Source organism: Haemaphysalis longicornis, unplaced genomic scaffold, assembly GCF_048455015.1.
Source record: "Haemaphysalis longicornis isolate Haplotype H1 unplaced genomic scaffold, Haemaphysalis longicornis Haplotype H1 scaffold_3, whole genome shotgun sequence".
NCBI classification, from domain to species: domain Eukaryota; kingdom Metazoa; phylum Arthropoda; class Arachnida; order Ixodida; family Ixodidae; genus Haemaphysalis; species Haemaphysalis longicornis.
The window spans coordinates 71,336,099-71,480,277 of record NW_027526335.1 but is presented as its reverse complement, the minus strand read 5'-3'; the positions used below and the strand labels follow the sequence as shown (position 1 = coordinate 71,480,277).

At 47.3% G+C, this 144,179-nt stretch overlaps 1 protein-coding gene and 1 pseudogene across 1 annotated transcript; one reads left to right on the top strand and one right to left on the bottom strand.

The window, feature by feature from the left end:
- Nucleotides 1-27,707: 27,707 nt before the first annotated feature.
- On the bottom strand, nucleotides 27,708-50,318 carry LOC144175262 (uncharacterized; annotated as a pseudogene).
- Nucleotides 50,319-65,507: 15,189 nt separating this feature from the next.
- Nucleotides 65,508-90,131, top strand: LOC144175261 (uncharacterized). The gene is made up of 2 exons (XM_077704357.1): nucleotides 65,508-66,365; nucleotides 90,105-90,131. Exons 1-2 carry the CDS (start codon nucleotides 65,595-65,597, stop codon nucleotides 90,129-90,131), a joined length of 798 nt encoding a protein of 265 aa, XP_077560483.1. The 5' UTR covers nucleotides 65,508-65,594.
- Nucleotides 90,132-144,179: the final 54,048 nt, after the last annotated feature.

The window sequence follows — 144,179 nt, the reverse complement described above, 5'->3', positions numbered from 1 at the left end:
AATCAAGCAACGTGATGACGGATGGCAGTGCGTCTATGGTGACGGTGGTGATAGGTAGTCATAGAAGGTATTGCTTGTTATAACGGGACAGCGTGGCGGCTTGCTCCGGCTTATTACGGCACCAAACCACTTCGCCAGCCGAAACGCATCGCGCACTTTGTAACCGCTCCACGACGGCTGACTGAGCGAGCGCTCAAGGGCGCGTTACGTAACGCCTCCCTCCGCGCCTGTTCTGATTCGCTGCCCAGCCAAGTCGGCGGGTAACGCGAATTACGGGTACAGCTAACATTTTTAGGTTTCCGCGGACTTTGCGCCAGGGCTGTTTATTACAGGCCGAACATATTAGCCACTCCCAACCTTATAATATGGCAGGTGCTGCTGCAAAACAGGGTAAATGAGCAAGACGGAAACGGCGAAAATGATCCAGTGCGACAAAACAACAACAACGACGACGACAACAACAATAACAACAACATCAACAACATCAACAACAAGAGCAACGACGGCTACAACAACAAAAATAATAACGATGACGACGAAGATAACACCGATGGCGCAACAACAGCAGCAGCAGCCCCAACAACAAAAGCAGCAGCAGTAGCAGCATCAACGACATCATCATCATAATCATCAACCACAACAACAACAACAATACAAATAAAACAACTGTGCTGAAAGGTTCCACAGGCGTTTTACTTTGTAGGTAAATAATCCGAATATGCATGATTTCACCACTGGTTTTAATCCGCCTGGCGGAAACAGGCTGGCATTTTACTGTTTTGAGGATGTACACCTATTTCGTTTTTTCATCCTTAATGGCTTTTGTTCCGTCAACGAGGCTTCGATTCTGCCGTCAGGTATGGGGCCCCTAAAAGTTACAAAAAAACAAAGAAGCTGTTCAGTAGTAATCAAGTAATGTCTACTACGTGCAAGCGAGAAAAAAGGCTCCGGGGTAAATTTGAATGGCAAGAGGAACAAGGTACCCGACATGAAAACCCTTGTTCAGAGCCCAAGCTATTCTTCTTTGAACTGATTATTATTGACCTTTCACAAAAAGCAAAATATAAGGAGACAAAGTGGGAAATAGAAAAGAAGGAGAAAGAGGGAGAAGGGGAAGAAATAAATCATGTTTAACGTTAAACAGATCAAGCGGAAGGACACGGAAGCCTACGTTTGCTCAAGGAGAACAGGTCGCTATTTTCCGGCTTGATCGTACTATCACAAAACGCGGGAGGCCAAAAGACAAAGATAAAAACTTCTACATGCTAATCGCTGAGCCAGGTGCGGCGAAGGGACGTAAGAGAAAGGTATCGATTTAGCGAAACTCCTCCGCTGCTGCCCTGCCCTCTTACATTTTCCAACGAAATGAACTTCTGCAGTCGAACTTTTATGCTAATAAGCGACCCAGCAAATACTGTTCTCGGGATATAAAGGCTGTGATTTTGCATAGTTATTTCCCAATTTGTCTTCATCCAAACTGTTTATGAAAGCACATTATCTTTATTCTACGTAAGACATATCTTTACATGTGCGCACGTACGTGCGAGAGAGAAATGTTGTGGGCGACATTTCAAGTGCTGGATTCTCAAAACCAGCTTCGATGCACATGAGGACAGGGGTACTGGTTGTACGATAGCATTACCACAGGCGCAAACCCTTAGTTAGTGCAGCTATACTTTTTTGTCGCCTTAATGGCGGCAGTAGATGCACCAGGTTGGAAGCGTACTCCTTGTTATTCTATCCCGTGTATGAGAGAGAGGTCTCCATACCGTCCCTTCGAATCGTGGACTGAGGACGCACAGCACTCCTCTGCGAGGTAGAGTTCTGTTGTTCACCTAGTGGTCTGATGGCTACCTGGTTTCAGCCTGTCGAACCTAAAGAAACCGGCCGAGACAATATTTTTTCTGCCTCAAAATATTTGTTTCGAATGCTAAAAGAGTGGTCACTGTTGTTAAGTTATTTTACAGCGACACGTTTTTGTGGTCGCGATTTCGAAATGGACTTTTTCAGCCCCACAATCGGAGCAAGAGTTGTTTTGTAGCCGAAAAAAGTTATGTACCTTCATGAACAAATGAAATGCTCGCGCGAAAGTATAAACCAGGACACGTAAAATTGAAGATTACTGCTCGTGGAAGTAAAATGACGGCGCGCTATTGGTGTGTATGGAAAGCCACTTTTCCAAACTTTGGTGCTGCAATTATGCCACTCGTTGATTTGACCTGCACGGAAAGAGATCGCGCCATTTGTGTGTTCTGCTCCATATTTCGGCTGATCACGTTTTATTTGTACACATAGGTAATCTCTGATCATACTGCGAAGCTGGTGTCACGTGCCCCGGAGAGCGGCGCACGAACCACTGTGCCGTCCTTTACCGCTTCTACGCCTGTTGATAGTGTTGATCTCGCTGCACAGGGCATGCTCGGGCAGCGCAGGAGCAGCAGCATCGCGCACGCCGGCTTGCCTCGCCTGCGGAAGGGACACTGGATACAGTTATAAGTGCGCATGCGCCCAGACTCGCGGAATTATAGGCCTCTGTGGGGAGTGAGTATTGCCTGAAGAGCATGTGAAAAACTGTGCTGTACGACAGAAAGGCACAACTGTCTTGTCGCACTTTGGTGACGGCATGCCACCATACTCCTGTTTTATATATGTACCGATCATTGATTGATTGATTGTAGGGTTTAACGCGCCGACGCAACGCAGGCGATGAGGCGCGCCGTAGTGGGGGGCTCCGGATTAATTTTGACCACCTGGGGATCTTTATCGTGCGCCGAAATATCGTACACACGGGCGTTTTTGCTTTTCGCCTCCATCAGAAAAGCGGCCGCCGCGGCCGGGAATCGAACCCGCGACCTCGTGCTCAGCAGCGCAACGCCTTAGCCACTGAGCCACCGCGGCGGGTTATATGTACCGATCAAACTATTTATTTATTTATTCATTTATTTATTTATTTATTTATTTTCTTACTCTGAACTCAGCAGGCTTTCGGCCTCAGTAGCGGAATTTCCGGCTTTCGGAACTTCACTGGCTTTCGGTGATTCGCATTATTGAACGCACTTATATGTGTATGTATACACTGTCGGTAAACGAGGTAGATATTTGCAGCACCCAGGAATATAGTGTTGGTTGATTGAGCCATCGGTCGAATGTTCAGTTATGTCATGCCGGGCGGCTGGATATATACTTCGCGGCTGGTGAACATTGCGCAAAAACGACACAAGCCCTCTAAGATGTGAGCGCTGCACGGAATAATTTTAAAGCGAACGCATTTATAGAGCCGAATAATGAAAAAAAATATTTGCCAACTCGGTATTGCCGCGAAACGGCTGCTGAACCACCCGCCGGCTGCTTTGCGTTCGCCCTTAGCACTGATGTGTATTGGCGAAGGATTGAAAGCCCCAATTAAGCAATTGCCTGAAAAAAGCGGTGTCCGACGGTTGTACCAACGCATTCGCTCCTTACCCACCCGTAGGCTGCGACGCCTCTGATAGCTGCCTTGTTCCATAACGCCTTAGCACGAAAATTAGGAGCTTAGTCAGCTATTGTGTATGCATTCCTACGCCGCTTCTCGGTATTTCGAGACTTTTGCCTCGACCAGTAATGTACAGCCTCCCCCATTTTTAATATTATAGTGGGAGCGACGTCCCATCGGCATGTCAGGGCCTTATCACGGTGTTCACTGGCAAAATAGGCGAGAGTAAGCGCACGCACATAGAACTATGTGCTTTGCATAGGTCGGCATACTCACTCGTGAGTACACTCATTTGCTTTTATTTGTACTCAAACTCAGGAGTGAGTACGATTATAAGTGAGTACAGGCCCAGACAAAAATGTTAGTAGGATGACGAGTGAGTACAGACGTGAGAATATGTACTCGTGAGCAGTACTGATGAATACTGTACTCGGTACTCGAGAGTAAAAACTTTCGAGTTTGATCTTGCAGTCCAATCGCGACATGCGCGCACGAGTCAGGCATTTCGCGGTGCCGCAGCGACCCTCTAAACAAGGGTAAAAGAAGGTGATGAGGGAGAAAACTGCCGTTATTGCTATTCCCTCTTCCGCGGCTGTTGGCACTCGCTCGCCACGGGGTTGCCATAGTTAAAGCAAAGGCAGGCATGCAGGCATGCTGACTGCACTGGACTTGCTCCGTTCAAATTATTCGGTCAACAGACCTCGTCCAGCGCGTGATTGCAAGTGGTTGATTGCGAGAAAAAATTAGCTGAAACAATTTTAAATACTAGTAAATATCGGTGAATACTGAGTGAAAACAAGTGCACATTAAGTACGAGTCAGTATAGATTGAGTACGAGTTCGAGGGAGTACAGATTGAGCATGCGTACAAGGGAGTACAGATGGGTTGAGTACCGAGTGAGTACAAATTGAGTGCGAGTAATTGTGAGGACTAATGAGTTTGAGTACAGTTGAGTACGACTGTAAATAAGTGTCTCCTAAGTGTTTACGAGTGATTTTGAGTGCAGACGAGCTTCTTGAGTCTGAGTTTGAGTGAGTACAGCATGATGGAAAAAAGAGTGATTGAATATGATTGAGTTCTTTCTGTTTTGCCGACCCATGCTGCTCAGTGGAGCGTCGTCTGCTCCGCTGTTCTCCTCAGAGAAACTATCCCCCTGTGGTTCTTATCTTGCAAGGCCGTTTCGCTGCTGCCAAAGACAGCTAGGCAGCGCGGGGCACAAGTTTTTATTTTTATCAGATTTGTAATTTATCGCATTATATCGCGCAGTAGCGTGAGGCGATTTCGGTCAAAGAAACCCATCCTGTTCTCCTTTTACTTATCCTTCCAGTGGTATTCCTCACGCTGCGCGGCGCAAGTTATCCGAAAGAAAATTGAAACGCGCATTTGATATGCGCATGCGCTTCAAATAACCACGGTTTCTCGTTAGAAAAGTCATTCAGAAGCAGTGGCACGGGGTGTACCACTCTCAAGGAAACAGCATAGCAGACACATTCATACATCAGATAGCCCTACGCGCGTGCGCGTACTCTCACCTTTTTCGCTGCTGAACACTGTGGGAAGGCGCTAAATTCCGACTGGTCATCGCTCCCGCTATATTATTAAAAATTTGGGAGGCTGTACATTAACACTATTAAAACGACCAAACGTGTGATCTTCGCCAGTTATGCATTTTTGTGCAAGTGCAAGGCGTTATACTGTTGGGGCTTCTTGCGGTTTTCCTTCTTCTTAACTGGTTTTTTTACGAAGTTCTGTCTTTTCTGTCCCAACCAAGCGAGGATGGCGTAAAGATAAACTTTGTTCATTTCATCAGTTCGTTTTCGCATTTTTAGAGTTTTTTGGTTTGTTTAAATTTTCTAAAACCACGTTTCCTTCGTCTACATTATTTTCAAGAATAAATAGACTAACTCAATAATTCCGCATTCTTATGCAGATACTGGACGCTTCCCGGTTTGTGCTTTTGTGTACTCATAAAAAAATGCTTACGCATTAAAAGGGACCTCGAAAGGGAGACACAGCTACGCTTTTTGTTGTCGCGGGGGTCTCTGGGAAGGCTGGGACGCGTGTTTGGGTATGTCGGGAGGCTGACCACAGAATCCGCATCACGTACACGCAAGGGGCAAGATAGGAACGTCGATTCCGTATCGAAGAAGCGACGTCTGGAAGAATCGACCACGGAAACAAGAAACGCGAGTTCCGGTGACAAATGGACAAACTACGGAGCCAATTTTCCCCCGGGTCGAATAGACTGAATAGGGGGGAAGCCCAGCAGGAGCCGGTTTTCTTGACATGCAGAAGATCTCGAAAGTGACAGCAGCGACCTCCATCTGTTTAGAAAATAAAAGAAAGGTAGCAAAAATATCCCAGAAAAAAACACAAACACCGACACAAGGGGCTTCACCGGATCCCCTTCGTCGCGCTAAGGTTACTATTTTTTCGCGCGTTTCCTTGCGCATCGAGGTCGGCAGTCACAGAGATGAAGGAAAACCTGTCGACAAGCGCTAGTTCCCTTCAAGAGTGGGGACACTCCAGTCCATTTGGTAATCATGGGCGGTCGCTATGATTTCCTGCTCCTGCCTTTAAAAAATTTGGTTCGTATTAGTTTTCAGCCAGAATGGCATTATCCACGCTGGATGAATCTGTCAAGCGGGAGGGACAGTAAGGAACTTAAACGCCATAAACAAATGCACAGTTGTTAAGGACGAAGTAGGGGTGCTGGAACGAAACAATGTGTCCGGGAGCATCGCTGGATTACTGATCCGATGTTGCGACTTGCCTGTATGGAGTAATGATTTGTCGGCTGTGCCGCCTTGGATGTCGCGCTGGCCCCACCCAGCTTTCTCCGCTCGGTGATGCCATGCACTCTAGCTAATGCCAGTTCACGGGGTGGGCTGCAATGCCCGCTGTTGAAAGGGAATGGACCTCCAGTCTTTTGCAGGAAGGCGGGAGTAAGTTAAACTTCTTTGCGTGGCTTTGTTTTGGCGAAAGAAAAAAGTATAGCTGTAGACGTTGTAGAAGTAAATGAAGTAGTATGTAAGAAAGACAGATATGCGTTGTTTTCCCAGAAGAAGTAACGGAATGGATTCAGATGCGCGTCCTTGTCCTAGGGAAGGCTGCAGATACCGTAAGCGGTATAAGACGATGGTTGTTTTTAGAACAGTTTTGTTGTCGCCCTCCGGCAAGGCCGGCTTTATCGGTAACTTCTTCTGTGGATACACATTCCTTCGTTTGTAACGATCTTTTTTCTTCTTTTAACGATTGTTCCAACAACTCCTAACGGCATGCCTAACTACTACACTAGCGTGCGCCGCTCAGACTATCTTCTTAGTGTACTACGGCAGCAAAAGCACTCGGTGCATCGGCTGAAGTTTTGTAAACCACTCCCGAGAGAGAGGGAAAGAGAGAAAGATACAGCCAGACAGACAGCCAGACAGACAGACAGACAGACAGACAGGCACAGACCGACAGAGAGGGATAAAGCTTCTTTGAAGCGGTCCATGTCCCGGCTACCAAAAAACTTTCACCATCTTCCCGTAGGGGGAACCCTGAGGAGGATGCGAAGCAGCAGTGGGGGTTGGTTGGTGTGTAAGTAGAGTTGAAGTAAGTAGTGTGAGTAGAGTTGGTGTGTGGTGTTAGAGTAAGGAGACGCGTGGGTAGGGTGAGGAGGAGAATGGAGGAGAGACGCGCATGCTCAGTGGAATAGCGCGCAGCGCGTGTGCACACCTGGTTTATACGGCTTTGAGGAGGAGAATGGAGGAGAGACGCCCATGTATAGTGGAGGTGTGGACGGCGCAACAACAAGGGAGGGAACAGGCTCGACCATAAGCATCCCACTGGAAGATGGTGTAATTTTATTGGAGGGGGCGGGGGGTTAGTGTGGAGAGGCATTGAGAAAGAGAGAGAGAGACGTTGTACGTGGTATGAGTTTGTCTTTATTTAGGCATTATCATGATCATGTTCAACGTAGGTGACGTCGAGCTGTGGTTGTCGTTCCGCTTTGATGATGACCGCCTTATGGTTTGTGAAAAGTAAAGTCAAGGGCTGTTGTAGTGAATGAACCCTAAAGTTAATGAAGATGAGGTCGATGCACGTTCCCGGATGGTTGTGGGCTGATTGTAATCACGGCCCGCCGAGACTCGCTGACGCAAGCCGCCGCCGACGACGATGAAACGTCGAAGGCGCTTGAAGCGTTGTCGTCTCGTGCCGGCCCAGGAAGACACCGGCAACACTGTCACTGCAGGAGCCATTAAAGGGTAAGACACCATAGGGCATTCAGCAAGCCGAGCATGCGCAGTGGGGGTGTGGACGGCGCTACAACAACAAGGGAGGGACATAGCCCCGACCATGACATGCTTCGCATCTAAAACGGGGTTCTGATGGGCCGTGAATGCGCTTAGAGAGAGCTGGAGTGACTCTTCTGTGCCCTGCGAACGAACTTTCCCAAATCCCGGCAAAAGTCACATTTTGGCTCCTACATGTTACCCGTCGCAGTGCCGCCTCTGCAAGGCCCCCGGGGCACTACACCGCATCGTAGGAGGCTGCGACCAAGCCCCACTCCCCCGTCCCAATCCATACCCAACCAACGAGCTTCGGATGAGAGCCTAGGCTGCAGCTGCACCTTCGAGGATGTGCGTCGGATGATCGAAAGGGCTGTTGACGCGACTAGTGCTCAAGGTATCCGATACTGAGGAAGCCACCCCGAAGACTCCGAATCGCTCTTTCCTCGCATCCAGCAAACCTTCGCATAAATTCAGCAATTCTTGTCCCCGAAACAAGTTTTTCACTATATACAGTTTGCATTTAGCCATTAATTTAGACTCGGCCGCACTCTTATAATATTAGGAGCCAGGTCATATCCCGTTAATTCACCTTGGGTCGTTGATTCACCTTGACACCAGCCATGTTTTCGACGGTGCCCAACGCAGGACAACGAACACTCGCTCGCTTGTAATGTGGCGCACGTTTGCAGAATAAGTGCGACGTTTGTCATAATAAGTTGTAGAATCTATTATGCCCTCGAGCTCCTATGTGACGTGGAGCATACATGTTTCACGTCAATGAACTTGTGTTCGACACACGCCCACACGCACGCCCACATGCAAGCACCTCAAAAACTAATTGGCGTCATGTCGAAATGCCTAGCCTCCATTATTCGTCATCATATCAACGCAAGTTTGGGATGGCGGTGCGTGTATAAAGTAGTACTTCACACAGAGCGTTCTACAATAAATATTCAGGTGAAGTTGAAACTGTGGTTCACAACGTCAGCCCGGTGCTTCATAGTGACTAGAAGCTTATGTACGAGCACTTAAAGCATTATAGTCAGTACCACTACGCCGTCCTTTCGGTGCTTTCTTTCACCGATTGTACATCGAACGGTCGAAGTCGACGTCTTTCGCATTGTGGGGCGCATGAAAGAGTCAAGTTGGCAATCATTCCTTAATATGGGAGCCGGCCGTGTTTTCCGGAACCGAATGAACGCCTGTGATCGCGCCCGGTGGGCAGGAGCCTCCGCCATACAGACTTCATCGGTGGCTTTCATGCCGTAATCCTCTTAGCTTGCGTTTGCGCGTCGTCGTGGTTACTGGGGAGACGCGTGGGAATTTAGCCGGACTCCGCGAGCCCGAGGTTCGATCAGGATCTGACCAAGCAAACGATCAGGATAGAGTTAACGGGGGCAAATGACGACAGCATGTGTCACTGCTGTGTGGAAAAGTTGGCAAAAACAGAGAGAGAGAAAGAGAGAGAGAAGAAAAGAGAGAGAAAATCTATGCTGAAAACCGCCAAGAGAGCAGTTTTGTTTGAAATGTTGCAATAATGTTAAAACTGAAAATAAAGTTGCAAATAAAGACCTCGGCTTTATTGTGAGCAGTTGCAAATAGATGCGCATCTGAGGGAGTCACTTTTGTCCCCCTAGTCGTTTATGATGGTTTTATGCATACGGGGCTAATAAACCATACATAAAAAGCACACGCACACACAATGCTGGTTTTGAAAACAAGAAGGCAACACAGCTGCATTTTGCCAGAATGTGAGAGTTTGCAACATAAATAGGTGGTTAGTAACACTTAGAACAGTTAGTACTGCTAGTAGTTCAGTTGTACAGGTAGTTGAAATTTCAGTGAACATCGTCCATCCCCAGACCACCGATCATAAACGTTGTTGCGGCTAGTATGGCACTTTGAAGTTTGTTGTTCAGGTTTAGAGAAATAATTCTTTGTTATTCGCACAGTCTGGCGCTACTGCAGCTAGTCGTTAAAAATGAGCCAGTATATTTTAAGGCGTAACATTTCAACGCGATAGCATTATTAGGCTCATCTTTTGGTTTTGCCGTGGACGCTAGGCCTCCGCTACCAGCCGTCCTTATCGAGCGTCCGCGGGAATACGTCATCGCTGCCTACCCGGAGCTGCGACTGCGGCAGCCACATAAGGTGGCTCGACTAAATATAAAATACAACTCCTCGGCAAATCAACTGTGGAAAGGAGACAAGGATAATACGGGGAAGACGAAATAAAGGATAGATGATGGCAACAGGTGTCACGCCTGCGCAGTGAAGCTGGTTCTGCACCCTGTCGCTGGTAGCATGATGGGCAGATGCGGCCGCAAGCTGCGCCCGTATCTGCCGCCATCATATCAAAGCGTCTCGCCCACCGGGACTGATGCGGGGACCAACATACTCTCTTCTCAAGAACGAGGCAAACGATTACAGCTAGTTGCTCAAAAAATAGGCCTACATTGCGAACAGAAATGAACAAAAATCTGCCCTAATAACAAATCAAACCCCGTATATTGCGTCTAACTATACGAATCATAAAATTACTTGTCTAATTTTTCGCAACTATCACCACCGGAAGCTCGATTTTGCAAACGATGGATGGCGTGCACGAAGTGTAAAATCCACGCTAAAATATCTAAGGATATCATTTCAGAGAATAGTCATTTAAGAATCCTCCGCATAATCATACTCAGAAGCGGCCTTGCCATTCCACAATCACTTAAATACAGAAAATCTTCAACCAGTTCGCCAATATTGGATAGGATAGGAGTAACTCTATTAAATGCCAGCAACCGATGGTTTAAACCGTCGTGACGTTGGCCAAGCGTCGACCCGGGGCTATGCCCTACTCTTCAATGCCCCAGTTCGGCCCGTTTCTGGTGGGTGGTGAAGCTTGTGCTTTTAGACCGCACCCCGGGCTTGCTGGACGGCCCATAGTTGAGTGTCCTTGTCTGTACACTGTACTGCACTTTGAAGTTCAGACGGTTTTGTCTTGGAGGTAGCTTTGTTCGGGAACCTGGCACAGTCCCACATGATGCGCCCTTTGTGCGCCGGACCCATTGCACAAACAATGCACCCACCACTCGGAAACGATTCTGGGTGAAGAATGTGTAGAAGTGGCGGGGAGCGACCCGGTCTTTAGCAGCGTCCTTAGGATGACGGCCTCCTCCTGACTTAGTGCCGTGTGGGGAGGCGGAATTGTCCGTCGAGCTTGGCGATAACACTTAGTCCCTTCGCCATAACTGGTCATTCGGTCCTTGGTTTCGAACCTCCCCCCCCCTCCACCCGGTAAGCGCTGGGTAAGCGCTGGCGCCGCCGAAAGGGCCGTCTCGTTGTGATTCAGGGAGGATGCACACTCGCCCGCGTGAGCCGGAGCCCACTTGATACGGATGGTGCTGCCGTGGTCTTGGAGCTTGAGCTTGCCGGTGATAGCGGCCGCCGGCACGCCCACTCGCCCCTTTGCAAAGTTGCGCACGGCGTTCCTCGAGTCGCTGAGCGTGGTGCGACCCTCGATCGTGGAGATCGCTAGAGCGATGGCAACCTCCTCAGCGTCTGTGGCGTCTGTTCACCGCAGGCTGGCTGCCGTTGTCCTGGTGCCGGCAGCCGCCGTAACGACCACTGCCGCAAAGCCTTCTCGTCGGTATTCCGATGCGTCTACGTACCGGGCGTGCAGGTCTTGGGCGCGTTGCTAGGTGAGGGCCTTGGCCCCCGCCTGCCGCCGCTCTTGGTTGTACTCAGGGTGCACGTTCTTCGGGATGGGGTCTACGTGGATGTGGGTCCGTGCCTCCTCGCTGATCTCGCACGGTAGCCGGCTAGGAGGTTGGGGTTGTAACCTAGGGACGCCAGGATACTGCGGCCCGTCTTGGTGGTAGAGAGGCGCTCCATTTGCGCGGTGAGCTCCGTTTCGGTTATTTCCTCTAGGGTGTTATGGACACCGAGCTGCAGGAGCCGAGCCGTACTCGTGGTCTCCGTAAAGCGCAGCGCCGTCTTGTAAGCCCGTCTGATCAGAGTGTTGATCCTAATCTTGTCGGTGACGTGCCAGTTGAGGTAGGCCGCAACGTATGCGACGTGACTGATCACGAACGACTGGACGAGGAGCGCCAGACTGCCTTCACGCATGTCCGCCCGTCGCGTTGAGACTCGGTGTATGAGCCGGATAGCGTCCATTGCCTTGGCGGTAAGCTTGGATGGTGTGGCAGTTGCGGGCGCTTTGGTTTAGCAGGAAGCCCAAGACCCTGATTTGGAAACTTCCAGAATGCGTTGCCCTGATGCAGTCACGATGTTGATGTGATCGCACTCGCGAGGGGGAGTTATTTTCCGTCCCGGTCCTAGCGTTATAAAGACGAACAGCTCGTATTTGGCGGGTGAGCACACTAGGCCGGTGCCTTCAAGGTGCTGCTCGATGGCGGTAATTACCGCTTGCAGCTGTTGCTCGATGCTGGCGTCGGTGCCGCCAGCCGCCCACAGGGTAATGTCGTCGGCGTAGATCGTGTGCCGGACACCGGTCCCCGCCCATGCACTCGCTACCCCGATCATGACGAGGTTGAACAGCAACGGCGAGATGACCGAACCCTGATGTTTTCCGATGCTGCCGAGCTTGCGTTCGGAGAGCTTGAGGTCTCCGGCGTGCAGTTCCACCATTCGGTTTGTCAAGAAGTCTTGGATGTAATTGTAGCTCGTTACCCCCATGTTGAGTCTTGATACTTGTGCTAATATGGCTAAGTGTGTGATTTTGTCGAATGATGTTTGTAAATCAAGCGTCAAAATTGGTTGGCTGTCTCGTGTCTTGTTGTCGCTGATTTTTTGTTTGAGTTGTAACATGGCGTCTTGTGTGTTGAGTCTGTGCCTAATGCTGATCATCGTGTCTGGATAGAAGCCTTCCTTCTCCAAGTATTCCAGCCATCTGCTGGCTACGACATGCTCAAGCACCTTGCCCACGCAGGACATGAGGGAGATGGGACGCAGGTTGCCAATATCCGGTGGTCTGCCCGGTTTCAGGATTAGGATCGTTTTTGCCGTTTTCCACGGTCTTGGGAGCTTGCCCGAATGCCAACATTCGTTAAAGTAACGGGTTAGGGCCTCGATCGACGCATCATCGAGGTTGCGTAGCATCTTGTTGGTAACGAGATCAGGGCCGGCCGCATAGCTGGTATTGAGATCGTGCAGCGCTACTCGCACCTCTTACATGTTATTGTCTCGGTCGAGCCACGCATTGGGCCACCCCCCGTACGGAGGGTGGGTTTCCGTTGGCGTGTCCGGCAGATACTTGGCTTCCAGGCTCTTGATAACGGCGTCTTTTCCTTGACGTTGTGTGGTGGTGTGCATGACGTGGGACAGGCGGTCGCGCTTCTGCGACATGGTCTTGGTTTCGCCTAGGAGGTAGCTCATTAGATTCCAGATGCGACCGCGGTGCATTTGCCCGTCAGCTCGTCTGCAGATTTCGTTCCCCTGCTGACGGCAGAGGCCCTTGCAGTGGGGTTCAATTGCCCTGCTTAAGTCAGCCACCTTCTTTCTAAATTTGCGGTTCAGCCGCTGTCGCTTCCAACGCGCCTGTATCCAACGTTTGGCCCCGATCAGATGGGCCAAGCGGCTGTCCATGGCAACGACGTCGTCGTCTGTTTCGATGGTCTTGGTAACCGACTGCACTGCATACGGAGCTCTGCCATTAAGGCTTCGATTACTGTGATGTCTGGGGCAGTGGTAGGACGTCCCTTACGGAAACCATCCCAGTCCGTCCACTTGGGTGCAATGGTGTGGCCCCTGAATAAGTTGGGTACGGCAATTTAGAGGATGGAGGGATCGCTGCCTAGGTCGACGCCGGTGTTGTGCCATGTTACTTTGCCCATGTTGTTGTTCTTGACAAATGTAAGGTCTGGTGTGGTGTCTCGTGCTACGGAGTTGCCGATGCGGGTGGGATGATCGGGCTCCGTTATCAGGGCATAGTTGTTGTCCAGAGCATCGTGTAGCAGGTTCTGTCCCTTGGAAGTGTCGTTTACGTAACCCCACGCTCGATGGGCGGCGTTGAATTCCCCTCCGATCAGCAACGTGTTGTTTTTGGCTTGGGTGCTGGCTGTGTGTAGTAGAGACTTGAATGGTGCTTGAGATTACTGCAGATGTTGGCGATGAAGAGGCTGCGTTTCCGTTGTTTGCTTGGAAGTATTTCCGTGAAGGTGTATTCCACCCTGCTACTGCCGTGTTTGAGTTTGTGCTCGATGAACGTGAGCCCTTTCCGGACGAACGTGCACACGCGTCGTCCCTCCGCCGGACTAACGTGACCGCGGTACCCAGGGAGGGTGGCGGTCGCCATCGCAGTTTCTTGCAGCAGGATGATGTCGGGTTTCTTGGGTACTGAAGTGATGCGTTGTTGCAGCACTGCTCTCTTGTTAATGTAACTAGGGCAATTCCACTTCCAGACCGTAAGACCCGGCAGCGATCCTATTGTGTCACTGCTCCTCGCGCAAGCACAGCACGGCTCTCCAGGAGCCATGCGAAACTGCTCAACCTCAGCCAGGGTAGCTCACGCTACATAACGTGATAAGAAACGGTGATTCAAAGGCCCCCTCATCTGGGAGGTTAGGTTCGGCATCAGCCATTGCAATGCGTCTTGTAAGGGGGGAATGCGGATTGGGGGAAGCGGGTGGCCAACAAGTGGCATACTACCGTATTTTTTTCTGCTACGGGCACGACATTTGCGGGGATTTGATAGGATTATACTTTTCCCGTCCGCTACCTTACTCAAGTTATTCACGCCGGTAGGACCTATGCCTGAATTGTTGCAAGAGCACTTAATACTTTCTTTCACGGGACGCTAACCCCTTCACTAGTACATTTCTTCGAAATGTGGAAAGATGCACAAAGAAAATTTCAAGAACAAATATTATGGACGATATTTTACGTGCCCAGTAGTGTGCTTGAGAGGTTCAAAGAGAGAAAATCTAATTGTTCTATCGAATATGACTAGTTAGATACCTACTGCTGCAGCTTATTAGATGCTGCTCACTCTCGAGTCCGGTCATTACAGGAGCGAACTCAAGGGCGTGATTTTAGTTTAGTGGCCTTAACTGCCAGTTCTTCCCAGCCCCTTCAAAAGTAGCACTGCAAAAACATACCGTATCATCCCCTTAATAACCTCAGAGGTTTGTGAATACCACCCTCTTATTGACCGTATAGAAACAGCTTCAGTATTCCAAAGGGTAACGCATTTCTGGGTTGCTTTTATGGAATGTGCTGTAATGTAACGGCCTATGCAGGTTACAGACTGGAGATAGTGGCATAAACAGCCGTAACCGGGGTATTTTCGTCAATAGTTGTTTTTAATGCTTTACGTGGGCACTTTGTTGGTTATACACACCAATAAATAGTAGCTTTTTATGATGAGTGCTTAAGGTATTCGCCGAACTTGCGACCGTGAAGCTATTTCAATTTTACAAATTTTTAAAGCATTACAGAGCTTCAAGAGACTGTTTTGATTCCTGCTTCCGCATGGATAGGGTTACTGTGATGGACGCTGAAACCACAAAGGAAGAACAAGAATGGCGCAAAAGAGCGGAAACGACACTTCCTAGCGCCGAAACATCACGTCACAAGTGCTTTGTCTGGGTTACCCCAGCGACATCTCTCGCGGGAACTGCAAGGCCACCGCAATCGACATTTCATAGCGAAGCCACCGAAAGAATTGTGGCCGCTATCGTTTCGTCCATCAGGTGCCGTCCCCCTCTTCTTCGCCGTCGCAGCTACGAACCTTTGTAGTCCACGTTGGTTTCCATTGTGACATTGTCTGGTCGCAAGTACTTGCTTGGCGCAATTGGCCGTTTCCCCTCCTATATATGTTCTTGCTCCGTAGCCGAAACTGAGTAGTGGATGATAGCGGCGATAAAGAGCAATGGCCGCGTGTCGCCGACACTCCAATGTCCTTCATGCGTAACAGTATGGCTATTCCTATACCCGCTCGTTCATGAAAAACAGCGTTAATGATTTCGCACCTTACGACAATTGCGGAGTAACACTGGTAGTAAAAGTCTGAACGTACTACGAGGTGCTGCTAACTCGCGAGGACCAAAATACTTCTTAGATCGCATTTCATACCTTCTCTGTTACAGTTACAACCCTCTTAGTAATGCGAGGTGGAATAAAGCTTCTTTAACTAAAGTTGCGTCCGGGTAACATCCTCGACTGCAGCGCAAGTTATTGCACAATTCAGCGATAGCACCGCTTCTCTTTCTCTTGTCATGCGTCCGAAAGGCCTAGGTAAATGTAAGAAAGTTGGATCACTTTATGGCTGTTGTTCGGTGACCGGATAAACACTATTTCCAGATCAGTATGGCTCGGGTCACGTCTTAAAAAAATGAATTTACGAAGATTGCATTGTAACGGGTTAAGTGTGTCAAAGCGCGTGTACGTACTTAATGCTCTTCACCACATCTTCTCTGTTTTGCTACACCTGGCAACGAAAACGAAGTTGAAGCAAGAAACTTTTCTCTTCCGTTTTCCTTTTTTAATTGGTAACTACACCCAAGAAGGGTCAATGATAACCTTACTTTTTTTCTGTCCAAGGCTAGTTCTGGGTTCATCGTAACTGTAGGTCAGCTGTGCCGGCCAGGGTGGCACGGCCGTAAAATGGCTGCAAAAGCTGACAGTGAAGAACTACCAAGGTGACAGATGTAACGCGAAATCCGTAACGCGAACATCGGGAAAAATGAAGATTTGATCCTGAAGAGCGGGATGGTAAAAGTTTATACTCACATGCCTGCCCGTTGCACTACGCCGCGGCTCCTGCTTGGTGAACACCCAGCATCCGGAGGGTCACGCGCAAGAGTCGCGGAAGTCTCGTAAAATGATGGGCGGGCAGAAAAAGGAGTTATGGATTTATTGCTTAAAGAGAAAAAAAAAACGGAGCTGGACCTGTGTGTCTGCTATGACGTCTAAATTTTAAAGCGAAGCTTTCTATGCCCCCCTGAGGGTGTCCGGCGCGCGGCAAAACACACTAAAGAAAAGCCAACTCGACGCAAGCATTTAAAATTTAAAAAAAGAAGCTTCCCGTGGTCGGAATCGAACCTGGGTCCCTCGTGTTACGGTGCCGACGACTGTTTAATTGCACCATTTCGTCACGGTCGACACCAATGGCTAAGAACCGTTCCTGCATAGATCTCACGTTTACAAGCAAGCTGTGTCGCGTCGCGATGGAAGAACTTCTAATGGTTTGCCACACCAATCCCAAGGCCATACCTTGCAAGTGTAATCTCGTCGATGCAAGTGAGAACGTTTAAACGATGAGAACTTCTAAATTCCATAAAGGCAACCTTTTCAATACCCATGTTCAATCAACTTAACATATAAGTACTACTCTCAGCCATCACTTCACTGCATTCGTTCTTGCTTTGTCTTTGGCACTTCGTCACGTGCATCGGACGTAAGAAAACTTCGCATTTCAACTATCGTCGTCGTGCTACGGAGGGGTGTTTCTTTCTTTCTTTTTCTCTTTCGTTCTGTCTTTTTTTCTTCCTTTCTTTCTTTTTTCTTGCTTATTTTTCCAGCTCTCAGAAATATCGTACGAGTTTACTGCTAAAAAATGTTCAGAATGAATCCCTCGAAGATTAAGACAAAAAAGCTTTCTTTGAATGATACTGCTACATGTATTAAAAAGAATATAAAGAGAAACCCTAACCTAATCTTATAAACTTCTGACGTACTGCGCTCCATGCAGGTTTTAGATTTACAAAAAGGCTGGGCCATATATTGCGTTGGTTAGCATAGTAACCTGTTTTATAAGTGGAGATGAAGTGCTTAAATTGGAAATCCTTGAAGTTTCTTTTGTCTTCTCCGCGTATACAAATTAGCGTAGCCTTGGACAACGAGGAGCTCTTTGAAATGTATGTATGTATGTATGTATGTATGTATGTATGTATGTATGTATGTATGTATGTATGTATGTATGTATGTATGTATGTATGTATGTATGTATGTATGTATGTATGTATGTATGTATGTATGTATGTATGTATGTATGTATGTATGTATGTATTGTACAATAGAAAGAAAGGAAGGTCCCCCAACAAGCGTAAATTGTCTCGCCTAGGGGCGGGCACCGGAACGCTCTTTGAAAATCTTGCATGCACATTGAGGCGATTACGGACTCATAAATACAATACCAACACCCTAAAACATGGTGTTTTTCGGCTGGGTTGGCTATCTTCCACGCAATAACGAAAAAAAACCGAGTGCCTCGGAGATAAAATATGGGGCGAAAAAAGCGCTGCCTCGGAGTCACAAGGAATGCGGGATAGCGCACGCCTTGTCGTGGTATCGATTTTTGTATCGTTATCGGCCACCAGCTATCGAGATTTCTGGTTCTGATATGACGCAAAATATGGTTTCTGCAAAATATGGTTTTTCGAGAAGTTGCGGGAAGGGGATATCAAATGGAGCGGCACAATACAGATTGCTTCATTCAAGTGTTGTTCCGCTGCGGGCCAGGTTCAGACTACATATAGTGGGGTCATCAATGAAATGGTTTCTACAATGCGCGGACATGCGTTAATGATTTGGCTCGCGGGTTAGTTTTACGATGAAGTAACTCCGATGTTATTGCTAGGAGTGAGTACAATAATCCTGAAGGCAAACGTCGGGGCAACAAAAACCGCAAGCCCTACTCCCTCCTAACGATAATCTTCACCTAAGCACATATTTCTTATCGCAACATCTTCTCCCCTTAATCCTTATTTATGTTCCACCTGGGTCGCTATGCTGATACTCTATGGGCTATCCGGTGGCTTCTGTTGGCAGTCCACATGGACACACTCAGTGGACCCCACTAGCCCGCCACCTTCGATACGTCATGAAATGCACTCCACTTCTGAATACGCGTCGTAAGATTGCGGTTGGCACAATAGTTCTCAGATCAGATCAGATAAGAAAAAAAATTATTTTTGCCATGGGTGGGACCTTTTTCAGGTCGATTAGACCTTTTTCAGGGCGATTTCATTCTTCCGGCAACGGCTGGATTCATATATATATATCTCCTCGCCGTCTTCGTTTTGGGCACGAGTCCTCAGATATCAAACTTTATCGTTCTGATGTGTCCATCCAGGAAAGTTAGATATCTTTTGCGACCGAGGACGGATCTCGGGCTCACCCCAATCAGGAAATCGAAATAAAATGTAACTTATCTAACATGAAGCTCGCCCACAGATAAAAAAGAACAACCATGGGCTTGCTCTTTATGTAGAGGTTGTTGCCATAACTTGAGTTAATGCCGCGCGCGTCCGGCCGTTCCTCGACTTGAGTAACTCAGCTGATCAATTTATTGATTTTCTATTTTGATGAAGCCGATTCAATATTCTTGGTGGTCTTATTCGCAATTTTTGTTTGTGGCTCTGTTATTGTCAACTAGGTTGCAACCCAGGGCAGCAACCCCCCAAAGTGATATTGCGTTTTAGTCTTGCCTCCAGGGCATGCGTCAACGATCCCTCTTCTGTACTATAACCACTGATGCAATACCTTACCGCTGATGATCCCGACACTTGATACTTTTTTGCTTGCGTTTTACTGTATGTATATGCGTATGAAGTGAACAAACTTACCAACAGGCGCATCTTCCGGCAAATCGCCGAACTATTTCTTTCTGGGCATCGCACCCGGTGAAATTTCTAGCATTTTATTCTGCTGCTGCTCAGTTTGCACACAATTTTAAGCCGTTTACACAAAACATTGAACCCCCCCCCCCCCGCCCCCCCCTTCGTTTTTTTTTATGAAGAAACATTTTGCTTCGTTGGTTTTGAACCAGGGACTTACAAACTGTTCACTAATCCCGCTATCCATTATACCGCGGGGGTATTTTTTTATTTAATGAATGCGAAACGTCTAATTATTATACAACACAAATTTACCATTCATTCAAGAAGACACACATCATTGACGCTCAGCATGGCAAGTATATCACACTGTTTCATATACAGGCTTTGTATTTCTTTACTAAGACTGAGAATGACATGTCCGAATTCTTTTTTTTTTTTTGCATTTTCTTGGTGCATAGAGGCGGAGATTATGGCTGTGTGTCGAGCGTTGCCGCTGACTTGTATTAATAAACTGCCGAGGGTCTCCAAGGCCACAATGCACAAATGTATATGTGGAAAGACGATCCCCTAGAAACAATGCTTGTGTACTGTCTAATAATTTCCTCTCAGACATTTCTACAATAGTTTTTCTTAAAAATGTGACTGAGAATTAATTATACTTGACTCCAGCAGAGACCGAACCCCCGCGGTTGGGTTGTGGACAAGTTAATGATGCATAATTTGTTTAAGAAATGTTTCCGTAAAATACGCCCACAGCCGTACTCGGTGACCATACCCCTCGTAGAAAACCATGTATTGACAACCCATGGTATTTGCGAAACATGGCTGTAAAGTAATTATGAAAAATAAATGCATCAAAGCGAAATAATACGGTCATTTCAGTACTAAAACGCACCCTTATTTTTTCCAAGATTGAGAACTACAAGGTGTGGCAAGGAATTCATTTTTGCTGCAAAGCATATTCACACTGACGACCCTAAAAACCCCGACCGTCTTACCATTTAGCTTTAGTGTAAAAAGTTATATTTAAAAAAAATTGTTCTCATGTTCATTGGCAAACTTGTTGCATTCCGTGAGCTAACTTTCCATACGTAGTATGTTTTGCGTCTTCGCCGGCCCTGCAGTGTGGCGTCAATATTTCACATAGTATGAAGACTCCAATCTCCCTTTGAAATTGCCCTCTCGTGAACCTTCGGGATTCCCCCTAAGAGTGATTCCCTCCAAAAAGTCAGCGTCACCAACATTCTGACGTTTTTTTTTATTTTTCTTTATCCCCTTGCAGTTTTCTTGGGGTCGGTGCACAACAAGAGAAATTTGTGGACCGTTTAGGCGAATGGTGCTAAAAAATCGAAGATTCATACCAAAACACATTTTGTCTTTCTGTGCAGCAATAGACACATTTTAGGCTGAAAAGTGCCAGAAAAAAGCTAGAAAATTTCTCATCGGTAGAAGAAGGAGCGGAGAATTGGTAAAGCCCAATATTTGTGAAATGTAAGACGAGTAACGAAGCGCACTCAACGTATGTGTATTGTCGTACGCGCGTGTGAGTAGCCTGCGACTGTTAAGAAAAAAGAGAATACGAACAAAAAAAATTGGTTCGCTCGCGTGGTTTTGAAATGCACAAGACGCTGAAGGTGTTGCACAAATCGATGGTGTTCTATAGATTGAGAAAGGAAGGAACGAATGGTAAGTTGCGAGAAATTTCTGCCGTCAGCGTCGAATATTGATTTTCGATGCGGCAAACGCGGTTTATGACCCCCAGTGCAGATGCAAGAAAAAAAAAGCGAAGCGCCGACGGTGACACGTTGGTCCTGTCGGAAGACACTTTCATGACGTAACAAATTTTGGTTGTTCACTTAAGCTACTTTATTTCAGCCATCAACTGCTGGTTGTACAAGGACCATATTTGCGTGTGGAAAATATGTTATTGGCAACGAAGCACAATTCTGATCGGCCGCTCAGTCAGTAAGAAAAGACACATTTGCCAGTACTTTGGATGGGAGGGTCGGTTCATTGCTCCCACAGCGGCTGCCACAAACCCTTGGTGTCGGTTGCTTAATTTTCATGGCATTTATTGCAAGGTTATATAGTTATTTTCGGGCACTGTTCTCGAATAGCGGCGTGTTGCGTAAGAGCTGAAAGTCGATCATTAATTATGCTTGCAACGCAAGTACGATGTCCATCTTTGTACGCAAGCTTTCTGGCCCATGTGTCAAGGGCACCTGAAGGAATAATTATTCATCCGGGATTGTGTGCTTTTCTTCAACCGGAAACAGCAACGGGCAGAAAAAGAGGGCTGTCTTGTAGCGAGTACGTGCGTGGGCACGCGTGTGTGCGTGTTCGAACGTGCATGTGTGTGCATGCGAGTGCGTCTGTAATGCAATATACACTTGCGTGATGCAAGAACGCTGTGCCGGTAGAGTGCATCCTTTAACTCAGAGCAACACTTCCCCGCACCCCACACAACATTAAAACTTCCCAAGGCGAAGGATAGGCTAAAGCGGTTGAGCAATCACTCGGTCGCAGTGCGCTCCGAGCGAACATCGCAGCGTGTGAGAGAAATCAACGTGGCGCCGATAGCCCCAGTGGAAATCAGCGCCTTCATTATGCGTGTGCCGACGGCTAACTCGATAATGTTGCGGAAGGCCGAGCTGTGGCGGACGTGTTGGAACCCTGGGCGAAACAGGAATCATACGCGCTCCGATCTGGCAGCTGCCGAAGAAAAGCTCGCCGTTAATGATATGTGTGCCCGAGCTCCATCTGCGGACGCTAATCGTTCGGCCGAGCTATGATTTCCGCTTTATCTCCCGGCGACTCCTTTAAGGGCTCCTCGCAAGAAAATTGACCCCTCCCGCTTTCATCTTTCCGAGGTTCCTAATTCTTCGGAACGTGAACGGCACGCCGAAAAGTATCGCGGTATATTTGGCCTACCGCCAGTGAAGTGCCTGCTAAACAACCAATTTCCTATTCCCACCGTTTTATGGCCGCCGACCCGTCTCAGAATTTACAGCGCAGTTAAAATGTTTAGTGAGTCCGTGGGTAGTCGTACTGTGCTGCAGTTCTTTCGACATAATTTTTTTTCGCAGCTTACTCAACCATTAAAAATCAAAATATCTGCGTCGATAACTGAACAGCCTTAAGTTTTTTCGCTAATTGAACTGCGAAGAGGAAGATAGGTTAGCGAGTTCAAACGTCTTGAAAGCAAAAAAACCTAAAGAAGACACTGGCACAAATCGGACGAAAAAAAAAATAACGAACGAGAAAAAGAGCAAACGAAAGTAACCCAATTGGCCTTGTGCCGGGCTCTAATTCTGTTCCTTCGCCTTTTTCTCTGAACGTTATTTTTAATGGGATAGTAAATGTTTCGTTAAACATGCAGCTCTTCCTATCATCGCTTCTGAGTCCTAGAAGCAGAAGGTAGACGCCTAATGCGAGACCCCGCGTATATCGTTTCCGGCTGTTGTTCTTAGGACATAATGTGGTTAAGATTGTTCACCACTTGGATCACAAAACCGTATGTGGCCGGGAAGGGATACAGCTCTTACGTTCTGAAAAATTGCCCGGAGAAGGCATAGATGTTTAAACAAATGGACAGACAGTATGGTGCTCCGACAACTGGAAGTGTTGCTTTTATGCTAACTTATGGGAGAAGCTGCTGACGTTAGGACAACGTCTCCAATTGAGCGCAATAAAAGAACTGAGGCAGCTACATAACACACTCCTTTAAAGCAGTAAGTGGAATTTTCGGTGGTGCGTTATACTATTTTTATCTAGGTTGTCAATTAATGTGCAAATGTAATATTTATTCTAATAATGTAGACAACCTTTAAGTTACCTTTGCACAGTGCCCCATAAGTATACAGTCTGATCAAACTTAAGTCGACAGGTTTCGTTAAAATTTGGAACTTATATTTACGTGAACACCAACTATACAGTATGGTAATGTGTCCAGTGGGATGCAGAATGGTGTTGTAATTATTGGTCCCAGGGCCCTAAATAACCAAAATTGAATAGTTAACTTTTTAGTGTCTGCAATCAAACATACCCACTTAGAGATATCAGCCAACATTAGCCACAAAAACTACCGTTAGCTGAATCGCGGCAACACTTGCTCCGAACGAGAAAAATACGTCATAGCGTAAGCACCCCATTCGTTCGTCCTCGTGTCGCCATGCGCATGCGCTCTGTACCGTAGAAGAGTTGAATATCGAAGCTCCTGTAAAAGATCATTGCCTCCACATGACTTCGCCGTGGATAGTTCGCACGGCTGAGGAAGAGGTTTGGTATTCTCGTGAGGGTCGGCATGCAAAGCATCCACTAGAGACGATAAGCCGCGGTTGCAGAGTGGCGTACGAAAACTTCGACCAAAACGACTGGCTCACTGGGGTCTGCTCAACACAAATTCATTGAAATGTCATGCCGCCGAGGTCAACGACCACACCACGAAGGTGGGTCCATCAATGGTTACCTACAACAGCGCAACTCGCCATTGCGCGTGAGTTGCACTGAGTGCAAGATTCGCCGAATTTTAAGCATTTGTTTTTTAACCTGAAAGGTTTTTATGTCGAGGTGCACGAAGACCTGACTGGTGTCATATCCGTCGCGGAAAGGACATCGCCAGAAAAAGTTTGTTCGGCGCGGCTGCGCCGGGATTTGAACCACGAGCTCTTTCGCTGCAACGGGTGGTACGAAACGCGCTCCTGACTGCACTATGAACGCACACGTAAGCAGGACGATGAACGCGCCTGATATCCTTCTCTTCAGATGGTGCTGCCGTCTAGAAGGGGCGAAGCGAAGTAGCGCATCAGGACGCTAATGAGCGCCGACAGTTGGCGCCTCGATGCCAGCGCCTACTTGTACGGGGGACGCGCAACGTGACCCGTGGAGAAGCCTGTAAGACAACGACAACGGATTACGATCGACGACGACTTGGGATTGTCACGCTCGTGGCACGGTCCGCTGCTCCTTTCACTGCAGCGGTCCGTGTGTTCACCAAACGATTCGCTGGCTACCCGTTTGATTTCGTTCGCAAGGACGGTTTGCGAGGGCCTATGGTTTCAGTCAGATTTACGCAATGCTCCGGCGCGTGCAATCCAGTGTCTGACATTGATGCGCGTAACGGTGCCATGCCAACGAAAAATAAATAGGGATGTGCAAGTTCATATCGATACACAATAAGCATTCAACTGCACCTGTGAAGGCACATTTCACTTACGTGTTTTACAGGTTAATATGGAAGAGGGATCAACCACATTTTTATGTTTTTATCCCAGCTTTCGGTGGGGCAGCCGAGGTGCCCCTTCGTGTTTTTTAACCGCCATCACCTTTTGCTGATTCATTTTCTTAGTTCACATATCACGATGAAGCAAGCAAATATGTGTATGTGCTACTGACCTAATGTTGCGCGCTTGACTAAGGAAACAGACACCAGGGTAAATTATAACTGTGTTTTAATTTTAGTGGTCTGAAGCAGCCGTCCTGGCTAACCATTCATCAATTTCCCACAAGACTTGTCACAAAACGTACCGCAAGGCATTGACTCAAGCAGAGAAAACATGCGCTCGTTGATATGTACTTGTTGCCCGAAGCAAACATTCTTCGGCCAGAACAACAAAACCAAAAAAGGCCCCTCTGGGGCTCGTTTTCACTACATTTGCATAACAGTATGCACGCGTTTTGACACTGACTGCTAATTTGGTGTTTAAACGCATTCCGGAAACAGTGGAAGGTTTTGATACTGTATATTTACAAGTAAAGTGTTTCGAAATTTTGTTAGTTCTGGCCATTTTACTCAGCAGCATTAGTAATGAGCTGACATCACACGTTCATCCTTCTGCGAAACTCACTGTAGCTATTGTGTTTGCCCGAGAATGCAAACAAAGTGAGTCCGAGTCCGGTTTGAGGTACAGTTTCCAAGGAAATGCCCTAAAGTCAGCTCAAAATGCCCTTCTGTTTCTGTAGTTTTGTTCATAGTGCAGTCAACTAAATGTGAAGAACGAGAACCGCGACAAAGATGAGCTTTAGTCCCCCTTTACCGTTAGCAAGTGGGCTCGGACTCGTGAACATTTTCACAGCACCAACTGCGGTCTCTAGCAAATACACAAACGGGAAACATCAATGTGCACTGGATTCGCAAAGAAAAAGAAGTTCATTTTAACACTTTAGGCACGATTATTTTGCCTAAACTCGGGCACATGCTGCAGCCACTATCATCACCACAGTCATCACCACGACCACCATGATCATCATAATCACCAAACCGCAACACCCTCACGGTACTTGAAGTCCGCTGCAGGACGAAGACCGCTATCATAGACTTCCAAACACGCCTCATTCGAATTCATTCGTTGCTCCAAAATTTTTGTTATTCCTTCGCGGAGTTTTCTGTATCTCTTTTACCCGGCTCTCGGTAACCATCTTGTTTTTGGGTTAGTCCACCTGTTCTCTGTCTTCTACATCCCATGGCCGGCCCAACTTCACCCGCTCTACTTAATTCTTCTTAATTAGAGACACGGCGTCTCCTGCAAAAGATTGTTCCCTCATCCGTGGTGGCCATATGTATTAGGAAAAGATGCAGTGCAGCTGTTTCTAAGTTCAAGAAACCGAGCACGTGCAACTCGTCACGTGTAATCAGGCGGTTCATGCGAGGGGACGCTTGACGCTGCCTGAAGCCCGATTTTCTCTGCCACGTGACTTTGCTTGGGGTATAGAATGACTCGATCTAACGCCGTGTCTTCAATGCACTCCGTTTTTATAAACACGACTATCTAACGTTAGTGCTTCTTTGGTTTCTATACCAGGCCACAGAGAGTAAGCATCTCATCGGGTTGATTAGACATATATTTAAAAATATATATTAGGTCGTAGTTATTCCTCATGCGCACGTAAGTTCAACGTGCTGGTGTGCAGTTTATGTACAACACGGAATCGTTGCTTTTTTTAAAGCCAGTATGAAAAGCAGCCACAATGTGGCAATCGCATCGCGGTACTGAAAGGTCATAACCGAATCGTATTAAACAAAGCTTTGAGATTTCTTGATAAGTACTGCTCGTTTGGTAGCTGAGCGGAGAGGTAAAGGTGACACCAAAAACACCCAACCTCTCTAGCATCGACTCTCCACTTACATTCATCTCATGCGTCTCATATAAATCTCTCAGGAAGTTAGTCAACTAAGGTTGAAGTAAAGAGAGAAAAGGCGTCCCAGAATTAAGGAGACACTGCGAAACAAAGGTAGAAGTTTTCACAGGTTGGAATCTAGCGCGACAAAATTCGATATGTTAAAAGTGAGCAATAACCAAAAACGGAAATCATAATTCAAGAAAAGCGCCGGTGAAGGAGCCCCGAACTCGTTGTCTACCGCGCGATACCGCGTCTATGACTGACGACAATCGGGATTCAACCTTTCCACCAGCATAGACGTAGCACAATCGTAGATAACTATTAGTCCTTTAGCACACATCGCGGCGAAAGAAGTGTGTCTGAAAGCACGCATACAAATTTACACACTCGCGAGGTTCATCCGCGCATGCGTACAACGGACGTCCGCTGTGGCATCCAACCTCCGCCCAGACACACTGTCCCCCCAAGACGAACATACAAAAAATTGGCCGCGTATCTGCTCCTTTCGTTGCAAATGCCGTCAAAAGACGATAGTCTTTATCGGCTTTTGCGAAGTAAATGCCTCCCTTCGCTTTCCCGCTCACGTCTCATGTTGTTCCTCTTGCGTCGCGCTCCTACCAAGGTAAAGACGCCAAAGGTTTGCTTAAATCATTTTAAATTTCCCGCGTTCCACTGCTCCAAACCGGGTGTCTCGATGCGAACGCTGCCGTACGGCGAAGACGCGCGTTAATCGAGGTGCCCTACTTCAACGTTTATAGAACCGCGTTTCCCTACTCCACGTGCGTTGCAAGCAGAACGTGGAACCTATCTAGTGGAACCTTGCGTAACTGTTGCTGGTTGATTTCTTAAAATGGCGCCAGAAGCTATAGTTGCGCGGGCGACAGCAGGTGACGGCGGAGTGAATTCTTTATCTGCAGTTGATGAAGTATTTAATTTCGCAAAAGTCAAGCATGTTTCATGTTTTTATAAAGGAACACTGCAAATATCACTTCTGTATTGATTTGTTGTCTCATATTTGCGTAATGTCTTGCTCTTCTTCCACAATGTTGACAAGTTGAACATTACAGCGGACATAGACGGGTAGATTTAGCTGTGACTATATAAGACTATTGCGCAGGCATTGTTTTGCTTTGGCCGGGTGGCTGAATCGAGTCACAGACAGACAGACGGACAGACAGACAGACATACAGACAGACCAAAATTTCTGGGTTTATGTAGCCCAAGAAAGACTATCGTCTTTAAAACCATAAAATAAGCTTGCAGCCGGTACTATGTCGATGAAGGAAAAATAGCACCACTGAAGAGGCCTCCTTTAGTAATTCGTTGCTTCAGCTTTGGAAAGTGCCAATTTAGCTGCGGGAGGATGAACCGACTTGCGGCGGTGGTCTGCTCCTTCTTCTCTTTCTCTGCTGCACTGATCTCGGCGTCCTCGAGGTTGCGGAACGAGTAGCAGCTCTGCGTCCTCTTTCCCGGAGCCTGCTGGGCATCCGTCTTGTCGGTCTCCCCGAAGTTCACCGTCAGCACTTGAGAGGACATGCGCCTCATCGGGCAGCCCACCTTGGAGGTGATGTCTCCACCGTCTGCCACCGCTAAACTCTGCCCTCCCGCCACACCGTTATTTGCGGAGTCCAGCGCAAGGGAGTCCGTGGTAGCATTCCCACGGATAGCACTCGCCGACCGAGATGCCTTCTTGTCTCCCCTACGTAACATATTGCGAAGGCCTGGAAACAAACCATGGGCTTCTTTGGCGGCCTGTACCATGACGGTAGGGACACCACAAGGGGACGTGGGGTTCCGGACGTCGCTGAAGGAGAAGCGAGCAAGTGCTGATAAGCCACCTGTTGGACCACCTTTGAGGAACGGACTGCGCAATCTCTCGCCGTCTTTGTCGTCGCCTCCCAGGCGGAACGGGCACTTGGGCTTGAATTTCGCCGAAGCTCCGGGTTCCTCGTCCGCCAGGTTCTCGTTGTGATCTTGTGTCTTCGATCCGAACGGACAGCCCTTGAGGTTAGGCCGCTTTGACCCGGTTTTGCCAAGCTTGGAGAACGGCAACGTGTTGTTGGCTACAGATTTTTCGGCAGTGGGTGAAGCGTCGTTGTGGACACGGTCGGACTGTTCCGACCAGAAGGCCACTCGTGAACGATGGAGGCTCCCAATCTGTCTCTGCCGGCGGAGATTCTGCCTTGACGGCTAAAAACTTGACAAACACGCCCTTCTGTGCTGTCCGGTGCTCTAAGCACGGGGACGTGCCGCGAGAAGAGAGGGTGTCACTGCTCACAGATGGTTCCTGGATGCTTGCCGATTCCACGTTGATTACGCATATCGTCTCTTCGTACAAGTCTTCCGCGCTGAGCCCGCTGCTTCTCTACTCACGGAGCTGCTCGGCATCGTCGAAGCTCTAAAGAAACTTGCAGTCTGTAATGCTGTCGGGCGTGGAGTCCTGGCGTGACGACGCCGTCGACGACCATTGGGAATTCGTAGACGCGGCCTCGGCTGTTCCGCTTGATCGGTGGTATGAACTGGCCCGGATACTCCTGGAAACGTCAGAAGATAAGCGTTAAACATAGTAGCCGCAGAACAAGCTAGGGGCGCGTTAAAAAAACTCGTCCGCTTCGCGCAGTTCAAGTTTTAAATATAATGCAAAACAAATTCGCAAGCGTATATACAATATTTTAGTTTCCCTCGAGCTCGTACTTTGACCATTTCGTTCCTTTAAAACCGTATTACGCTGGTTGTTTGAACCGCTCTGTGATTCTGTCTAGTCACTGTGTTACTTTCCAAGGCTAAAGCTAGACGGTTATTGTTCAGCACATGCACGTCTTCTGGAACCACGTGGGCACATACCGCAGCCACATTGGTGTCTCCTGCTATGAGAGGCGAAAATCCGGGAGAAGGCGTTGACGAGCTCTAGGAGCCTCCCGTGTTCTTGTCCGAGTGCACGGGTAAGCCTGTGGGGGAGCGAAAATGGCCCCGGCCGCGATACAGTGTAGGCCCCAGTGAGGCGAGGTTTGGGGCCACGACGTCGTTAGTGCGCGACAACAGCGCACCAATAGCTCGGCGCAGGGCTTCGAAGGCACGAACATGCAGCCGTCCTTCACGAAGTGCATGTGATGGGAAAGATTGGACATGCATGTTTCCAATCATAGTTTCACTCCGACATAGGCTTTAGTTTCATGTATGCAGAAACACGGCACAGTGGTTTGAAAAACGAAACAACACTACACATAACTAACCAACCAATTAACAAACGAACTCAATTTGCTTGCTCACTAGCTTGGCTCGCTCCACTCACTGACTCACTTACTCACTCAATTACTAGAATGACATGCCTACTTACCTGGGCATTTTGAGTGTATCTAACTGACGCAGAACTGACTGTTGGATCTCCTCCGATACGTTTGAAAACTATCATAAAACACCAGTTTCGCGCTTTTCCCGAGCAAAAAGTATGATCTACGCACACATTCTCCGATAGGACTGCACCTTCCGCATATGCTGGCCCTCTTACGCACTGAAAATAATGTCGCTAGCCATTCCTGCGATAATATCCTTTACATGGCTTTCTTCAGCTGTGTGCGTACTCAGCGTTGCAAGAACACGCAAATTTAGAGCCCCTCTCGTGCTAGTTGCGCTTGTAAACTTTTCTAGGTTCTTGCTCTTTTGTCGAAGCGTGCAACAACTCACCCTACTACAAGCTATGTTACATTTATCTCTCCTTTATCGTGTATTTGTGCACAATTATTATACTTGGATATTTCTTTAGATATTCTTTTTCTGACCATTCTCGTACATTATTTTTCGCACGTACATCGTACGCTGCTTGTATATTGTACGCTGAGATACAGCGCAAATGTATCTCCGAGTAGGCCTTTACAAAGGCAGATACACCCAGAGAGACAGGCACCGCTTGGTCTCTTCGCTTATGGTGACGCGTTTGGGCAAGCCGTGACTCTCCACCTTGTTTGCCACGGTGACCGTGTGGCCGAAGGCATCTCGGTGCCCACCACACCGACCATGGCGGGGCACGAGTGGATGCCGATTCGGATCTGCCGATGGAAGAAAGGCACACGCGTTCGGAGAGGGTGCGTCGATTTAGTGCCCCGCCACCACCCCCAAAATTATCAATAACAACAACGAAAATGACCGCGACAACGACAATGACAACAACGACGACGACGACGACCGCAACAACAGCAACAAAACAAAAGCAGTCGTACAAACGGAACCGGAAGAAGCATAAATTTAGTATTACACCCATGAACACCCTCCTCATGCAAAGAAATATTAACGAGACACGAGGCCTCGCGGTGTCGTTACCTATTCTCTGGGGCCGCCCAAACTGACCAGTCATTAGGGAGGCCTCGTATGGCATAAGACCATGACCTAGACAAGCCCCGGCTCCTAATTAGCAACAAGAATTGATCCTCCAGCAGCGCGTTTGGGTTGGATATTATAACAATAAAGTGTGAAACCATTATTTACTATCTGAGTAGACTAAACAGGAAGCAAAGGTGTGGACTTCGCTTCAGCAACTAAACTGAAATCTTAGAAACGTCAGTGCAACCAACCCACTTACCAAACAAGAGGTTCAGCAACACTGATCACTGGAAGCGTTGTGAGACTTGGTTTATGGCAGCCTCTCCAAAGACCTTAAAAATTCTTCGAACACTTCAGTCTGCGTACATGCTGTAAAGACGAATACCTGGTGACACGTATTAACGACTTGTTCCCTGCTACATCATGTTTGCATTTCTTTGTTCGCTTTAGTTCTTTGTCTTTTGGCGCAAAATACTTCGAACGAGTTAGAGAAGAATAGGCTGGAAAGTAGGTTTGCGCGTGGTCTTCGTGTCCAGTCACGGCATCCGTTCTCACCGGATGCCGGTACCTCTAAAGACAACAGGCAGGGCGGGAGAGGAGGAGGTGCTCTGCAGTGCGGATTACCCCGTACAGAGCATATCGTCTGCTCGGAGAAGCCCCATTCGCGTTGCAGCAAAGCCATGCCACGTGGTCATGTAGGCATGCCGATGGTTGATGTGAATAGCACCGGCAGTTTGGAATGTCGAAACACCCGGTCTACGCGTCGCTCGCACGAAAGGTGTTCGCGCAGCGAAACTTACACGTTTGGATAACAGTATAAAAGAAGAACGTGACGCCGTCAGTACGGCTATTTCTGAGTCAAGGAGAAAGCCTCACATTGATAACACGAAACAACTCATGGTGTGTTTACTGAAAGTTTGAGGTTGGCGCATGATAGCGATAGTTAGCAATATTACACGACATGGGGCCCCATCAGCTTTTGCCATTGCATCTCTTTCAGGTGGCAAGGTAAGCAGCTGCGAGATTTATTTTAAAGCAAATGTTTTAAAAGCACGATAAAAAAGTTGCGTGATAAATTTCTGGTCGGTATACACACATCTATATTTTAAATTGAGTTTTTCAACCAATGCTCGAAACGGTGAGATGAGCAGCTTCGGTACTACTTTACAAATTTATACAGACTCCACGGCGGCCATACGTGATTTACGTCGAGTGAATAACAACTCGGCTATCTCGAGGGACATTCATGACATACTGGATACGTACCCCTGCCCGTGCGGTCCGGCGAATTACGCTTCCCGCTCACATTGCGGCAGATGGTGCCTGCCACACTGCATTTGTTCCACGACCATTGCCTTTACTGACATTAGATACCCCAGGACAGTTTTTACAAAGGAAAGAAGATCTTCGTCGCGCCACACGAGCTCTAATTCCACCGTGTGGAACGGACCTCCCTAGCCGACTCGCTCGCTGCGAGGAGGTCTTGCTGCGAAGACTTCGTGTTGGTGTAGCCCTCTCTCCCGCTGTTACCCGGGAGTGGCCACCACGCTACCATGCCCCGTTCGACCAGAACTGCCTCTTTTGCACGGCTCCTTCCGAAGATGCCGACACAGAATATTTGCTGTGGACGTGCTCTTCATTGCAAGCGGCCAGAACACGACACCTTCGAGGCACAGGCCTCCACCCTGGCAGACCACCTGACCTCCATCGGTGGATATGGGGTCCCCACCACCGCTCCCTCCTTGCGTTTGTTCGCGAAACGGGAGTTAACCTATACTTGTAGCATAGTATCTATTCCAACGGGCATACTATCGCAATTAAAAAAAAAAACTAGCCACACAGCCTATTGTATGGCCAAAATTTAAAAAGAAGTGCCTAATTTATGAGATAGATAAAAAATCTTCATAAGTACGAAGAGAACGTATGTTAAACATAGCTTGTTGGCTAAGTATATTAAAGATATCTGTGGCCATCCAGGTTACGCGCGCACACGCGCGCACACGCCCAAGAAAAATAATAACGTGCGCTTTAATGTACTCCATAAACGAAGAGAGCAACCGCCTTCCCAAAGTCATAAATTTTTATGTCAGGGCCTTGGACAAGGCCCCCACCCTTTTGCATGGCCAGCTTCGTCGCTGTCAGTACATCACACCACCCAGACCATTGCGGGAAGGGAATAATAATACCCGAATAAAGCAGCTGCTCTAAAGAGGCAGTAAAACGTCATGGCGTTTATTGTGTTCTCCCTTTCCATCGTTTTTCATCGCGGCGAATTTCGATTCAACTCCAAAGCCTCCATTAATTTGAGCCGGGCTCCACACCTACCGTGGCCCCAGCCCTCTTGGAGGTCTACGGGCGGCACTTGGCTTGACAAGATTTGGCCCCGCACGTCGGGGATCCATGTAGAGCAACCTTTCAGGGAAGGCCTTCACTCCAAAGCTAGACTTTTTTTCTGTTTTTTATACCGCTGACGCCCCTACGTACTCCACCTGTTTTACACAATGTCCAATCAATGGCTCAAGTGGGAGAACGACTCTTGACGATCAGACCTTGACTTTGACCGCTTTTTGGCTTTGTTTAGCACGTTTTTTTGGGTGGGTCTTTTTTTTGTCGCTTGAAGGCGTGACAGCCCTCATGGCGTATGCGATAACATGGTAAGCGATGATTCTGGAATTGAAGTTTTGTTTTTATATTCATCCACAAACTTTAGCGACCTTGCCAGCAGCACTGTATATCAATTTTAGCTTTTTCTTTGCTAGAGATAGCCCTTGCAACCTCTAACAAAGAAGGAATAATGCTGTTTACCACACCATACATTTCAGCGCACTCGCCATATCCTTTATCTGCATTAAAAGTATTTGTGAGAGCGGGAAACTATCGTGGTGAACAGTTTTCACCCTCCCCATATTTCCCATTGGATAAAAATAATAATTATTCCCAAACACCATAAGCGGTTAACTGTTAGCTAAAAATGACAAATTGAAGGGTAGCGTTCTTTTAATTCTTTATTATTGAAGTTTTTGTACTAGCGTAATGAGAACTGCGACCTCCTAAAATTTTTGGGTTTTATCAACACCTTTCATTCACCACTGTATTTCGGCGCCGTGTAAATTTTGGGTCAGCTGCCATGGTATTTACGGTGTGAATAGGTGACGAGCACCCCTTGTAACTACACATCACAGCGCCCCTTGCTACGTTTAAAAGTTCGTTAAACTTGTGAATAAGTTTTGTACGTGGGAAGGAATAATCCGGTGAGGTGCGATGATTCAGTGGAACACAGCGTAACGAAATCAACGACAGTGGAATAGAGAATGTCGAAGACGCTGGCTCAGAACACGCGCATGAGCCTTTCGTGTCGACAACATAATAACCTTCCAGACGAAGCAAAGGTAAACACGACAAACTTCCTAAACCGCCGCGGTCCCACCTAGTCCCAACTAGGAACCCTACCTCATTACCATAAAAGATACACGAAACCCTGTAGCTCATTCCGACATTGCCTCACCAATACGAAGAAGCTTCGGTTATCATCCTTGCAAGCTGCTCCGCGTGTCGAAATTCGTTCCCTTAAGCGTACACGAGAATGGCGGCACGTGGGACATCGCATGGCGAGATGGGAACTGCGTCGCACTCTTACACTCTCCCGACTACCCTTGCATAGGGCTTTGACGAGAAATTGCGACTTCTGAAATGCAATCACGCGTCCCTACAGTGAACGGGGCAGCAATAAGCCGGATAATCTCGTTGTAGCGAAATGCGCTCGGCATTTTACTTTCGATCGCAGAAACACATTTCTGGAGTAGAGCTCTTTATATCCCAACATCATTCCTCCTCTTTTGCAACTAAAAAAAGACCACTGTCATCTGGAATTTGAGAATAAACTCCTGCAGTAATATTGTATCTGCCTATCGGTTGGAGTTACACCCCGACCCCCAAAAATTTAGTCTGAAAATTGCATCCTTTATTCATCTTAGCGTAGACTCATCTATACGCGGACGACTATATACGCGGACCACTATCTATAGGCGGAGAAAACTGACTTGACAACACCAGCGAAGGCGCCCTTCAGAATGCGTCTTCTCTTGGGGGGCGATAAATTTCCGCCTCTTCGGCTGGCCCTCGAGTGATCGAACCGGTAAGTGGTTTTTCGATAGGGAAGAAACTTTGAGCGTACTTCATCCCACGCGCTATTCCCCTCACCTTCTGCGGAAAAGTTTGATCTATTTCGTCCACGCAACGGGCACTCTCAGGCTGCGGAGAGTTCCAGGAAGTGGGCCTGTTAGCATACCCCGACGTTCGGTGGGTTGCCGGCCATATTGGGAAGTTTGACGTGGGCCGGCGCACACGTTCCAAATATATTCATGCGCTTGTGGTACACTGTTTGGTTTTTCCTTTTGTGTTCGCAGGTGGCACTTGTGGGTGCCGGCGGCTTTTAAAATGATGAGAAAGAAAAGCGAACGTTGACCTCGGTAAGCACATCGTAGGGTGTTTCCTCGCTTAGAGAAGCTCGGAAGGGGTTTGAACGTGACTGTTTGTGGGTGTAATCATTGCCTAATAAAAGGTGTTCGTCTATTGCATCTGCCTGCCGTACATAACGGTTCCGTTCATTGGATGTCCTTTCGGACGCGCACTTGGTTTTCACACCATTTATGCTTTAGCCACAACGCCGACAATGCTTCAGGTCCTTGTATAAAATCACAAACAGTATTTGAAATGAAGAGGGAAACTCAACCAACAAACGAAACTTCATTTCTCTCGATTTCCAGATCTCAAAATAGATTAAAGTTCAAGGTCTTAAAGGCCTGCGGCAGTACTAAATTAATCTTCAAATTTCCTTAGGGGATCAAACTCAGGCCCATCTGCTTCCGAAATAGGAATAATCATCCACTATGCCTATAGTGCCTCATTGAAAAAAAAAAAGCGCAAACAACATGACGGAGACAGAGACAGAATAACACAGAGCTATCCTTGTTATTTTTATACGTCGTTCCTGTATTTTGCGCTGTTTTATTTTCTTTCACGCCTAACCAGTTCGCCCAAAGTTAGTCTAGAGTGCCATCCACTGAACTTCCTTGATTTGCTGTCTGACTGTTGATTTGTGCAGAACGCGGCATCTACTTCGCTATCCTTTTCGAACCTAGCCTACCAACAAAATCTATTTTTTTAGATTTTCTGTAAAAAAAAAAAAACGAACAGTCACCCATATAACCGAAAAATTATAGGGCATGCTCCCAACTCTCTAGGAATATGACGGCGAAAGGCTAGTTGGACCTTCTACTGAACTGCTGTTAGATGTTTTGCTGAACACTTCGGACGCGCCCGTCACCGCTTGACTAGCGCTCTGCAGCTGGCTTCACTCGCACGCCACTGCCGATACCCTCCTGTTCGCCCCGCCGGTTCCTTTACCTTCACAAGGCAGCTCGTTCTGAACGTACGTCGGTGGCCTTGCCTCCTCTGACCAGGCCGGTTCCCTTTTTCGGCGCGCACTGCACCGTACTTTCTTAGAGGCCTCCTCCGAAACTCTTCCCACACCTCTGTTTCTGTTTTAGGTTGTTTTAGATGCGAAGCAGCTTATGGTCGAGCCTGTTCCCTCCGCCGTTGTGTGGGGCGCCGTTGTGCGGCGTCCACACCCCCACTGCGCATGCCTGGCCAGGCACCACTGATGATGAGTGTGGCAGGATGCCCCTAGGGATTGGCCAACCAAAAAATCCATCACGAGATAGCTTCGCGTTCAACCACCGTCGTCATCTTCCCGTAGGGGAACACTGAGTAGTATGCGAGGCATTCCTCCTTTTCTCTCCGACGCTCCTCTCCTCTCCGGCATTCTTCCTCTCTTCTCCGAAGCTCCTCTCCTCTCCGGGATTGCACAACGAATGACAACACCTGCGGCTCCGCGCGCGATAATGCGAAGCAGCTTAGGGTTAGAGACGCGACGGTAGCCGCGGCATACTCCGCTGGGGGCGCCACTGTAGCTCCGCGGTATAAATGATGCGCGCGCGCGCTCCGCTCCCCTCATTCTCCTCCCGCTACGCCGCGATTTAACTGAAAACTAATGGGAACTTGAGTCGACCCCATGGCTGCTTCGCATACTGCTCAGGGTTCCCCGAGGGGAAGATGGTGAAATTTTTTCGCTTTGCCAACCCCAGTTCGCGCCTCGCGCTCCGGTTTCCTGTGTGAGTCTGTGTATGTTACAATGATGTTTCATACCTGTCTCGTTCCATAAAGCAAATATCTAGGGATTCCGCATTAAGAATGCGCAGGACCCTAGCTGAAAACAGCCTCGCAGTACAATATCGAACCATACGCAAACCACAGAGGCCCCTGAATCCCTGCGCTTGTTTAGCACAATACTGAAATGTGCGGCTTCGGGATGCACCTAACTGAAGACATCCTGTGGGTATAAACATCATTGACACACCCGGCCCTGCAATGTTCTAGTATCAAACACAATTTAAAGGTAAAATTCACGATAAGGGTGTTTAGGATCCGTATTCACGCGTTCAGAACTTGAGGCCTAGCAAGCGCTCTTGCAACGAAATCGGCTATGGCGAACGTTTACAACATTTATATAGCCTTCTCCCCACAAATCAATCAGCCTTAGCGCACCTGAGTGGTGGTTGGAGTTTAGAAAATGAAAGACCAGGAGATAAGTTGCATCAATGCAGGGTTTTTGCGCGCAAGTTTTTACGATGACCGTAGGTTGATTAACTACGCTGGACGGCAGCTGGGATAAAGGCCTCATTGATGCTGCTCCTTCCAACAATCCATAAGACTTGGAAGCAAGGCGTGGAGCATTATAGAGCCTGTTTACCTCAATGGCATGTCCCCCGACAGGCGAGTGGATAGTCCGCGTGACCGCCTGCATTGCCAGCCTCTTCGCCTCCAGACGGTGAGCATGGTCCTTCGTGAACTCGGGCACATCGGAAATGACCAGGTAGGTGTCGCCGATGGTTTACACCTGGAAACGAAAGGCTCAGTGCTTCTGCTTTGCTATGGAGGAAATGATATAAAAAAACAGAGCGAGTCTCCACAACTGGGTGTCAACCCAGAAACCGCAGACCTCACTTGCCCACGCATTAGTAGGCCACAAGCGAAACCTTTTGGTACACCTAGGCGGTCTAATGTCTAGAACTTGAGTGATCTTTCACATTCTACGCATGCCCCATTGTCATATTCAACTTCTTATTATTGAATGGCAGTCGCAGTTATTTCTTATGAACAGTGCAGTACGCCTCCATCTGAAAAGGAAATTTTCTTCGCATATGTATGTATTGACTACCCAGGATCCCCATTTTTCATCATCATACCCGTCGCTACTTACCCTCATGAAAAGCACGGGAGAGCTCGCGACTTCAATCATAGATATTTGGTGATCACTTCCCCGTGCTCTCAAAATTAAGCTTTGTTTTTCTTCGAGGAAACTGGGAGCTGTGGTAAAGCCCAAGAAGCAGGCTTGTGACTTGGGGTTCTATAAAAGGCGTGAATTTCTCCGAGATAAGAATTATTCTACAGTTTTACTCCCCTTTGTTTTTCTGGTACATAAAGGAGGGCACTACCATCAACTGGTTTGTCAAGATGACTAAAGTTTGCGTTTTTCTGCAACTTCCTGTCATCGGCCTTTCCTCTTGATCAGTTATCATGAGACGTCGCCGGGCTCATCTCGTAGCCAATCCTGGTACTGCCATTTGGGACGATATCATACTCTTTCTATGTTGGCTAGCTTTCACAATAAATAAAAACAAATGGTGTGCGGGCAGCTAATGAAAAGGAAGAAGAAAGTGCGAGGGAACTACGGAGCTATTTCCTTGTTCTGTTTTCCTGCATACCCCTCCACTGAATCTTCTTTGCAAGATCGGGAACATTATCTATGAAAGGGTGTCATGTGTCAGGGCACCCTCGGAGAGGGGATGCATCAAAACATCCGAAAGGGGAAAAAAAGAAGACAGATACGGCAATTTGAACGGCGCGCCATGAACGCACCAATGAGGGAACACCAGCGCCTAAACCCCGAGGCATTATGCTCAAATATGGCAGCGCGCAGGTCAGCCAATTAGAGAGCGCCGCGCAGGAGACCAGTAGTTTGATGACCATATATGGACATGAAAAGGCAAGGAGCCAATGAGAGTGCTCCAAGAGAGAGCCAAGAGGGTTTAAAAGCGGGGCGAACAAATACAAGGGGGAGGCAAAAAACCAGGAGGCAAGAAACCAGGAGGCGGCAGGAGCACGTGAGCTTCAAGAAACGAGCAAGGGGGACGTGGCCAGGCCAACGACTATGCCTACCAAGCCTGGGCGGGAGCGGGCTGACTTCGCATCGGCTGCGGCATCCTAGGCGCACCACGAACCTGTGTCGTCGTGGCCCCAGGTGCGGCGCTCGGGCACTTGCGGCCAACGTCTACGTTCCGTCGATTTTCGCTTCGACGACCACGAAAAGCTACGTTCGTGCCGAGACTACCTGGGACCTCCAGTGGCAGCGGCTACCAGGGGGTGGCCACAGAGGAAACTTCAGAACGGGCGGAGCCCACGCCTTCCAAGGAACGACCGAGAGCATCGAACATCGGCACAGAAGCCAGATGGGGACGGCTACCACCGACACGTCAGCGCCGACGACAGCGGGGTAGGCCATGGTCTATAAGGGACGCAGTCGTAGGACACAACTAGGGAGTTGGGGTTTAAAGAGATTACCTAGAGGGTGACGGAATGAGTTGATTCAAACTAATTGTATAGAGCTTTATTGTAGAGACTTTTGGGTTGAGATTTGAATTGTATTTTGGGATTGTTAGAGGTGTGAGTGTTTATCGTTTGTGTGTAGTTTATTTATTGAGTGCTTTGCTTAAGGGTTTTTTCGAGTGTGCATTAAATGTGTGTTGTGTTAAACCGGTCAACGGCTTTCCTGCATCCATCTGTCTGAACTGGTCAAAGAAACCTTACCTCCCGTTCACATGACAAAGGGAAAGGAAAAACAGCGGGACTTGAGCCCAGAAATGCAAAACCCTAGGATGACATGCGACCCATTCCCCTGTCCTGCAGTTTTCATGTAAAGGGAAAGGCTGATGGAGGCCATCTCTCAGACCGCATACTTCTGCCAAGTATGTGTCTTAAGCTGTAGGTCACAGCTCTAACTTATCACCATACGACAGCCTCCCTAATCTCATGTTTCTTTCGACTTCCGCATAGAGACGCTCGCCTGCGACGTTTCCGGGTAATCCCAAACGCGGCATATTTATTTAGGCCTAAGGTTTTAAACACACCGAAGGGACGTTCTGGCCTCACAAAGCACCTTTAAACCGTATTTTCTTGGTTCAAATTTCGTTCTTTCGTGCGTTAAATTTAACCATTTTCTTTTCCACCTGAAAAAAAAAAAAACAAAAAAAAACGGTCGAACGTTTTTCCTACTATTTTTTTACATCAAAGCCTGACTTTATTAAGAGATTACTGTGGGGGGCTCATTGCACAATTCTGGTGGTAGTCATCAAACAATTTATACGCATTAAAAAATTGTTTCTGTTTTTCTCCGGTACATGTTTCTTCTTGCAGTTTGCTGCAGCTTTAGGAAGATCGCGCTTGTAATTTTATTTATAAAGATCCAGAATTTGGTGAAGAAACTTTAGAGTTTTGCTAAATCCCGCAAGAGAAACTGTAAGCTTTCAGAAACCTTCCTTCAGTTGTGGGAACTTTGTTTCTTAGGGCTTGGGTATTAAACCGTAACATAGACATTGCACGGAAGTGATTAGTCATAATTTTATTGCGCTGCTTAGCTTGTTCCATCTGCACGTATTCGCTAAGTTGTAACTTTAAATTGGCGTTTTAGAGTGCACCTCCCGAGGTCCATACACAGGGGAGCGTATTGTTCGACGTAGTAGCCCGTGCACAGATGTGGGCGCAAGAGCTGCGTAAGTACTCTAAATTTCTCAAGAGGATAACACATGCAATGATGCGGGCTTGTTACGCAGTCGTTTGTTTGAAGTATATATATGCCCATCCAATGTGCTTAGAAGACGAGTGCTGAAGGCAGTTCTGCCCGCTCGCCCGAGTGGGCGGCTAACCAGGGACTGAGGTGGGCATTTTTGCTATGCCTGATCGTATTACAGGCAAAGCACGCTTTACAGGAACCATTCATACAGGCGGTCATTTGTAGCATATTATGGAACAAGACAATGAGTTTGCCCTGACTTGCTAAAGTATGGGACTACCTCTGGTCAGCCAAATAATATAATCAGACAAGCTGATAATAAAATTACAATTTTGACAGTGTTATACGGCACAAAGGGAGAAAAAAGGAAAGCTGCAGCCGACTTCTGCCTTGAGAAGTGGAACAAATTAATGAACGGTTCTGAAACGTAAAACAATGCATAACCCGGAGCTCGCTACTGATTCCATTGCCAAACTGTCCATACGCCTGAAGCCGCAAGTATTTTGTGGGCGGCAACTGATGGTGACACCAGCCATGAGTCATCACTATGTTATCCTGTTGTGAAAGTATATTTAAAAGATTGAGTAGTATTCAAGCTAGTCCTGATTTCATGATTAAAAAGCGAAACACCCGGGAGTACTTACGGTAAGCATTTATATGTTATCATATTGCCGTTATCAGAAAGTGACGTTCACAGTATAACTGGGGGATTTAAGGAGCAATTGAAGGTAAGGCATTTAAAAAATTCGGCAACTTTTGCAATTGAGATGCGACGAAGAGGAAAAAGGGGAGCTGGTTGTCTTCACTTGCATTAACGTGGCTTTTCTTAAGTATTCCCCTTTCGTAAGAGAAAGATGGTTGAAAAAGTGGGCTCGGCCAATATCAAAAGCAGCACCCGCGTTAGGAACCCAAAGGAAATGCGTTGCCCTCTGAATGCGAGTACAGTTCAAACGGATAGACGCCGGTTTCATATCGCGAGGGACCCGTGTTCTATTCCGACCACAGGAGTCGTTTTTTTCTTTCCAATTGGCTGATCATGGTATTGTTCCCCGGCGCTGCTAATCCCCCACTTTTCCGGCCTTTGGTGAGTTTGCCGGCTTCTTAGCGTCAAGGTCGCGGGTTCGAGGAACTCCCTTACCACATCTTTTTCTTGAAGCGCGCATATCCAACACCTGTTAGTAGAGTCCTTGCCTCCTCTCAACTTTGTCGAGCGGAATTTTCTGTTAACGATCCGCATGGACAAAAGAAAGCTTCAACAGCTAGCTTCGCTGTTAGAAATATATACTGAGGCAGGAGTGCCTTCAAGTAGAAAATTGGCTGTTACGTTTAAATTGAGTGAACGCCTCTTCTCAGTACGCTGGTTGGCGTCGTGATAAGTTAAGAATAAGGGAAGAGAGAAAAGATGCGAAAGCGCAAATAGGTAGGTTAACCACCAGGTTTGTCTGTTTGGCTTCAGAAGGATTAAAAAAGACGCACAAGAACGCGAAAGGAATAAAAAAAGCACCAAAGAGAAATGTATCCATCATAGGAGGGGAGCGCATGCACGAATACAATTCAAGTGACACTACAATGGTTTAAAAAAGTCTATAGTCTCGAGAGATAAGAGAATAGCCTCGGTTGGAACATGCGACAAATATTGCCGGGACAAAGTCAATTACAACTTTGCTCAACGGGTTTGTAGAGTCATTACGCCGGCTGAGTTGTTTTGCAGCTTGTATGTCATGTCAGAAGTGTGAGGAATTACGCAGGACGTTTTGCCCTCTATCTTCTTTTGTGCACCAAATCCGTCACAACTTTCCTTATTAGAATCCCCCTCTTCCCCCCCCCCCCCCCCCCCACTCTGCTCAAAGACGATTAGTTTCTTGTGAAATCCCTCGCACCCAACTCAAACATGACCACGTGAGTACAGGCAAGAGCTGCCTCTAGAGGAAGGAACCATAGCGAGGAATCGCCGTAGATATATAGCACTTGTTGGCGCATATATGTTCGGTGTCACTTTGCGAGTTAGGAAACATTTTATTTTCCGCAGGTGCATGTAAAAACGCACGCCTGTCGATACGAAACCGTGAGAAACTACTTTTAAAAGGCGAAATACGTGCGCGAAGAACGACGAGTTTGCGCGCATATTTTTTCCCTCTCCGAGAGCGGTCTGGCAGACTTCATGCGTGTTCCTGACGGCTTCCAGATCAGTTTTAAAATAAGGAAAACACGTCAGTAAACACGGTGCTCTCCGCACGTACGTTTCTTTCGCCGTTAACTGCGGATGGCGCAGATTATTGTATTTGCCACTAAACGCGCCGTCGGTGAAGATTGGAACAGCAACGCTATGACAATATTTCAGATCCACGGGAAGATATACGCTGAATATTTCTGGATCTACAGATAGCAATATTTTGCTGGGAATTTCCAAACTGCCACAACAGAATGGGAGGAGCGAAAGGTGTGCACCTTGAGGTGGTTGGACGCCTCGTCTAGCTTCTCGACGAGCTTTCGCTCCCTACGGCGCTGGTGCGAGATGAGGATGAGGTCTCGCACGGGGTCGTGCAGCGCCAGGTCGCCGAAGTAGGGCCCGATGCGGTGCATATCTTCGAGACTCTTGACACGCGGCGAGCACAGGAAGAGCAGGCAGTCGGCTTCCGGCAGCGACACCATCTGGCCCTTGAGCCGCAGAACGCAGTCCGGAGGGGGCTCCACGGTGCTGTTCAACCGGCGAAGAAACTTGCGCCGGTTGCTCACGGGCTGCAGGGACGCGTTTATGTGCAGGCTTCTTAACTCGCGCAAAAACTAGTTGCATATGCTGGATTGCGGCTACGAAAGACATACCCACAAACTAAATATCGATTTAGAATTGCATCCATATTAGGTCGGTGGGTGTCTTGAGGCACCAGGCCCTATCCAAATAAATTTGCGTATATGTAAAATGCGTGTTTTAACCATTTTTACGTTCTGGCATTGTGACGAAATGCCAGAAAACAAAGGCTGCGTACACTAGTTTGTTGGGAATATACGGTGAAGTTTGTGTGGTTTAATTAGCCTGTGCCCTCCGTGGAGTGAAAGGCCTGCTGCGTGTTTGAAAAGCTTGTTTGAAAAGCGTGTTTGAAAAGCAGTTTTTTTGTGTTTCGAATTAGGTCAGGCGTTTTCATCACATAATATAATGAATGCCCAATTCTCAACAAAACATTGTAAATGTCTACGTGCATACATTCTGCCCCATCTTCAATGCAATCAAAATCGGGTCACGTTTCTCATGAAGGCTCAAGTCTTCAATCATTTATAATAAGAGCGAAGTGTCGACGGGACTTCAAAAAGCTTGCGAAATTGTCTATTTTAGGTTGATTTATTTTTACTTTACGTTAAAAAGCTGGCTATATATTTATCGTCGCTCCATTTACTTTTACGTGAATATCAGCGCAAATCTCATATATTCTATTCTTAGCGCAACCTGCACTCAGCTACCTGTATGAGCGTATATCAGCTACGCTGCAGCCGTTCAAACCTTGAAGTGGCGGTTTTATGTGTCGAAGAAACGCCAGGGCTGGGCGAGGGGAGGGGGGGGCGGAGGGTGCCTGGTACGCTACGGAAAAATTTCGCCTACCCGGGGTTCGCTAAAGTGTGCCGAAGTGAGGAAAACCCGGGGGGGTTTTAATGCTTAGCCTCCGTAAAAAAGCGACCACCACGGACGCTATAAGACTAGCGTCCCCAAGTGCGTCAGGCCAACGCCCCTGTGAGGACCCTCAATAAGCGGGCCACAAAGTATGGAGCAGCAAGAATAGCGCAATCGAAATCCTTCTGATCATACTGCTCCTGACGTTAGGGAGCAACGGGACCCGAAACAAAACTAGTATTCTATTCTTCGTGAAGATTTCTGTAAGATGAGTACACATCCTAAACGCACCTCGTTTGCCTTCTGGAGTTGCTAGAACGTGAGCACTATCTGTATGAGGGGCAGGGATGTGTTAGCAATGCACCCGTCGAATGTCGTTATATAATATGTTCTACCAATTTCTTAAAAAAAGAAATTACTACAATTATTTTCTCGAAAGTTCGCACATGAACGGCACAGTTTACCACAAAAATATTGTTAGGCAAAAACTTCTAAAAACCACGGAGATATTATTAGGCTGAACCTTATTAGCTGACTCGCGTGTGCGTTAAGCGCCTAGGCAACTGGCATAAATTCTAGCAGCTTTGAACTCAGGTATCAATTCCAATGTAACCATCTAGACTTCCTTAGCGCGCATCAAGCTAGTGAGTGCAACAGACAGTATCATCAATGATATACATGTAGTACGTTTTTTAATTTAGTGACAAAACTAAACAACATGCCCGGTCAGTATGACATTCCTTGGCTCAGCCTTCTATTAATAGCCATAGTATGGGTTGCAGGATGTGTAAAGGTGCAAATAGATGTCGTTTGTTTCAAGCTCACGAAAACCACGGGCTTTGTGAGCAGGAACTTTCTGTCCCTTTCGAGCACGCCGTCCTTGGCTGTGACAACATAAACCTGGTTGAGAAAGCCCAGGGTGCTCTCGAAAGTTCTCTCGATCACCGGCCGGGAGATGCTGAACATGTCGGTGAACCGCGCAGACCGGCCGGGCTGCGCGTGACCCGGAGGCGACCCTGTACCTGCCGCCCAGGTATGGGTGCAGCCAGGTATTCACTTCTGGTGAACTCGGAAAATTCTAAACGGACCGCGGGATCCGGAAACAGTTGAAGAGCTTGAGCGAGAAACACGAAATTATATTGAGTTTATTTACATTCCTATTCATGCGTCCGTATCCATATACATATCTACAAAATTAGGTGAATAAATAACTTAATAAATTCAAACCTGCATAGATCAAGTATACACACATGCATACATACATACGTTATGCATGTTCGTTATTCATTACTAACACGTAGGAACTTTTTCGTACGTACATACACACACACGCAAGAATTACGAAAAGATAGCTATAAAGAGAGAAATAAACAGAAAGAAAGACAGCAGCATGAAAATCGCGGGTGCTTGCCCGTAGAGATAATAACAATAAAAAGAAAATCTGCTCATCTGCATTTTTTTGGAAGCGCCTCGGGAAATGGTTGATAAAGCTGAGGTACCAGTCCATGGAGATGTCAAGTATACACTTTAGGTTGGAAAACTTTGTAGCTACAGCTCGAATAGTTTCTTCTGTCGAGATTTGGCAACTGCAGCATTTTACATTTCAGATAAAACGCAGCGTTTACTTACTTAACGAAGAATGCTTCCACCTTCGGGACCGCCGAAACTGGCGACATGGCAATAGGCCATCCCACTGCCTGCGCACTGTTCCCCTCAGGGATGATGGCAACACTGATTAAAAGTAGTTGGCGTCCCTTATAGTAACAAGGCAAGGCCTAGATGTAACAAACGTTTTATTCGCGTTGCTTCAATATTTCTGTCATGTACCAAACTGAGTAAAACGTTTTACTGATGCAAGCTTTTAATGATCCCAGCGCTCGCATACAGTCCACCATTCATTCCGCTATGGCGGTTTGAGCTCTTTCTTGCGATGACCTAAGGACCATATCAGGTTGTTTCTTACGGTATGAGTAGCGTTATGTCACCTCGTTTATTTAAATTTATTCCGTATTTTGATTCGTCTCAATATATATGCACAAACGTGTACAGAGAACTTCTTGGGTCTTCCTTCTATTGGCTGAAAAAAATTGGAATTTAGGAAATACACTATTTCTTGAGTTGCAGAATGAGGCCTGGGTGGGATCCATTGGCATAATTATTCTTCATAAATGTGGAAGTATCTCTTACTTTTGTTTACATGTCCTGTCATGCTAAAACTAGTGCAGCTACTAAACATATATTTTGTTTCCTGGCGACTCGTCTAGTAGCTAACTACCGGGGTCCTGTTGCTTGTTTTAATAAACTTGTTTTTGCACCACACGCAGTCATAAACAGCGCAACGACAACGGCTGACGAAACAACGCAGTCCTGTCGGCTCTGGTTGTCCCGCTGTTTCTGGCGATGCAAACTGACGAAACTACGAAGCAGTCACACTTTATGTGCAAATCAGATGTACATTTTGATTGGTAATATCAAGTTGACGCGTTATTTTCCAAACTTTCCCAACAGTTAATCAAGCTGTTAGCTCTGCACGGAGCTTCATGTTGCTAAACCGGACTGAAATCGCAACTCACACGTTACGTGGCGAACTCCCGAATATAGTGGAACCACCGAGCATGGACGTCAGGCTTATTCGCAGTGCTTGAAACGGGCGTGGGGCCCTATGTTATGGGAGTGAGCTTGAATTAGAATAGACTCGCACTGTCCACCAATGCAAATTAGGTTACTTGAGATGTATGAAGTGGAGGAGAAGGGGGGGGGGGGTTGTAATTGTTTTAAAAACTTTGTTCTGTTCTTAAAATGAACTCGCCTTTATCCGCCACATGAATTCAGCAGCCTTCATAACAGAATAAAGGCTTGGTCATAGTTATTACTTAAGACGCCCCTAAGACACACCTAAGAATTCGATATTTATAAGAGTTTGTAGGTAAATTCATCAAAGAAACCAAAACTGTGATCAAAAAATAACTGTTCGGTCGAACATCGGGAACTGCGCAAATGCGGAAACGCGATTTTTCCAGCCAATCTCAGAGAGATCTAGGCGCGTATTGAGTATGGCACGCTTGGAACACGTACCTTTCCAGCCTGGTGGATGACGAAATCACGCTCGAAGATTATGTGAAAGGGGAAGGCTTCACAGAAGGTCTTTGTGTCTACGGGCAAATCTTGCGGGCTTTGGCTGAGGTGGTCCGTTACGTGGGCCGATGTAAAGGATGATCTCTTTTGCATCAGACCCGGGATTTCTATATGGGCAAGCTGCGAATACATATAGAAAGAGGAGAAAAACAGAAAGTGCGTTTTGTAAAGTGCAAAACGTTTTGTGCAGCCTTACATCGCCAATAAGCCGCGGATAAAGAGTGCGGCTTCAAAACCAATCGAAGCAAATAAAACGAAAAGAAAACATTTTGCCATGATCCGTATGCTGGACCACGGCCGCTCGATGGAAACCTAGTTTCCATCGAGCGGCCGTGGCTGGACAGAACATTTCAAGAGAGTGAGGAATACACATACAAATCACTAAAAAAAATGTGAAGCCAGACAAAGACAAAACAAATGGCAGACAAAGATAAACCACGGACAAGGAGAAAACCCTGCTCTTCTAAACCCGCCACATTTTTCAGGCTATAAGAGACACTGTTGTATTTTTCATAGTGCGTGAGCCCCAAATGCTTATTGTTCACCGAACTGATACCACATTGGGAAATACTCACCGTATATGCCAACGCTAATCATGTGCTAGCGGGATACGTAATATTTTTTTTTGCAAATAAATCCCATCTGCCGTCATCATTAATGTGGTCCGCTACACCATTATGCTTGCACACTTTACTATTATTTTTGTTAAATTTTGTTAAAGTGTGCAGAATGCGATGGACTTATTTGAAACAATGCGAATATTTGAGGGCTTTGGAGAGAAAATACTGAATAAACGAGAATTTGTGACACCTAAGTATATGACTGTCAAGCACCATCGAGCAGTAATGCGCTGATTACATAAGTCTAAAGCTGTGATGGCCTGCCTGCTACGAAGACTGGTTATGGAAAGGCTACAGCAGGTTGGGTAGCGTAATATTGCCGGAGCGAGACAAATGAGTTGGTAGGAGAAGAAATCCCGCTGGGCTTTCGTGGCGTGGTGCACCAAAATGTTAATATGATGAACAACCTGAACTCCCCTTTTTTTCTTTCACATCCTTTTCACGCGGTCCCACTGCAATGCGTCAAGCTTTAGGCTCGAGCTGTAACCCGCGGGGGAAGGGGGGGGGGGAGAGAAGGGTCATACTTGTAGTAGGCACTCGGACACTTCCATGAGGACGGTGACCCGGTCTCCTTTGTCTGTAACCTTGCACGTGTTCACGTTCACCTCGGTGTCGAAGAACTCCCGCGCAACGGCTTTTCCCAGGCCGTTGACGATCGGGTGCAGGCCCTTGCGCTCGCTGTATTTCGGGTGGCCATCCAGGAAAAAAATAGATAGGGAGGTAGAGCACTGTGATTTTAAATAGAAAACTTTGCCCCGAAACGAATTAGGGTAACAACTGTACCCGTCTTTGTTAAGGAAACCCTGCATTGTAAATAAGAGCTATATTTGTGTACCTAGTGGCAGTAAATCCTGGCGATTTTTTTTTATATTCGAAGTGGATTAAGCAAAGATATCAATGCACGCGAAAAAGTATATTTCCCACAGCCGAGAAAGATTCCCCATATTGCCCTTCTCGGCGAATTGGAGATGACTGCTTTTATTCAGCAAACGGGAGCAGAGTCTACTCACTGAGCTTGCATATAAATATTCGCTGGAGTGTATTTTTACATTCATATATCGGTCTCACACCGTTTTACCCGTTTCTGCTGATACACCTGAAGAGAAAACGAAGGTTTCCGCATTTTGTGCGTTGCGTACCTGGAGTAGTGCATGTGCAGAGTTCCCATGGGTCCCGGAGAGAGACCCTGAAGAAAGGCGCGTTCATGCGCGGGTACGTGGAGGCCAGGTGGAAAAACAGAACAGAAGAAAGAATGTAGGAACAAAGGAATAACGAAAGCAAAAAGGAAATGAAAAGAATACGAAGTAAGGGGAGGTGGCAGAAAAGAAATACCGGGCGAAATACGGCAGAAAACTAGGAGAAATTTTCTCCTATTCTTATTTCTCCTATTCTTATTTTCACATAATCTAGAGCTGGTGACTGCACCGAGACAAGTTCTCTTGGCTCGGATTTTTCATAATGCACCCTGAATGACGATTAGGTTTGACGAATAACACGCGAGCAGCTCCATCTGGCTAAAATTTTGATCCACCGTGTGACATTACGCGACAGAAAATAGCATTCTTGAGTTTCGTAATATTTAGCGCGGACCCAATTTTTTTGCCGAATCTCAAGCTGCGCCCAGGCATTGGTGTGTGCTCCGGGCGCTTGTCCAATTAAACATTGTTCAAAATATAGAATGCGTATTTTAACGCTGTGAGCAGTACAAAAATCGCCCTAAATTTCCCATAAATAAAAAAATTCCGAATTTTCTTAAATTCTTTTTATATTCTTATCATCGTAGTTTGAATCACTAAAAACTCGGTTTTGTGCAAATTTTGAATTGCGTACTGTATTCGAAGCCTTTAAATGCAATGTCCTATATCTGCAACAACATTTACATGTTCGTTGTGCGTACAGTGGTCTTGCCTACAGGCTAGTCGTCGTCGGGGACAGGGCATTTTGGCATGCGTTCATCTTTCATGTCTTGCGTTATATTTTGCAACAGAAAGAAAGAAAAGGACAGAGACACATTGGCTTACAAAAATGTTCTTATTTTTACGTCTGCCACACCAGCCTCAACCATCCTTGGATTCTAAGAAGACGAGGACTCAAAAAGAAACAGAATCAGGGCAGCTAGCACTTAGTACCAGGAAATGAGCAATCAGCCGAGTTTCACCGTTCAAAGAAACCGGGTCGCACATTCATTTTCAGGGAGGAAAGTACTCACCCAGCACTTCGGAGGCCGATTGCACAAACTTGAACGTAACGTCGTCCGTGTACACTCTGTGCATGAGGAACGAGCCACCGTGCATCCGGATCTTGCTTTCCCACTTGTGCAGTTCCCCGGAACAACTAAAATACATTACAAAATTAGATAGTCCTTCCGCGGCACGTAGCGTGTGCTCTTTTGTACTCCACCTTTGCCGCGAGAGAGACAAAGTATACAAAGTACAGTGGTAAGGATGATGACGCTGCCGCTACGGCAACGTCAGTGACCTGGGAATATATTGCCGAGTGCAAAATAACAAGTTGAACGAGCGTGCCGGCTCTTCTCCGGAAATTGAATACGCGACACCGTTTCCGGCTCCTCTTCTGGGGTTAACCTTGGGCTGCAGCAAGCTTTTTATTGTTCTACTCTTTATGTAGCACTTGTCAGTGCCTATCCTGCGTCCTTCTCTACGTTTTGTATTTTCTCTCCCAGGTGATATTTTCTCCGAGGTTCAAAACGAAAATCCTATTTATTTTTTACATCTCACAAATTTGTTTTATTGGAAGTCCAATTTCCTACCAAGATAAACCTTGTCGAAATCAAATGCTCCCCGATCCGGTCTTTGTGTATGAGGTACAGTAGGAGAAGCCACCACCCTGCTGATTATATGTCTTTGGTTTTTTTTCAGCTTCTACTGTAATTACGCCCTTCTTTTCTGCGTAGGCGTGTTTAATCATCTCTCTGAAGGCACGGATCTAACCCTAAAAGCTCCCACATTGAGTCAACAATCTGGCAGTGTAATTACCGCTCGTATCACAGCAAGAAACATTCATTTTCACTCTCTGCACCAACGTTACGTTGAGTTTATTCTAGTAACGTTGCTCTGCACATCAAGCCACACCGACCGCCATTGCATTGCAAGAAACGGAGAGGGTTCAAGTATAGCTCAGGGGGTACCAAACATACACTGAAGATTAAAAGGCAAGGACGGTTATCCCCGTCCCGGCAAACCAAACAGCCCAAAGACATTCCCTTCCCACCTCATGGGATTATACACTCGTTAAACTCATCCCACCCAGGAACACTCGAGCAAGCCTCTTCACCTTCAACATATGCAGTCCTCCATTAGCACCACTCGGTGAGATCCACTTCCTGTTCAAAAAAGTAAAACAACGTACAAAAGGTTATTCCCTTGTAATAGTAGCATACTCCAGCGTGCACCATACTAACTGGGGGCATCCAAGCGATAACAAAATACGGCAGCAGCTATACGAAGCTATCCGAAAAAACAATCTACATTTGTGCCATGTAATTATTGTCCCTTACAGAATTGAAAGCAGTGTCTCCAGAGACATCGCGCCAGATTCGACGCTAACTTTCGGTGTCAAAGAACCCATTTGGGAAACCCTGGCCGAAAAGTTGTGTAGTGATGATTATATTTCGAGCTGGTGGTACACCGTAACACAGCCAAACAACGAAAAATAGGAACAGCCCGCATAACTGATTAGCGGAAATTTAGAGAGACGACACCGACAGGCCCCAATAAAGAAACTGAAAAATGAACGGAGGAGATGCTGGAAACAGCAAAACAAAAGCAGACTAAGGAATTAATATTAACCCAAGACTGCGCGGCCATAGATACCCCTTTGGGAAGCCCGGTGGAGTCTCACAAAACGGTAGAGGAAACGCCGAACAAATCGGAAGCTCGGTCTCTTTATCGCTCAAATGATCCAGGAAGCCACCGATTATGCAAGAAAGCTCAGACAACAAAATTGGTTCCAATTTTACACGAAACTCCAGGGTACCCTATGAACTCGTCGATCCTGGCATCTTTTTCGCTGCCGAGTGAGTAGCAAGGAAAGTAAATCAGCCACATCGCATCAACTGAAACGCCTCATTCACAATTATCAAGGCACAAAGAAGATCTCACGGAAGAATTAACGAAACCGTGGTAAGACACAAGTGACAAGACACCACTTCCTCATGAACCGTACATATATGTGGCCCGATTACAGAACGGACGCTCCATTCACAATGCCAGAAATTAAAGCAGCAGTCCAAAACTTAACCGGAAATACCATACCAGGGAAGGACAACATTCGAAACAAGCTGCTACTAAATTTGGAAACCATCGCGTTTGAGGCTCTATTAGAATGCATAAACGAACATTGTATTGCCGGAAAGCTCTCATCCCAGTGAAAACACGTCGACATTAATTTGATACCAAAAGCCGGTAAGCAACTACCCCCAGCAAATCTGCGACCCATTTCCCATACAATCTTGTGTGGGAAGTTATAAGAACCACTGGTACAAAATCGCCTTTCCCCGCATATCAAAGATAATGGGCACTTCCCATCAAGCAGGTATGGATTCCGCCCTCGTCTATCCATACAAGATATCCTGCTCCAATTTAAAAACAAAAACAAAGAGGGTTACCAATTCGCACAAAAAATGCATATCAAAGGTGCCTTTGATAATGTCAACCACCAAGCCATTCGGCGTAGACTAGCATCAATTGACTGTGGACAAAGGCTATATACCTCTGTTGCGGCTTTCCTGACAGGACGCACTGCCACTCACCACCTGAATAGGCCAGTTCTGTTCAAGAACATTTAAAACAATACGAAAGGACACTCCAGAAGGTTCAGTGATATCAACGTTTCTGTTCAATATAGCATCGAAGAATCTCCCTCGGATACTCAATGACACCCCGCATCTCCGGCATGCACTTTACGCGGACGACTTGACCCTTTAGATCCCCACGAGATCAATAGGGGAGCAACAAGACTCCCTTCAATTAGCCATCAACAAGGCACATGAATACCTTCTAGCCCGAGGCCTACATTCCGTCCCAGAGAAATTAGCTCCGCTTACAGTTTTTTTCTGGGAAATGTACGAAGAGGAAGAAAAGCATCCCTGAGCCAGAGCACAGAATACAGGGCAAACCAGTTCCCAGTCTGCCCCATCTGCGTATTTTAGGCCTTGTGATCCCTAAAAATGGCTCAGGACTGCATACGAATGCCCCTATGAACCGAACCCTCAGCCAGCTAATGCATCTCATACATTGGGTTTGGCTTGCTAGTCGGATACCCTGCGGATGATGCAAGCACTGCTCATCAGCAGGGTCGGATTGGCACGCCGTATCTTGCCCTTCAAAACAAGCGAGAATACCAGATTGAATACTATAATTTGACAAGCTTACAAGACCGCCTTAGGACTACCTACCATCGCAGACATCAACGAGAAAGTTGCACCAACTGGGAATACATAATATGTGGGAGGAGATAGAGGAAGCACAGTGCCCCTTTCAGCTTGAATGACTGATGTACCTTCCACAGGAAGGACTATTTTAAGGCAGCTAGGATATGCAACGCTACCCATTCAAGACAAAAAGACAAGTGTTCCATTACAGATTCGACAGCACATTCCAGTTCTACCGACAGCCCGACACAATTATCCGGTTCACAACAAGAGCTAAAACCGTGAATGCCAAGTATAGAAGTAACCCAACAAATTGCAGCGACGCAGCCGTATATCCAAATCAACCAGCATACGTCGTCTACGTTGTTCACAGTACCATTTGTTCAGACGAGCAAGAGCAGAGACGGCATGGGACAGAGATAGTTTAATGAAGAAGTAGAAGTGGTACGCGTGCGTGCGAAGGATCGGTCTTCTTGCTCTTCGTATTCAAGCTCCTTGATGATGATTTTTAACTAGCTCCCGGCCGGCCAACTTGCATTGCGCTGCGCTTTGGCGGGTCATTTGAAGCAGCCCTCCAAACGATAGATGTGATTCGCCGATCTTCTGAGAAATGTTTTGTTCCCCGTCCGAAGGTGGCAAGCCCTTGTCACTCCGTCGCGTCCAGGGTAGGGTATCTCAATTCGGCACATTTTCCGAAACGTCTTTGGGCCCCGGTCTTCAATTACCACCACATCTCCTATGAACAGTGGTTTAGTGTGGCGTGTATTGGCCTTGACAGTTGCTCCTATGTATTTTATGTACTCTTGATGCCATCTTTTCCACCAAGCTCTGATGAGTCGGCATCAACTTCTGCATTCCTCTTCAACATCTACTCTGTGTGCCTTCACTTGTCCTTCGTGTAGCTGTCGCCGTCCGGCCGGCGATTATGTCTGCTTGCGTTAGTGGCATGGGCTCATCGGGCTCGCTATACACGTAAGTCAAAGGGCGATTGTTGAGAGCTCCTTCAACTTCGGCGACAACTGTTCGTAGCTCCTCCACTGAAGTTGTCTTTCTTGATAATATTTTTCTCATCGACGTCTTCTGGCTTCCAATTAGGCGCTCATAAAAACCTCCCCACCACGGGGCACACTCGGCTATTGCGTCCCACTATTTTTTGAACACTACAGTAATCATTCTCTTGTTCCTGCCTGATAGTTTCGAGCAGTCTGTTGATGTTCTTCTCAGCTCTTTTAAATGTTCTTGCGCTGTCCTAGTAGATTATGGCAGGGATATCCCGTCGGGCGGTCAACCACCTGAATTCACACAAAAAACTGCCCGTGGTCATATCGTTGGTCACCTTTACTGCACTCCTCTCGTTACCGCACAGGTGAAAACTACCATGTATTGCCTTATAATCTCGTCTTTGTACTTCGCATAAAGCGTACCTGCGAAGTCAAGCCCGGTCACTTGAAACGGTAACGATTCCTTGACACTGTCTGCCGGTAGTGGAGGCATTGGTTATTTGTGAACTTGATTGTTGCACCAAGAAAAAACGTGCTTGCTGTTGTGCTGAATGTGACTGTAGTCATGCGCCAGGTTTGCATCTCGTTCAGCAGGTTTCCCTCAGCGTCGTGCTTTCACCATAAAAATCTCACGGCATCGCTGTCTTCTTCAAGTATAGAAATTTGTAGGAACGCCTTTTAAGTGCAATGCACTTCTTAAGCGACCCTGAACCTGCGTCCACCGGCGATGTCCGCAGCACGTGGAGATGGGCGCGCGCAGCCTGGCCGCTGACATGGCACATACCCACGTGGGGGATTGGCCAGGAATCTCCTCGTCTTCCTTGGCAACGGGGGGAGATGGGCGCGCGCTGCCTGACCGCTGACATGGCACATACCCACGTGGGGAATTGGCCAAGAATCGGGCGTGAGAAGGGCTAATGCACCTGCTTAAAGGAGTACTGACACGACATTTCAAAGCTGAGATCCGCTCTAGCAATCAAGTACAACGACAACACAAATAGGTGTCTGTGAATAAATGCATCTTTCTTTCTTTGTAGTTGTGTGTATGTGTGTGATCTCTCTTTCGCGAACATTACCGAACCGCGCAAATTCAACTCGTGCATTCGCACTTCCACATTCTTCCCCCCCCCCCCCGGGAAATGCGCGGAATTTTTCTACATCTCTTACTAGGGCCACCTTTTCTTTGAGAAAATTGAGGAGCAATGACAGCATGTATTCATTGAAGTCAGGTCCTGCCTCCATGTTGTTTAACGATGGGCCCTTCTGCGGGTGTTAAGAGGCGTCAAATACTACACGAACTTTTGTCGTGGCTCTGTCATCGCGAATAACCGCGTGATGTGGCATGTAGTCACATATCCCAGCGAGAGGTTCCGATGATTCTTGAACCTCTTTCGTGACTCCCAATGTCAGATATACGGAGATCGCGTGGTCATCGCGACACAGCGTGGCTTCGTTCGTCTTTAAACTTTTCTTCAGTTTTAATAGTCTTTTCATTGCGTTTTCCTTGTTGGTCTCCAGATTAACGCTCTCCTTCCACGGCAATCTTACTTGATAACGAGCATTTCGCTGCTCTATCTTCGGGTCTAATTATTGTGTGATTTCGCTTTCTTCAGTATTGCAACTGGGTTTTGTGATGCCAAATGATTTCAGGCTCCAGAACGTCTGTAGGTCTTGTTGAAGTTTTGTTTCCGGAGCTTCAACTTTCAGAACAATGACTGATTTGTAGGGGTGTGCGAATATCAATTTTTTAATTTCGAAGCGAATACGAATAATGAAAACAAAGTTCGAATCGAATCGAATATTTTTCGAATATTTTTCGAATACGAATACTTATTGTTTTTTGTAAAATTAAAGTTTTCACCATCTAGAAACACAAAAACTGCACAACAAATCCCATAAAGTAAAATTAGGAATTGCACAGTACCATTGCACTCAACAGGTTAAGGCCTGCACTCACTTAAATGTTATCATGAATAAAGGTTAACTGCTCGACATGTTCGGGTAGCAGTGAGCTCCTGCTCGTCACGACTCTACCAGATACCGAAAACAGCCACTCACTTGAGACACTAGTGGCCGGCATCCGTACACATTACCGCGCGCTGATACAGTAAAATCTCGATGATACTAATCTTGCGGGACCGCGAAAAATATTCGTATCATTCGAATTTCGTATGAACCAACACAGACCAAAAAATTGAGCGCTGAAAAAAAGTTTTCGTTTATTTCTTTTCTTGCTTTCGCGTCAGGAAATTCTTGAATTTTTCTGCTTTTTTTAACCCCCATGTCGCAAAGCAGTCCTTTCTGGAGCACGGAAAGCTTCGCGCTCATCTCCTCACTCACGATGCCCAAGTGGCCCAAGCTCGCTACACGCCGCAACAGTCAAGCGTGAACCGCATGGTGCGTTTTTGCACGCGATATCGCTCACCTCGGCTTTGCGCACGCTGTATTTTCACGCCCGCATCGACGATTTCGCGCCCGCGCCTACCTCGGTCAGGAAATGACGCACGACGCGCGCGGCAGAATGGAGGAGCCTGACGACTTGCGAAGCGATCGAGACAGCCGGCTTGGCTCCGCCGGAGATGGTTAGGCTTAGCACCCCCACAAATATTTCATGGGCGCTTTCACTAGCGGTGGGGATGATGTTTTGTAGTACCGTTTTCGCATGCATTATCAGCTCGTTTACCGCACAAGCAACTTCGTGTCTCCCTTGAGCCTTATTTTAAAGAGTGGTTAAAAGCGGGCGCTCCAGTTCCCGCGCCACTTCACGGCCGGAGCCGACGCCATGTTGCCGCCGCCGGCCGCGCCGCGCCGCGCCGCGCGCAGCGTGCGGGCGGTTTCGCGGCGGTGTCAGCGCGCGTGGGGCGTGCGCGGCGCGTTTTCGCAAGCAGAAAACAACAGCCCGGCCATTTCTGGAGAAAGAGTGACAAACAGGGGAGAGAGAGCCGTCACTTGCTCGATCGGCAGTCGGGTGGCCTCGCCTGCTCGTTCGTACCCGCCGGGCCGCGCAGGTCCGTTCGTACAGCCGAAATTTTTCACATTGCGAACAATGCAATTTCGTCGAAACTTTTCGGAAATTCGTATCACCCAGAATCGTATAATCGAGATTTCACTGTAACCACGAATAAACACCGATACAGTCTGCGAAAGCACGTATCGTTCGCCGTGTATATGCTTCGCGACTTTGCTGTTGAGTCACGTCCTGAATTTTTTTTTTTAGTTTTGGATGGTTCGAATTTTTCGAAAAATAAAAGTGCCGTTCGAATCGAATCGAATACCAAAAAATTCGAATCGAATATTCGAAGTTTCGAATATTCGCACACCCCTACTGATTTGGTTTGCGTTATTCTTATTTTACTTTTCTCCGAAGGACCTTGCACTATCCAACCTAAAGTTGTCCGACTGCCATCAGTCTACTTTCAAGTTGATGTGTTCGACCAGTAAGAAACTCCCAATAATAATTGGAGCCAGCTAGTAGCACAATTGCATCTGTAGCTATCGTCTTAGTCCTCTCGTCTGCTACGGGATAAAACGTATTGGAGCATTTCATAGGTACCTAAATAAAAATTTTCCGAAACAAAATGACATAACATGTTGCACTAATCGATCAGAATTTAAAGGAAATTTCTCCAAGGTTGAGTAAGTTTCTGCGAAGGAATGTTCGACATCCATCCAAAGGTGGAAGTCAAACTTTCCTTAGCATGTTGCACTAATCTGATTTTCACCACACAGATGAACACTCGCCGCATATTTGTGCTCATAATGTTAGAATACACTTATTGTGTAAATCTCCAGCATATAGGTTACAACATAACACAGATATCATCAAGACCAGTATCTCCACCTAATTGCGCATGTTTGCTCCTTAAAACACAAGGCACGGGGGTGGTCTTACCATTTTCTTCGAAAGGTTTGGTTGAGTCGCCCGGGTCAGACTAGCGAGACCAGGGACGGCATGGAACATAAAACGTTTAATGAGGAAGTGGAAGTAGAAGGTGCTTACACGAAGGATCAGTCGTCTTGCTCGTCGTCTTCAAGCTCCTTGATGACGATATTTAACAAGCTCCAGATTTAGTCCCAAGCCGCTTCAATTTTATACCTATATCGGTGTATATCTAGGTGTCTTTTCACCGTGACTTCTGTAAACTTCTTTCGCTCATTCGCAGCGTTTTTATTGTTTTTATTCTTTCAGTTAAGTGTTTATATTCGCCATTTTTTATATTAAACTTTAAATGTTAGACCAGCGGCTGTCCTTGTGTTCGACTTCCTTCGTTTCTGTTGAAGCTCACGCTGGTTTCACCCAAGAATGTCTTTCCAATTAGCCCAGCTTGCTACCCTCCTACCCCACCCACATTCTGTCCCACGCCCGGCACCATGTACCCCCGCGTATGGGAGTGCCAACAAACTCCAAACCTACCCCCTATCTCCTTCCTATCTTTTGAGTATTGGATGGCTCGTGTGGCCGATCCGGATCTTGGGCACCAGCAAGAACTGGTGAAGAGGGCCTGAACGGCAAGTTGCAGCCTGGGTGTCCCGGAATAAGGATGCCCTCCACCGGGAAAGTGCCTGCCATTAGCACTTACACTCACTAAATATTTATTGTCTCTGTCGCCTCTGTTTCTTCTTCTTCCAGACTGCGGAACCGTATTTTGATGGACAGCTGTGTGCGACTGACGCACAAGACTGGTTTCCTTGCTGGCCTTCTTTGGACATTGGCTCTAGGCCACTTACTCCAAGCACGTTGTGGTCGGAGGGGACATGCGTTGCAGCACTTGTTAGGCCCGAAATACATTTTGCAGAGCAGAACCGATAACCAGATTGCCGACTGTGAGTGCAACAATTTTCGTTAGGCCCGAAATACATTTAGCAGAGCAGAACCGATAACCAGATTGCCGACTGTGAGTGCAACAATTTTCGTTAGGCCCGAAATACATTTAGCAGAGCAGAACCGATAACCAGATTGCCGACTGTGAGTGCAACAATTTTCGTTAGGCCCGAAATACATTTAGCAGAGCAGAACCGATATTCAAATTTGTGTGCATACTCGCGCGGACGCTTTTACCAAAACAGTTAAAACCTTAAACTCATTCACCGATTTAAAACCTTAAACTCCTTCGCCGCTAACTGAACCAAACCTACACAACACTTACTTTTTTCTCATGTCGTGAAATGCACAGGAGCAAAATATGTAACAACAGGAAGTCAAGTCTCACACATATGTTTAAGGCAACAACATCAAACTAGCATTCAGTGTTCAAGGTTAAAACTGAGATCCAAATACATGCTGGTCATGCTAGTTAGGCGTAGTGAGAGAAAGAAGATTCGTTTGACATTTGAAAAGTATAAGGAAGTGCATATCTCTGCTGGTCACCATGTTCTTCGACCGTTAAGGGTGGGGAAGTGGAACAGAAGAGGGAGAAGGGAAAGGTTGTGCTTGTGCTTGCACTCTATTATGATATGAAGAAGACTGCCATGTTGTCAACAGAACATGCGTACAGCAGGAGATTGCGTAGGGAACCTACGATGAATCGTGTCCTCCTATTATCACCTTTTCGGTCCTTTTCGCTTTGTGTTGTTTTGTACTCTCTGTTGCTATGAATTAAACAGTTGACCCATGACCACGGTTAGCCCTACGTATGCGCTTCTAGAGGGAACATGTTTTTACTTTTATAATGAGCGTGCTCAAATACCCTTCTAGCCCCCCGTGGTACGATTGTATCCTCTCACTACAATCGTCGTAGTCATTATTTTATTGCGTCTTTTACTTCTCTTATTTGAACTTGACCCCCAGCTTTAGGTTATTGGCGCGTATCAATACAGGTGGTTGGTTTTCACCTTCTTTGCCCTTAGGAGCTCTACATATTCGCAATTACCCGAACGGGATTTGCCACTTCAGTTATAAGAATTCTGAAATTATACCGGTAGGCAAACTACAGTACGTGTTTCTAACACACGTTTCTATGTCTTGTTTTATTATCGCTTCGCTCACTCGCAGACTCACCGCTCCGATACCACGTGACCAGGCGAGGAAGAAAAGGCTGCTTCGCCTGCTCTTGATCCCCTTCAGGGAAAGCGAAAGGATGAATGCAGCCATCCGGTAAGCCTACCTAGACATCAGGCTCCGAAATCTCAAACCAAGGCAAACTTTCGCAAAACACTCTGTGCATAGCCTTTCCATTTCCTCGTGACAACTAGGTTTAGAATTGCTAAACATGGCCGATTTTTTTCGTTGATTTTAATCCGTAGGCGCTGTCGGCCATTTCTCTGTTTATATTTCAATGACGGCTATGCGAGAAGCCGCATTTCTGGCTAATGGTGCTTTTATTGTTAGTGGAATAAAAGTGTGGTTCACTCATAAAAGTTCCCAAAGAGGGTTTTCCCCTGACACCGAACAGGCAAGCACATACATAACTGTGGTAATTACGACCGTCCTGCCACTACTGATTACAACAAAATTCTTATTACACGTATTGGTCTTGAGATTACCTTTTATTGCGCGGATGATCTGAGATAAAATATGCGTCAAAGAATGCTAGAGCTCCTTCAGATTGCAACTGAATGTATTAAAATGATTCTTCCTCGTTTCCCTATATTTCACAAATTTTTCGAACTCCTGAAAGTGGCAAATACTTGTGGCGCACCAAAAGAAAGGGGCATTCTCATCCGGAAGCAAGTCATGCGTCTTTCAGCTGTCGAGAGCATACCTTTGCCACTATTTAAAAACATCTAATGCAACGAATAAAGTTTTGAAACATAATCTTATCATCCCCGTCCAGGTTACCTTTAACAATTGTCTTGGAAGAGACTGCACGCTGCTTCTTATCTACGCCAAGGAGTACGACAATTCGATTTGTGCCCCAGAGGCATTTCTTTACCATGCACTTTGCCCTCTATGAATCGAAACACACCACCCTCTTCCTTTAGGAAAGAATCATATTTCTCGTCCCCTCAGATATTTTTGGAGTACCACTATGCTTATGTACCTGCATGAGTTTTCACTCACCGGATTGATGAAACGCTGTCACAACATCACTTGGGAAGCTTCTTAAAGCACGTGGCATGGCGTAAGGGTTACAAAATTCCTCTGCATCCTCTGCTCACTCAGGAGCCCAGAAATGCATTCGTATTTTGTCAGATTCGACGCTACACTCGGTTTCTTCGGCACCCAGTACCTGCAGCCGAGAGGTGAAGCGGCCACGTGTCGTAGAGGCATCCCGTTTGCGTAACCAAACCGGCGACGAAGCAACGTAAACAGACACCACTCATTAGACAATAAAATGACTGGACGGTACATGATTGCCTCTCGGCTTTCCACACTTTAGGTGTGAATCTTACGTTATTCTTACTAGAACTCAACCTTCTTTGACAGCCCGGGCTGATTATTTTGTTTATTTTTTCATTGTATGGACGACGCGCGTTCAAGGAAGTCTCACAAGCGGCGCTGTAGGCGGAACAGGCGCTTATACTTGTAATTTTTGCATACTGCATGTTACGACAAAACGCTCCATATGCTCAGAAAATATTAAATATGTGTACCAGGCAATGAAAAATTAACTCAATACCGCCATTAACGGGCTGTGCTTGCAAGTAGCACATCTCTGTAGACCTATTCTTTCTCAAGCTAGTGGAAGCCATTACAAATTCAGCCTCCATTACAGGTTAATCAACGCCAAGTGCATGCTGCATTTGGTATTGATTATTGAGGTAGGCTGGTTACTGAGGTACTTGAGATACCTTGATCAAGGGTGATTAACCATAACCTTCAAATCAGATAAGGCATTCCTCAGACTAGGGGATGTAAGGGTAAACTATGATGGTACGAAACCCCATAGGTCTGCTTGCATAGCTTCGTATTACGTCCGGTTAGTTTAGCTCAAAATGCATTGTATACGACAAAGGGAAAGTAAAATTTTATTAGGTTGTACTACGTTTTTTAAAGCAAATAAAGAACATTACGTTGCAAAATATCGAAGTTTCAACAACTGTCATTCTATTAGATAAAGGTGGGTTAGTTATAGTTTTGTTTTAAGTCTACATCGTCTTTTTGTGGTCAAAAGTATTCACCACTGTTTTATAGTAACAACATCTGAAACGAAAATTATTCTAAGTTCAAATTTGTTTCAGTAACTTTTCCCTTATTTACTCGGGTGTCTTACATAAAAGAATCACTCTCTGCAGGAAGAGCTATGTTTTCAGCTCGCCGCTCAGAAAACCTTGGAAGCGGAAGCAGAAGTGGCATTTCACTGACATTTCGTAGGCCAGCCGCACACACACACATCAAGTTCTTCGACACGTGCGTCGATAATGTGTCAAACATTAGGGGAAGGCAGGCACGGCACGACAATAGATAATTTGACGCCCAAATTGGGTCAGTAGATCCCCCCTCCGCTACGGCGAAAATAAGAGACACACAGATTGGTGGCGCCAAAAATGTGTCAATAGCGGGAGGCCGACCGCGGCAGCGACAAAAGTAGAAGGCGAGGTCGACATCTTTTCTAGGTTACCGTTGGAGACAGGAAAAATAAGAAAGAACCGTCACAACGCAGAAAACAAATCACTTCCACTTGAAACCTCGACCGGCCACCGGAATTAGTCGCCAGAGGATCGAGACGCAATCAAACCGGTGCCACTGGCGAGCAATGAGCGGAGGATGGCGCTCTAACATGCAGGTCATTTACGGCGTCGACCCTTCGACGCTGGCGTGCGCGTGTTCGTTCACCTGCCCCCTCCGTAGCGTTTTCTGTGTTCGCCGCTTATTCAGGCACGTACGCGGGTACCGCCACCAACTCTCGGCTCCTCTACCAAGTTAGTGATGACCGCAAGCATATTGAATATGGTAATCCCAAAGATCCACGGCACTGCGCAGCCTCTGCTTTCGAGGCTGTCCTCCAGCCTCATGTGAGGCACGCCGCGGTTGTGTGCCCTGCGTGCCTCTTCGGATTCTTGCCTCGCCCACCGCTCCGCGTCCTGTACTTCAGGGCTACGATTTGAGTTGCCAGAATACAGTTTCTTCTCGCTTTCTCCACCGGCACCTTTTCACGGAGTGTGGAGAACTCGGAGAAGTGTGGAGAACTCGACTATGACGGCGCTTGATATGGTAATGGGGTATTCAATAGAAATGCGTGGTTCTGAGCACCTGGGATACGTAAGTAAACCAACTTTCACCGAGTTTACTGCCCGCTCCACTTCCGAAAAATAAAGCAGTTTTGTTCCTACGGCTTGGACCACTCATCGGCTTCGTTGGCTTACCACCCCACCGGAAACTTTAAGTCAAGCATGCCGACCAAAGGTAATATTAATATAATTTAGTTCCGAGTTATGTTCCCTCACGTCATTTACATCCAAGTTAGCACCAAACCCAACTGCATAAACTTTGCGTTTTCCTTTGAAGCACTTCTTTGAAACCCAAACTGACTCACCAACTACTTCTGATAAAAGCCTTGTAAATCGACGGTACGTCACTTCAATTTTACTCGGAGCCTCAGTTGTCGATGGTGTTTAGCGCAACCAAGTAGAGATGTGTCTGGTAAGCACGCATATTAGTGCGGGCCTGTTCTCAGCTGGATTCAATAACAGTCTTGCTTAGTAATTTCATCTAAATATGTAAAAGAACGGCCAAGTAATTATGCGTTCATCTTCAGGCTGAAAAATTATGTGATAAACCGAAGAATGAAAAGCTTTAACGAATAGACAAATTATGGATAGGTAATTATGGCACCATACACGTTCAAGTCAATATGAGTAACCGGCATTAGCTTCCATTATAAAAGCAAGGAACTGACGCAGGGCTTTACACCAAAGCAGACATGGACCGCCAGTGCGGCCCTTATCTAAACGAGTAAACCGCGCCAAAAAGTAGTCGAGATCTAAGGAAAGATAATCACCGTAAATGCAGTATACTGAATACCAAATCGCCTACCGTGCTTAAAACGCTCCAGTGGAGCATCCTAGCATCGTTGCATCTCGCTGCTGACGACGCTGTACATGGTCGGTATTCAAGCCCTGCCTCGGCACACGAGGACAGATAATCAGGACCGCCCCGCTAGTCGTACTTCCGTCTTTGTCCCGACTTAGATACGACTTTTATTTGGGGGCGCTTCTTTGCTTTTTTTTTTATCCACTGACGCCGAGAGGAAAAGCCAATGATCTCGGGCCCCGAACCGGAAAATGGAGAGCCGCCGAGCACCGATATTTCAGCCGTGTGCTGCTGCTATACGCGAATACTCTCATCGTATACCGGTAATCACACCTACCCTGCACGTGGCTTCGAACTCGGCCCATAGTCAAGGAACTGCACCGTCGTTCTCCGGAAGATAACGGGTCCCCAAGTGCGCGCAGGGGCAAATTTCGAGCTTTGTTCAGACATCGTGGTGACCATGTTTGCACAAAAATATACATATTTCTGTCTAGTAATACCTATGGGAAGAAACTAGAAAAGGCGAGTGACCCATAATTACGTCATTCTGCAAGTACTACACCGAAAACGTTCCGCATGAGATGACATGTGTTCGATACCTCTCTCTCTCTCTCTCTCTCTCTCTCTCTCTCTCTATATATATATATATATATATATATATATATATATATAGGGAGTAGTAGAACTTTGAAGATGGTAGAGAACACAAGAGAAGAAAAACTTCGAACAAGGTAAAAGCACGATTGTGGCCTACGTTTCAGCAAAGAGAACTTGCTTTCCTCAGGGCAAGTTCTCTTTCCTCAGGGCAAGCCCTGAGGAAAGCAAGTTCTCTTTGCTGAAACGTAGGCCACAATCGTGCTTTTACCTTGTTCGAAGTTTTTCTTCTGTGATATATATATATATATATATATATCTATATATATATTGTAACGAGGGTAATGAACATATGCAATAGACGCAACATGCCATCAAGACATCGGGGTATGTGCCTCACCAGCATAGCCCATATAGGATTACGACCAATTCACACACGGGGAGATGCGCCAAAGAGGTGTCAAGGAAGACGATGAACCACAGGACGTGCATGCGCCAGACACGAGCTTGGTGAACGCAACGCTCAGACCTGCGTTATCCATCGGCTTCGCTCCTGCGATTAAACAACGTCAACCGGCTACCGGCGTGTCGGCTGTCTTCTTAACAAGTGGTGGAGGTCAGGAGTTTCGATCCCGCCCTGGAGCTTCGTTCCCGGACGCTACCACCCCCAATGTCCAGAGAAACCACTCAGCCTGTGATCTGCCGCGGCTCCATGCGCGAGCGGGAACCGGCCAAGTTCAGCGGTGCAGACGACAGCGACGCAGAGGACTGGCTTGCTTCCTTCGAACGCGTGAGTGCGTATAATAAGTGGGACGACAATGCCAAGCTTAGCAACGTCGCCTTCTCTCTAACGAAAGTCGCGGAAACATGGTACAACAATAACGAGTCCGATCTCCGGCCTTGGTCTCATTTCTGCAGTGAATTTATTAGAATTTTCGGCCGCCCTGCTGTACGAAAACTTCGCGCCGAACAGTGCTTACGTGCACGCGGACAGAAGGCTGGCGAGACGTTCACCAGCTATATCGAAGACGTCATTGATTTATGCAAACGCGTCGACCCCTCCATGACGGAAGCTGACAAGGTCCGGAACATTTTAAAAGGCGTTGACGACGACGCTTTCCAGATGCTCTTGGCTAGAGATCCCAAAACTGTTGCGGATGTCGTCCGCTTGTGTCAGAGTTTTGACGATCTACGCAAGCAGCGAGCTCTGACTCGACAAGCCTGTGCTCGCGGAGAGTCCGTGGCGAGCGTGGCGGCTACGTACGACGAGGATTCCGCTCTGTTTTCCCGCATCAAAGACTTTATACGAGAAGAGGTGGCCCGCCAAGTTTCCCTGCTCCCCTGCACCGTAGAGCCGCCTTCTCCACTAGCGCCTACACTCCGGAATATGATACGGGACCAGGTAGCTAACGCATTGCCACCAGCCGAACACACCGCACCAGTCGCTGCCCCTACGCCCCTCTCCCCTCTCACCTACGCCCCTCTCACCTACGCTGGAGCGACAGCCAGGCCGCCACCACCGCCTGCTCCATTCTTCCAGTCCCCAGCGCCGCAACCAGCCGTGTCGTTCCAGCCGGCGGTGCGCATTGCGCCGACTCACGTACCATCACGTCCACATCCAACCCCCATCACCAGTCCTTACGATGCGAATGCGTGGCGCACACCGGACAATCGGCCCATCTGTTTCGCGTGTCGGACACCCGGACATGTCGCCCGCTACTGTCGTCGTCGTGTGCTGCAGCCCGCCAACATTTTTCAAGCACCTTTTTACGCAAGCCCCCACACCCCGTCTTGTGTTCCGCCGCAAACTCCGCAGAATTTGCCCACCGAGTCTTCTGAACAGCCGCCGTTCGCCAGCCGCCGCTCGTCCTCCCCACGTCGCCGCTCAGTTTCCCCCATGCGTCGCCGCCCGACCAGTGACGGGGAGGAAAACTAACAGCCGCAGTTCCTGAGGCAAGAGCTGCGTCACCGTCGAACTGCACAAGTCCTCAATTTTCACCGAAAAATGTTATTGACGTGATTGTAGAAGGTGCCCCTACTGTTGCGCTAATCGATACAGGAGCCGCTGTTTCTGTTATCCATGCCCGTCTCTGCCGCTCTCTACGAAAAGTGATGACGCCACTTTCTGGACTTTCATTACGAGCCGCCAATTCGCAACCCATTAAGCCGCTTGCTGCCTGCACTGCACGGGTCGTCATCAAGAACATCTCTTACATCGTTGAGTTCATCGTCCTGCCATCCTGCTCCCATGACGTAATCCTGGGTTGGGACTTTCTTTCCCGCCACGACGCTATTATTGACTGTGCTCGGGCTGAAGTTGAATTTTCCACTGACGTCTTAGAGGATTCCGGTGATGCCCCTACTACCAAGGTACTAATTGCTGAAGACACTGACGTTCCGCCAGGCTCCTCTGTCCTCGTTCCATTATGTTGCACCACTGTCCCAGACGCAACTGTTCTCTTTACGCCCTCAGCCATTTTCCTACGTCGGAAATGTCTTCCTTTGCCCTGTGCCATTTTAACAACTCGTGATGGCGCAAGCACTATGTTAGTCACGAATCCGTCGGCGACTCCGTGTTCCCTTTTTAGTGGAGAAACACTTGGGTTTATCGAGATTGTGGATGCCCGGCTAGTCGTCGATGTACCTGACCATTTGAACCATGTTCAGATTGACGGACTGAGTGTTAGTTCCGGCGTACCAGACCAACTGCCATCTGCTGCTTTCCACCAGTGCATGGACGAAGACCTTGACGCAACCCAACGATCACGACTTGCTGCATTGCTTCGGAAGTTCTGTTCGTCGTTTGATCACGCGCAAAGCTCGCTGGGTCGCACGTCCGTTGTCACGCACTCCATTGATACTGGTTCGCACGCCCCGCTTCGACAGCGCCCCTATCGAGTGTCACCGACTGAGCGCCAAACTATTGAAGACAACGTGACGGATATGCTCAAGCGAGGTGTTATTCGCCCTTCCAAGAGTCCCTGGGCTTCGCCTGTGGTACTTGTTCGGAAGAAAGATGGCTCCATTAGGTTTTGCGTAGATTATCGCCGCTTGAACACCATTACACGCAAAGACGTATACCCGCTCCCTCGCATCGATGATGCGCTTGATTGTTTGCAAGGAGCCGAATTTTTCTCATCCCTCGACTTACGATCCGGGTACTGGCAGGTCCCAATGGCGGAGGCTGATCGCGCGAAGACGGCATTCGTCACCCCTGATGGCCTCTACGAATTTAACGTTATGCCGTTCGGGCTATGCAATGCCCCAGCCACGTTTGAAAGAATGATGGACAGTCTTTTGCGCGGCCTCAAATGGAAGACGTGCCTTTGCTACTTGGATGATGTAGTCGTTTTCGCTCCAGATTTTGAGACGCACCTGGTTCGCCTAGAGCAAGTTTTGACGTGTCTCGCCGCGGCGGGACTGCAGCTCAATCTGAAGAAGTGTCACTTTGCCGCGCGCAAACTGACCATCCTGGGTCATGTCGTTTGCAAGGAGGGCGTTCGTCCGGACGAGACCAAGCTTCGTGCCGTCGCGGAGTTCCCGAAACCGACCACCCTAAAGGCACTTAGGAGCTTTATCGGGCTGTGTTCTTATTTTCGGCGGTTTATTCGCAACTTTGCGTCCATCATTTCACCACTAACAAAGCTTCTCAGCAGCGACAACGGCATTTCGGCTTGGTCAGCATCCTGTGACGAGGCGTTTGCGACACTCCGTCGTCTGCTCACATCGCCGCCTATACTTCGACATTTTGACCCGTCTTCTCCAACAGAAGTCCACACAGATGCTAGTGGTATTGGCCTTGGTGCCGTGCTGGCGCAGCGGAAATCTGGCTTTGCGGAGCACGTCGTTGCATACGCGAGCCGGACGCTGACAAAGGCTGAGTCCAACTACTCAGTCACTGAAAAAGAGTGTTTGGCCATAATATGGGCATTGGGGAAGTTTCGCCCATACTTGTATGGCCGCCGATTTGACGTCGTCACCGACCACCACGCACTGTGCTGGCTGGCCTCCCTCAGAGATCCTTGTGGTCGCCTTGGTCGATGGGCTCTTCGGCTCCAAGAGTACGATATCAACGTCGTCTACCGTTCAGGCCGGAAGCACTCAGACGCGGATGCCCTCTCGCGCTCTCCGCTGCCGGCTGACGTGTCTCACCTCGCCACTACCGACTGCAGCTTGTCGTCTCTCAGTGCTACTAACATGTGCGCTGAGCAGCAAAAGGACCCATGGATAGCTTCCATGATCAGCTTCCTTTCCGGTGCGTCACCTGCCCGTGTATCAAGGGCCCTGCGACGGCAAGCTTCTCACTTTCAACTGCGCGACGAGCTGCTTTACCGCCGAAATTATTTCTCGGACGGTCGCAAGTGGCTGCTGGTTATTCCACGCCATTTGCGCGCAGATATATGCGCTTCATTTCATGACGACCCGACCTGCGCCCATGCTGGCGTCATCAAGACATACGAGCGACTCCGGCTCCGTTATTATTGGCGTGGAATGTACAACTTCGTACAGAAGTACGTTCGCTCGTGCCCGGAATGCCAACGCCGCAAGTCGCCACCTGCTCGCTCGCCCGCTCCACTGCAACCACTACCCTGCCCGGAAAAACCCTTTGACCGCGTTGGGATCGACCTATACGGACCACTGCCTTCTACAGCTTCCGGTAACCGGTGGATAATTGTTGCCGTTGACCACCTGACGAGGTATGCTGAAACTGCTGCACTGCCCGCATCCACGGCTCGTGACGTCGCCACTTTCCTTCTACGTCATTTTATACTTCGCCACGGGGCGCCTCGGGAGCTCCTGAGTGATCAAGGACGGGTCTTCTTGTCGGAAGTCGTGAAAGCGCTACTCGCCGAATGTCACATAGTTCATCGGACAAGCTCATCATACCACCCACAGACGAATGGGCTCACAGAGCGATTCAACCGCACCCTGGGCGACATGCTTTCAATGTATTTGTCATCGGACCACTCCAATTGGGACCTCGTGCTCCCATTTATAACGTACGCCTACAACACGGCCACACAGGCGACGACGGGATTTTCCCCGTTTTTCTTGCTTTACGGACGTGAGCCGACATGCGCCCTGGATACCATACTCCCTTACAACCGCGATGCCACAGAATACACACCGGTATCACAAATGGCGCAGCACGCCGAAGAATGTCGACAACTAGCCCGTTCTTTTACAACTGCTGACCAACAGCGCCAGAAGCATCGTCGTGACGACTCCACCGGTCCTACGACGTTTGATCCTGGTTCGCATGTGTGGCTTTGGGTGCCCTGCCCAACACCCGGTCTCTCCCAAAAATTGGTGGCCAAATATCACGGTCCATACAAGGTCATTGCCCGCACTTCGCCAGTGAACTACCTTGTTGAGCCCGTTACTCCGTCCTCGGATCTTCGCCGCCGTGGCCGTGAAACAGTCCACGTTGATAGGCTCAAGCCTTACTACGACCCGCTCGTGTCGACATCACCCTAAGTCGCCAGGTTGGCTCCTTCTGCACCGGGGGGTGATTGTAACGAGGGTAATGAACATATGCAATAGACGCAACATGCCATCAAGACATCGGGGTATGTGCCTCACCAGCATAGCCCATATAGGATTACGACCAATTCACACACGGGGAGATGCGCCAAAGAGGTGTCAAGGAAGACGATGAACCACAGGACGTGCATGCGCCAGACACGAGCTTGGTGAACGCAACGCTCAGACCTGCGTTATCCATCGGCTTCGCTCCTGCGATTAAACAACGTCAACCGGCTACCGGCGTGTCGGCTGTCTTCTTAACAATATATATATATTGTCACGAAGCCAAGGACGACGCAGTTGTCTTGCAGGAGAAACAAGTTTATTGGAGCGAACTTGTGCTCCCCTAACAACTCAAAAGAATACAGAGGCGGCGAAGCAGCGGTCAACAAAGTGACTTGCGTCAGCGAGCGTCGCAGAATCGAATGCCCCGGCGTCCGCACTGCAGGCTTTTTATCTTTCGGTGCGCGTGGTTCTCGAAACGTCGATTCACATCGAGAACATAGTAGATCCAAGAAGATTATTCTGGGCTGTTCACGTTAGATCGGAATGCTCTCCCTATCACGACAGATAACAGATGCGGCACAGAAAGAAAGAATGGAACACGCGCTTCCCTTGGCGCAGAGATAACACAGACCGGCGCAGGAGGCGGTAAAAGCAAAACACAAATAAACAAACCCAATGTATGGTTCGCGGCATTACCCCCCCTCTAAGAGTGCATCGACCCGATGCTAACATAAGCGACAGTCCGAAAATAAAAATAAAATTCGTTATCGTCCGTAGAAAGGTTTTAAGCGAACCACGTGGACGACTTCGGGCCGCGTGCGTCGTCGTGATGTTCCAGAATCACCATCGGGGATCACCTTGTAGGTAAGTTGGCCGACACGTCGTAGAATCTGGTAGGGTTCGAAATACCGTCGCAGGAGCTTCTCACTGAGTCCGCGTCGTCGGATGGGAGTCCAAACCCACACACGATCTCCTGGTTGGTACTCGGCGTCTCGGCGTCGGAGGTTGTAGCGGCCCGCATCCACCAGCTGCTGGTCCGTTATACGAACTCGAGCGAGCTGGCGGGCCTCCTCCGCACGTTGAAGATATCCGTGGACGTCGGCGTTGAGGTCGGCGTCTTCTACGTGCGGAAGCATGGCGTCGAGCATCGTAGTCGGCCTTCTACCGTAGACAAGCTCGAACGGCGTCAGCTGCGTCGTCTCCTGGATAGCCGTGTTGTACGCAAACGTGACATACGGGAGCACTTCGTCCCAAGTCTTATGTTCAACGTCAACGTACATTGACAGCATATCTGCGATTGTCTTGTTCAGACGTTCTGTTAGTCCGTTCGTTTGGGGGTGGTACGCCGTCGTTCTTCGGTGATCCGTGTTGCTGTAGCGTAATACTCCTTGCATCAGCTCCGCAGTAAATGCCGTTCCGCGGTCTGTGATTAGGACTTCCGGGGCTCCATGTCGCAGCACAACTTGGCTTATAAAGAACTTTGCCACTTCTTGTGCAGTCCCTCTCGGAAGAGCGGCGGTCTCTGCGTAGCGCGTCATGTAGTCTGTCGCTACGACAATCCACTTGTTCTGTGATCGGGACGTAGGGAACGGGCTTAAAAGGTCCATTCCAATCTGTTGAAATGGTCTCGATGGGACGGCGATCGGTTGTAGAAGTCCGGCGGGTCTTGACGGCGGCGTTTTTCGTCGCTGGCAGTCACGGCAGCTCCGGACGTAGTGGGTGACGTCAGCGGTAAGGCCGGGCCAGTAGTACCTCGCCTTGATTTTTCCAATAGTGCGGGCTGTGCCGAGATGTCCGGAAGACGGGTCGTCGTGGCACGCTTCCAAAATTTCGTCACGAAGGTCCGCGGGGATGACGAGAAGGTAATTCGCTCTTGTTCCGGGGCTGAAATTCTTCTTCACGAGGACGTAGTTTCTCAGGCTGAATGCTGGTAAGGTGCGTTTGAAGGTCCTAGGAACGGCAACGTTGCATCCCTCGAGGTACTCGATTATGGCGCGTAAGTCGGGGTCGGCACGCTGCTGGGCGGCTAGGTCGCTCTCCGTCACGATCCCGAAGAACGCGCTGTCTTCATCAGAGTCTTGTGGTGGTGGGTCGACGGGGGCGCGGGACAGGCAGTCGGCGTCGGAGTGTTTCCTGCCGGATTTATAAACGACTGTAACGTCGAACTCCTGCAGGCGCAAGCTCCACCGCCCAAGACGGCCAGAGGGGTCCTTCAAATTGGCGAGCCAACACAGCGCATGGTGGTCTGTTACAACCTTGAATGGCCTTCCATACACGTATGGGCGAAATTTTGAAATCGCCCATATAATAGCCAGGCACTCTTTCTCAGAGGCAGAATAGTTTTTCTCCTCCTTCGACAGACCACGGCTGGCATAGGCGATTACCCTTTCGCAGCCGCTTTGCTTTTGGACAAGGACGGCACCCAAGCCTATATCACTGGCGTCCGTGTGCATTTCCGTTTCGGCATTTTCGTCGAAATGAGCGAGCACGGGCGGGCTTTGCAGGCGTTTTTGCAGCTCGCAGAATGCTTTTTCTTGGTCGTTTTCCCAGCTGAAATGGGTGCTGTCTTTTGTCAAGCGCGTGAGTGGCTCTGCAATGCGTGCGAAGTTTGCGACGAAGCGCCGGTAGTATGCGCACAGCCCGAGAAATCTTCGCACGCCCTTCTTGTCTTTCGGCCTAGGGAAGTTCGCGATAGCTGAAGTTTTTGCCGGGTCAGGTAGGACTCCCGCGGCGTTGACGACGTGGCCCAAGAACTTGAGTTCCTCGTATGCGAAACGGCACTTTTCAGGCTTCAGCGTCAACCCCGACGTACGAATGGCCTCGAGTACGGACTCCAACCTTGCAAGGTGTTCGTCGAAAGTTCGGGCGAATACCACTACATCGTCGAGGTATACGAGGCAGGTGTGCCACTTAAGGCCAGCTAGCACAGTGTCCATGACTCTTTGAAACGTCGCTGGTGCTGTGCACAGCCCAAACGGCATCACCTTGAACTCGTATAGGCCGTCTGGGGTTATAAATGCAGTCTTCTCTCGGTCTCTCTCGTCCACTTCAATTTGCCAGTAGCCGGTCTTCAGGTCCATCGATGAGAAGTACTTCGCGTGGCAGAGGTGGTCGAGGGCGTCGTCGATTCGGGGGAGGGGGTACACGTCCTTTTTCGTGATTTTGTTCAGTCGCCGGTAGTCAAAACAAAACCTTAATGTGCCGTCTTTTTTCTTTACGAGTACGACGGGCGCAGCCCAGGGGCTTTTCGATGGCTGTATAATGTCGTCGCTGAGCATGTCGTCGACTTGAGTCCGGATGGCTTCCCGTTCGTGTGAAGAGACGCGGTACGGTGACTGTCGGGTAGGTCGGGCTCCATCTTCGGTTATTATTCGGTGCTTCGCTAGAGGGGTCTGACGTAGTTTTGCGCTCGACGAAAAACATTCGCTATAGCGACGCAGCAAAGCCAATAATTTGTTCCGTTGTTCTTGCGGTAGCGCCGGATTCACGTCGAAGGGCTGCGGGAGCTTGAAGGTTTCTACGGGGGTGCGTTCAAAGTCGGCGACCGCGATCACGTCACTTGCTTCTTGCGTTTCTTCGAGGAATGCAATTGCCGCGCCCTTGTTTAAATGCTGGTACTCCTCGGTGAAATTAGTAACCAAAATGTGGGATTGGTGTTCCTTGAAGCGCGCAATGCCTCTTGCGACAGACACACCGTGGTCAAGAAGCAACCTTTGGTCACTCTCCACGATAGCGTCAACGTCAGGAGCAGCACCTTCACAGTAGACGGTGATCATCAAACTTGCGCGGGGTGGCAGGGTGACATGATCATCGGCTATCCTTACAGCTGCACGGATTTCGGGGTTCGATTCCGGCGTCATGGAGTGGTCGGAGGAAAACGTTATCGACTTCGTCTGCAGATCGATTATTGCGCCGTTGTCCGTCAAAAAGTCAATTCCTAGAATTACGTCGCGGGAGCAGTTGGGCAAAACGACGAACACCGCAGGGTACGTCGTGCCGTCTATGGTGACGCGCGATGTGCACGTTCCACTTGGCGTCACGAGGTGGCCTCCTGCTGTGCGTATGTGCGGACCGTCCCATCTGGTCATAACCTTCTTCAGCTTAGACGCAAATGGTCCGCTCAACACGGAGTAGTCGGCTCCCGTGTCTACGAGGGCGACTACATCAAAGCCGTCGATGGACACCTTGACGTCGGATGCCGCCTTCCTCGAGTTCCGGGTGCGTCGGGGCGTCGCATCTCGGCTTGTGCGTGTTGACGGTCGGGCACTGTGCGTCGTCGTTGTCATCGTCTTCTCAGCGGACGTCTCGGTCCGGTCGGGTGCGCGTCGCGGCGTATAGCTGTCGTCGTGTACGGAAGTCTCGTCAGGTCTGGGTCGGATCGTCGGGATGAGGGCATGTTGTGAGTCACTGTTTTCCGCGAGTCGTTGCGTCGTTGGAGGGTTTTCATTTTTCCGCGATCGTGCAACTTTACCTCCAGAAGTTGCTGCTTTTAGTTTCCCCCGCGTGGGCTGGGGGACCTTCCACGTGAGAACTCAGCATTGCTACGGCGGTTCGGCGACTGGTATGGGTAGGGTGACGGCGAACGGTTGAAACGGGCTGGTCGACGGCTGGTGTTGGACAGGTACTCTTCGATCTCCGATGGGCGCTGGCCAGTTCGGGGGCGGGGTGCGTCGACGGAGAACCCTCGCAAACCGAGCCTCCTGTAGGGGCAGCGACGGTAGACGTGGTCGGCCTCTCCGCAGTGGTAGCACAGCGGACGATTGTCGGACGTTCGCCACACGTCGGTCTTCCTTGGGGCAGGGGGTTGCGCCGCAGGTGGTCGGGCCGGCGAGAGGGGACGACGGTACGGAACCTCGTGACGATAGGGTGCAGGTGGGCGAGGGCGATGTACAGCAGCCGCGTAGGTCATGGCTTGCGGCTCGCGAGGTGCTACTGGCGTCGTTGAAGTTCCCAGCGCTTGCTGCACTTCTTCTCTAATGACGTCGGTAAGAGAAGCGACTTGTGGTTGCGGCGGCGTCGGGAGCAGTTTCCGCAGCTCCTCCCTCACTATTTCGCGGATAGTGTCGCGTAGTGAGTCGGAGTTGATAGCGCTGGCACCAAGCGTCTCCGAAACCAGCGCATTGATTGGGCGGTCGTACTGCCTCGTTCTGATTTCGAGCGTCTTCTCCATCGCGGCGGCCTCAGACGCGAATTCGGACACGGTCTTGGGGGGGTTGCGAACAAGGCACGCGAAGAGCTCTTGCTTCACACCTCGCATCAGAAACCGTAGTTTCTTTTCTTCCGTCATTCCTGGGTCCGCACGGCGGAAAAGTCGCTTCATTTCCTCGACGAAGATTACGACTCCTTCGTTCGGGTGTTGCGTTCGAGTTTCCAGTAAAATCGCAGCTCGTTCTTTTCTCACCACGGTCGTGAAGGTCTTAAGGAACTCGCTTTTGAATTGCGTCCAGTCGGTCAAGGCGCTCTCGTGGTTTTCAAACCAAGTTCGGGCTGCATCCTCCAAGTAAAAGAAAACATGCCGGAAGGTTTCTTCATCGTCCCACCTGTTGAAGATCCGCACGCGCTCCAGCTTCTCCAACCATTCCTCTGGATCTTCAGCGGGGGCTCCCCGGAACGATGGCGGTTCCCGGGGCTGCTGCAGCATGATTGGCGACGTTGTTTCTTGTACCATGGTGTTGGTTGCAGCGTTCCTTCTCTTGGGCCCTTCTGGCATCAAACCGAACTCGGGTGGTAAACCTTGCAGGCGGAGGCTGGCTCTTGTTGGACTGGCTTGGCGGCTTCCCGAGGTTGCAGTGGGCATGAAGGGTGCGTACCCAGCACCTCCACCAGATGTCACGAAGCCAAGGACGACGCAGTTGTCTTGCAGGAGAAACAAGTTTATTGGAGCGAACTTGTGCTCCCCTAACAACTCAAAAGAATACAGAGGCGGCGAAGCAGCGGTCAACAAAGTGACTTGCGTCAGCGAGCGTCGCAGAATCGAATGCCCCGGCGTCCGCACTGCAGGCTTTTTATCTTTCGGTGCGCGTGGTTCTCGAAACGTCGATTCACATCGAGAACATAGTAGATCCAAGAAGATTATTCTGGGCTGTTCACGTTAGATCGGAATGCTCTCCCTATCACGACAGATAACAGATGCGGCACAGAAAGAAAGAATGGAACACGCGCTTCCCTTGGCGCAGAGATAACACAGACCGGCGCAGCCGGGCGGTAAAAGCAAAACACAAATAAACAAACCCAATGTATGGTTCGCGGCAATATATATATATATATATATATATATATATATATATATATATATATATATATATATATATATATATATATATATATATATATATATATATATATATATATATATATATATATATATATATATATGTCTTTGCGTAGGAAGTAGGTACGATTGTACAGGTAAAAATGTACTGTAAACGAGAAGACTAACGGGTAACGAGCGAAAGTTTATTAACGTTTCGACTTGTGGCAAGCCTTCGTCAGAATACAAAGGAGTGGCAAGTAAACTGGCTTATCAAGCATCAGGAGCCAATCACAGTAAACACGGTGAGCCGTGTTGTGTCGGGCAGGACCACAACAGTTAATGAACATTGGGATTCCATATCAAAGCTAACAGTATTTCTAAGTGAAATGTCACACACACAGGCAGTTTACAGTGTATTCCCCATTTTTATTGGCTCTCTTCGGTTATTCCCAGCTATTTCGCGTGGATGCAAAGGTACCTTCTTAAATGATTTAAAGCAGTTGCAACTGGTCCAGTGCGTCGAGAAGACGTCCATTTATCCGGTTTGAAAATACTCTCGATTCCGCACATGTTCAGCTTTACAAAAAATCAACATAAAATATTTGGTGCATGTGCGGATTGCACCAATGTAAACATGTGCTGTTACATTGCGCATGTTCCAGTAATGTGTAAAGTATATCAGTCAACACCATTTTAAAAAAACTGCGCATTCATTCCAAGCACGCAATTCCACCTAGCTTTAGCGAGCTTGTGGGGAAAGAACCATTAAATAGACGCCCTAAGTACATGTTGCGAATTGTGTGGGAATGTCTAAGCTAAGGTGAAAACAACTTAACTGAAGTTTTTTGCGGCGAAAAGGTATATGCAGAATTCGCATGAAAATCACTGGATATGAAGTATGTTGGTCGCTTGACAACGTAAAAGACGAGGAGGGTGGTGACTGACTGTCCGCACTTCACACTTTGTATAAATACGTGTTACGTGGGAAGGGAGACGCGGTGGCAGAAGGCCCGGATTCCTCGTTAAAACCGGAAAGAAGGAAAAGCATATAAAGGGATTTCCTCGACTCTGCATCCGAGTTCGCGAACTACAACTCCTGTACGTTGGATGATGCTGGTGATACAAAAGGTGGCATGTAGAATGCATCAGTGTATTGGCACCGGATACCGGAATATCAGAGATTATGCTATAAATGCAAAACATAAATCCGTAATTCAAACTCTATGTTGTACCAAAATTTCAAGTTAATCTATTTTTAAAGCTCACCCTCATGTATATGAAAAGGAAACAACCATTTTTTTGTGGCCTACGGATGACGTCTCTTTAATTTCAGAGTTTCCTCGCGAACTCTTCTAAATTGCTGTCCAACCCCTGCGCGCGGAACCCTCTCTGACGTGCACAAGTGAACACTGTAATTGCCATGAACAAACTTAACTTAAGCCATTTTCCCTTACACTTGCTCCCATTTCCCCAAACAAGGCCTTTTGGCATCGGGTCTATTATAAAACCAACGAATTCATTTCATTTGTGGCATACCAGCATACCAGCCGAACATCGCAGGGGCTTTGCTGCGGGCACAGCAAACCCTTCATTGCTACATAACTCAGTACGTCGGCGGCGTTACATAATATATATCATAACGTGTGCGGCCGCACAGCTTGCGGTCTTGCCACAGATTGGATCGATAGGCTGTGCAAGATACGTCCAACAAAAGACCGTTACTCGGTAGGGGGAACTTAATAAAGCAGTAAGAAACAAAGTAAAGTAGCCGAAAGTCTTTAACCTCTATATTAAGGCTAACGGAGGTCCTAATATGCGAAACAGCGAGCGAATGAAACACGATGACGGCAGCTTTGCCGCGCAACAAAGACGCGTTCAAGGCCTCAGCGGGGCGTGCTCAGATTGAGTCTCCGCCGCCGTCACGGCGAAGCTGCGTGAATATGGGTGGCTGCCTGCGCCCGCGATGTCACCTCGTGTCGAAACCTTTTTCGCGTGGCGTCACTTCATTACTCCGGCCGTGATCGAATCATGTGAGTCAATGTGAAGACTGATCTATGGTCGTCCGGCCACGCGTAGCGAGCAGGGGAACAGGATCAGCACAGAGCCGCCGATGAAGACGGAGAGGGAGGCGCTGCCGGCAGGGATTACACGCGCCCGTTCCATTCCGGACAATTGAGGTCGGCTGCTCGATAGACGAGCGCGTCCAACACCCCCTTGGAGAAGATGACTTAGGCTTCTCACTAAGCATCATCTAACAGCCAGTGGATTGTTGTTCAAATTCAACAAAGCGGTTCATTTGCAATCTGTCTGTCGCCCTCGATCTCCAATAAAGAATAAGTGGTGATGATTGGAAAAGAGGTGATGATTGCAAAGGCAGCTCGTGAGGCCTGCTAAGTAGCCCGGGATCATCAATGGTGTCTCGCGATGGCCTTGAGGGTCAGCCATTGATTTTCGCTTGAGTTCGATTGTGTTGACGACGACGTCATGCGAGGCAACCCCTGTTTCGGCGTTTACGTGTGAGCCCGTGTATAGATTTACTTCTGCGGTGGTACTTCTGCCTGCGCCATCATGCAAAGATGAAAAATCCGCACGGAAACGGGTTTTGTCAAAGCAAGATGAAGGATAACGTCTAGATTTCTTGTCATTTCTGGGGAACCTGCGCAGTCGTATTTGGCGATGGTTGCCCGCTCATTTTGCGCTTGGTCTAGAAAGTAGGAAATTAGTTCACATATGCAAACGAAGTACTTTACTTTTACTTCCGCCAACCATGGTAAGCGGAAGTGAAAGTTGAGTGTTACCTTTTTCGGGCGAAATGTCTGGTAGAGCGGGAGTTATAGTATGTGGCCCCCGTGCTGTGCTGCGTCCCCCAATGTTTTGTTCTGGAAGCATTAGTTGCCACATACCAGAGTTTATCTTCTCCGAGTACGATGCCTGCGTTGACGCTTCTATCTCAGCCGATTTGGTGTTACCGCTATCATTGGGGAAACTTATCAAACATAAAATGTGAACGTAAATTTAACAGACGCGTTCGCGAGCCGTTGGATTGTACACGGGGGCTGTACGCACTAGCGCGGGAGTGCGTGTTCGAAAAGAACTTAAATTTCAAATTAGGTTGAATTCAGTAATATATTGGTTGTACCATTATAAGTTCGGTCTTTAAGACCAAGACCTGAAAGAAAGGTCGTATTCTGTAGCTTACAACAATACTTGAATTTGCAGAATACGGCAGCGATTTTCCAGAAATCAATCATTTCAATAGGCGTTTTTACCTTTGGTCTAAAAGCCTTACCTGTAGCAACTGATGTAGATTCTTGCCTTCCTTCCCTTCCTCCAAAAAAAAAACGAAGGCGTGTGTTGAACGTTACGTCTCCCACGTTCGCTGATGTTACACTTTGCTCAGATCACTACTCTAAAGCGGGAAAAAAAGCCATGGATCGACGGCGCATAACAATGAAACCTCTACGCAGTATTACAGTGGTTCGAATTGCAGTATACTGTACTTTTAGGTGCAAACTGGGTAGAAGAACCTGAACGAAGAAAGGAATTGAGAAAAAATGCTCAGTGAGATTTCTGAAGAAAAATGCAAATATTATGGAACTCGGTTTCTGCTTAAGGGACGAGGAACACGCTGTTTAACAAAATTACTGAGAGAGTCCTTCCAATCAGTGAACATTTACTTTATTTTAGTGCAGTAGAACTCTGATTACACGATTTTCTAGGGACCATGCAAAGCGTCATCTAACACCGCTATCGCAAATTCCGCACAACACTAGTTAGGCCTATAAAAAGAGTTTTGCGCGAAGTATTTTCAAGAAACTTCGATGTAAACTACAAAATAATGCTTTTCAGTGCTCGGAAACCGAAATCATCAAAGAAGTAAATGCGAAACCAATAATGCAATGCAGGTGCCAATCGCGCTGTGTTAAATAAAACCCTGTGCTGCAGCCCACTGCCGCGATTCCCACCAGACAGTGCGAATCAAGAGATGCCAGCGAGGAGAGAAGAGAGGAGAAGAGATGCCAGCGAGGAAACCGGAAAAGTGATTGTGCAGAGGAGCGGGCGGCTGTTGGAGGGAAGAGAAACGAAAGATTACACGGATACGAAAGCTGTGCAAGAGGAAACTGATTGAGCGGGGTAAAGGTCTGAGGAACATGCTCACGGCTATTAAATGGTCCGCCGGTCGGCCGCACCCTTCGTTTGCGTCGTCGGATAATGCGGATCAGGTATAGAATTGCGTCGGATAACCGATGTTCTTAATGCTCTTTCCTACGGGACCTTCGGCGGAAGTCGACAAGTTTGTTGTAAAGCTTGCAGGCGTTACGACAAACTCGTCGACTTCCGGCGAAGTTGAATCTGTTATACGTCCTCGGGATTTACTACAGCCCATGGGCTGTAGTAAATCCCGAAGACGTATAACCGGGATTCCACTGTAATTACACTAGTTATGAGCAAACTAAAAGGGTGTGCAATAAAACCATATGAGGAGGCCTTGCTGGGAGCAGTAATATTTAGGAAGTCAGTTTCTAGAAATTCGGAAAAAAACTAAAAGAACATTTTGATTGGTTAGTAACACAGGCGAATATGATCGAAAGTTATAATAACTCGACAAGAAACTTTAAATTACACGCAAACAATGTCGCACATATGCAAAAAGGAAAAAGTGCAAGAACAAACATTGACGAACTTATTACAACAATATCAAACATCCAAGCGAGGCTTCAAAACGTTTTCACCGGAGGTTCTGTACTAAACTGTTCTGCAGCCCCATATAGACCTTCCAGCACAGCAAAAACTCCGGAAATCTTACGCAACTTCTCGCTCATAAAAAGGAGTTTACAGGAAAAGGAATTAAAGGGCACCTGGCCAGCATCGACACTGCCTACTGTTGCGAGGACAGAGGGAAAGCTAAATAATTTACCTGGAGGTAGAACGAATAGACAGAAAATTAGACACACTGCCCATCTGGGAGCAATCATATATAGAAGGAATTATTATGTCAATAAAATTAAGCAAGGACAAGGAAAAGCTTTATAGTGAAATCTACAGCTAGACATTCATGAGGTAAACTCAATTAACTTTTTTTCGCCGCATATGCGAGCCACACCTCAACGAATCTACAGCTAAATATAAGGAAGACTGAAGACACACACGGATTATAATCAAATCAAAGAACCAAACGAAGTGAAAGAACTGATTATCTATCACGTGAAACGCTATAAACGCTTTGTCGCTTGACTACATCCCACAACCCGAAAGCTGTGACACAAACTAGGGGTGAGAAAATGCAGAAGAAAAATATTTAAGCAGCCGGGAAGAGCTGGGACCACGCTCTCCTTGCCGAGTAAGGCTACGACCGAAACTGCAGCTCTCCTAATAAGGCAGGTAAAAGTACGAGTCCTTCCGACCCACCACATATTGCGTCACACGTCAAGCGGGCAGGTACTCAAGGAATGTTTACACTGCCGTGTTGTGCCTGCCGAAAGAACAAGCACAAATTCCGGAAGTATGCTGTCCAAAGGGGACAACGTGACATACAAACAAGAGTCCAAATACACGAAGGGTAAATTTAGGGAACGAAAAATACCTCCGCCCCCTACCACCCCAAAAAAAGAGAAATACTGTCAAGGCGTCACTGTCGAGCCAGTAGACGTGTCGAGATTACAGTAGACAGTAAGGGCAAGATAAAAAGAAGTCCGAAAAGAGGTAGTGAAGCTGCGGTTATTACACGATAAAAATCCGAAATTTTAAAGGACAGAATAAAAGCCAACCACTACACCCTCCCTCGTCCTGTCCTCTTAGCTGCACACCCGGAAGTTTTGTGTTCTGTAGCACTGTAAAAAAGAAAAGAGATCTAGAGGGCTAAAATACTACTAGCGACCAGAGTGGGATATTTTCGCAGAGTGGCAGAGTGGCGTGTTTTTCCACGAGCTGAGCTACTTCAGTACAGTTCGTACATTCTACAGCACCGTCTAATTTTCATACCAGTTCTCAAGAAATGAAAAGTCTGTAAGATAAACATTGCTACCCCTGTGGTGGGCCGTGGGAACTACTACTACTTTTTATTCTTCTTCTTCTTCTTCTTTTTCTTCTTCTTCTTCTTTTTTTATCCACTGCTGACTTGTACGATAACAAGGGTTTCCCAGGACTGTGGAGGAGGATTTACTCTCATCTCTTGTGTTGGACCATTACCGGTGAGGCCACTGAACCCAGTCAACAATGTTTTCTTTGTGCCGTCTCTCCCAGCTCGAGTTCTAAAACCAAGCCTATTAGTTTTGCTAGACGCCAGTGTACACTTCGATCAGCGAGAGCCCTGCTGCGCCCACTTACGCAGCTAAACCCTGCACAAAGCATCGAAACTCAGTGCACCTACGGTACCCTCGTTTCTTATTTGAGAGACAAAAAACAGAAACGGCAGAGCCTCTTTTTATCTTTCGCCTCTGTCCAGGCCTCCCTAGATTTTTTTTTTCTTTTCACATCCCTGCGTATGTGTTAGTTCAGGGAGTTCTAATGACAGAAATCAATGACAAGGCATACAAAAAGGAGCTTTTTTAGTTTTGGTTACGTTTTTCTCCTAGGGGATTCCTTTCCTTAAAACACGGTGCGGAGCAGTGCCTCAGCACTGAAAAAGAACGGATCTGATTGAAACAGGTCGTCGAAATACTGATACGGGGGCGCATGCCTCAAAGAATGGCCAACCCACGCACTGCATCGCCTATGCTCCTTTTATACCTCTTTCGCTGCCTCTTCAGCTAGCTTTTGAGTTCAGCTAGCTCTTCAGCTAGCTTTTAGCTGAGTTTGCATAGAAAAGCTTAGCTTTTTAATCATTTTTCCCCTTAATAAAGCTGCAGACGTAAGCAAAGCAAAGTTAAGGCTAGTGAATACCAACAGCACCACTGTTAGCCTTCGCTTTTAAATTGCTGAGCTGGCCGAATATTTATATAATTTGCTTCCCTTCCTTTGGTTCGTTTTGGCCGGTCAGAATGTCACCATAAAAAGGAGAATTCTGCCAAGGAGAGTTATTGGAGCGAAGCCTTGGCGGCTATGGGGGTATACACAGCAGAACGGATAGTTTGAGGGGTGAATGATGGTGCGATGAAAGTTCAGCGCAGTCATAACAGGCTGGAAAAGCCAAGATTAGTGCGTTATGATAACAATTTTTACCTATCGAACTGTTTTGTTACTTATTTTCTCCGCGATGAGGGCTGGGGTAGCACCTTTTAAATTAGCCTACTTAAGCTATTATGACACGTAATTTGCTCGCCGAAGCAGAACTATCAGGCTTCCATTTCTGTCTTGCTTTGTGGCTTTTTCTAAACTGGCTATGGAATGCGATTATTGCTCAAACATAAATTAAGCAGCCAATAGCCGCTGCACATCTGTAATGACGTAATACGCGAGCGCTCAAAGAACGCCAACACTGGGGAAAGAGAAAAAAATCTGTTGATCAGGTTTACAAGTTATCTGATGGACACAGAACAGTAATTTTTGCGTGAGGTACTTTGTGACCCCGTACTGTGAGTACTCTATATGGCTTTGTTGCGTACGATCTGAAAACATTTAGGATATAGAAAGGAAAATTTCAGAAAAGTATTTCAGGGTTCCCTTCAGCCAAATGTAACGCGAGATTGTATATATATATATATATATATATATATATATATATATATATATATATATATATATATATATATATATATATATATATATATATATATATATATATATATATATATATATATACATGTGCTGTTGTGTGTACATATATGAGGCAATTTAGCGGGAAGCTCCTTAGCAGCTCAGTTTGTCCGCGCCTCCTGTCGCCGTCACATGTCGTCACGGTAGATCAAGTCGTCAACTGTGGTCAAATAACAAATGTAGAATGAATAAAACCGGTTCAAAATAAATTAACGGTATATAAACATATTAGAAAAATACAGCAATTATCCGTATTTTATCAAAACGCAATCAATCAAAACGCGAGGTTTGGAAAAAGAAGGACTTAGAATGTTTGAACCAATTCATACACTGCATGCTTTGCCCCTCCTCAGGTTTCACCTTAGTGGAGATGTCCCTGGATTTTTATATATGCAGCGTATCCTCGTTAAACCGTGCCCGCATAAGCTTTAGTGTCCCTTTTACCTAATGCATTAGGATAAACCATAGTGCTGATTAGTGCCTACTTTCTACGCTCCCGTAAGGTACGGTTTAACGAAATTTCACTGTACAATATTATATACGATACCATTGTAGCAGCACCGAAAGTCGTCTACTGAAGGAGGCGAGAAAACAGACGTAGAGGTGGTTTGCAGTTTCAAAACAAGACTGTTTTTATATTTTGGAGTAGAGCATTCCAGGATGTGATCGGCAAGTTGCGCCCGTTGATCAAGCAGGCGTTGAGGCAACAGTGTTGTTGTCGGAGCTCATCGCGGCATGTTCGTTGAAGCGTTGTTCGGGTCACCAATTTTGCAGCAGCCCGGAATGTCGGCTGCTGAAGAAGGCGAGAAAGCAGACGTAGAGTTGGTTTGCAGTTTCAAAACAAGACTGTTTATTTCCAAAAGATGCGTACGCCGGCAGCTTCCCTCGACGAGGGAAAGAAGGGGAACCCCGCGTCCTTCAAAGGAGAGGGGAAAAAGGCCCCCCAAGCGAGCAGACGACAACGGCGCCGGGACTAATGCCAGAAGTAGGCCGGACAACCAGTTAAGCGCTTCCCCGAAAGGCGACCGTTGAAGAGGGCGGGGAAATGACCCTAGTAGTAAGCAAAGCCTCTGAAGGTGTACTGCATCGTTTGCGTCTCAACGTGGCTTACACCCGAAGCTTCAAGTTCAAAATAGGGTGGGAGGATTCCCCACTGTGCCCCACGTGCGCTGTGCGCGAGACTACCGAGCACTTGTTGTGTATATGCACCCGATTTTCCGCTGCGCGAGTTACAGCGGCAAGCTGCCTGTCTCGTGTTCGACGTGAAGCAAGCGTTCAGTTGTGTCACTTCCTTGGACCCTGGGACAACAACAATGACTCATATTTAGGGACAAAAATTCTTCTGCGTTTTTTGCGAGATTCAGGACTAGGCAAAACATTGTAATTCTTCCATTGTGCGCATGGCTACGTCTGTACGCGTTTGCGTCGTCATGTACGCTTTGACTCCTTTTTCTTGTTAGGGGCTCTGCGCTTCCTGGGCTCCATTCGCTCAATTTTTTTCCCTTTACTTCACTTTATTTCGAGTTTTTTCCTTGCATTTCATTGCGTCCCATTTTTATTTAACTTTTGTTTTCACTCTATTGCTGCTTTCTCGATCTCTCACATTCACTTCACTGCATTGTAATCACCCCCATCTGGCGTAGCAAGCACTGCCGCTAGCAGAGCTGACCTCTCCAGCCCACATTAAAGAGTTCTCTCTCTCTCTCTCTTGGTTCATCGCCTAAGAAGTGCGATGGATAAAGTGGGATTTGTCGTCTGTAGATTTCTGGAAAGTGTTTGCGTCGTGTGGTGTGAAGTGCGTTGCATGTGATTAGTATGCGAACTAGGATAGGCCCTCTCCACACCTGCCGCACAAGGGTCTCGAAGACCCAGTGAGCAAGTGTGAATGTGTTACATAAGTGTGGCTTATCCGTAGCCTGGCTAAGGCTACTTCCGTGTGTCTGTCTTGTTTGTATGTTATGTATCTACCTAAGTGCGGCTTTATAGTGTAGAGGTTGTTCTGTGTGAGTGTGTCCCATGTTTCCTGCCAAGATTTGCGCAAGGCTGTCCGTACCAGTGACTTCAGGTCGAGGTAGGGAACACACGGTACATCTATGCTACTGCGGAGAGCAGCCACAGCGGCACTCGGGTCAGCAATTTCGTTCCCCAGAATGCCACTGTGACCCGGAACCCAGCAAACAATTATTTTTAGTTTTGAGTGATCACCAGAGGTTAGAGCTTTGATTAGATGCTCGAGGACAATGTGTTTTTTATTTTTGAAGCAATGTGAGGCTGTTACAACATTTAGTGAGTCTTCAAAGATAATAAAGTGTTCTGTTCTGGTTTGTGTAATGTGTTGTACTGCTAATATGATACCATGTGCTTCTGCCATAAAAATGCTGCTATTTGTGTGTAATTCTTCGTACTGGAAAAGTTGGGGCCGTGTGCAGCACATGCGACGGCTGAAGAAGACTTCGAAGTATCGGTGTAGAAGGCGGTGTGGGGGTATTTGTGTTGTAACTGAAGAAAGTGCTGCAGTATAAGTTCTCTGGGCGCATTTCGTTTGTCGATATGTTTAAAAGAAATATCACACGAAATTGCTGACCTCTCCCAAGGCGAAATGAGGTCAGCAATACAAGACTTCATGCTATCCTCAAATGAAATCCCTAGTTCCTCAGCGACGGCTGTCACTCGGGTAGAGAAAGGAGCGGGTATCGATGGCCGTGCTGCGAGCAACGGATCAGATGATATGTTGCTTATGATCAAAGAACATGGGTGATTTTTGTATAGAAGTTGCCTTAATAGCATACAGCAATGAAATGTAAGACCGCTGGTGCTCAAGGCCCCAACTATCCCACTCTGCATACAGGCTTTCAATGGGGCTTGTCCGGAACGCTCCAGATTCAAGACGGAAACCCAAGTGCAGCACTACGTCCAACATTTTCAGAGCAGTTTTACTGGTGGACCCATAGACCAGACTCCCGTAGTCCAACCGCGAGCCAATAAGCCTGGTAAAAATGCGGAGGAGTATTTGCTTGTCCGCTCCGTAAGAGCAATGCGAGAGGACCTTCAGGATATTCATGGTTTTGAGGCATTTCAGTTTCAGGTGTTTTATATAGCGAATAAATGTCAGCTTTTCGTCAAGTACCACGCCTAAAAATTTGTGTTCTTTTTTGGGAGGGGTTGATACACCTTTAAGCTTAATATCAGGATCAGCATTGATTCCACGCCTCCTTGAAAATACAACACAAGTACACTTGTCTGTATTAAGCTTAAATCCATTCCTGACTGCCCAGTCAGCGAGTTTGTTGACACCAAGCTGTACTTGCCTCTCGCAAACGGACAGATTACAGGATTTGAAGGAGATTTGAACGTTGTCTACATATAGAGAGTAAGAAATGGTAGGTGGCAATTTTTTTCCCAAGAGAGTTTATTTTTATAATAAACAGCGTGCAACTCAAAACATCCCCTTGAGGCCCACCGTTTTCCTGGACGTGAACTCGGGAATGTGTATCGCCCACTCTCACACGAAAAGTTCTTTCCGACATGTAGATTACAAGCGTATTTAACATGTTACCCGACTAACCAAAAGACTTAAGGTCGCTAAGAATTCCATAGCGCCATGCAGTATCATACACTTTTTCAATATCAACAAATACTGCCATACAATACTGTTTATGCTTAAGGTGAACGTCATGTCTTTGTGTTTGTGTTTGCGTGTGCCCGGGCGCGTGTGCGTGTATGCATGTTCGTGCGCGCGTGCACGTGTGTGCGTGCGTCCGTGTATGGAACGTCTGTGGGTGTGTGTGTGTGTCTACGTGTGTCCATGTATGTATGTATGTATGTATGTATGTATGTATGTATGTATGTATGTATGTATGTATGTATGTATGTATGTATGTATGTATGTATGTATGTATGTATGTATGTATGTATGTAGGTTTGTATGCGTGCGTACGTGCGTGTAAATTTCACGGCGTCACCGATCTGCACCTTTATCAAAGCTTTCGTTTGGCTTTACCTCACGAAAAACAAGTCATTTCAAAAAGGTTGTGGCAGCAGCGAATAAAATTGAAACATAATCTGCGCCCGATCACCAGCTTTTCCCCCCTCAAAAAGATCGTCAAAAGCTGAGCTGGTAACGTTTTGTTCTGTGTGTCACAGCTACCTATATTTTCAACTTCCAGTTCTTACGCTCAACTGCACATTTATTAGAGGTACCGATGATCACGAAGGCTGGACATGTCATCGGACAAACGCAGTAATAGCGACTGGAGATACATACCTTTCACTCGTGGGAGGAATCGCCATCGCTTTCATAGTGCGTACAAGGGACGCAAAACAAAATCGAGACAACTCCCCCGATATCGATTTCCTGTAAGGGCCACGGGAACACTACCTGCTGCTGACAGCGTCCGCTGTGAGATGGAATATTTCGCATATGCTCGGATTTCACGCTGGCTGTTCGCTTATACACTCAGCATTGTACGCCTTTGTAAATCATTTTACATTGTTCCCCTTTAGTTATATGGGTGAAGGGTACATGTTTTGGACACCTTTATAAGGGCCATAGGAAATACAAGTTTTATTTTCGCCCTGGTTCGCGTGCCAAGATACAAGTCCTCCGCAGAGGTCTCTGAATAACTGCGATATCACTTGCGGCTAAAGGGGAGCGGCATTCAAAACACATCGAAATCACGCGCCTAGAAATTCACATTCACCGATACGGTAACCCGCTTTTCTTCAAGGTATTGTACGTATTTACCAACGTTTTACTCTTTAATAAGTGGGGATCGTAATTAGTTTAAGAAAGATTGTGAATATTCGGTCTCCGCGTCGTATCTACCCTCAGTGAGAAGTACCGTTGAACAAATAACAGCATGCTTGTTTCTCGCATGGTAAGGAAATTTCCAACAGGCCATTACCTTCTTAACACAAAGCAAACAGAGAGGTAAGGCGGACAGTTACACGCTGAGTATTTAGAGTACGTCAGCTTGATTCAGTAGCTTCATAAAAGAATAAACACGACACTTTGCCTAACGTAAAAAGAATATCTAAGTATTTCAGGAGACCCTTTTTTGCTCAATTTAACAAGTGAAAGGCCTTCGAAATGTCAAACTGTCTAATCGGTTGCTTCGAAGAAGACAAATAACGCTTTAAGAAGGAGCCCAGGCAATTTTTGCTTGCCTATCGGGCAAAATCAAAATTTATAGGCTCCTTTACGCATGCCTACCACAACCATCATTCACGTCTGACCTTTTCTCTGGCTCCATTGTGGAGATGACGACAATATCTTCGGACTTATACAGCCTCGAGTGATGTATGATGTACGCCTCTAAGGCGCCTAGTGTAAGTCAATCGAGAAATAAGGCACCTTAACGCGGTACAGTACGCCTGGGAAGGGTACTTGTTTGGCAGGTTAAAGCATCGATGCCGGGCAGCGGTAGCAAAGAGTGGGAATTTGAAAGCGTCAACACGAGACATGTGACTCTGGCATGAGTTTGTTCTTACGAGTCACGGTCAAATGAAATGGAATAACGACTTTATTGAATGCCTGCAACAGACACAGTGTATTCACTGCGCCCGTACGTAGCCACTCATCGATCCCGACGTCACCCCTACTCGGACCACCCCTTCGTTACTCGCTATGGGGTTGGACGCCGCTACCGCGTAAGGGAGGGCGTCGCCCCCCCAGCTTTCGCTCCGGTGCTGCTTTTCCAGTGCCGCCAGGACCTGCTGGAGGGATGATAGTTGGTTGTCCTTGTCGTAACTGCGCACTGCTTCTTGGATCCACGGCGGTAGATCCGTCCTGGTTGCCGCCTCGTTCGGTCGCACTGCACAGTCCCACAGCAGGTGGGTGGCCGTGGCCCTAGCATTGTCACACAACACGCACGTGTAGTGCGTACAGAGTTCTGGCTGTATGTGCTTCATGACGACCGGGGTCATCAGTGAATTCGTCTGCAGCTGTGTGAACGTGGACGCTTCCTCCCTGGTTAGCTCCTGTTGTTTCTGTAATATTTGGTGGTACCCTGAAAGCTATCGTGCCTGCCCTTCGTCTCGGTCTACCACTCTGCAGACGGGTCCACTGCTGCCGCGCGGCCAGCTAATCCCCGCGCGACTGCGTTCGCCGTGTCGTTGTGGTTGGTGGCGAATTCCAATACCTCGTTCCCCGGGTGCGCGGGGAACCACTTGCTTGTCACCTTGCATCCGTCGATGTTCAGCCGCTCAAGCACCCGCACTGCTGCACAGAGAGAGAGAGAATCAACTTTTATTGAGCCCAATGAGGTATTGGCTAGTGCACGCAGGCACCGGATGGGGTGGAACCCTCTTCTCTGGTCCCATATGCGTCTAGCAGCTCCTGGCCCCTGGCTGCCAGCGCGAGCTGGATCGTCAGGTCGGGGCTAGACAACAAGGTCTCCCATCGCTCTCGGGGGTCGGGTGTGGGAATAGGGGTGGGGGGCGGGCGGATCTTAAGAGACTCGCACTCGGCTAGGACGTGTGCCAGAGTGCCTTGTCTCTCCTTGCAGAACGGGCAAGTACTCTCGTACCTGACAGGGTACATCTTGTTTAGAAGTGTCGGATGCGCTAGCGACCCCGCCTGTATTCTTCGGATTACGGTCTGCTGTTTTCGGCTCAATTGTGGGTGAGGCCTGGGAAATCTGCACCTACGCTCTCTGTACATTTCAGTTATTTCTCTATAGCTCGTGACGGGGCGCAGCTGCGCCGGCTCGTCCTCGGCCCGGACGGATAACTCTCGGGCGTGGTGGTCGGCCAGTTCGTTTCCTTCCACCTTCGAGTGAGCCGGCACCCACACGAGCTCTAAGGCTCGCCTCGGGGGCCTTCGCTTGGACAATATCGCATGTGCCGCGGGGGACACCCTCCCTTTTCGGAAGCTGGCGTACGCCTTCTTAGAGTCCGTTACTATAGTGCCGGCCCTCGGATGTGTTAGCGCGAGGGCCACGGCAACTTCCTCTGCTTCGATCGATTGGGTCGTGCGGACCGATGCGCAGGTCACCAGGGTGTCTATGGTGGTGACCGCCGCCGTAGCCTTGGTTCCGTACTTGGGAAGCGCCGCGTCCGCGTAGAGGACGTCGGGGTCCTCTTCGAGCTGGCGGGACAGCGCCCTGGCCCTTGCGGATCGAGCACAGCCTACCCTTGACGAAATTGCTCACCGCACTCTGAGTTTCTAAGCACCATCGTCGTTTCTGTGTCCGCGATGGCCAGGGCGATTGCCAGCTCTTCCGCTCACTGCGCGTCTCTCGTGGTGATGCTCGCGGTGTTCAGCGTGACTCCCGCCTTCCCGTCTATCACTACCGCCGCGAAGCACCGGCGGGCACCGTACTCCGCGGCGTCGACGAATCTCGTGGCTGGAACGTTCAGGTGCTGTTCCAACACAGCCTTCATTCTGGCTGCTCTCCTGTCCGCGTTGTGGGTCGGATCGATGTTCTAGAATGATGGGTACACTCGGACGGCGTTTCCTACTGCCGCCGGGACGTCGCGCTCTTCCTGCTCGGAATGGAGACGGCGTCCGACCCTCGGAGTCACGGTGAGCCCAACCCCAAGGTTGGATTTGGCAAACAAGCAACTACAAAAGAATGGCATCATTAGGAATTGATTGATTGATTGATTGATTGATTGATTGATTGATTGATTGATTGATTGATTGATTGATTGATTGATTGATTGATTGATTGATTGATTGATTGATTGATTGATTGATTGATTGATTGATTGAGCTTTTGTGTAAAGAGCAAGCACAGTATTGGGCTGCTTGCCCGGTACGAGGTATTATTAGCATAAGTGGCCTTGGAGGTAGCCTGCTCGTTCTCCCCTCACCATGAACATGTGCTATGTAGAGGTGCGGAGCTACGGAGCAACACCCCCCCCCCTTACCCCTCCCCCAAATATGTCGGCAGTGTTGGGGAGTGGTGCTTGAGTAGGGGTGTGGGGACATTCCGTTGCGGTGTGGTAGGGAGCTCCCATGTTCGGACGATACTGACATGCGGCGGGGGCTTGGGTAAATGACGTAGTAAACTGCATTGAGGAGTAAGGTTTTTGTCTGTAGTTTGCGTAGCGTAACTGGGTCGGATCTGGCGAGAGTATGGTGAGGACGTTAGTATTTGGTTCGTCATCCGCGTAGGTGAAGAGAGTACAGGAGGAACGAATGCGGTCACTTGATCTTGTATCGCTCAGTGCTGATTAGAATTGAGTCAACAGCTACTCAGTAGCTAGATCTCAAAAGACCGCGGAAACCGGTACAAAAAATACAAAAATGCGTGACCCGTGCCTCCGGCGTATTCGGCACATGACGGCGATTTATTTTGTTTTCACCGATATCTTATAAGAAAGATGTGCAATCTTTTTGTAGAACCTGAGGTTGTTATGCTTTAATTTTGAGAACAGACAAACTTCATATATAAATGTTATTCACTTGTAAACCGTAAGCTAACTGGTGAATGGTTGGCTTAACCTGGTGCACGTTAGATAATAGCCTTAGATAATAGCCTGGCTTAACCTGGTGTACGTTAGAAAGTAAATAAAAAAATGATTGCTACAGACAACTTTTCGTCATATAATAAGGTTTGGTTTCGTAACTAAACTCTCTCCTTCTTTAAAAAAGTTGCTTGCGTGTCACTGGACCCCGGAGCTTCTTGCCCAGAAAAAAATCAATTATCGCTATTCCACTCCAAGTTTGCGGCACGCCCCGGCCACAAAAACAACCAAGAACGCTTCCTGTATTAACTTCCGCTATTCCTACTAGAAAGAGAAACGGCCCCAGTCTTCCTTAACGTGCGAAGCAGGCACCACTTTCTACACCTCAGATTCAAACTAAGAAAACCGGGTCGGAAAGATAAAGTGTGCTGGCGCTCCGGTAGAAGTAAGACACCCACAAAAAAGGTGACGTAGCTACGGGAAGTGTTCCAAACAAATGCAGTGAGGGCTGGCACCTTCCGCCGCCGTTACCGGGAAGACGTCGCTAAGCGAAGACGTGTGTACGCGATGTCGTGATCGGCCTCGGAGGTGGAAGGTAAGCGTAAAATGCCGCCAGAGCTAAGCTGACGCCCGAGGTCGCCTTGTTTCTTTTAGCAGGCCATTACATTCTCTCCTATAAGGTCCCGGAGAAGAGACGGGAAACTTATAAGAAACAAATAGTGAGGGCAGCTAGACGAGTTTGGAAGAGAGCAGATGTCCTCTCCACCGGGTATATTGTTCGCCGGGTTGTAAATGTCGAGGCCATAAACAAACGAGACGAGCTCTTTCGCGCGACGTCGATGGGGCACTTTTCTTCCTTTCGCCCGGCATGTGACGCCGTTTTTTTTTCTCGCGCGTTATTGACCTCCGCGCGGCAGTGGCGGTTATTGGCCGTTTCGTGTTTAGGAGTGTACCTGGCGTGGCGAACGTATCTGATGGCGGCAATTTCCTGTCACATTGATGTGAACGCACGGTAATACCTCACGAGGCTCTGTTAGGAGGTTACTCACTCACAAGCCACACACGATAAAAACATATTATCAGCCGAGCGACAGCTGCGGGTCGCATTAACGTCTCCGTTTTTACGAGGGATACCCGTCACCAAGCAACGTTTTACCGCGTAGCTGTTTATGGCTAGAGTTCAGCCAATTTTTTACACGTGTGAACAACAACTCCCGAGACTCCGCGTGTCTTTGAAGTCTGCGGCGTTTGTATATGCGCGTTTGTTTGTTTACGTACTTCCTTGCTTGCTTGGTTTGACTTCGGTCTGCACTTTAACAAAATTTTCTTTCACGCTAACCTGAAAGCCATTCTGTCGTGCGACCGACGTTCGGTAGTAAGGCACTCTGCTACATACTTGCTCGATGGTATTGACATGTAACCCTGCGTATAAGAACACAACATAGCAATGACACTTGGTATGGTGGTTGTCGGTCGAGTGCCCTATTTACTGCTCAACAACGTTTAAGGCGATATCACCAATAACCCATTACACGAAAATTGGTTTCGGTGGTACAACTCAAGCGATGGTTCTGAAAATGATCGGTGGCACAAAGACAAAAAAACGAATAAAAATGGTCAGATTGACCTCAGACTCCGCAAGGAGATTCCTGTGGAGCAAGGAAATCTTAAAAAAAAGTAAGAATGTTTTGGTTTGGGTAGGAATCGAACCCAGGCCTCCAAATTGCAAGACCACACTCTGTCCTGCGGCACGGCCGTTCCCGTGTTTGATTAAAGGTGTGTGTAGTGCGTGTGCTATTCAGTACGTGACAGAGCAGCAAATGGGGAGGAGGTTATCTTGACGGAACGTGAAGAGAACAGGTGCACCCCACCCATGGATAACACTGACTCTGAGGAAGTAACGGTGTGAGACTTCTCCAGACTGCCGGTGGGAATTGTTGGTGCCGTGCCTCGTAATGCGAAGTACTTCCGCGTTGGGTGTAACACCAGTTTTTGTGCCAACTAAGTGCGGTGGACCCTGAACATACGCCAAGGCCGTGGGAGAGGCGTATTTTCAGACTGCCTTAAAGTCTCTAATAGGCATCATCAGGGGAACCTTTTTTCTTTCCTATTGAAACCCCGTCGGCGGACTTAAGTGCCCCGAGGATTTCGTAAGTGTGAAAATGATCGATTCTGTCGAACTGCACAGAGTAAAGCTTGACCTCGAAGATAAAATACAGACTAAAATGGCATATCTCCACTCCGTGGATGATGGCGAGGGTGCGGTGTACGGGGATTCAAAATGACATCCAAGTTGCGCCCCGAGTGACGTGCTATTTGCGCCCCGGTCGCCATTCGATTGGAGCTGTGAGTTGCACCTTCATTATTCCCTAAATGAAGCTGCAACTCACGGCTCAAATCAAATTTCGCTTGATTTTCGCTTGATGGTTGTGTGCGCACGGATGGACGCGGACGGACATTGGAAGATCCTAAGGTACTCCGCACCGTTACAGGCGAGGGAGTAAGCTGTTTGGCTCACGGTCGTAGCCCAATGGGTAAGACGGCTGACACTAACTCTGTCCGGTCTACAAGATACCGGGTCAAATCCTGCCGATGCCGGCGTGATTTTGTGCGATTGTAAATGCTATGCGCACGGACACGGACGGACATTGCGCGGTCCTAAGGTACTCCGCACCTAAAAGAAACCCGTTCTTCTTAGTATAGAACGCTTCTTGGGCTCCTATTTTACCTTTTAAATGCTTAGTTAGATGCTTGAGCTGCACAGCTTCGTTTGTTAATGCTATCATTATGCTCGAAGAAACAGGTCTATATTTTTCGCCCAGTTATTCACACCAAGCACCAGTTTGAGAGCCATCACGCAAAGTGGTTCTATGCACTGTACCCGATGATGACAGCTGAATTTGCACAGTTGGGCCTAACGTGCTGGAACAGTTTGTTTCCGGAGCACATTTATGAGGCCTAGTGGAACACGAGCCCCCCAGCACCCCAACTGCCCAATAAATGCTAGCCATGCTCAGAGAGAATAAGGGGTCATCGCATCAGCCGACAAGTGGCCGCTAGAGTGACTCCCCAGTGAAAAGGCAAGAAGTTTGCCCAGGGTGTTGGATCCTAAATAAACCAAAAGAATATAAATAAAAGAACATAAGTGTGCACCAAAGGCACCGCTGAGTGAGAGGCCGTATTCAATTACTGTACCAGGACGGTCCAACGACCAAAGCAGACTATCTGCAACTGACGTTAGGGTAACCAGAGAAGAAAGGCGTACGTAAAGTTAAATGAAGAGTGCCTGGGAGGAAAAAAGAACAAAAGAAAGCTGACGGGTATGAAAGGTACAAGAACCTTTCAAGAAAAGAAGGAGACGGTTAGAGTTGTTGTAGTGTTTGAAGGCAAAAGCTTCAATGAAGCCAATAGCCTGCTTCAATAAAGGTGACAATGGCGACTTTTGTTTCAGGAAAATTTACAATTTCTTCGAAGGAGGGAGGAGGGGGGGGATCTTGGGACCTTTCCCAATAAAAAGCGAGAAACGGCAGAAACAGCTGCTCATTAGAAATGAAAATTTATCTGTGTTCTTACGATTTTATTTATATTTAATAAATAATATTGGGGCGTTTTTCGAATGTACACGCGGCATTGAGAGGAGGATATCGTAAGCACCGTTTTCATGGCTGATCCGTTATGCCGGCTCAGGAGAAGCGCAGATGTAGTTAAACTCGCTGTTGCGCAAATTTGAAAGCCTATGAAGGGAGACGGTGTGGGCGTGGAACTTAGCGAGGCGAAACGACTTAGGAAAATTAATTTATACCGTCCCTGAAACTCATTTCCCCGCCCAAGTCTTGCACATGCGCATGGCATTGTAACTTAAATTGATTACAAGGCAGGCCACGTTGTAGAGCTAGCTCCTAGCTGATGCTAGCATAGTCTAAGCAATTTTCACCCAAAAATCAGGAGATACCCCAGAAGTCGTTTCTATAAAGAAATCGCCAATATTCACTATAGCTCAAAGATCCAATAAGTGTACCTAAATGAGCATACTTAGTAAACTGGGTTGATCAGCTATGAGCTGTGGCATATTTAGTGCGCCAAATCGGTAGTAGATTATTTTCCATCTCCGAGTAATGTAGTGAAAAACCGGTTGTGAAGCTGCAATCAATATTAGCGCCCTGGCCAACAAGCGCGAATCTTGGCGTGCCTTCTCGTGGCGGATGACTAGCGGTTAGGCATCTAAGAAGCCAGGAGCAGGCGACACGTTGTTTTCACTCGTGATGGACAGGATCACGATCCAGTTTCTTATCCCGCTGAATAGCACACTACAGACCTCCACGAGGGTATGGGTTCATGATTCTGTCGTTTGATAGCGACAGTGGCAGGTCATCCTACTCTCTACACATTAAGTGTTCGGGCTTTCCCGCTCACGCTGCCGCTATCAGCTAACGTGAGCAGGGTGTGATCGCCACTGTTCCTGATCAGGGACGAGCTCGGGCCAAGATCCCACTCACTATTTTGTTGCTATACAGTCAACGCGAGGTGTCCTGATTAGGAGGAACACGTCATGATGAGAGCGACGCGTCGTGTCTTACGTACGCACGCGTGGTTTGCTTTGCCTGGTTTTGCCTGCCGTTTGTCATGCGTCGTAATGTGCGATAAAGCCCTCTCCCTATCAGCGTTATTTGATTTCCTCGGGGACATTGGTGTATGCACGATATTGTACACTTTCGATCGTTGCATTCAAGAAACGTTTAACTCGAAGTCAAGAAACACGATTGTATTTTATTTGTGTTGTGGTTATTTTTTTTCTGTACTGCCGTTTGCTCTCTTCTTCTTTGTCTACCAGGGCGGACGGGCTAGCAAGAAAAAAAAAAAAAAAATATATATATATATATATATATATATATATATATATATATATATATATATATATATATATTTATATATATATATATATATATATATATATATATATATATATATATATATATATATATATTTATTTATTTATTTATTTATTTATTTATTTATTGGGGTACTGCTAGCCTTGGGGCAAGGCTTTAAGCAGGAGTGGGCGGTACAACGAAAGGAAACAGCACAACAAAGAAAGAAAAAATAGCACATCATTCAAGCACAAATCAACATTTCGGTGGGTTTGGGAGCTCACGCATAAATGATAAAACATCCGGGCATTGTACAACATGTGCAGGCAACACGTTCCATTCACGTGCTGTTCGGGGGAAAAATGAATTTTGGTAAGATTTAGTTTTGCATGCGTAATCGCTGACTTTTTTCGGGTGGTGCGAGCGTGTCTGCCGACGAATAAACGGGGTGATGTATGCGCTGGTGTCGATTCGAAATTTGTGGTGATAAAGCAAATAAAATGTTTTTAATCTTTCACGGTAGCGTCTAACTGCGAGACTTTCTAAATATATATATATATATATATATATATATATATATATATATATATATAGTCTGAAAAGATAAAAACTCACACAGAGCGCGAAAAAAATAAGGTTAAAAGAGACAGAGACAAACGTTTCAGGGAGAGGACTCCCTTTCTTCAGAGTGAGGAAAGAAAGGGAGTCCTCTCTGAAGAAAGGGAGTCCTCTCCCTGAAACGTCAGTAAACTTATTTTTATTTTCTACGTCTTTCTCGTTTGTCTCTGTCTCTACTAACCTTATATATATATATATATATATATATATTACCTCCTCCTGTCCCCTTGCGTTCTGGGGCCTCGCATACTTCTGTGTCGCGTAGAGCCTACGTTTTGCTTGATACATCTGCTTGCTCCGCCCACAACTGAAATGTATTTAAACCCAACTGATTTGCACTATTTGTAACTTTGAAAAAGACCGTTCCCCCGTTGAAACGTTAGAATAAATGTTATGTTTTTTTATTTGACTTCTCTATTGTATATATATATATACATACATATATATAGTGAATCAGAAATGAGAAATGAGGGGCTCGGTGAAATAAGACAGAAAATAAGGGTTGGCAATCAAGAGAGAGAGAGAGAGAAAAAATTCTTATTTCTCCAGCAGAGGCTGATGTGTGGGCGTCGCCCTGTGGAAGGCGTCCCTAGTCCCGGATGCCTTGACTTCGGCTGGCCGTCCGTTCTCGGGTCACCAACTTAAGCTGGATATCCGGGTCCGGGCTGGCCAGGGAAGCCCTCCACTGCTCGAAGGTTGGGTTGGAAAGGGGGGGCAAGTCTGGAGTTCGTTGGCACTCCCATATGATGTGGTAGAGGGTGCCAGGCTGGGGACAGTAAGCGCAGAGGGAAGGTTGTTGGGTGGGGAAGATGAGGTGGAGGCGGGTGGGATGTGGATAGGTATTCGTTTGGAGCCGCCGCCACGTTGTAGCGTCCTGAAAACCTCGGAAAGCAAAGGGGAGGTTGTGGTGTGTATTAGAAACAGATGAAGAATTTTTTGAGTGAGAACGAAAGTGGTGAAAAAATGCCCGCCGGGTGGGATCCGAACCCGCGACCTCCAGAATGCCGATCTGGTGCGATATCCACCCACCCACCCACCTACTTACCCCCCCTCTCTCTCTCTCTCTCTCTCTCTCTCTCTCTCTCTCTCTCTCTCTCTCTCTCTCTCTCTCTCTCTCTCAGCCCTGTGATTGAGGAACGTAGATTCTGAGGAACCTGTCGCACTGTAGCAACGATTACGAGCAAAAAGTACTGCGCACGGGGCGCGACTTCGCGTCGAAAAGAACGTGTCCCCGCCATTACGGAGAGCTGTCCCTGTTACGAAGCAAATCCAGGTTATGTACCATCCCTTTATTCTGCCCTACCTTTTGTTGCGAGCCGCAATTTAGCGTATATTGTCGAAGCCAGTGCAACACAATTTCTGTCAATACCATAAGTTAAATCTATTATCCATGACTCGCTTTCTTGAGGCAACATTCTAACAAGAGCTATTTTTGAGTTTCCAATTTAGCTGGGACTCATTCCAAACACCTCTCTCTATTTAAACAAATTTTTCCCGCTTAAGGCCAGCCTAGGTTCAAAGCAGGCAGATGTTGCAGGATTACCGCTCACCGCTTCTTAGTAAAAATGGCTAGAGCAGCTTCTGCAGCTTTCCCTAGCGAGAGACTTCCCGTCCTCTCGCAATCCCCCTTGTCCCAAAACGGTGATGGGCGATCGATTAGTTTGGATCCTGGAATTACCCTGGCTGTAATTTGCGGTCCTCGCGATGAGCGGAACCCACAGCCCTTGCAGCCATACCGTTTCGGATAAGGGGGGGGGGGGGGATGGGGGGGGGGGGAAGAGGGGGAAGGATCCGTCTGCTGCTTTTTCAAGAGGAACCTAGGCGACGAAATTTTACGGATCGCCGTTTAAACACGGGAGAACATGGAGGCATTTAAAACTTTTCCGCAACCTTTAGAGTTTATGTCGCCACATGTGCTGTTTACTGGGCTCTTGTTGTTACGTCTAAAGCTGTTTTAGTCACTTGGTAAGATTGTCAATATATTAACCATGCATTTTTTTATTCGAGGAAACTATAGTAATCTCTTGTCAACCAAAGTCGATATCTGAAAATATCGATCAAGTCGAAACTTTGCATTTACCCCCCATAAGCGCTATGTATCCCTACACTCCCCCCCTCCCCCCCTCCGCCACCCTTGATCTCAAAAAATGTTTTAGTGGTACTATGGATCTCTCGAAATGTTACAGAGGCAAAGCCCCCTAAAGGCAGCTGACAAGGTCTCTGTTCGAACGCTTCGCTCCAACTACGCGCCCAACGCAGCCGTGAAAAGCAAATTTACTCTTTAGGATCCGATGCTGCCGTTACCGGATTCCTGTCCGAGCCTACATGTCCGAGCCTCCATCGTCCTACAGCTGTGGACGATGTAGCTTATTATGAAGACGAAGAGGAGCCTCCAGGCGTGCCTACAACACCAGAAACAATAAAGATGCTGCGCCTTCTTCGCAAGAAGGTATAATGTCGCGTTGGCGACCAACAATTGATGCGAAGCATTTACGAGCTCGAGGACGCTTTTCTGGTACGAGATGCGATTGTGAAACAGGCGAGCATCACGCAGTTCTTCCTTCCGCAACAATAAAAATTCGTTTTCCCTGCCGGATATTTTGCCTTTATCACCAAATCTCCTTTGTGCAATGGAGGTTTTGTTACCTGCGCTAGCCCTTATTTTAGTGACCTTTCACCAATTTTCGGCAGTTCGCTTAACTCAAAACTGCGCTTATTTCGAAATTTTCAGCAGATTGTACGGCTTTGAGTTACTGAGGAATCACGGTAATTTTAATATTGTACTCCACCCTTCATACAATTCCAGCCTGTCATGCATCTCTCTAGGGGACGGCTCGACATACGTTTCTGAATGACGTCACGTATGCCCCCTTTAAGTAGCTCGAGGAGTCCCGTTGAAAAACAGTCGGCTGCTATCGAAACACTCCAAACGATCGAATTATTACCGGATATTCGAATAAAAGCGTAAGCTAAGTACAAAGCCACCGAAAAGGCACCTGAATGAGGGAGGCTGAGTTTTAATAACATAAGGCTCAATTTGCAAAAAAGCTTTAGCCCACGGCCTTCGCCTTTTAGCCCACAGCCTTATCTTCTTGTAGCACAAATTAAACAACTTCCAATGCCTTGAAACGAGCAATCGTGCAAGTGTAGTTTTTTAGAGAACGCTGTTGTCACGCGGTTACAAACAACACTACAATGATGATACATCAGCTGTACATTCTATTTTTCCCCCCTTAAGACTATTAAAAGGAGTACGAAAAAGCGGAGGAAAAATAACAGCTCTACTGCCATTGGATTGTTTCGGCTGCAGCACTCTGCATGCCCACGTTTTTTGCCTTGTTTACCTTTGACTTGCCTTTGCATGCAAAGCCGAAGAAAAAGCACTTTTATGCGAGACACCCACGCAAAGCTTTGGCTTTGTCTCTTTAATCCACCTTCACGGTCATGCAGCCGCTTTTATTCCGCCCTTTCTTCGCTGAGTTTTGCCGGAAACGGGTGTAGAGGCATACAGAAATAGTGACTTCTCCGAAGATGTTGCAGCGTAAAACAATGACGTCATTGTAGTAGTCGCACAAACAGCAATGTTTTGTTGAGCCCACCGCCAGCTCTGTTTACGCAGACAGATGCGTTGAGCTTCCGATGGTATCCTGGGACTTTAGAGCGAGTGCTGCCACTTATAAAACCTGTGTTCTTGAGCGAATTTAAGTGTAAACCTCCCTCCTTTAACACGCAAAATTTTGTGCCCAGAATAGTTCGCCAGCCAACGTTAAGACAACAGTTTCGTTGTTGTTTTTATCGCTGCCTCATAATAAATATACTTACAGCAGACAAGTCGTTTCACTGAAGTTGCCAAGGCCACTTACACATAGTCACTAGAATAAAAATGGCGTAGGTATACAGTTCCCCCCTGGAGTTGCTGGGACTGCACTCCGAAAAGTCCCTATACGTAGAAGGTGCGGCTGACGCTGGTGCCTAAGCAATATCAAGATATATCTTGATAACTCTATCCTTAAACTATGTCTCCTTTCATCCCCGGGTTATTTTTAAGGTAATATTGGAATGAATGTGTGCGTACCCCGTGATTTCGGAATACCAAGAACAAACCCAAGGCACCCGATTCGCTATTCTAACTTAGTGTAGATTGGTCTGTCTAAAAAATACAGTTACAACACTTTGCAAATATTATGTCAGTATACTTCCGCAGTTCGGTTTTCTTATTTTTGAAGGCTGGGTATTTGTAAAGTCTGCAGGCTTCGCGCAGTATTTTTTTCTGTGCCTTTGGAAAGCAAAGTTCAAGCTCATTTAAACCAGCCAGGACTAAGCCTTCCGAGTGACTATCAGCCTAGTTGGGGCGCGGGATATCAGCCCAACAGAACAGTTCCAGCAAAAAAAAAAAAAAGAAGGAAGACCGAAGGGTTGACTTTGTTAACTGCCGAATGGCGTGCGAAAGCACGTAAGAATGCGCGAGTAGCGCATCTCGCTGAGTTAAGTTTCAGAGTTTTTGTACCTTTTCTTTACCATGCCTTTTTTCATTAGCCTGTTCATTCGCCGAATAAAAATGATGGAAGCTCTCACTAACGCGAAAGACTTGAAGGCAGCGAAGCTGTACGCACCCTTCACGATTATAAAGAAGGTTTAAGTCCATGATTAAAGCTGATTTGCTTGGTCTTCACTGCCTCAATGACCTTTGCTCCATCATTGTTGTTGTAAGTGTGAGCTTCTCTCACTTTTTTTGGAGGTTGTAATCATTGAAAATCCCCTTGGATGAGCGTACACAATGGCGTGTCTTTGTCGTTCCGAGCAAGTGTTTCCACGACTACGGCGAAGGCTGGAGATTTTTTTTTTTTACACTCTTGGCAAATCTCCCTAAGTGAGCGTGCTTGGTTTGACAAACGTGCGGACGGGCGCTGGGTAGTCTTTGCGAGGCACGCACACACCAGCGCTGGGCATTTTCTTGGTTTTGTTCGCTGCCAGGCGGTCGTCGCAACGCTTTCACTCACGTGCGCGCCGTCGGCAGTTTCTGAATATTAGGGGCGAAGCTCCTAAAGCCGTGGGTCTGTCCATCCCTTGTGTCTCGTGGTACCTGACCACCTAGTTCGATGACTCACTCGCAGGTGGCGCTACATGACCGCCTAGTTTGATGACTCACTCGCAGGTGGCGCTGGTGTGAGTGACGTCATGATGACGTCACTCGCACGTGACTGACACTATAAAAGGCAATCGCTGTTGACGCGCTTCCTCTTTCGCAACGAGTCACCGGATGGAAAAGGTGGTTGCGGAGCGGAGGGCGCGCAGGGCGGCGGCAGCGCCCGCTCGCCGACAGGATCCCGCCGTGCGCGAAAGAGAGGCCGAAGCATCTCGTCTAGAAAGTCGCGCTTAAACCGGGCGTCGGCAGCTTCGGGCTGAGCTCGCTTGATGCGTTTTGCAGCCGCCTCGCGAGCTCTCACTGCATCGGAGTTTGCCTGCCGATACGAGCGCTTGCTTGCAGCCTCACGAACCCTACAACAACAACAAACGAACAAGAACAAAATAAAAGAACAAAATAAAAGTTGATTTGTACAATGTACGCACACAGTCTTACGTATTTCTTAATGATGTAATGGGCGAACTTTCGTGGGAGAGTTACGGTTACCGGTGATCTCCCCCTCTCGAGCTTCGCCCCACTTATCATCATTCATTCCGTGGATATGGCGTGATTTTTTTTAACGGCGGACACGAAAAATTACGATTTGCTAAACAGCTTCGCTGTAAAAAAGCCTTGGTCAACCGCCCTTCCACAAGTTTATATTGAGCTTTCCCGTTTAAGCTTCTCAGTAACGAACAACAGACTGGGGACTCTGGCCATCTCATTACCTGTCGGGGAAGAAAGTACTGTCCTGAAATTCCTCTGAGTACGGTCTGATCCCACTAGACACTCGGGACATCTTAGCGAATAGGGTAAAAGGCAGGGTGCAGGCCTCATAAAGCGTCCATCCATTTGTGGAAGTGGCCCACCATTGGAGCATCAATGCGTCAGTTCGTCGGTTCGTTCTACGAACTTTGAATGCTTAACTGCGGAGTTCTTTTTACTGGTTGACATTCACACTGCAAAAATAAGCGGAATATATCGCGTTTCAGAACGTTGCTAGTTGTCCTGACGAGGTTTTATGCCTTTCAAAGCAGCACGACGGCTACACGCAATCGCCGCGAATGGTTTGGCTTCGCGTCGCAACGAATCCATCCCGAAGACGTGTGGAGATTCAGCATCAACATCGCTGTCGTCATTAACGCATTCTTTTTTTTTTTCAAACTTGACGGTGTGTCGCGGCACCGCCGCTAAATGAGGGTACAACGAGTTTGAGCGCTTGCCGCGATGTCGGGGGTCCACATTTTCCTGGACGACATTCCCTGGAGCGCTGTTTGAGAACTTTTAGTGATTCTAATGTATATTTTTGATCATATTATTCCATCCTGAAATACTTTCAACTAGTACCAAGAAAAAAATACACCGCCAGAAAACTCCTTCGCTTCCTGTGAAATTGTTTTCGGCAACTTTAAGATACAGGTGTTCGTAAGCTGAGGCGCATTTTCGAAGTGTGCACGCATAAGATAACGGGCTGGTGAAATGCATCAGTTCTATCCCTCAATGAAGAAACCTATTTCCCGGAACGTCCAAGAACTTTGCTGCCTAATTCCCCTAATACAAACGTGCTTCCACGCTTTCCGCGCCAAACACAATCTAAAATAAGATAGGCTGGATCAGAATCGGCGAAGAAATAATAACAGCACAAAAGCGCAGATCTAAAAAAAATATTTTAGACATAAAACGTCTTCTCGCGTGTAAAGCTGTCATTTTCGGGAGGCACGTCTAGAGCAGCCTGGTGGATGGATTAAAGACCAGGTAGGCCTCGTGCTAGGAGTTTACCCTAGACGATGCGATTTAGTGGTCGTCGCTGCTCCCACTCACGATCGCCGAGTCGGTTCCTGTTTCATCTTGAAGCACTGCCGCGAAAGCGAAGAGCTTCGGGGACCCCGCTGTTGCTATGGCGAGCTTTAGCATAATCGAGCCGCCGGTTTGCCTGCACCGAATGTACATCGTTCCCACCCTGTGCAAATGCATATGAACACAGCTCACGGTTTTCCCTGTTTCATTGGATGAAATGAGGGAAGAAAAGAATAAACAAAAAGCAAGAGTATTATGCAAGACGGGTTTAGCAACAGGCTCTGATAGAAGTGAAGAATCATTCGTAAATTAAATGGTATGGAATGGAATAAAGTTCAGAGAGACACCTATGACTAAGACACCTACGTGTGCGGACGTACAAGCATTGCGACATATTTCAAGGTACGTTTTCGCCAGCGTCTAATGGTAGGTCTGTGGTCATTATGCAATCCTATGTTGCGATAATGTCCTCGTCGCCAAAAAGAAATATGCCTGGCGTGTAATCTCCCCGTCCTAAGAAACGCTATTAGAGCAAACTCGCTTTGTTTATTTTGCAAATTAGCATTTTCAAATTACTCCCGCATGCCTCTAGTGGTGCGATGATATCCTCTAATTTTCTTTCTTAGAAGCATGAATTTGTTACCAGAGGCCAGTAAAGTAAAGCTAGACCCCTGGATTTCCTCACAGTGTGAGGACCGTTGCAAGCCGCGGGACGCTGGCACGTCGGTACTGCGGCAAGCGTAATCACTGTTACATGACACGTTCATGGGGAACCTGTCGTACATACGGCTGTCACCGTAGTACGGTCTACGACGCTAACTCAACTTCTCCTTCGCGACGTCCAAAAAGGGCAAGGCGCGGCCCACATCTTTATCCAGGGAGTGGCACGACTTCTTGCGGGTATTGTCTAATAAGAAAAAGAACGATCATTAATGAGGCCGGCGGTGTTGGTCACGCAAGGGTTCCTAGCTGCGTACGTTAGACCAGCGCGAAAGATCAAAAACTTGCACGAAACAAAAACAAAAATATCGTGAACAGCAGTAATGGCAGTAGTAGTAGTAGTAGTAGTAGTAGTAGTTATAGTATTAGTATTAGTATTATTATACAGCATTAGTGGTCTGTTCTCAGCACTCAACTGCTCGGCCATCTATTCTGGTCCAGTGAGCTGAGCAAAGCTACAAAGTAATAGTGCAGGTTGTACGTCACCTCCACATCGCTTAGCAATCTATCCCCATTTTTTACGTTAACGCTGCATTTCGAATCAGACCATGCGGTATGAGGGAAAAGTCACCGGAAAAACCGGAAAGCGGAAAGCCTAAAAGTCACCGAATTACATTGCGAACGACTTTTGGCTCTCCTGGTAGAACCGCGCGTACACTGGTACTTTTTTAAAGACCGGTACTGGTCCTGCGGACTCTAGGTTTGTAAATGTGGTACGTCCGCAAACTAGAACTCAACAATACAATAATCCTAGCAACATAACTCCAAAGAAAACAATAGAAGTAATGGAGGAATTGTCGTTCCGAAGACAAATTGTTGGTGTTAATACACCATCTGTTTCCAAAAACCCGTATGAAATGCATGTCCTCCAATTTTGCAGTGAACGCATTGCCTGCGAATTCACTCGTTAGTTTCCAGAGTTACGAACGAAGCGCCGTCACAGCGCGTGCGGGTTTGCACATCAATGCCCTCCCCTCCCGGGTAGACCAAAACACCGGAAATTACGGCGTAGCTGAACGGCTATACGATCTCCAATTCGGCGATGTCCTTGGTCCCACGCTGGCCGTTTGTAACGTTAGTAATGACAGGTTCGTGCTAAAAAGTTTCCCTTAGGCCTATATTTTCTTCATATGACTTTCAATAGCGGACTTCGATTTGCACCACTGCTTGCAGCAGTGAAACTTTCCGCAATGATGTCTGTTTTGAGGGATAAAGCAAAACCCTCTTCCCATTTTGTTAGTTCGCGCCCTGGGAATCATCGCTGTATCACTACGAACGCAGGTGATTAACAAACGCGAGTATAGATTATAGATGCTTATTTTTTGTGGTCTCGTGCCATTTCTATGCGACAAATGCTCGCACATTGATCGAGGTAGGATGTTTGAGCATTATCTTTAAAACGACGTTAAGTATTTTTTTCTCTCGACGGAACATAATTGACGTGCAAACCTGTCAAAGCCAAACCTCGAAAAATTGTTCGTTACGCGGAGAGACGCATTCAAGGCCCTCCTACAGTTTCCGCTCCAATCGTCGGCAGGCTGTGACCGACCAGAGCAGAAATCGGAAGTAAACAGAGAATAACCGCCGTATACAAGTGGGGAGCCTTCCCTCCACGTAGATTCAATAAGAGCTTCCCGTCAGGGGTGTCAGCCATTGTGACATGCAAAAGAAAAGAAAAAAGAAAAGCCGCAAGGCGAGATTTCCAAACCGCGGCCTGCCACTCTCGAGAGTCTTGAAGGAAGCCTTTTAGAGGAAACTGAATGTCCCGTTCACGCTATTCAGCCAGACGGCGAAGTACGGCACCTGCCGAAGGAATTTCGGAGCGCCGACCATGTTTACACGAGGTTTGCAAAAGGAGCGATTGGCTGCTCGACATCGGCACATTGAACAGATGATTCGCACGTGAAGAGGTCGGGCGTATTTTCGATGGAGTGTGGAGCTGACAGTCAGTGCTCTGGTTTTCATGCTCCTCCCCACATGAAATGGAGGAAAGCAAGGGCTATGCGTAGTGTATGAAATACGTGGCATGAAGCAACGACTGCTACACTTCCGCCAAATCAAGAATTTTTCGCCGTTACCTGGTGGCTTGTCTTTTTTTTTGCCTGAAGTATCAATATAAATCTTGGTGTGAACTTCAGTTTTCCTGTTGCGTTTTGTGTTGTCTATTGTGGAACTCTTTAAATTTCGTGTTTCCGGGATTTGTTGTCGATTCTGCTAACAGACTGTGAGGGACTGTTGAAAGCCGTAGCAAGAAGAGCAACTGAGAGTCGCCATTCGAATACTTAGGAGAACCTTTATTGTTCATTACAAGTAGGACGAGTGGGTGAATTTTAACATCACTTCCGTATGACCTGCAGTCTGCAATTGGGCTGAATAAGGGTGCGTGATATAGACATACAATTTTTTTTCAGCTACATTTTCTTTCATCATCAGCCTACTCTGGTCTACTGCCGGACCACGACCTATCTTAGTGACCTCCAACCACTCCGGTCTTGCGGGGCTCGATACCACAGTTTGCCGTCGACTTTTTAACACGAAAGGGTTTTGTTCCGGGATTCACGAAGATATCACTTACGTCATATCCATCACGGAAGTGACGCCAGTAAAACGAAGCCAGCGGCCTCTAAAGGGTGCACCCCTGCATACAGGGTCTTCTTGCGGGGAAGCAACCTTTAGTACTAAAGAGTACGTTATACTTTGGGTTGTTCGTTTTTGGGTTTTTTATTTTAACACGACAGTGTTTTATGCCGCGATACAGCAAGGTTTTACTGACGTCTTATCCCTCACGGAAATGACGCTAGTAAACCTTAGCCGAAGCGACCCGCCAGCAGGGCGTCGCTCGCCAAGCACGCCCAGAAGACAGCCCCCGACCCGCAAATCATACTCAGCTGCAGATTTCGCTGCACATGACACTTGCGTGTTTTACCAATTCCCATGACAGAGGAATCAACCACAGTTTTTTTTTATTATTTTATCGCCCCGTTGGGTTAATGACCATCCCCTTCTCCTAGACTCATCTCTTATTACCCACTCTGCTACTCTAATTGTACACCGGTTGTCAGTTCGTTTCACTGCATGGTCAGCACAATATCATTTCTTTTTCGTCATTTGAACTATGATATCTTCTTCTCTAGATTGTTATCTGATCTAGGAAGCTTGTTTCCTGTCCCTGAATGTTACTCCCAACATTTTTCGTTCCATGGCCTGTTGAGCCGACCTAAGTTTGTTTTCTAGTTGTTTAGTAAGGCACAAAGTCTCTCTCAGCTCTGTATGTCATCACCGGCTGTATGCACTGGCTGTAGATTTTGCCGAATATGCAAAACAGCGAAAAAACACGAGGTCTAAGAGTTAAGAAAGCACTGATACTGCTTTTCTGTGCTTCCTTCCCTCTTTATCCTCTGTTTTTGCGTGGTTTTGCATATTCAAAATGAACCAACTGGCCCCACTCCAGACGCTAATTCATTATATTTTTCTTTTGAGTGATAGAGGTAGCCTACTTTTCCTTATTTGGGAGTGCTTGCCGAGTGTCCCCCAACCCATGCCTATTCTGCACCGGATTTCTCTCTCGAGGTTGGGGCCAGCACTATCTACCTGTCCCAGGTAGTTTTATTCTTTCACTTAAACGGTTTCATTTTCCAAGCTGAAAAGGTATTTTTTCATGTAGTTATTTTTATCAATATACCCTAAATAGTTGTCAATGGTATAAATAGTTTTGCATTATGGCGGCTATAGGAGCAGTCATAGTTGATTTCACCCAAGTGACCAAACCGCTTCTCCTTACTGACTAGCCACAGTCATTGTTAATTATTTATAGTGACTCGGGTTAGTCATTGAGCCAAAGTGATTTGGCAGGTTGGGTAAAATCAAGACAGACTGCTCCCATCCAGTACGGCAATCCTCGCTGGTGTCGTTCCGTATTTGCAAGAAACCAGTCGGTCTTGATTTTACCCAACCGGCGAAACCACTTCCGCTCCCTGACTAGGCAAAGTCACTGTTAATTTTTGAGAGTAGCTCTGGCATTCGGCGAGCAGAAGTGGTTTGGCCGATTGGGTGAAATCAACTATGACTGCTCACATAGCCGCCATGATGCAACACTATTTACACCTTTTAACATTTTATATGTGGATAGATGGTGGGTGCACCCCGGCGTCCATCTTTGCGCATGCAGGGTTTGTTATGAATAAAATATCTAATAAACGATAAGGTCAAGGTGTGTTTGTGTAATAAAAGTTAATGCTCTCTCAAAAAAATAAACAACAATTGAACCAAACGCCAATAGTATGCAAAGTTAGGATGAAGTTCCCCAGAGAAAGTACGTTTTCTGTGTGTAATGTGACGCTACCCACATTCTTAGCTGAGGAGGATTTTTTTCTACCTTGAATCATTGCAGTTGAACGGTATTGTCGCCAGGCCCACTCTGCCGATGTTATATGGAACCAGCCGAAATGAAGCCTTTGAGATCATCTGATTTTTCGAGGGCAGTACAATTCTCTCCGTGAAAGTTTTCCAAATATAGCTAATTCAATTTATGCGCGCAACTAGATCTGCGATGTGCCAAAGGCCGACCTCCCGCCTGATTTCAACCTTCCAACTGGAGCTTTCTCTGAGCATATGTTTTACAATCATTTAAGCTTCTCTTTTTTTCTGGGAACGATGTTAGTTTGTAACGGGCAAAACTCCCTAGACTTTGCCACAAGCTTACGAATCGATACTTCCAATACAAAAAGTAAAAGCTTCTCCAGAGTACGTCTGTTTGTCATTGCCTTTTGTGTTGAATGAGGCCTTGCCCTACAATAGCCTTTCGAGCATCGTAGAGATAGATACCAAGTAAACAAGCACTCAGGCCGTCTGGCATTTGAGGCTCTTATCTTGCTTTCATTAGACTGATCTGGTTGTTTATCTTGGATAGTTTAGAAAGTAGACTGGCTTGCGAAGTGGAAGATACGAGCAAGCTATTTCATCATCAAGCGGGAGATTTTGCGCCTCTGCAAATGCCGGCTCTACCAACTGCCGTAAAGGAAGAAAATCGGATGCAGCAAAGAGTTTCGTTAGGCCTAACGTGCTGTCTATATACAAATTAAGTGACAGGCTCCAATAGAACAGACACAGCCAGATAGTGAATAGTGAGGAGTAAGCATTCAAATCGCGATCCGTGGCAGCCAAGGGACAGCCGAAATCCCAAAATAGGCGTAGCCTTTAGCGAAGGGACGTATCGTTTATGTAATCTAAATAAAAGCTCAAACAAGAGTGAGAACACGTCTCGAGATTTAGGCGCCCCTTTCCCAGGTGATCAAAGTTAGCCCAGAGCTCTCCACAACATACCCCTCAGGCTTTTCGGGGCTTTTAACGCAAGCTGACTAGTGTGACTTTCCTCTGGAGCATGCAATGTGTTGTCCGCAGTGTTGTACGGAACCGCGTTCCTGGAACTAGTTCCTTTTTGGAGTAACGGAGGAACACCACCGTTCCATAACGGGTCGGAGGAACTGTAACGGTAACTCGTTAAGTTTTTGAAGGAATGGCAGGAACGGCGTTCCTTCTTCAAACGTTACATCGCTGGGAATCGACTGTTTTTGATGCCAAGGCTCGACTACAAAAATCCACAAGTCGCTACGGGGTTTCTCTTCCTATAGGCTGCCCAATTTTCCCGCCCTACAGCGGAACGGGCTTCCTCGAATGTCATACGCAGAAGAATAACCACGCAGCGGCCACATCTTGTGCTTGCTTTCATGTCGGTTGAGCTTACGCGGCGTTCGACGGGTGAAGAGCGGAGCCGCGAGAATTCTTTTCACCTTTCATCATTTGTCTGGGGAGGTCAGGATGCGCGTCTGGCCGGTAGAATTGTAACCTGCCGGGGAAAGGTTTTCTCCGAGTGGCGTTGCAGGTACCTTGTAAAACCACGTATATTGTCAGGGGTAATTACTGCATTAGTGCGCGCGAGGCGCGGGTGCATTGTTGTCGAGGGAGTTGCTCTCGCTGTGAGGCCATTCGTAGGGTCACCGGGTCACCGGAAATTGCTCGTAATTTGAAGGTTGTGACCCCCCAAAGGAAAGCGCGAGCTCGTTGTCGCCAGTTACTTAATCCCAACGTTTAAGCTATCATAAATCCCAGACTGCTCTATGCCAGACAAGGCGACCAATGACTTAAGACAGTGCTGGCTGCGGTGACTGAGCTATCCAGCGCATATTTTGCCACCTCGTCCGTGCCCGAGTATTTCTTTTCATTTGGGCAGCAAACCCTTCCAGCTGAGCCACAGGATGAGCTGTCGCGGTACCTGCTGGTACAAGTTGACTACCCGCTGTCGCAGATGAAGAACTTCGAGGGACTGAACCAACATTTCGTTAAGTACAACCAGTCAGTACCCTCAAGCGCTTTGTGGAACGGTTCTTCAAGATTCCCAACGAAGTAATGACGAAAAAACGGGTTCGTCTGCCTTACTCCAACAACGAGATGCAACTCTTGCTGAGTTCAAACAAGGGACTCTACTTAGTTGCGACAATGCACTCGGGCATTATTCCCCACTCATCGTTTTCACATTTTTTTATTCGTTCTATATTTTTTCTTTACTGCCATATCCCGTAACTTTGTTATGTACTTAACTTGTTTCTGCTTTAAGAACCAAAGAACATGTCGTTTCTGTACCATGGCACGTGTGTTCTTGTTTTCTCATTACATTTTATTTATTTGTGCTTGCTCTTTTACTTTATTGTGTCGCAATTCGTGTCCGAATATATTTTTTATAGTGTAAATGTTTTTTATGCACGTGATTAGGCTCCGTGTTATTCCCGGTGCTTTTCCCTTATGCGTATTTCTAACCATCGCAACTGATTCGTGTGTCTCGTCCACTTACTTGGCTATCTTTGGTTGTTTCCTTTATCTACTACCCTGGTTGTGCTCGGCATACTCTTTAATTCGTGTGCGTAGATTTTGTGAGTGACTACGCTGTTGGCTTTTATTTTTTTCTTGTTATCGTCTTCCAACCAAAACTTTGACTGGGAACCTCGTAGTCATTACTTGTTCTGGTGTGTTTTGTTACTCGCAAATTTGTGCTGTGTGATCCGCAAAGCTTCCTTTTTGTAACGCGCTTACTAAATTCCCCGAAAAGGGGCCTGTAAGGTATTTTAAATAAATTGTAATATCAAATCAGCATTCAATAAAGGTCTATGCATTGCTCCTTTCGATGAGGTTTCTAATTAAATTAAGACACTTAATTACGGCCCTGCATGCGAGTAACTTTCTATTCGCATATCTGAAGCGCGGTAACCTTACTGCACATTTGTAAGACTGAAGAGGGAAGTGTCATATGTGTTGCACGTATAATAGACGAGCACCAAAATCGCAGTTAGGCATGTCTGGAGTTTGTCCGGCGCTCCCTGAAAAAACATCGTATACGGGCGTTTCTTTGGATTCTTTTTATCTCCAGATAAACTGCTGTCGGCGGCGTTCATATTCCTATAATATACGTAATTCTATGTGATTTTTAAATTTCTCACTTTATTTCGCATCAGGAACCCCACACTATGTGTCGGGTTCCTGATTTTAATTTAAAAATGAAATGTAAAGTTCATGTAACGACGCGTTCCAATGTTCGAAGGAACTTGTAAAGGGAACTCGTTTCAAAATTGGGAAGGAACGAGGAACGGGCTTTCATTCCTGTTTTTGAGGAACGTGTACAACACTGGTTGTCCGTCACCTTAAACTGGAGTCGGGTTGTCTTTATGTAATGTGGGGACAGTTGAAACAGAGTTTTCATGAGGTAGTGTAATGGTGGTGTAGATGACACCAATTATTCCCGCACCTGAACGGAAGACTTGCAGCAAATTTAACAGCCAACTTAAACATTTGAAAAACTTAGACCACTGGTGGGCCCAGCATGCAAAATCCCGGGTTCACCCACCTTTGGATGCATACAACTTGGCACATACGCGCCTCGCTGTCATAATATTGCCATTCAGATCTCGTGCGGCTCGGATGTCAAGAAGGAGTCTCATTCTGAAACGTTGGGAGGTATACGGCACCCGCTGTGCCTGGTCCCATTTGTTTAAACAGCGGCGCTCGCTTGATCTGTCAATGCTTGTGTCAACCCTCGACAACGTCAAATGGCGGTGCTTCGTGAAGCCGAAACATTTTACATGCAGCACATCACTTTCGCTAATGGTGGGCATGACGTCTTTGCGGGCGCCATAAGGGGGCGGCAGGTATGCCGCGAACAACAGCGTTACTTGGATTGGAATTATTGGATTGGCTACACTGGCCGAGGTTGACCAGTTTGGCGTAGCTTCTGGAAAGCCGTGCTGCGTAAGCGCGAGGATTGGAATGGATTGGATTGGTTTTGGATTGAATTGGATTTGATTGGGCTGGATTTGGACTGGATGATGAGCAGCAGTAAGCATGATAATTAGCTAATCCTCGAAAACCAGGAAAGTTAGGAATAACCAGCTGAACCTTAGCTCACGCTACGTATATCCTGGCATAGCCGCTTGGCTTTCGAAGCCTCTGGGTTACGCAGCGGCGAAGGGACTGCGACACGCTACACCGTAACGCCATGGCGATATGCTTGGTTGCAGCGAGAGAGGTAGGACGACAAGGCGAGCTCCTAAAGTGCTCTTCACTTAAATAACTTAAGGGCGACTGCTTTCCCCGTTATATGAATTGACAATGGCAGGGCTAATGCCTATGCGCGTGGTAATATATGAGTGGTGCTTAGAAAAAAAATTAAAGCAAGTCCACTTAACGTGAAACGGTCGGAAGTGCAGAACAGGAATTCGTCAGTGTTTCCCTTGTGTTATTCTTGTGAGTATCTTGTGTTTATGTTGCTTTTGGTAATTTTCATAGGTTTAGTTAGCTTGGCTTGAATTGGATTTGATTTGATTGGATACACTGGCTGAGATTTGCCAGTTTCGCGTAGCCTGGAGAGCCGTGCTGCGCAAGCGCGAAAATTGGATTGGATTGGGTTGAATTGGCTTCCTTGGCTTAGACTGGAATGAATAGGATTGGATTGGTTTTGGATAGAATTGGATAGGGTTGGATCTGAATTGGATTTCGATTGGATATAAGCAGCAGTAAGCATGATAATCAGCTAATCCTAGACAACCAGGAAAGTTAGGAATAACCAGCTGAACCTTAGCTCACGCTACGTATATCCTGGCATAGCCGCTTGGCTTTCGAAGCCTCTGGGTTACGCCGCGGCGAAGGGACCGTGCCAGGCTACACCGTAACGCCGTGGCGATATGCTTGGTTCCAGCGAGCGAGCTAGGACGACAAGGCGAGCTCCTAAAGTGCTTTGCACTTAAAATTGACGGAGCTAAGGGGATTAAGCATTAGCTTTCCTTGCAGCTTGTGTTTCAATCAGAGCAAGTTAATGTACATCATCACTAGAATAACTGCGACAAACCATTATAATTATACAGTAACACTGTAACAGTTTACTCTGGCGGTAACTGCAATTTTGGTTCCTTCAGAGCAGGGTAGGTTCGCTAGCTATGGAGCTGCTTCTAAAGGCAAGCCAGTACTGTGATGGTGACGACGATGGTGATACTTATAATTACTGCTAATCAAAATCTTGCATCATTGAGCAAGAATTTAGAGTCGGCGGCGTCGGCGTCTATAACAGCAAAAAAGCGTTCCATAGCCCGAAGAGTTCCATAGCGCGAGCTTATACTCGGAAGCAGCGATAGGTCTCCGTCCGCACCAGCCCACCGAAGATGAAGGGAGCGGAAGAACGGGGCCGAACAAGCGAGCAGACAAGCAGCGATATTAAACATCGCCGTCAACCCTCCCCTTTCAGGGCGGCGCAAACGAGCAGCGGCATAACGCGTACGAGACAGAGCGAAGCCATTCTAAAGCGTTTAGGCGGATAGCAAAGCAAAGCGTCTCAAGGGGAAAGATTACAAAGCCTTTGCATAACGCGAGGTAGAAAGGCATTCGACTGTGCATCCATACTGTCGCATTCACAATGCATAAGAAGTGCTCAGGTGTCCTAAGACATTTTATGACGATGATGAAGTAATTGTCAGCGGAAACTGCGACACTTTCCTCACTGGTGACCCGATTTTGTTACTCTCGACCCAGCCGCTTGTTAACGGCATGTTTTCGGGCCGACGATAACGATGATGATGGCGACGACGACGACGACGTTGATGATGATATCAGCACAGATATTAGAAACAGTCGACATCTTCCCTATAACGGTGTCAACGTTGCATAGAACAATGGGCAAACGAAAAAGCTGTAGATTTGCAGTATAGTCAGCCCGAAGATATTCAGTACGGGCTGAAAAACCACTCCCTTGCTTCATCACTCCCTCCGTAAGTGCGGGCAAAACATAAATCCTGCTCGTAAAGTAAGCTCGTGAATAACTTTCAAGAAAGGGAACCGTGGGTGCAAATCCAAAATAGATTAAGAAATTCTCGCGGAAATACCGGTTGGAACGGAGACACAGTAAAACAATAGTGCGACATCGGTTAAACTCGTCACAATTCAATATCCTCCCTTCTGCATTGTTATCGGTTCTCAATTTACTAAGTTTCTACATCCATTAGCACTGAGAATCATTTTTCCCCCAACACCATTAAGAAATAAAAACCGTTTTCCTGAAGCTGCACACTGGGTTTCATCTCTTGTTCCGGAAGCTATGAATCGTCCTTGGGAGGCACAAATAAGTAAAGAGAAGTAGACACTTGCGAGTTTCAGCTCCTAGTATTTAAGTGCGCTGATCGTAGAACGCCATTGTATTTGTTTCTACAATGAGCTAGAGCCTGGATAAGGAAAGCAATACCTGATTCTCTAAGATAAATGGCAGAGGTTGTTGCACATCGCAAACATGGGTGCCATTGGAACACAACCTATGGAAACGTAATAGTCTTATGTGTCCGTTTAAAGCTTTCGGTCATTAGATCGGGCATTCACCTTGGCTAAATTATGGTAAGGAAAACCATTACTTGAAAACCATGGGCAGTTAATAAGGGGACCTACGAATGTTTTTTCGTCATCACTGTTTTTTTTCTCTCAAAAATCGCTCTAAAAACAGGTCTCCGTAAACTGGCATGACCGCGGATAGTCACACCCTCTCTCGATAACAACCTGAACCACATATTTTGGGACTTCTGAATGACTCCTTATGGATCACGCCCTCGGCGGCTCTCGGATTACTCATTATTACTTCGGAGTGTCTTCGCCACTTCTTCCAGTGCGTATGTGCTACACCTATAGGCGTACGCACTCAAGTCTGTTCTCTAAGTGACGTGAACAAGCTTCATTCTTAACCATCTTCCCCAACCTTTTCTCCTATACGCGACCACAGTGCCCGTTAGCATCCTTGCTCGAACAAAGTGATCTATTCATTCCCGGAATGTCGTGCAAAACCGGGCCGACTCAAAACCAACCTTTTGCGCTGCTGGTCGCCGTAAATGCTGTTCTGGGGCGTGTTTCGCAGGGAAAGAAGAAAAAAAAAAGAAACGAAGCAACTGAGTTTAGGGCGTGTTGTGTGGAAACAGCCAAATTTCAGTGTACAGATCGATCTGTCAGAAATCCTTGAATGGCCAGACGGAAGAAAATTCGGTATTGCAGACGCTGCAGCAGTATTCGCTGGCTTTGTTCCGCCCTCCCGCTGTTTCCGCGAAAGGCATCGATTCTGTCCTTCCTGCCTTTCTTTGTCTGGAAAACTGGCCAGAAAAGAGTTGACAGAATGGCACACGGATGTACGGGTAAGATCAATGCGGCTTGCGTGGCATTCTTTGACGAAGAAAGACTGCGCCGTACTTACGTCGGGAATACTTAGTGCAGCTGGGAAGCGCAGTCTTGTCTAAGCTATTTTTGTTCCGAATAAGACTACAGGGGCGAAAATGCGACATTTCTGGAAACTGTAATTTGAGTGCTGCCGTTCCGAGAGTGTTATTGAAAGGTGCTGTGGTACCGAAAAGAGGTGAGGTAAAATTTGGGTAATTTTGTAATTGCTGGGGACATCATTACGTTAACGTCCCAAAAAAAAGACGGGCTTGTTTTTTTTACATCCTAAAATGAAATTTCTCAAGTTCAATGCAAAACTAAGACATTTGAATATACTAGTCATGGTCGCGAATATCAAATTAACCAGCTTGAAATAAGTAGAATCAATGATAAAGTGTAGTTGACATTATTTTCTTCGTAACAATGCCAGTGATACATGTTTCCATTGGTTCCAGGATATTATCTTCTTTTTTTTTGCCATCAGTGAACCAGGAAATGTCTTTGCTCAACCGTCTGTTTTGGAAAACAAGTGACACTAAAATGGTACACGTTTTTGGCTGCTCTGGTTATACTACATACACTGCTCTAGTAAGCGTCAGTTCCTTCTCTTTCTGCTGCTCAGAATACTCACTGATAGAGGCTATACGTAACAATATATGGAAACCTTTACAGGACTTCTAGGTTTACTAAATCCAGATTTTTATCAATGTCATAATTTTTCAGTGCACGCGATAACAGATAAGAGCGTGAGAAACACGCTGACTCTCTTGAGGCTCCTCAGCCGTCTTAACAAATCGAACAATAAGAGCTTCTGCTCAAGGATATTTCGGTTTAATTCTTGTCGGTCTCCACAGACAATTAACTAGATTCGGGTACGATGCGGCTACAATATCGGTGTGGTCTTGGTGGAGAAACGCGTAACTCCGCTTCCATGCATGTGAATATGGGTATAAGACGTCATTTAGCTTCAACCAAGAAGCATTAGACGTTGCTTATTCCAAGCCCCTCCCAATCCTCCCGCCTTGCACCATAATGCAGGCAGCACACATAAAGCAGCAGCCCACGTATGTTATTTTCGGCATCAATACGCCGCCCGTTGTTTCACGATGCGGATCGTGCCCTCAGTCAATATACCGGATGAGCGGGGCTGTGGATCCTGATAATAAACACCGGCTGCTTGGAAGTACCATTTGAGAGGTACGGCGATCTCGTTTAGAAAAAAACAGCATGAGTGCAGGGGAATAATAGTCATATGTAGAAGATCGTAAAAAAAAGCGAAGTTCGAGGCTTTGCTCACGTCACTGATGCAAAAAAATGTTCTGTTTAAGTTACACGCACTACAGTACCAAACCATGTCCCACCCTGATATTGTCTTACAGGACACAAATCACGGACCGCATTTCCAACACTTCTGGAGCGCTGCACAGATCTGCTGGGCTGTGCAACATATGCAGTTTTTTAACGACGATTCATTGTTATTATGCAAATTTTGTCATTCACCAGTAAGTTAGTTCAAAGCTGCCTAGACCGAAACAAGTCCCTGGTTGAAACCTGAAAATTACCGCAGCACCATCGGATGTTCTGGTCGACTCCAGTTAAACGAAGCCATGTAGAAAACACACAGCGCACACAGCTTGTCAAGGGATTGTTTTCTTTTTGTTACTCAGCGCGTGCGGAAGGCCGCAGCCAGTTAACCGCAGTCTCTTGCCTTCAATTTTTTGTATTTCGCCCAAGTCACGCAACTTGCATTAGTGACATCCGAAATCAATGCCCCAGACCCAGAACAACAATTTCGCGTGAGCCCAGTTTTCTAAGTTTTCTCTGTCGCTGTTCCCTACTTACAAAACACAGGGGGTAGAATTGATTCGTTCCCCAGGAGTGGTGTTGATAGCTGCGTTACGCGATAAAACGCTTGTCTTGGTGCTGTCACGCTTTTTTCTCATGTGAAGGCTTGACCGCTCAGTGTTGTAGTTCCAGTACTGAACGTTTCAGTAGTTTTAAGAAGTAGTATAGTTAGACACCCGTTAAGACGAACTTGAACTGACAGTGAAAATTTGTTCATATTGAGAGAAATTCATCCCAAGCGGACGTTTTTTGCATTGTGTTCGTTACAAGAGAGCAAACGTGTTGTTCGTGTTAGCCATGGTGTTCGACCTAACCTCATTCATCTTAAGCGGAGTCTATTGTAGTATAGTCCCGGCAATTCGCGACTGACTGCTGCGCCTACTATTGCCGCCTTACCGCGGTGCATACAGAGATGCGGTGAATACAGGGATTTGATAGTGTTAATGTCGTGTTTTAGCTTTCTGTCACTTGTTTCTATCTCTACTCGCAGTAAAAAAACCTGTCACGGTCCGGTTACGCGTGCAGGCAAATAATACGTTGGGGACGTGTCAAATAACAACTGTACTTTGTGATGGTGCTTGTGATAATGCTTTTGCTAGGGGTCTTGTGGGGATGCAGCTTCGTTCCCACAAAAGTAAACGTTACCCCAGCAACACACCTGCTAGAATTAAAGGCAGTGCAAAGCATCAGATTGGCTAATTGTAGTTGCTATAGTTGCTATGTATGCTAGAGTTAAAGCAACGACTTGCATTACGAGCAGGAAGATCATTAAAAAAGACTGCATTTTACTAGCGAAACATAGACGCGGACGAAGAAGAAGTACACAGGACACTCGCTGTACTTCTTCGTCCGCGTCTATGTTTCGCTAGTAAAATGCAGTCAGATAACCAACTAGCCCAACTTTATGCCTTAACCATTAAAAAAGGTTCTCTTTATTACGTCACGATGCTTGAGCATCGCTTCTCGTCATATTTTAATAGAGTAGCTGTGGCTTCAATGCTTACGTTGCTGCCAATGGGAATTAGTGAATTGGCCTTGAGCAGTTAAGGGCTGGCGTGGTCGTCCCTGGCTAGTCGCCCTTCAGTGGGTGTGTCAGAATTGTGGGGTGGATTGATGTGTTTACGTCGTAGCCATATTAGGTGCTGCGAATATCGCGTGAGTTTGTCACGGCCCATTCATTACCATTGGACGACCACGTTGAAAGGATACGTGTAAATTGCGGGTGGTACGTTGACGTCACCGCAGAATGTAAATTTGTGAATCAGGACGATGTTGTTTTCTTAAAGGAGTACTGACACGAAATTTCAAAGCTGAGATAACTATGTAAAACGCTTTTTTTTATCATGAGATATCTCCCAGCAAGTTTCAACAGCAACCGTTCAGCGAAACATATTTAAAATCCATTTTAATCTTCACCCGCACGAGAAAGCCCAGAGGGGGCCGACGTGACATCATCTGCTACGTGCCCCAAACTGCCGACGTCGGGGCTCCCGTGACGAAGCCGACGCGCTGTCTGTGGTTGGCGCGCGCTGCTCGGGCGTGTGTACACGTCATGGTTTTGGGACTGACGTCATGCTGCCCGGGCCTGTGGGGACGGCGAAGACCTCGGCCGGTCTGGGCGCGCGCGTGCGCTCGCTCGCGCGCGCTTCCAGAGAGGCAGCGATACGGCAAGAATGGTGACGCCATGTAATACATGCTGTCATGGCGGCCGCTCGGCGTTTTTTTTGTCGAAACCGAAACTGGCACGAATAAACGACGCCGTAAATGAATGTTTACGCTGCGCTCGACCGTCTAATCTGTCATTCTATGATTAGTGGGCTGGTAGGCACGCATAGCAGCGAAAAAAACGTAACATAAAAATTTCGTGTCAGTACTCCTTTAAGGCTGATGTCATCGTCACCGGCCAAACCAGGTGTAGCAGTATGTTGGCGGCGTCACACAAGTGATGAAGAAGATGGGACCAACTTTACAGCTGTAAAACAACAAGCAGCTATATTCAAAGTTAATGAAAGCCATGCCCCCAGCTCTTGCTGCAAACGACGAGGACGAGGAAGCGAACGAAGATAAGAAGAGAGATGTAGAAGTGATGTCCTGCAAACAATTGCATGGTTGTCTGCCCTTACAGTAACTTGTCCTTGATGGACAAACGAGCATTCCTGAATGGTCTATGTGATTCTTACGGCTGCTGCCATCATCACTGGTCAATCCACTCGTCTAGGTATGTTTCAGGGTCGCCGCAGCCAATGGAAATTTTGATCAGATAATCCGGCTACTGGCAGTCAACAAGAATTTTGCTAACAAGTCTCGACTACCCCATCTGTGGACGACGCTTTTTGTGCCAATTGAGCCAAGTAACACGTGGGTGCTGTTCACGCATTAAAAATCCTCCATGTAATCGCTCGTAGTTACGTAATCGGAGCCTTTTAAAACGATGATGAAATGCAATGTTGCGCGCAAATAAATGAAATTTGGTATTTCAGATGTTGATTACCCGATTTATACTTTAAACACAAAATAACCGGTCATCTTGTGGCTCGCACGTGTCCCAACTTCAAAATGCTTATTTTTCAAATATTAAAGAGATACATAAGCGCTACCGATACTGTGGGTTTCATCTGCTCGGCATTATGGGCCTAAAATTAGCGCATTTCAGAAAAATCACTTCTATGCGTTCTTTTGAGCGTTTAGTTTCTGTGGCGTGGCGCGAAAATTAGCAACTCGAGAAGTTCGCCCACATGGGAAAAGTGGGCAAGAAGTGTGCTGTGCGCAGCGGTGTTCCTAGAATGGGGGGAATTTGGATGACCACATACGTTCATTATTCTATTCTTTCATGCGTTCATCAGATAAAAGCAATAAATTACAATCCTTCGGGAAAGCAGTCGATGCGAGAGATATCGAAAGTACCACTGTTCGGAATTAGAGACCACTATTTCGATATCTACGGGGCCCAAACATCTGGCGATTTTCTAACCCCAATTTTGCGCTGATCAACTTCTCGTCATGAGCAAAACATCTCAGTCCTCTAAGGAGTAAGATACGTACCCATACAAAAATGCCTTATGGGCGTCTATTGAAAAATGTATGGTGAGCTATGGCCGCCTATGGGTCTCTATGGAAACCCATAAAAAGGCATAAATTAGGCTATAGCCAGCTATTGAAGTTTTTATAGATCCTGCACTAAAGACTGTAAACCATACAATTCTCTTTAGACGATTATAGAACATCCTAGTGTGTTTAGTCTATAGAGTCACAACTATTCAGGTAACTGTAGCCAGCTAAAGAAATATGTATGGCTTTAGTTCTATAGACCAGCCGCGGCAAAGCTCTTTTGGCTGGCTATAGACCATTTTTTAGCTTGAAGTCTACAGACTCAAAACCATTCAGCTGTCTTTTGCCAGCTATTGAAAAGAGTTCGTCCTAAAGCTATAGAGAGAAAGCCATAAAAGTATCATTCGGCTGGCTATAGGCCGTTGTTTCGCTCTAAGTCTACAGACTTCAAACCATTCAGCTGTCTTTTGCCAGCTATTGAAAAGAGTTCGTCCTAAAGCTATAGAGAGAAAGCCATAAAAGCTCATTTGGCTGGCTATGGGCCGTTGTTTAGCTCTAAGTCTACGAACTTGGAACCATACGGATGTCTTCTGCCAGCTATTGGAGAGAATTTGCTTTAAAGCTAAAGTGAGGCAGCCATAAAAACTTCTGCGACTGGGTACAGTACAATATATAACTGTAAACCTTTAGATGTGTGATAATTAAGCAACATTTTGCCGGCATTAAGAAAGCATTTGGCGCAGAACTTACAAGCCTGCATCCATAAAGGCTTCTTTAGCTAACTACATAGTAACATAAGGCTCCAAGTTTCCAGCCGCTAATCGAAAAGTGTTAGCCTATAAAGGTATAATTCGAGCAACCATTAAATCCTATTCTGCTGGTTTCAATATGACTTATGACGCGAAATTCATATACTCATGATTTACCAAGCTACATCTACAACACAGATTGGATAACGATGACGAGGTTGATCGGCCGGTTATATGAACGTATTTGTTCAATAAGGTTAGGTACTTATTATACCAACAATACTGGAAAAGTACAATTAAAAGAAGCTACTCATTAACGCTCAAATTCAGGTTGCAACTTTGGATACTGCGCGTCCGCAAAGCTTGCAAATGAACGTTGACCGAAAGACGTATAATTTCGTAGAATTATTCCTCTGTGGCCCTTCGCTGCTGCCGTCAAGTGAAAAAGCCGGCTTTTCTGAAAATGGCCCTCACAGCGTCGAAGCAGATTGGAAATAATTTTCGCGGCTGCCCACGGTACGCTCTCTCAGAAATATGCTAGAAGCTGCGAACAACCACATTCTTTCTCCCGCGGACCCCACTTTCAGATTAGTCATCGAGAAAGGGGGAGAGCGACCCTCGCCGGACCCAAGGAGGCGCGGTGAAGAAATTCTGGGAAGCGATGAAAGGGTAGGGGGGACACCCCTGCTTCCTGTTTTATTTTCTGTTGTTTGTTTGGCATACTGGTTTCGGCGATGGGTACCGAAGGACACGGCCGGGCGGCCCGCGCTGTGTTAGTATTCCTGCGCGCAGCAATGCTAGTGACAGACAATGTTCCCTGAGTACTGAGAACAGATACAACTTTTTTCGGATGAAGAAAACAAAACGTTAAGCGATCTTGTATTTACCAAAAAAAAATTAACACCGAACAAGTTAGAAAAAGATCGAAAGATGGGCATGTATCTCCGCACTATTTGCTATCGCGATGGACCTGCTTATACCTGGATGTACTCAGTCAGCCACATTTCGTCTCCTTGCTCATGTGCGCGGGCATGGCACGTGTTGCCTGGTGCTGGGAATTTCGACTCGACGGCAATGTGCTCGTGTAGATGGTGTGACGCCAACTTTTTGGTGTCGTGAATTTCGGTGTTTACGGTGACAGTGTTACGATTAATTCAACATCAACTTCAAGTCATGCGAAAATGGATATCTGCGATACTGTGACAGGAATTTCATCGTACTCAAAACTCTAGGGTGAGTGATCTTACGAACTGAAGAGACTCTATAGTGCGAGAAATGCAGGACTTTTTTTGGTGTCACGAATACTTTTCGAAACTATTCTGCACCACATGGACACTGCAACGTAGACAGAAGTGAAGATTTGGCCGCGGGGATGTGACAAAAATAATTTTTTTGCGAACTGAGAAAACTTACAAGGACCTAATTGAGTGAACTTGGAAAAACGTTTTTTTTATCATTGCATTGTGTGCGACCACCTTCATTGTTTTATTGAGAGTGCATTTCCATTTTAGCCACCGAACTTGCAGCTGTGTGCGTTGAGTACTGAGTGTAATGAACGACTTCTGAGTGCTTTCTTTTCTGTGGACTACCCAGCACCTGTAGGTATTTGTGTCTCGGCGGACGTTCGCGGGGAATGTGCCGCGGCGTATGGCTGTCGAGCGAGTCACTTAAGCGTGAGCCAGAGTGTTAGAATGCGTGTGCTGTGTTTTTCGATCGGCGTATGTGAACAACTGTTTACTGGTGGTGAAGTAGCGTAAATAGTAGCCATTTATGTGATGAATGGAATGAATAAACCCCTTGATTTTGCTTTCCTTGAATGCCTGTGTTTAAGCCTTTTGTGAATAAAAACTGGCGAAGTGTTTGCAATCGCAACCTCGCACTCCCCCTATATTGCTGAAGTGTTTACGTAGCATATATTACATAATGCACCTAAGTGCCACATGACAAGTTCTAGAGATCTGCAAGGCTCTATGCCAGCATGGCAGCGTGCTAATAATTTCTCAGCGGCTGCTGCTGTCGCTGTGTTTCAAGTAGTGGTGATTCTCTTCTGGCTGCAGCTCATGCAAAAATATTGTATGGTCGGCTATTGAAAAACCTTCTTATGGTTGTCTTTAGCTATTTGGCCCAATTATCTTTAGACATTTCTATGGCTGTCTTTAGCCATTCCTATCGACATTCCTATGGGTGTCTTTGGATTCTTCTATAGCCATAGCGATATCGAAAGAAGAGCTAAAGACACCCATAGGGATTTCAATACGAATAGCTAAAGACAACCATAGAACCGGCTATTGAAGAAGCTAAAGACACCCATAGGAATGTCGATACGAATACCTAAAGACAACCACAGAACTGGCTATAGAAGACGCTAAAGACACCCATAGGAAGGTCGATAGGAATAGCTAAAGACAACCATATAACCGGCTATAGAAGAACCTAAAGACACCCATAGGAATGTCGATAAGAATAGCTAAAGACAGACGTAGAACCGGTTATATAAGAAGCTAAAGACACCCATAGGAATGGCGATACGAATCGCTAAAGACAGCCATAGAAAAGTCTAAAGATTATTGGGCCAAATAGCTAAAGACGACCATAAAAAGGATTTTCTATAGCCGACCATACAATATTTTTGTATGGGTACCAGCCCATCTGTGACTTTAAAAAGAGAAAAAAACCATACGTTTTGTTCATAACCTTTCGAAATGGGCTGGATGTTTTTAAGTACTGCGGTCTAGCGCAGCACCGCCCAGAGAGAGAACACCCGTGATTAATGGCCAAGCAAAGACGGGCGCTCCCTTCGATTCTCCGCCTCTGGTGGCGGTGGGTCTCGTGTGCCCATACAATATACAAAAATAGGACAGTTAAACTGAATACCTCGTTTGCCCAGCATCAGAGTGGCAAGAATGTTACCAGAAGACCTTCATCGGGTGAAAAATGACGCGTTTGGCACTTCCAGTTTATCAGCGTAGCAGTCAAGGTTAGGAAGTTGTGGGTTCGCAAACAAGGCTAAGAATAAACTTATCTTCATTCACGATTTCTTAACTCTTAAGACTCGCAAAAAATCCACGCGATAAATACTACAAGTGCCTACTACAAACCGCGGCATGAACAGAAGTTATACTAAGAATTGCGAAAGAGCAGAGGCCATTCGTGGTACTGGAACTTATAAATCGTTTGAACCTACGCTTTGCAGCATAAGGTAATATATCGTATCATTTAAAACGGCCGGTAAACGTCAGTAACAAAGAGCGTTCAGTGTGTTGCCATAATATTAAGGTAAACGTTATAAGAAATTCTTCGACAACATGTAACTATTCAGGCTACATGGTCGCACTTGCGCGAAGTCCTCATAGGATTTCTTACGCGACTCATTTCCTGTCATAAGACTTTACTGCATTTCATAAGAGCATTGCGGAAGCCAACTTTACAAGGGCCAATTAGTTGTGTAGTGGGCCTGATTGCGATACACTATTCACCTTTTAAGTTGGCTTTACTAACATACACTGATGGCAAGACATTCTTTGCGTGATCAATAAGCAGTCATAATTATAATTTTAAGGACCTAAACGCTTTTATTCAAAAACGCATTCCTGTGGAGCACAACGCGATACTCCAAGGACGGACAATTATTTTTTTGAGGCATGTTGCCCAATATGCTTACGTATTGAAAATGCCATGTCTTCAGTCTTCGATACATTACGACTGCGCAACTCTCAAGCAATACAGAAGCATTGGCAGTGGCAGTTCCTTGCGCCCATCGCTAATGTCAGAGCTGAACTGGAAATGGGATTGCACTTTCATCATGCGGGACAGAGACCCAGACACGCTTGCACAAGCATACTATACATATCTCCAATGAGTAGCACAGTAAGGCTTTACCATTCGAAGAAAAAGAGCAATTCCACCGTGGCTATTCTCCGCAAAGGTCAGTTGATAGCACGCTAGTGGCGGAGTTTCCGTCGACATTTCTCCCGCTGCTCCCAATCGTTGCCACAAATTTGAACCAAAGCTTCGGCGAGCAATCACCCGGTTATACCTGCAGCAACCCTGCACATTGATGCTCTGCCCAAAATCACAGTGCTGAATTTGAACACACGACTAACTCACAGTTCCTGCTTCTGTCAGTCTGCCGATGGGCGTATATGAAGAAATTAGTGTTTAGTGTGGGCGTAACCCTGGTATATCCAAATCTTAGCGAAGAGATGTCGTCGAAAGTATAGATAGACAGACTTTGAGAATTGTGTAACAATCAATGTAAGGCATTCTGTACTCGGTGGTAGTCCCATTCTGTACTCGGTGGTAGATGGCATTCTGTACTCGGTGGTAGATGAACGGTGTCATCAGTACTCGGTGGTAGTCCCTGTCACAGTCTTTACAGTGAGCCGTGAAGAGCTCTCGCCTTACAAGATTGTCTGCCTAGCTTGCCGCCCCTTCATTTGGGCAGTGGGTATAAGCGAGCTCCGCTCCCTAGCCCTCATAGGAACTAAATTTGGCTCCCACACCACGAAAGGAACCAGGCAACTTACGCTTTTACCTCTTCGTTCAAGCAGCAGCAACCCGTAACTAGCTGCGGGATCAGTAAGCAGTAGCGGTCAATGCCAGCAGATAATAAGCATCCCCCGCCGAGTATTCCAATCAAGATAAGCTGAATATACAGCACCCAGCTCCCCGAGCTTGTGTTTGTGCGTGCCAGGCGCTTGTACAGCCATAGGCAAATTAAATGCGAACATGAAAAATGCACCAAAACACACAAACGGTGCAATTTCTTTCCATGCAAGTCAAAATGACGCGTGCCTTAGTTACAAAAAGAAAGTTGGGAGATGCGGATTTCCAAATGTACAATTGCGCTCCATTTTTGGACCTCAACGAACACTAGTTTTCAATTTTGCTTGTTTTGATTTATACTTTTCTGTTAGCATTTCATTTGTCCAGTATAATAAATTCTTTCAGCATTCAGGTATTTCCTTCCATGAATGGGAATATTGTTACCGGAGCAGTAACATATCTGGACAAAGACAAAAACACTGGAAAATTTAACAGGTCAATGCTTCACATAGACCCTCTAAATGTCCTTGGATGAGCATCTAAGCCATACGGAAGAATAAAAGATTTTTGAGGTGGATATAATGATTGTATACCATCTTTACCAAAGACGGCGAAATCTTTATTGCATGAATTGCGGTTTTAAACTAACCTGTTTTCAACCAAGTTGTGTTTCGTAGTCCTGCAAAATTCCAGCCCGAAAACTGTTATAAAGCCGTGCTGTTTGATAACGACGGTTTTCTCGAGAAAACATAGGACCATACTCAGATACAAAATGAACTGCACGTGTGGTGTAGCAAGCCGTAAACAGCCCCTCTGAACTGACGCCTTTATCGGATGGCAGCCTATTTCTAATAACTCATTACTTATTCTGGCATGTGGACAATATGATACGCTGCGCAGATGCCGCATTTAGCTTTGTGCCAATTTATCGTAATGCTTTGCCAATTTTTTTCTGCGTGCATACGCGCTACGACGAGACGTCGGTTTCATGGTCGTTAATTTACGAGGTCGCGGGTTCGATTCCCGGCCGTGGCGGCCACTTTTCTGATGGAGGCGAAAAGCAAAAACGCTCGTGTGTACGAGATTTCGGCGCAGGTTAAAGATCGCCAGGTGGTCAAAATTAATCCGGAGCCCTCCACTACGGCGCGGCTCATCGCCTGCGTTGCGTCGGCGCGTTAAACCCTACAATCAATCGATCAATCATGGTCGTTAATTTGGGAGCACTCTCCGGGTGTGCGAGATACCTTCGCTTCATTGGCGTCCCGTTTTCCTTTTCAGTAATTCACGTTCTGTGATTCCGCAAGTCTCTGCACAACGTCACGAGTCGTTACGCCCGAAATGGCCTCACATACTCCAGCACCCGCGACAACGCGAGATCCCGGAGAGGCGATGCTGCTTCGGGTGACAGTATATCGTTTATTAAAATTTAGAACTGGTTCATGAGGCTGGTTTCACCGTCTTACTGTAATTCATGGAGACTTTTGGCTGCATTCGTTGGGGGTTGTTCGTAAACCCGCGATTTTAAAGAAGCTGTAGGCATAAGCGGTTTTCGAGAGCATTATGCACCTAAGGATAACTGGTGTGGTCGAACCACCAATACTCCCGTCACCGGCAACAATAAGCAAATTTTTAAGAGTAAAGCTGTTTACTACCAATCATTCTTTCTTATGAATGCGCGTGGCTCTTCAATAGAATGCGTTGACATTAATAACATAGCACTGTCGATATGTCGGTTCGTTTTCAGCTTAATTCCCCAAATTAATACAAGAGGAACCGCGCGCCATTTTGAACCGTAATTTGTCAGATAGGAAACGTCGCGTTGCCGATGGTGTGCCCTAGTAAATGCATTTCCAATTAGACGAAGCACAACCAATGGTGAAATATAAAATGCAGCGTAGTAAGAAAAAAATCCCCCCACCTCCCCGAAGGGGATCGTGCGGAAATGCGAATGCATTGGGTGCACCGATGAGTGCGCTGCGAGTAATTATTATTAATGGCGTACTTAATGAAGAGAGACGAGAGTGTGAACGTAACCATTTATTCATTCATCAGCACCTGTTTGTGTTATCGTTGTACCTGACGGCCACAATCACCGCCTTGTGGTCGCTGAAGTGCACGGTCAAAGGGTCTTTGAGAAGCATAAGCGCGGCACAGTTTCGCGTGCCGCGCGTATGCTTCTCAAAGACCCTTTGACCGTGCACTTCAGCGACCACAAGGCGGTGATTGTGGCCGTCAGGTACAACGAGAGGAGAGAGAGACCCGCGCAACACGCCCGCCCCGCGCGCGAGCTCTCTCCGCCGAGCTCCGCGATGCGAGCGCCCTCACACGCCCGAGCGCGCTCCTCCTCTCCACTCACTCTCCGCTACTCCGCCGGAGCTTCCGCGATGCGAGCGCCCTCACACGCCGAGCAACATGCGCCGAGCGCCCCTCCCGCGCAACATGCACCCAGTACATGACGCGGAGCGCAGGTGCCAGCGAGCCCGTGCCCTTACAGATGCATACCACGCCTCCTCCACCACCATGTATATAGACGCCGCGGAGTACCGACACGCGGGCGGCTTCGTTCTGGCACTAGTTCCTCACCCCAGCTCTCCCCTGGTCACTTCCCTCCCCATAAAGACTTCTTATCCCACGACGGCGGAGGAGGCCGCAATAGCCCTGGCCCTTATCATTAAGCCGCAACCACACATCGTAATCACTCATCAAAACTTCATTCGCGCTAGCATTTCTTCTATGATACTCAAAATTCTCCCCCAGAATACCCCTACCTAACCAGTCGACATCGTCTGGACCCCGGCCAACTCTGTAGTGGTAGGCAACGAGGCGGCCCACCGAGCAGCACGAGAATTCATCAGCTGTGCTGGGCTCGCGTCTGTTCTCTAGCACGGTGCTCGGTCAGCCCGCGATCGGCTCCTCTCGTACCAAGAAGTCACGGAGCATTACCGCCTATGCTACCGCCGGTATCCCCCGGCCCACACCACCCTCACCAACGCTCGGGAGCGCCTGCGGTGAATCGTCCAGGCCAATTCGCTCGCCAGTCTTGTCCCCCTCCACAAGATATATCCCTCTCGGTTCCCGTATCCTCATTTTCCCCTCTGAGACTCCCTGGGCATGCTAACTCAATTCACCCCCCCCCCCCCCCCCCATTTCCTACATCAAGCAGTGGGAGGACGATCTGGGCAGCTCGCAACTAAGGATGAAGATTCGTCTGGTTGACCGAGCCGCCACCGTCGCTACAAGCCTCCGACCGGCGATAACAACGCGTTCCTAGCCAACTTGCTTCGAAAACGAAGGGATTTCTATCACTCTTTCTTTTCCTTCATACTGTAGGAGTAGCACTCGGCTTCTCCGGGAGCATCATGCACACAAATTTGCTTGGGGTAATTGTTGTCTGAATTTATTCGTTAAATGTTAGTACAGTTTTGTTTCCTGTACATCACGTTAGACAGAAATAACATTTTCTCGCCAAAATCGCATTAAATCGGGCTGTATTACTCACTAGGAACTTGCGCTTTGTGGTGCACCGTAGGGGTGGGTCCAGAATAATTCTGACCATCAGGGCATCTTTAAGGTGTCCGAAATGTTGACACAAAGGTGTTTTCGAATTTCCCCAGCATCTGAAAAGCAGCCTCCGTGACCTTGGATCCAACCCGCATCCTGATTATTTATATAAAATTATTTACTGGTAAGATTTGTTGAACCAAGTTTTGTTGTAAACTGGCCTACAGAATTAAATTAAAATAGTTTCGCGTCTATTTTGTGCTTGCAAGAGTGGAAGGTTGGCTATGTTATTGGTGCACGTTCGACGCAGATATATAGCGCAAACATCAAGGACAAGAAAGAACACAGGACGGCCGCTGAATTTGACAAACTTTATTGAAGGTACCCCCAGCAATATATACGGTGCGAACTAGCAAATAAAATCTCACTTTTTCACGTTGTCAATCTCTATCGCGACTCAGCCAGATATTGGCATACTTTTTTGGTGAGGGCTATTGACGGCATGCTGATACAGAGCTTGCTCACCCAGTTCACCCAGCCGATGTATCTGTTCAGCTTCAATTGTTTTGCGCGTTAGCTGATCGCAGGTTTTGCTGATTATCGCACCTTTATCAAACCCGGGGACGCAGCTGCAGTCTCGGAAATGAAGGCCCAAGTGGCCTTGCACTGCTGTAATGACCTTGTAGTAACGCTCCCTTAACCTTTCGTTTAAGCATCTGTCACTACTGCTACTACTAATTATTATTAGATCAAATTTCAAATCGAATAAATAAATGAACGCAAGTTTATCGAAAAAAAAAAAAACAGGGACAGAAGTCCCCTTGACATGACCGGAGGCCTTGGTCAAGAGTCGGAAATGGGATAGGAAATAGGGAGTGGAAAGAACAGGGAGAGAAAGGCGGCTAGACGCAGTCCTCAATGCCGGTTTCTCTGATGAAAATGAGCAGTCTCCCGGAGGTGCTTCCTGTGAGGTTGGGCTCCAAGTGCATTAACCCAAAGTTTGTGGGGATCCTGGCGCCCGAGGCATTGCGCGGCTCTTTTCCCCCTTTCTCCTTCGTCTCCTTCGAGTTGCTGGCTCGTCTCGGCGCCGCTGTGTAGAGCCGAGCCGTCTTCTAAAACTCCTGCAACCGTTGCAGCGATAAAACACTGTCACGCAGCGGGCGCTCCGCCCTGGTAGCGGAGCTAACCTCACCCCATTGGTCCGTTTGAATGAGGCCCGAACCCGACTCTCGCCGAGGACGCGAACGCGCGCCCTGCGCGGGGGTCCGTTCGGGGGGACGCTTCCAGGACGCCGAAGGCGTTGGCCGAAGGTATGTGACGCTTTCTTTACCAGCCGGCTGCCACTGTGTGGCGCCGGCGAAAGCCCACCAGCCCTTCCGGCTGCGGCCCGTGCCTAAGGCTGCTCCTGTTGTCCCTACGCTTGCATATAGTAAGGCCGTACCTACCACTCGACGAACACGCCGTGCGGTACGCGCCTGTGAGCGAATGGGCCCCGTCTCCCTCGCTGCTGCGAGCCGATCCGGCCAGCACGGCGATGCGCGCGCGCACAACGTGCGAGCACCCCGGAATTTGCCCTGACAGAAGAGCCCACTGGCTCTGCGCCGACGAAACGTGCGCACTTGCGCGTGGCGCCCCATCGCCCCTTTCACCTAACGGGAAGTACGTACCTGTACTGTAAATTGTGTAATTGGGACTGTAAAATATGTGACCAGAATGTTAGTATAAAATAAACGTCTTCCCTCCGTACCCTGGGCATATTCCTTTGTCGCCCCCTTCTCCACCTGCCCAACAGAGGCGGTGTTAAGTTGGCGCGATGGCGTTTCAGTATCGTGAGCGTGCTCAACTAGCTCGAACCCGCGGTGGCTCCTCGCAGTGTGCGTGAATGCCTGCCTTGTGCAATGATAGGATTATGCATATTGCGAGGTAGAGAGACCACAAACTGGCGCCCAACGTGGGGCCATTGGCTCATTAGCCTTTGGCCGCTAATTAAGCTGAGTACGCAACCGGAATCAGTCTTAACGCTTATCCGCTAGCGGTAGCTGCTACGGGGACGAGGCGACTGCCCCTCCGTACGCGAGTGTGCGTGCACCCATCGTTAACGCAGCCCCACGGGGCAGTGCGACGGTTCAACCACGCCCCACTGGAGCGGCGGTATACGTATTCCGGGAGAAAGGCCACAGCCGCCACTCGGAGTAGTGCACGCGAGATATATGCTTGTTGCCGTCCCCTGAGAGTAGAGCGCGAACGTGGTAGTTGACGCGCTATCTCGTGCTTCGTAATATATCGAGATTCATTGTCCAAGTGTGACTTTAGCCGGCGGCGCAAAAGCGTGTGCCAGTAAAGGAGGCAAAATTGACAGCCGTTCAGTAGAGGAAGAGGGCCCAGAGTTGAGAAAGAGCGCGCGGACACCCCGCAGAGAGGGGCAGGCGCTTTTCGCGAACTCCATGCCGCCGGAAAGCGGACGGGCCTCGGCTGTAAAATCAGGAGGGGGAAGCGATGCCCGTTGCAAGGCGGTTGTATTGAGCCGAAAAGAGCTAGTAGCCGGCCAGCAGAATGACCCGTTTTTGTCGCCGGATGTGCGACGGTCTCTGGGAGACAATTTTTTTTAGTTTGATTTTTTTTTAGACGCCGAGACGTAGCTTGTCCTGCTGCGGGCGTGCGCCGAGATGCTACTTGTCTTGTAGCAGGCGCGGGAGGGGGGCTGAAGTCAGCGTGTGTCGCCGACGCCCCGGGGGACTCATTTCTGCTGGACGGTGAAGGACTCGTGCTTAACTACGTAGCCACCGATGATGAGGCAATTGAACCATTCAGTGTGGTGACCCCCTAAGTCTGAGTTGCGCACTGCTGCGCTAAGCTCATGACGAACCATTCGCCGGGCATTTAGGCGGCTCCAAAGTTTTGGTAAACTGAGTCGCTCCGTGACCTGGCCCGGGACGAGGCAAGACATTTTCGCTGTTGCCGGTCCTGCCATGTCTGTCAAACGGCGAGGGCGCACGGTGGGAAGCCGCCTGGAATTGTGAAGCCATTTGACAGTGTGCGTCCATGGCAGGTAGTTGATTGCGACTTGAAGGGACCTTTGCCGAGAAGCAAGCAGAGCTTTACTTATATGGTGTCACGGGCTGACTATTTGGCGCTTGAGCACAGTGGCTCTGCGCGGTAATGACACGGCACCCACGTTAATCCATGCTTCTCTCGGCCGGCTCATCAATATAACGTCACGAAGAGGTCACCTCAGTGATCATAGCACACTAAACGGCAGGCGCTTTCGCCCCCGTGCTGACTTCGCTTCTCTCAGTCTCAGTCAGCGTGGCCGCCCCGGCCGCCCCAGCCCAATCTGTGTGGTCAGTTGTCTCTCCCCTCCAGCAAAGCTGTAAGCGCATGTTTTCTCTTTTTACTCGGTTTGTAAGAGTGTGCATGTTACGTGGCACTGTCTGTATTAGTGTGTCCCCATTTGGGCGTTGATGACTGCACATAATGTATCTTGTCCTAATTTGTTTTTTTTTAGAGCACTAGTTTAATGAACAGGATGAGGAAGTGTTCCGCTTAGTATTTTGAGCGTTGTACCGCGTGATGTAGCATGAACCCATTTTGTTGGCTTAGTTTCTGGGTTCGGTACGGTTCGTGTGTTAGCCTCGTTGAAGGCGTTAGGGTTGTTTTCTTTTTTATGTGTGTGTGTGTTGTCGGTGCACGATGTAGTGTTTTCTTTTTCCAGTGCTTTAACTTTATTTATTTGGTACAGGAACCCCCTTAGTCTGCGCATGCGGGACGAAGTGCTGTGTACGTTTCTTTTCTTTTTTTTATCCAGTTTAGCAGTGAGCAGGGCTAGTTTACTTCTCTTCTGTTTTTTTACTCGGGCGCAGTCTTGAAGAAAGAGCGAATGCCAAAAAGCGGCGGCTAGGTCGGTCGCGGGAGTGCCCTTCGAAGACTGTCATTGGCTTTCGCGCGCAGCCAGGGTCGAGAGTTATGGGCTTGTTTTGAAGGTGTCGGATTTCGGCCGTCCACGGCCCAGGTGTTCGGGGCGAGCAGCGCGTACAGGAGGCCGTTGCGTGAACTGTGTGCGGTTGGGAGAGCAGGCCAGACTTTGGGGGACCATATACTCAATGCCAACGGGAGGTTGTGTTTTCCTGGAAAACGCGGGCCGGGCGTACGCTACGAGTGGGGCGCACCGCGTTGTTGCGAAGGAACTTGGCCCCGGCGGCACGAACACTGTGACGCGCATGTTGTGCGGGTACTCGTGAGTGCGTGTGATACAGAAACGTTCAAACTGATCCACGAACACACGTCTGCCTTCGAGTCTCGTTTCGCTTAGTACGGGCACATTTTCTCTGTGTAAGCCAAAGCATGGTAACCTCGCCTATTGCTGTCTTTTTTACGATAGCCTACAAGGTGTTTAAAAGTAATGCGTTCACTGCTTTTTCGTTTCTGTGTATCACGACAGAAAACAATGGCGTTAACTCTCGAGCATGGCAGTAAATACTGAGGGGGTAAAACTAAGTGGCGAGCTTCCTCTGTTTCGCGAATTGAAAACCCTGTGTTCATTTTATGTAGACCTTCCGCATGACGTTCTACTCCCTACAATATATGTATTACCGGAGATAGCCCGTGAGTGGTACTTCTAACGAACTGGGGTAGGGAATTCAGTGTCACCTGAAGTTTTAAAGCAAAGTTTTACTACTTTTGTCCAGCGATTTCATGGAGGATGCGCAAAGGATCTTTTGACCGGAGACACAACCCCGGTGGCACATCCCTCGAAGCGCATCACGTGATTCGCCGATCCCGCTGTTGGCGCCTGCGGGCGCGGATAGCGGTCGGCACCGCCGCTGCGGCCGAGGCAGCCATCCACCCCCGCCGCCTCGCCTGCATGCTGCGGCGGGCAGTTTCGGGCAACGTGACTCGTCTCGCGCCCGGCGCAGAGGAACGGTACGTTCGCCATGAAAGAACGCCGCGTTCGCCCGGCCTCCTGTGAGCGTTTGAGAACGGCTTTGAGACGTAGGTGGCAATACAGCTAAACCAAACGTTAACCAAGCGAAACCAAGACTCAACTAGAATAAGCCAAGCTTTTGCTTTGCATATCCAAGTTTAGCAGAGGTAAGCCGCAGCCATTTTTTTCTTCTTTAGCCACTGTATGTTAATAGAGTGTGCAAACACAGCAAACGTTCTTTGAAGAAATTGCTTCAGCCTCGTCAAGTGCCAAATTTTGGGAAATGGGGATGCATTTGTGCCAGTTGCTTCGAAAGTTTTGAGCACTGCGCCAAGCTGTATGCTGAAGTATAGCACTGGAAGTACGTCCTTGTTCTGTGTTTGCTATCACGTCTAGGGGAGGTTCTACTAGCTTCAGCAGAGCTGGATGCCATTAAGCGTAGCTTCAATCCTAGTGTTTAACAGCAGGCCACGCATGCAGCATAAGTATAGTGTATACTCCCGTCCTTTCTGTAGCGCCCCCACAACCCAGCGGTCTTGATATGCAAAGGCACCATGAACTCACGACCCCACCTCTTAATTTTCTGACTAATAAAGTCTAGCTCGCTACATCACATAGTTATGAAAGAAAATGACATTTTATAACAACAGCGGTATGTCCTTCGACACTGTGCTATGTCCATTATTTTCAGGCAGAAATTGTCTTTACCAAGTTATGCGTGGCGAAGGCCTAAAAGCAAAATTAATTTTATTTGTTCCCATTTATTACGGGAAGCCGGCACTCTGTGCACGTTCCCATAAACGTTGCTCTAAAGGTAAATGCTCCCTTACCAAAATAATGTTTTCTCTCGGGGAACACAGGCGCACTTGTTTTGGTCATTGTTCGGAAATGTAATAACGGAGCAAAAAGGCAGAGAGATAGCGGCAGCCGCAGGAGGAGGCGCTTCGCGTATCGACAATAAAGAAGCGACCCAAACCTGACGCCAGCGACCGGCAGCACAAAACCGGGGAACGTGACCCCTTCCGTACGACCTGCTGCCGCCGCATCGAATGGAGCCGGGCGACCATGCGTGCGCCGGCGTGATTACGTACGAAGAGCACGCGTGCGTGGTCTTATCGGGCGCGGTTTGTGAGGGCCTCGTCCCTGGACGCTCCAGAGGAGGAGTGGGGGTGGCGCGAACCAGCCGTGGCGCCGATAAAGGACGTACGCTGTCGTTGTTATTCCGCTCATACTATGTATGGGAGCTAGCATGTTGTACGTAGGCCTCATTCTCTTTCACTCCAGCCTGCTTGTTTATCTTCCCTAGGAAAAACTTCTTGGTCCGCTACTGGGCCCCTTTTGTTCCCCAGGCTCTGGTTCCCTGCTGCATCAAGTTTATACGCGAAGTGAATGCCCCAGATGACTTGGCACTGTGGGATCTTAATACTCTCGGGGTTACTCACGTTAGCGAAGAGTGGGATGCTTACTCCAGGGCTAATTTTTTTAGCCCACACTATCTACACTGAGCGCAAGATGCGAACAGAGGGGCTGGTGCGTATTATAATACCCTGGCAGCAGAATTTAGGGACGTATTAAGCTCATGATCGTTCTCTCACTCTGCCTTTCGCACGACGAAAGCAACTACTGCATACCTGGGACACACAGTTCTTGACAAAACCCTGTGAATGAGTAAAAGAACTTGTGTCCATCATCATCATCCTTGTCGTCATCAAACACCATCACCATCATCCTCGCCGTAACCATCATCACTGCCCCTGCATTCATCTGGCGCATCAAGCTCACAATCTTCGCTCGGCTAACGTGGCCAGCCACATCAAAGATTGTTCTCCTTCTCTATGGATGGGACCGGCACTAGAAGACAGAGTTCGTCCCTTCGTAGAAGCATAAGCACAGGTTTCACAAGTTACCGTCATCAACATCGTCAGCATATTCTGTCCGCGCTGACGACGATAACCACAATTATGATGGATGTAAGGATGAAACGTAAGTGTGTACGAAAAAAAAAAATTGCTACCACCCAAGCAACATCCTTTCTCAAACATACGAGGAAAAAACAAAAAAAAAGAGATGGATGGCAGTCAGCAAACTTTACACGTGTGCTCTTTTTAGGGCGTTTTGTCCTATTGCATTGGACCACCTTGGGAAGCGAAATTCTGATGCTGAACAGAGCCTCAACACTAATAGCACCGCTTTTAAGCCCAATACACCAGTGAAATACTCGCAAGTTGAAGAAACAAAAAAGAAATCTTTTTTCATTGCTCTGATCAAAGGCTAAAAAAGAAGCTAAAGACCGCTAAAAAAGAAATCATGGGAACGCATTTTTGCACTGCTGTTGTGCCCTTTCTGCATATAATAACTTCACCGACTTCATTTAAAATTTTTAAATATTCAGAAGTGTTTAATTAAGCTATAATGGCTGATTATTTGCACGGATACTACTTTTAGGTATCAAGGAAGAGTGACAGTGACATGAATCATCCACAGAAAAACAAAACAATAGCGACGTTTTACGTGCAATGAGAAAGTTATTTTTTGTTCCTAAACACTAAAACGTCGAAAGAACCTCGTTAAACATAGGACAAGATTACTTATTGCGAGCCATGTGTTGTCGAGTATGATCTCATGCCAACTTAATCGTCATACTGTCGACGGTAATAAATAAAAATAGCAACCTTAAAAAAAAGACGTGCATGCTGATTTATTTCTTTCCGGCGTGGTAAAAACCACAGGTTTTACAGCATTGCGTACCAATAGCGCTCGCATTGTTCCAAAAGAATGGACAAGAACATTCTGGCATACGTGATCGCGTGTAGAAATAGGCTTCGTTTGCATTGAATGTCTTTTCCAGGCCGACGACTATTAAGTGCCGTTCAATGTGCCCCGAATAAGCCTTTACTTGACTCCCACAATAGCCCAAAAAAAGGAACAATAAATTTAGGAATCAAGAAAGGGAAGTCTTCGCAAAAGGAACATTCAACAAATATACGTAGTTACTTTAACATCCGCGTCAGACAGAGTCATTGACGAACAGCCCTGAAGGAAGCAGTTTGCAACCTTTGTTCGTTCACTTTGTGGGTTGAACCACTTCTCGACAGAGTTTTTTAAGACCTTAGATTTTTCAGACAAGCGAAGAAAGGCGTTTAGTAGTTTCCTTCTCTCCGTCAAAGATTCTGCTTTGTAAGTCTTTATAGACAATCTACGTATACGAAGGGAATCGGAAGGTATGAACCGGGAACAGAAAAGTTCGCGCCCACTACCTGTTTGCTTCCTCGGCACGTTTGACCGTAAAAGTCGGTAGGCGGCTGAAATGGCTTTGTTTGGCTTAGCGTACGCCGAAATGCACGAATGCCAGGACTGTATATAAATCCATGCGATGTGCGAGAGCAAGTCGTTGTGCAGTGCACTTACACGTTTAGCTCCCACGTATTAACACAGGCACCATAAATAACGCACCATCCGACGGGCGGCCTTACAAACGTGCCAGTCCTGAAGTGGAATTCAATTATTCCACTTTCTTGAGAAACACGGCGAAATCGTAATACATTGTGGATGAGCGCCGTAGACCGAACATTTTATGCATCCGGAGGTTGTGTGCTCAATGGGTAATTTGGCCTGATAACTACTTGAGTAACTAGTAGGCACGTTAAATAATGATGAAAAATGAAGGGCAACGAAAATGAATATCACTATTTTTCAGCAATATGTGTGGATGCAGCCCGGGGAGATATTCTCGTGTCAGAGCATCTGCACCGCAGAGGCTTATGATAGTTGTATTAAAAAAAAAAACACGACCACTTGGGGTTTTAGTTAGCGAAGTGTTACAGTAAAATAAAAAATTGCTTTTTGAAGGAAATATGTGGGTGGTATTGTGCTGTACGCCACAAATATCGAATTATCTGCGAACACACCAAATTTTGATTTCAGTTAGCAGCGCTTTCAAAAGTGGGAACAATAGAGGCGCTTCCCAACTATTGAGCGATTTCTACTTTTTATCACAGAGAGGAAGAGGGATATGGAGATATGGAGAGAGGGAGATATTGAAGAGAGAGAAGAGAGAACAATGATCCCGAGGAAGTTGCGACTCGTCGCCAACCAGTGCGGTTAAAATTCGATAGACAAAGTGTGTGCAGCAATGTCAAGCTCCCGTGTACCCGTCGGTTGTACGCGTTTGTACCCGAGAAGTCATTGTTGTAGATGTTATCGCGATCCGTACGATATGTACTCTGCCCGCACTCTATAATAAATATCGGACAAATCTCATCCCAATCGCGGCCATCCCAGCGGAAGCTTTCCCTACTTGTCTAGACCTGCACGGTGCACTGCATATCAATGTCGTAGACTATTACTGTGCCTTACAACCATGCTATTTCAAATCACGTGACTATTGCGAATTAGTGGCCTATATCAAACGCGCTACGCGCTTTCTCTCTCACCCCCGTTCACGCGTCAACCTGGCGTTATTTTATTCTCGGAATTGGTTTATGTGCGCTTTTCTCTCGACAATTCGATGTATGATGTCGTCATGGTGGAGCGGCAGACATACTCCGCACACAGGAAGGAAATGTACAGGCAATTTTTCGATTAATAGAGAGGGGGACATGATTTCCGGCCGTGGCGGCCGCTTTTCTGATGGAGGCTAAAACCAAAAACACCCGTGTGTAAGAGATTTCGGCGCGCGTTGGAGATCCCCAGGTGGTCAAAATTAATCCGGAGCCCTCCACTACGGCGCGCCTCATCGCCTGCGTTGCGTCGGCGCCTTAAACCCTACAATCAATCAATCAATCAATCAATCAATCAATCAATCAATCAATCAATCAATCAATCAATCAATCAATCAATCAATCAATCAATCAATCCAACGGGGAGAGGGGTGAATACAGTGCCAGTTCTCCACCCTCCCACTCCTAGCTGCTTACGGTACTTTATCCTGGGCCTATTGTACCTACTGTTTTGTTGGAACCATCCTGCCTCCTAAAAGTGCAGAAGTGCTACTTTCCAGTGGGCCGCTGCATGTGATACCAGGTAGTGCATGTTGACTTAGCCGACAGGGGAGGCACTAGGGGTGCGAATGGAGCTGGAATACTTTCCATTATTTTTGTATAGCTTTGTAATGTCAGGTGTGAGAGCAGCCACGTTTCTAGTTTTCTTTTCCGCAACTTTTTTCATCCTGGCGGCCGAAGCACACGGAGGCATGTGAGAGCTCGTCTTTTTTTTCGGGATGAGTGCTCAGGGTGATGGTGCTGTGGTGAAGAAAAGAGGAAAATTTGATGGCGGGGCAACGGGGTCGGCAGGGCGGTACTTGCGCAAGTCAGCTATTTAGCTTTCAGCATCAGGGGGTTCGAGCGAACCTTACTGGCGGTGGTGATGTTACTATAAAGCCAGTATATTCACCGCTTTATATGCAGTTATTTGTTATCTATTTTTGTTTTTGCCCTGGTGCGGTACAATTGGTAACCACGGGTGAGTGTTCCAGATCACGAACACGTGCCTCCTGTAGCATCATGTAGGGTAGGTCGCTATAGTAGGAGAGGGTGGCTTCTTTTGTAAGGTACCCGTGCTGGCCAGTGACGCTGAGGCCATGGGTTAGGATGACATCCGTTTTACTTTTTGTCCTTTTGGCAGCATCCGAATACTCGTGGGGGGATTTCGCGAGCCGGGGAGGGTTTGATTATAGGTAGTCCTGTCTGTCTTGTCCTTGCCTTCAAATTTTCGTAGTATTGTTGGAGGTTATGTGTTAACTGTCGCAGCTGCAGGTGACTACAAATAAGGAGTAGCGGTTCTACACGACCACGGAGTGCCGCAACTAGCGGTAGATGTTGACATTTGGTTTCTCTTGCTCGTTCTCGTTGCCTGATTAGTGCTGTTAGGTTAGTAAACGTGTCTGTTACAGCAAACCTGCCATGATTGTAATCTTAGATAATGATCCTACAGGGCAGATAACCGTAGCAATAATGTTCTCTACTCGTGGGAGTTTGTCTTCATAAATCTTTGCGATGGATTCACAATACCTGAAGTTGGCTACAGAAGGCGTTTTCCCAACCCATAAAGGCACACCACAAAAATCTCGGTTAGCCGTACTTTTTCTTTCGCTGTGGTTCTGCTACCAGCTGCGGGTAAGGTACTGCGACTACCTGAGCCATATCTGCTGACTACAACCGTTTATGGAGAGCTTACGACAGCTTCACTCATCAGGACCGGCCCCTATGGCACTCCTTGCGTACTGCGAACAAATCTGCTGGGGGACCTGAACATTAAGGCTCACCTTAACAGACCCATTAATGGGTCGTCGCAAACGAGAACCTCTTCTATTCAGATGAGGTTCACGAAAACCCTCAAAGCTGCAAAGAGAAAGTCGCAGGTTACACAAAGACTAGTAGTGTGCTTGGAAATCGACAAGTCTGTGCGCAGGGAAAGCTTAGACGAAAGACTTCAAGATGCCAGCCCAGACACACTGCATGTCATTAGGGGTATTGCTTCGTTCATTATGGTGATAGCTCAAAACATCGTCGGCATAACATTTATCATTCGTTTGTGATGAAGCAAACACTCTGATTCTTGTGCCTAACGTTGGCTTCTTGTCTCAGAAGTAAGTAAAAAGTTACAAAGCCTATACCATGAATACAGTCACATTTACACGGTTAGGTCAGAGCATAAGTCTCTGTCGGCGTTTTCGTTTTATCGTAAGTCACTTTGTCCTAAATTTAAAATTGCTCACCTAACCCCTTGTACTGCTGCAGAATTCACGACCTTTCTTTTAAGCACTGTTTGTGCTGAAGGCGGGCGACTTTACGCAACTTCGAGCCGTCTTTCCTGTCAGCCACGTACAGAAGTCCAAATGAGCACCTACTGCATTAAATAAAACTTTACCATTGTAGTGGCCAAGGGTGTCATTCCAGAATAATTGTGTCGCTTCAGAGGGACTTTAGCATTATCGGCGACAAAGTTGTGAACGCTGCAACCTTCTCTGCCCCGTAAAAAGCCGTGCACTTTCTCTTACCTCGAGCGGAAGCTGCTCCAGGTCTCCGACTGTGTCTTTGCAAAATACATGTCTAAATAATATACGTCAAAATTAACCAGCGAACGTGCGCGTTCCTTGCTTCAATCCTCCCTTCCATTCGGTGTCATGCACGGCTAGACTGTACCCTACTTTGCCGACTTTGGCATCCATGAATGCTAACCCCTGCTTGAGTTACATGACGGCAAGTGCGGATTGCGAAATCTAAGGCAGCGGAATATGGTACAGTTGTGTAGCAAAGCTGTATACCCTCTCCCCCCCCCCTGCCCTCCCACGGCTTTATCTTCGTTGGCAAAAACGCCAAGGCGTCGAGGCCTAAGACGCTGAGTGCATGCGTCAGGCTAATCAGGCCTGCATAATAGGCCTCAGAATTAGTTTAAGAAAGCCACAAAACAAGCATCGAAACCACATTTTGGATGATAAGACGCGTGTGAACAATGGGAGCACCCCACCATGTGTTCCTAGTAACGATTATGTTTCCAGATTATCTTTGAAGGCTAAGCAGGACTCGTCTCACGAAATAGAGCAGTTCTTGCTCAAGACGCCGAGCGCATGAGTCAGGCTAGGCATGACCCAGCATTTTCTGCCAGAGACACCGAGTGTAGCCTCTCTGCATGCTCTACTAAGGCACGCAAGTCAGGGTTGCCAGATTGGCGCATCTACGGCCTCGCCGTTAACTTCGACCGGGTCGTTTGTTAACAACACTACCGAAGAGGCAGCAAAACGGCATCTTTGGACACACTTGTGCCGCTGAAACTTTTGATTCGCATTCGGAACGACGTCAGTCGCGCGCAGTGGGAGAGCAGAAAGGTCTAGCTAGGCCTACCAGAGTTGACCGACTAAAATGCATAAACAACAAAATGGCGGCGCCCATAAACCATCGCAGT

Excerpts from the sequence above, each read along its gene's own strand:
- LOC144175261 (XM_077704357.1), top strand. The coding sequence starts at position 65,595 with ATGTCCAGAGAAACCACTCAGCCTGTGATCTGCCGCGGCTCCATGCGC. Across the intron at positions 66,366-90,104 it reads CAGCCGAACACACCGCACCA|TGCCGCCAGGACCTGCTGGA; the intron begins GTCGCTGCCCCT and ends CTGCTTTTCCAG.